The 144179-nt window shown below is 47.6% G+C and overlaps 2 protein-coding genes across 3 annotated transcripts; both read right to left on the bottom strand.

Annotated features, from left to right (window-relative positions):
- Positions 1-66919: 66919 nt before the first annotated feature.
- Positions 66920-88900, bottom strand: LOC144505022 (15-hydroxyprostaglandin dehydrogenase [NAD(+)]-like). The gene is made up of 7 exons (XM_078230676.1): positions 88580-88900; positions 81837-81960; positions 80039-80145; positions 72726-72822; positions 70303-70379; positions 69101-69237; positions 66920-67226 (listed from the first exon to the last, which is right to left on the bottom strand). Exons 1-7 carry the CDS (start codon positions 88670-88672, stop codon positions 67082-67084), a joined length of 780 nt encoding a protein of 259 aa, XP_078086802.1. The 5' UTR covers positions 88673-88900; the 3' UTR covers positions 66920-67081.
- A 2115-nt stretch (positions 88901-91015) lies between these two features.
- LOC144505021 (15-hydroxyprostaglandin dehydrogenase [NAD(+)]-like) lies at positions 91016-137070 on the bottom strand. Of its 2 annotated transcripts, XM_078230674.1 has the most exons (9): positions 136987-137015; positions 136666-136878; positions 123201-123316; positions 117410-117533; positions 116805-116911; positions 116352-116448; positions 106515-106591; positions 104643-104806; positions 91016-91626 (listed from the first exon to the last, which is right to left on the bottom strand). In XM_078230674.1, exons 2-9 carry the CDS (start codon positions 136835-136837, stop codon positions 91506-91508), a joined length of 978 nt encoding a protein of 325 aa, XP_078086800.1. In that variant the 5' UTR covers positions 136838-136878; positions 136987-137015; the 3' UTR covers positions 91016-91505. The 2 variants fall into 2 exon arrangements, with proteins under 2 accessions (XP_078086800.1, XP_078086801.1); XM_078230675.1 differs by lacking the exon at positions 136666-136878 and having other exon boundaries at positions 136987-137070.
- Between the last annotated feature and the right edge of the window lie 7109 nt (positions 137071-144179).

Below are 144179 nucleotides of genomic sequence, written 5' to 3'. Positions count from 1 at the left end.
GCAGGAAAGTTATCACATGCTCCGGCAAGAGGGCTTTAACCAAACTTTCATTCCTACCAAGACACCTGTTTCTGGGCTTTGTCCTTCCGAATTCAAACTTTTTGTTGACCTCTTGGTTTTGATGTATTGAGTCATTTCACTAACAGTCACTCTAGAGCAATACATACAAGCTAAAGGATTTCAAGTTATTGCCACTTAGAGTCCCTATATATAATCTCCCGTTTGCATTTCAGTTACTTGCCAAATGTCCTCTCGATCCGTAATATATTATAATATAAATAAACCATTTTCCAACTTCAAACATGCCACTTGAGATCTATAGCTGCAGATTACATAGTTTGTAAAAATGCGCAACCTCCAATCACTTTGGGATCGTCCAGCATCTGTGAGCTGGAAATCAGGCATGAGGTTTATAACAGGCTGTCCTCTCACTTGGCAAAATCTCTTTTTTATGTCTTGCTTATGAATTCCTGAGGAAAATGGTTTACATTCCAAGGCTGGAAACTCTCCTAAATCAGGAGCCCGGTGCTGCGTAAGAGGCAGATGTGGAAATGCTGTCTCCCAGCTCACTGCAGAGCAATTAATGGCTGTAGTGTTGGGAAGTGACGGCTGAGAGGCCCGTGGCTCGGGCTTATATCACTCACCAATAAATTCATTTTCAAATCTCCAGAAGTGGGAAGAAAGTGGCTCGAGTGGAGTCTTTCACTAAACAAATGTCCCCCTCACAACTTGTTTTGTGTAGCTTCAATAAATTTTCCATCTTTTCTGCATTGCAATTATCCTTTCTTCATTATAACTCACGGGGTGGCACGGTGGTTAGCACTGCTGCCTCACAGCACCAGGAACCCGGGTTCGATTCCTGGCTTGGGTCAATGTCTGCGTGGATTTCCTCCGGGTGCTCCGCTTTCCTCCCACATCCAAAGGTGTACAGGTTAGGTGGATTGACCACGCTAAATTTCTTCTTAGTGTCAGGGGGACTAGCTAGGGTAAATGCGTGGCATTATGGGGAGAGGGCCTGGGTGGGATTATGGTCAGTGCAGGCTCGATGGGCCGAATGGCCTCCTTCTGCACTGTAGGATTCTATGATTCGTTCCTGCAGGTTTTCTAATTGCAGTCGGACAGATAGGAAAGCTAAATCTAATCTGTCATGTGTCCACCAATGAGGAAATTCCATTTGACCTATTTACCATTGGATGATATTCTGGCCTCTGATGTCAGCTTCAGTGAGATCTGTTTTATCGAGATGTTAGATGCAAAGTGTCTTAGCTCATCTTGGCCTGAATGTGATATCCAATACATGGTTCCATTGTGATAGCAGATTTCTGATTCACTAATGTGATGTCAGAAAAACTAATTTATTGTGACATGTGACATCTATATGATGGCTACAGTGAGGTCTGTTGCATTGGGATATGGAGCCCCCTGTATTTATAATATCAGATAAATGATATTGTATTACACAGTTGATTAATCTGGCATTTACTCATGCTATCAGCACCTGTCCACTTAAATGTTGGGAAGATCCAAGCCATTGCTCCCAGCCACTGCCACTTCATTCCTCCCATTTCCAAGCATCTGAATCCTTTCTACTCCCTGGTCACTGTCTGAGGCTGAAACAGACTGTGTGAAACCTTTGTGTGCTGTTTGAAACTGAGATAAGCTTTTCCATCACCAAGATTGCCAAGTCCTATTGCTGCTCCATCACCCATATCCACCCAGCTTCAACCCACCTGCTGCTGAGGTATCCACACACGGTGGCACAGTAGTCAGCACTGCTGCCTCACAGCTCCAGGGGCCAGGGTTCGAATCCAGCCTTGGGACACTGTCTGTGTGGAATTTGCACATTCTCCCCATGTTTATGGGGTTTCCTCCCGGTCCTCCGGTTTCCTCCCACATTCCAAAGATGTGTGGGTTAGATGGATTGGCCATGCTAAATTGCCCCTTAGTGTCCCAAGATAGCTTAGATGAATTAGCCATGTGAAATGTGTGGGGTTATGGGGATAAGATGGGGGAGAGGGTCTGGGTAAGATACTCTGTCAGAGAATCAATGCAGACTCAATGGGCCAAATGGCCTCTTCTTCACTGTAGTAATTCTATGGTTTCTTACATCCAGGATGCACAGTTCCAGAACTCTTTCAGCCAGTCTCTGTAAACTTGAACTCACCCAAAAACCTACTCCCCGTAGTTGCTAGCTTGCACCAACTCCTATTGAACTGATGGATTGGCTGGCTCCAATAAGCAGCACCTGCATTTTCAAATGATCTTTATTTTTGAATCCATCCATGACGTCACTACTCTCTCTCTCTCTCTCTCCCTCTCTCGCACTTATTCAATTCGACCGTCCTGAGAGTTCCCGATTTCCATCGCTCTCCCATTGGTGATCCTGCTTTCCAGTTCTGAACTATGGAATTCCCTTTCTACTCCTCACTGCCTCACTTCCTTCATCTCTTCCTTTAAGACATTCTTTAAATCCCTCTTCTTTGCCCAAGCTTTGGTTGCCTTTTGTGATATTTGCTACCACACTGCGTGTCAGATTTACACTCATCCTACAAAGTCATTAGAACATATAATTATGGAAATTTGCAACACCGACGAAGGTGACTCAGCTGCTGTGTTTGTGCTGGCTGTTTCATCTCTAACCCGTCACTTCCTTATCTTCAGGTCTATGTGCAACAAACATTTACGAAATGGGCTTCCACTACCTTTCAGCTGGAATATTCCCGATCCTGACAAATCCTTCACATTTTTTCTGGGGTCTAGGACGTTTCACAGTGCTCCAGCTAAGGCCTAATCATACATACATGTGGCTATGCGTATTAGGAGCAGAACTAGGCCACTTGGCTCCTCGAGCCTGCTCTGCCATTCAATAAAGTCATGGCTGATCAGTTTGTGCTTCAAGTTCAACATTCCCACCTACCCCTAATAACCTTTGATTCCCTTGCCTAGCAAGAATCTGTCTACCTCCACCTTAAAAGCATTTAGTGACACCTGCCTCCATCACATCCTGAGGCAGAGAGTTTCAAAGTCGCACAAACCTCTGAGAGATAACATTTCTCTTTATTTCTATCCTAAAAGGATGACCCCTAATTTTAAAACCATCCCCTCTAGTTCTGATCTCACCCATGAGAGGAAACATCCTTTCCATGTCTGTCTAGTCAAGACCATTCAAGATCTTTTATACTTCAGTCAAGACACCTCGCAATCTTCGAGTTAAGGTAAAGCTGCCAAAGTCTCAAATTACCATGGGCTGCTCTCTCCTTTGAGAGCTGACTGGTGGTGATTTAACCTGAGGATCACCAGCCCTCAGGTGATGAAAAAGGTTGAGAAGGTGGGCCTTCACTCTTCTAAACCCAGTCTGTCTAACCTAATCTCATAAGACAATTCACTCATTCTAGATATCAATTCTAGGGGAGGTGATGGAGATATTATCACTAGACTATTAATCCAGAAACTCAGCTACATTTCTGGATTCGACGGCAGATGATGGAATTTGAATTCAACAGATGATGGAATTTGAATTCAACAAAAGAATCTGGAATTAAGAATCTACTGATGACCATAAAACCATTGTCAATTGTTGGAAAAACCCATCTGGTTCACTAATGTTCTTTAGGGAAGAAAATCTGCCATCCTTACTTGGTCTGGCCTACCTGTGACTTCAGACCCATAGCAATGTGGTTGACTCTCAACTCCCCTCGGGCAACTGGGGATGGGCAATAAATGCTGGCCAGCCAGCGATGCCCATGTCCCACGAATGAATAAAAAAAAAGTCTAGTAAATTTCCTCTGAGCCCTGCTCCATTGCAGTGATTTGCAAAGCATATCTTTTTCATTTTTACTTTCTATTCTCAAACCCAAGAACCCAAAAGCCATTTTAACCATCCTGGGAAGCATTTTGGAACATTTTAATAATTACAGGTACTATATAAATACCACAATTATAAAATCTCTAATTTTCCACTAAGTACATTGAATGCAGGTCATGTACAACTGAAATGCAAACTGCTTCTCCAAAAAAGAGAGCAAAGAAGAAAGAGCCTTAGGCCGAGACTTTTCTGAGCTCTATGTTTGTTTAACAAGTGTAAGTAACGGTGGATGAGGTGAGGGGCGGGGAGATTCACAGTGAATCATACCTTGCCATAACTTGTGCCCCCATATGACAGGGGGCCCTCAAATGATAAGTGAGTGCTGAACTGTTGGAAGTGCCATCTTTCAGCAGAAACGTTAAACTGTCTGCTCAGCAGCAAGACCGCAGGAAAAGAAACCCTGAATATTGCCAAGACTGACTGGAGATCTGAGTTGACCTGAACAGTGACTGAGAGGACAGGGAGGGAGGCAAGAGTCAATGGGGATGCCATTCCACTGTGGCACTCCTCATTCAGAGAGGACCTCTTTAATGATTTCTTGAAGTTTTTTTGTGTGTGTTAATGGTGATTCAGGCTGGCACTGTTTTCTGGAAGAACAAGGTAGTTTTCCCTGCAACCCTGCTATTGCATCAACCAAGGTCACAAAAGCTAGTTATCCAGCAAAGGTCACATGTTGTTTTTGGGAGCTTCCTGTGTGCTACAGTGACTGCAATTCAACACTACTTTTATCAGCCGATTACCATTGTATTAGCATCGTTCACGACCACCAGATGGATGTCTCAAAGCGCTATTACATTCCGGCCTTCCTTTTTAAAAACTCCAACGTAAAGATGGGGAAGAGATCAAAAAGAGTCACAGGTTAAATCAACCTGGAGACCGCTAATTGGGAGACTACATGATGAGCCCCCCTCCCTGCCCCTCCCTCTGGTCCCCAGAATGCCTAACGAATTCTAATGCCTTTTTCATATACTATGCATTTTGAAGGGAAATAAGTGCGTGAGGTGAGCTGAGCGGTGGTGGTGAGGTGGAGGGGGGGGAGGGGGGGGATGCTGAGCACACGGCTTCGCTTATTGTAAGTCTGCCACTTGTATGAGGAGAGAAAGGTGTAGTGCCATGTGGTGCAGTGATTATAGAAAATATAATCTGTGGAGTTCAGATGAATGAGTAGTGATCTCATTGAAATATATAAGATTCAGAGAGTGCTTGACAGAGTAGTTTACTTTGGATGAAGGGGATAGAGTCAGCGTGTATAGTCTTAGACTAACTTAGGACTCAGATAAAGAGAAATCTCTTCACCTCAGTTGTTGTGAATCTTTGGAGTTTTCCACTGCAGAGGGTGCTGTGTTTTATAATGATCTAATAACTTGGGCTTATTGTACATGACACAAGACACCAATCTCTCATAAGGGATTGGGTAAACATGTTGTGGGTTTATTTATTAAAACTAGTCACATGAGAACAGTTATGCGTAGGTATAAAACTGAGCTGTGTGTGTGTGCGCTGCTCAAAGCAGAAGTGTAACTAAGACCGAATCGCATGACACATTTCTCTTTCAGTGATGTCAGGCTGATATCTCTTAAAGACATAATGCAACAGAGGGCTATGGATGCCTAGTCATTGAGTATATTCAAGGTTGTGGTCAATAGATTTTTGGACTGTAAGGGAATCAAGGGATATGAGAATCAATGGGAACATGGAGTTAAGGTTGAAGATCCACCATGATTTTACTGAATGGTGGAGAAGGTTCAAGGGCGCAAATAGCCAACTCTTGCTCCTATTTCTTATATTTTCATGTTGTTATGAACTGAAGGAAAGCAAGAAAGGCAAATATTATGAATAGTGAAGCTAGGAGCAGTGGAGGTGCGAGCAGAAAGTGCAAAGCTAGGATCCTTACCTTGCCAACAGGACATTGAACGCCTTTCCACATTGCATTCATGACCTGGGAGCTAATTTTCTGTATTGACCACCTCAGTAACCTCTTTCACCCCACCCCCCCTGCCCCCCACCATCCCCCCCCCCCCCCCCCCCCCGAGATGGGGTTCTTGCTTGGAGGGGTTTCTGTATCATTGGAGGGACAGATCTCTCTCCACCCATCCACTGTCTGGAGGAGACTATTCCACAGAACATTGGAGACACTCAGTGCCCTATTAGTATCTGCTACTGGTGTTAGTCTATTTATGTGTTGCCCTTCTGTCTGTAGCCAGAGTGAACATCCCCTTTAACAAGTGCTGGTTACTTCAAATGATGTCAGAAAAGCACTATTTCTGGCCTTAAAGCCAGCATCCAATTAATGAATAATGTAGATCAGGTTCAATACATATCTGCGTCTTTATGAGCAACGCAAATTTAATTAATTATCTGCCTGGGACCATATGAAGACCCACACTCCACACCAGCCTGCCAACCTGCAGACTCACTCCTTCTCTGCACCCCCGTTTCACAGCCACCTATCGTGACACACTCCCTGCACCCACACTCCAGCCTCAACCCTACTCTCCGCCCATCTCCACCACTCTGAAACCCCACCCAGCAACTATCTCAAACTATACCTTCAGCCCTCCACTCAACCCCTTCCCCTGTCCACCCCCTACAATTCCACCCCCCTTCAGCCCCACCCTTACCCCACAACACTGCCCAACATCCTGCTCTTGCCCTGATTCCTGTCCTACCATTTGTCCCGGTCCTGCACAATGTTTAAATGCACCATCACAATGTATATTGTTACACAATCGGTAATCCACCACACTATCAGTATAGATATGCCATTGCTCTTTATCGCGTGGTGTATATAAATGAACCTTTAGCTGATATTTGCTGCTGCCTTCTTTATTATCTCACAGACTGTGTCTTGTGTTTCATGTGCTTTGAAGCCAGGGCAGTAGCATTATGTGTTTGCAGGATTTCACCAACTGTAGAATTGTCTCCTGTTCAGGAATGAGATAAGCCATCTGCTAGTGGGGGAAACATAAAGAAACCAAAATATTACTTTAAACCTGCATCTCAGGGGGTGGCATGGTGGCAGACTGGTTAGTGCTGCTGCCTGGGTTTGATTTCCGGCTTGGGTCACTGTCTGTGCAGAGTCTGCACATTCTCCCCGTGTCTGCATGGGTTTTCTCCGGGTACTCCAGTTTCCTCCCACAGTCCGAAAGATGTGCTGGTTAGGTGCATTGGCCATGCTAAATTTTCCCTCAGTGTACCCGAACAAGCTTCGGAGTGTGGCGGCTGGGGAATTTCCACAGTAACTTCATCACAGTATTAACTTAATGACACTAATAAATCAACTCAACTTAACCCTGGGTTTTTCAAATACAAGATAATGTCAGATTGTGCTTCTCGCAGAATGGAACGTCTTATTGAGTGTTTGGTGAAGTAACGTAGCCTATTGTCTGTCTTGCTGCATACACAGGAGATGGCACCTTATTCATCACATTTATGTAACTTCACTCCAAACATGTAAACTTTCTGGCAAGACTTTAAACCAGTTGATTCAGAGTAAAACATTTCCAGTCTGTAATACACATAGAACATTTGCAATAAGCAGACCTGAAACCGTCTCTCTCTAACACGGGCTCTGTGCAGAACCTGACTGATGATTAATTGGTTTGTTTGAATGATTTGGGCCAAGTCTCAGGTTTGTTCCAGTTCTGGCAAAGTTATCACATTATGTTTGAAACCTGTTCCCTTCTCCCTGCATCCTGCCAAAATTCCAGTATCGGAGCTGTTCTATTCCTTCAGGGACCATAGTCTCGGTTGAAGCAAAGGCAGTCAGAAGCATCGGATCATTTCCTGACAAGATTGTCCCTTATACAAACTGCAGGCTTTGAGAAATGGAAAACCCTGATACATTGTTTGCTGTTGTAAGATGTGTGCAGTTCGATAGGCATCGTGAAGAGGTTCTGAGCCTTGAATGATTTAACAGTAAATGTTTATTAATGACTTATAACTATAATAAATACATCTATATGCAAATAAACACACTGTAAGGTCTAAGCTTTTTCCATGCTTGCCTCTACACACACCTCTGTCCAGTACAAACACTGCCCTCTAGACTCAGATCATGTGTTCCTTTACATCACACTGTTGATGATATTGTATTTTGTCCCACAATAACCCTTTCTATGTCAGACCCTTCTAAATTGGCCTCAGATCCAGCTCCAAACTATCTTCATCAGAGCTACAACACATTAAACCAATAGAAGTACGGACTGATCATATAGACATTGGTTGGGCCCCAGTCAAATGGGCTTTATCCTAGAAATGACATTCAACCCATAGAAAATGTTCAGTATAGAAAAACCAAGAAGATTAATTGATACAGGGTCTGGAGAAAGAGTGGGCAATAAATCTAGTTTGGGATTGGTAGATTGTCATGAAGAGAGAGCGAGATTAGTTTGAAATTGATACAAGGCTGTGAGGAGTGAGTAGTACTGTAGAATCAGGTTGGGATTGATACAGGGGTATAGTGAGAGTGGGGACAGTGGCATTAGTCTGCGATTGAAACAGGAATATGGGAAGAGAGTAGGGCAGTAGGGTTAATCTGGGATTGATACTCGGCCATTGGGACAGAGCAGGGCAATGGAATTAATTTGGGATTCAGACAGGAATATGGGAAGAGCAAGGCAATGGAATTAATTTGGGATTGATACCGGGCTATGGGGAGAGCACAGAGCAATTGAATTAATTTGGGATCGTTACCGGGCTATGGGGAGAGGGCAGGGTTATGGGATTAATCTGGGATTGAAACAGGACTATGGGGAGAGCACAGTGTTGTGGGATTGGTTCAGAATTGATGGTTACTGGGAGAATGGAGCAGTGGGATTAGTTGTTGAGGTTCTTGCAAAAGGCCTGCACAGACAGGATGGGCTGGATGTCCTGTGTTGTAAATGTTTGTCGGCATCCTGTCGGTATATTTATGTTATTCTTGTTCAGATTAAAATTCAGCCTCTAAGGAGCAATAACAGGAGAGTGCAAGTCTCTTCTTATCAAAAGGGAACTTTATTTAAAGTCTGGTTCATGCAGTGCTAATTTAATTTGGCGCTGTATAGACAGCGTTCTGAAAGGGCTCCGCTTTGAAGTGGTTCCACAGAGAACATGCAGCACATTTTGCAGTTTTAGATCAATAGGTGTTTGGAGTCATCCATCATCATTCACAAATCTTCCTCCTGTTGTTGGCTTCTTGTCATCCTTGCTTTCTGGTCTGATCTGGAACATCCAATTGGATAAAAAGATTCATAAATCGACTCTGCAGAATCTGAACATTCTTCCATCATCTCTAATCTTAATCCTTTAAAGGTTTTTTTCAGAAATCCAACAGGAGCCTCGCATTATCAGACTCATTGACAATACAGGGCTGTAAAAGGAACATCTACTCTGTGCTTGCAGGATTGTACTCCGTGCAACAGAATGCTCAGATACTCCAATGTGCTGTGATTGCCAAAAGGGCAGAGAATATCAGGGGTAAAAACCATCCAGGGACCATCCAATGCCAGGTAATAGTGAGGTGCGCAGGTTAGAACTGGCAGACTGGGCTGAACTTTGAAATGTGGGAGTGCAGTCAGGAAAGCAATGAGAGGCTGGGGTTCTTTTTTAACCACCGAGACACAACTATCACAGGGAGGATGTTTATGGAGCATGCACCAGACAGATGGACTATTACAGTTCTGGATACCCAATTGTGAGGATTTGAGAGCGATAAAGTTTTAAAGTTTATTTATTAGCGTCACAAGTAGGCTTACATTAACACTACAATGAAGTTACTGTGAAAATACCCTAGTCGCCACACTCCGGCGCTTATTCGGGTATACTGAGGGAGAAGTTAGCACGGCCAATGCAGTTAACCAGCACATCTTTCAAACTGTGGGAGGAAACCGGAGGAAACCCACACAGACACGGGGAGAATGTGCAGACTCCGCACAGACAGTTACCCAAGCCGGGAATCGAACTCTGGTCCCTGGTGCTGTGAGGCAGCCACTATGCCACCATGCCGCTGAAATGGTAAAGTTGCCATAGCCCTAGATGACCATAGGTTGACTGGTGGTGATTTAACCTGAAGATCACCGGAACTCGGGTAAAAGGGCAAGGTTGAAAAGGCAGGGCCTTCATGAATAACCTCAGCCAATACGGGAATTGAACCCACGCTGCTGGCGTCATTCTGCATCGCAAACCAGCCATCCAGCCAACTGAGCTAACCGATCTCAAGTTGAGGAAGCGAGCTGAATATTGAGCAAGAATGAATGGAACACAAATGAACTGTTGGTACTGTGAAGAAATACAATGTGTAATAGTTAAGGCCGGGGATCTGATTAAGGTTACAAACCTGAGGCAAGTGTTCATAGAATCATAGAAACCCTACAGTGTAGAATGAGGCCATCTGGCCCATCGAGTCTGCACCAACCACAATCCCACCCAGCCCCTACCCCCAATATCCCTACACATTTAATCCCTCTAACCTACACATCTCAGGACACTAAGGGGCAATTTTAGCATGGCCAATCAACCTAACCCGCACATCTTTGGACTGTGGGAGGAAACCGGAGCACCCGGAGGAAACCCACGCAGACACGAGGAGAATGTGCAAACTCCACACAGATAGTGACCCAAGCCGGGAATCGAACCCAGGTCCCTGGAGCTGTGAAGCAGCAGTGCTATTCACTGTGCTACCATGCCGCCCAAGAGGGGAAATAGCAAACACTTCATTCCACATTTTAGTGAAGGGGGGGAAACGTTACATTGGGAGGGGAAGGGGATTGGAATAGACAGGTGACATTCAGAATCAAAGAAACATCTTTCCATGTTACTTTGTTCACAGATTTGCAGGAAAATATTCCTGCTGATTTTGTCCCTTTGCTAAGTTTTCAAATATAAATAGCAACAGAACAAGTATTTATTAAACTCATTTTCAGGATGTAGGTGTTGCTAGTAGGTCCAGCATTGATGGCTTATCCCTGGTTTCCTGGAGAAGGTTGTGGTATGTCACCTTCTTGAACACCTGCTGTCCGGGTGTTAAATGTTCCGCGGAGAGATAATACATGCTGATACAGGAAGGGCGATATATGTCCAAATCATGCATACTGTGTGCCTCAGAGGAGATGTTCTGTTCCACTACCGTGATGTCATTCACAGCTTAGTGAGTAGCATGCTCATTTTTGGGTCAGAGGGTTATAGGTTTAAGTCCCACTCAGAAACACGCAATCATGTAATCCAGGTTGGCACTCAAGTGAACTACTAAGTGCTGCACAGTCAGAGGGTCAGTACTGAGGGAGTCCTGCACTGTCAGAGGGGCAGGACTGAGGGATTTGTCTATGTGAGAGAGGGCAATGCGAGGGGAGATTCCTTGTCCACAGGCTGTGTTGTGGAAAGTACTCACTTGCAGTTCACTGTCTCCAGTTGTCTGTACATTTCCTGAGTCTGGGAATCTTAGCCAGCTGTAACATTTAAATCAGGTTCCAGCTGCACAGTTCAACTTGAATTTAAATATAATAATGATTCCTGAAAGAATGGACACATCAACTTTGTAAAATCGGTTATGGGCCCTGTGACTGGATATGTTCCCTGATTTTTTAAATCCTCCGCCACACCATTTTGGCCTGAGTGTTAAAATTTCCCTCTTAACTATTCCAGCAATGTCAGATAACAACAACAACTTGCATTTATACAGTGCCTTTAGCATCGAAAAAATTCCCAGGGCAGCAGTGAAAAAATTATACTCTGTCTGACAACCCTTGAGGTGTGTCTTTAGCTTTATGACAGGAAGGTGTTTTTTAATGATTTTCAATTTTGTAGAACAAAGTGAAAGACAGCACAGGAACAGGCCCTTCGACCCTCCAAGCCTGTGCTGATCATGATGCCCTAACTAAAAAAAAACCTTCTGCCCTTACTCGGTCCGTATCTCTCTATCCCCTCCCTATTCATTATCCCCATCCAGATGCCTCTTAAATGTCGCTAATGTGTCTGCTTCCACTACCTCCTCTGACAGCATGTTCCAGGCACCCACCACTCTCTGCCTGAAAAACTTCCACTGCACATCTCCCTTAAAATTTCCCCCTCTCACCTTGAACCTGTGCCCCCTTGTAATTGACATTTCCACCCTAGGAAAAAGCCTCTGACTTTCCATCCTGTCTATGCCTCCATCAGGTGTCCCCTCAGCCTCAGTCTTTCCAGTGAAAACAATCCTTGTTTATTCAACCTCTCCTCATAGCCAACGCCCTCAAGACCAGGCAACATCCTGGTGAACCTTCTTTGCACTCTCTCCAAAGCTTCCATGTCCTTCTGATAGTGTGGTGACTAGAACTGCACGCAACACTACAAATGGGTTTTATATAGCTGCAACATGATTTCCCAACTCCTCGGCTGACGAAGGCAAGCATGCCATATGCCTTCTTAATCACCTTGACCACCTATGTTGCCACTTTTAGGGAACAATGGACCTGCACACCCCGACCCTTCTGCATGTTAATATTCCTAAGAGTTCTGCCATTTACAGTATAATTCACACCTAAATTTGATCCTCCAAAATGCATCACCTTGCACTGTCCGGATTAAACTCCATCTGCCATTTCTGTGCCCAAGTCTCCAATCTATCTATATCCTGCTATATCCTCTGACAATCCCTGGCACTATCAGCAACTCGGCCAATCTTTGTGTCACCTGCAAACTTACTAAACAGTCCACCCATATTTTCCTCCAGATCATTTATATATACTACAAACAACAGAGGTCCCAGCACTGATCCCTGCAGAACACCACTAACTACAGATCTCCATTCTGAAAAACACCGTTCCACTGCTACTCTCTGTCTTCTATAACCAAGCCAGTTCGTATACATCCAACTAGCCTACCCCGAATTCCAAGTGATTTTAGTTTTTGTACCAGTCTGCCATGTGGGCCTCATCAAACGCCTTACTTAAGTCCATATAAACTACATCCACAGTCCTTCCCTCATCAATTCTTTTTGTCACCTCTTCAAAAAACTCAATCAAGTTGGTGAGACATGACCTTCCCTGTACAAAACAATGCTGCCTGTCACTAACTATTCCAGTTTCCTCCAAATGTGCAAATATCCTGTCCCTCAGTATCTTCTCCAAAAGCTTCCCCACCACTAATGTCAGGCTCACCGGCCTGTAATTTTCTGGATTATCCCTGCTTTCTCTCTTAAACAAAGGAACAACATTGGCTATTCTCCAGTCCTCTGGATCCTTGCCTGTGTCAAGGATGATGTGAAGAAATCTGTTAAGGCTCCAGCTATTCCTCTCTCTGCCTCCCGCAGTAACCTGGGATAGATCCTATTTGGCCCCGAGGATTTTTCTACCTTAATGCAATTTAGGATGCTCAACACATCCTCCTTCTCTAGAGCATTCACACACCTATCCCTGACCTCAACATCCGTCATGTCCCTCTCCTTGGTGAAGACCGATACAAAATACTCATGAAGGATTTCACCCACTTCCTGTGTGAAGGATTTCACCCACACATAACTTCCCTCCATTGTCCTTGAGTGGGCCTACTCTTTCACTTGCTACCCTCTTTCTCCTAATATATGCATAAAAAGCCTTTGGATTCTCCTTGACCCTGTTTGCAAAAGTCATTTCATGGCCCCTTTTAACCCTTCGAATTCCACTTTTAAGTTCCTTCCTACTTTCACCATACTCCTCAAGGGTTTTGTCAGTTTTTAGATGCTGAGGCCTATCGTATGCTTCTTCTTGACTAAGCTTATAATTTTCCTTGTCATCCATGGTTCCCAAATCCTGCCATTTCTATCCTTCATTTTTGCGGGGACATGCCTGCCCTGCACTTCAATCAACTGGCCTTTAAAAGCTTTGCATATGCCAGACGTGGATTTACCCTCAAATAGCCACTCCCAATCCACATTCCCCAGTTCCTGTCTAATTTGGTTGTAATTAGCCGCGCCCAATTAAGCACCCTCACCCAAGGGCCACTCTTGTCCTTATCCATGACTACCTGAAATCTTATGGAATTATGGTCGTTTAGCCCAAAATGCTCCCCCACTGAAACATCTATCACCTGGCCCTGCTCATTCCCCAATACCAAATCTTCTATGGCCCCCTCCCTGGTTTGATTGTCAACATACTGTTTCAAAAAGCCCTCCTGGACACATGTAACAAATTGCTCTCCATCCGAGCCCCTGGTTGTAAGGGATTCCCAGTTAATATGGGGGAAGTTAAAGTCACCCATCACAACTACCCTGCTTTTTTCACACCTTTTCAGTATCTGACTACACAACTGCTTCTTTGTCTCTTGTGGGCTGTTGGGAGATAGAACATAGAACATAGAACAGTACAGCACAGAACAGGCCCTTCGGCCCACGATGTTGTGCTGAGCTTTATCTGAAACCAAGATCAAGCTATCCCACTCCCTATCATCCTGGTGTGCTCCATGTGCCTATCCAATAACCGCTTAAATGTTCCTAAAGTTCCTATCACTGCAGGCAGTCCATTCCACACCCCAACCACTCTCTGCGTAAAGAACCTACCTCTGATATCCTTCCTATATCTCCCACCACGAACCCTATAGTTATGCCCCCTTGTAATAGCTCCATCCAACCGAGGAAAAAGTCTTTGAACGTTCACTCTATCTATCCCCTTCATCATTTTATAAACCTCTATTAAGTCTCCCCTCAGCCTCCTCCGCTCCAGAGAGAACAGCCCTAGCTCCCTCAACCTTTCCTCATAAGACCTACCCTCCAAACCCGGCAGCATCCTGGTAAATCTCCTCTGCACTCTTTCCAGCGCTTCCACATCCTTCTTATAGTGAGGTGACCAGAACTGCACACAATATTGCTAATGTGGTCTCACCAAGGTCCTGTACAGTTGCAGCATAACCCCACGGCTCTTAAACTCCAACCCCCTGTTAATAAAAGCTAACACACTATAGGCCTTCTTCACAGCTCTATCCACTTGAGTGGCAACCTTTAGAGATCTGTGGATATGGACCCCAAGATCTCTCTGTTCCTCCACAGTCTTCAGAACCCTACCTTTGACCCTGTAATCCACATTTAAATTAGTCCTACCAAAATGAATCACCTCACATTTATCAGGGTTAAACTCCATTTGTCATTTTGCAGCCCAGTTTTGCATCCTATCTATGTCTCTTTGCAGCCTACAACAGCCCTCCACCTCATCCACTACTCCACCAATTTTGGTGTCATCAGCAAATTTACTGAGCAATCCTTCAGCCCCCTCCTCGAAGTCATTAATAAAAATCACAAAGAGCAGAGGACCAAGCACTGATCCCTGTGGCACTCCGCGAGCCAACTGCCTCCAATCCGAAAATTTTCCATCCACCACCACCCTCTGTCTTCGATCAGACAGCCAGTTACCTATCCAATCAGCCAACTTTCCCTCTATCCCACACCTCCTCACTTTCTTCATAAGCCTATAGTACTATAGCCTATAGAGATCTATAGTACACTCTCAACATTATGATTTCACCCTTCTTATTCCTGAGCTCCACCTATAATGCCTCAATACAAGATCCCTCCAATATGTCCTTCCTCAACACAGCTGTGATGTGCTCTCTAATTAGCAATGCAACTCCTCCACTACTTTTGTTTCCCCTTCTGTCTAAAACACCGATATCCTGGAATGTTAAGCTGCCAGCCCTGTCCCTCCTTTAACCATGTCATAATTGCAATTATACCATAATTCCATGCAGTAATCCAGGCTCTCAGTTCATCTGTCTTACATGTTATACTTCTTGCAATCTCCCTCTTATTGCTCAGTTCTACCCATATGTAACAACTTTTTCAGCTTTCAAACATCCCAAAGTGCTTTACAGCCAAAGAAATACCTTAGGAGTATTGCTGATAAAAGAGACATGTTGAAGCTTTTTGCCTTGCAGCTAAACCAAATAAGTGACAACCATTCATTGATTCATTCACCAGGGCAATGCCTTGACCAATCAGGGTCAAGTTGCCTGGTTTAAATTTCAAACAATGCTTGGCAGTTAACTGTCAGTCACCATCAACTGTTGCATTCTCCATGGCAACGCCTCTACCAGAGCCTACTTGCCAATCAATCAGCATTCTTTTTTCATGCAGTATATATTGTTTCTTTCCCCTGATACTGGTATTCTTGCAAAGTGGCCTGATGAATGCAGGATGAAAAGCTTCGACATGTCTCTATACTCAGGTCCGGTACCTACTAAATGATGATGTTTGAAGTGAAGCCACTGTTTGATGTAGGAAATGCATCCATCAATTTGCGCACAGCAAGCTCCCACATACAGCATTGCGATAATGTCAGCTGGAGGGGGCGATCCCTCGATCTGCCCTAATCTGACCAAGGCAATAGGAGGGTGGCCACTGACAGCCAGACCCCTGCCTTTCCTGCCAGCTCCCCTCTCCCTGTGACCCCACCTCATGAAACGCACCCTCTTCCCAACAGAGCTTATCTTTTTTGTGGTTGTTCCGCAATCCTGGGACTTGGTGGTGGGGGGAGGGTTGGGGTTGTGTTGCTCTGGTGGCAGCCACAGCCCCCTCCATGTTGCTGCTGATTGCAAGGGCTGCTGGCATCTGATTGGTCGGCAACTCTTGGCGGACGGTAGATCATATCTTAGGGTCCTCATTCGGGTGGAAGGCCTGCCACTGTCCACCTAACTGCCTGATGGACAGAAGATGCAGTGGCCTTCCTCCTAGGAGCCAGGGTGGATATCTTGTAACTTTTCCAGGCAGCGTGCAGAACACCCATCAAGGACAGAAGACCCTGAAGAGAGGCTTGAGCTTCTGCCTCAGAGATTGGAGGTTCTACTAACTGAGACATAGCTGACACGTTGCAAATGGAATGGTAGCCTTTTACTTATTGGAGAAACATGACTCAAGAACAGCTTCTTCCCTGCTGCCATCAGACTTTTGAATGGACCTACCTTATATTAAGTTGATCTCTCTCTACAACCTAGCTCTGACTGTAACACTACATTCTGCACCCTCTCCTTTCCTTCTCTATGAACGGTATGCTTTGCCTGTATAATGCGCAAGAAACAATACTGAATACATGTGACAATAATAAATCAAATCAGATCAAGTCAAATTCCAGAGCTATGCAGAAAAGTCGAGGAATTCATTTAAAAAATCTTTCGGAAAGCCAGCACAGGCACAATAGGCGAATGGCCTTCACATGTCTGCATCATTTAATGATTTTATAGTTAAGTCTAACAGCAGCATGGATGAAGAGCAGAGGCCAATGGGCTGAGGCAGGGATAGAATCAGATAACGTTAGGAAGGTGAGAATCAGATAACGTTATGAAGGTGAAAATCAGCTCCCAAAATGATGGAAGGGTTATGGGGGTCAGAGGATTTTCTCTGGGTCAGGCAGTATGTCAAGGTTTGAAATAGCATGGTTCAGCTTCAGACGTTTATGAGGAAGAGGGATGGAGTGGGTAACGAGGGAACAGGATTAGTGTCCGGGACTGAAGACTTCTTCACACTCTTCCCAATCAGTTCCCCATCAACACCCCACTGGGTCTCACTTACCCCAATAGGAGCTGGGAAAGCCTGACAAGGGACAGTCAATCATCGCAGGTTAGGCAATGAGGGGACATCAAGATCACTGGCTCCAGACACCACCTAGAGACATCAGAACCTGGAATACAAACACACGAATTGGGAGGAGGAGTAGGCCACTTGGCCCCTCAATCCTGCTTCACCATTCAGTAAGATTATGGCTGATTTGATTGTAACCTCAACACATATTCCTGCGTTTCTGAGGTTGAGAGTGCAGGGACTCGCAGTAACTGTTCTGAGGAATCAGAAATCCACGAGCCAAGAGCTATAAAGAGCCACGGGGATTCAGTGTTCTGTTTATTTCAGTCTGCAGGTTTGATGGTTTAAAACTGTCAACATCAAACCAAAGACTGAAATGAATTCCTAGTTAAACAATTGCACCTGATGAGATTGGGAAGTAGGTGCAGGAAGCACTGATGATGATGAGTCAGCAACATGGATCAATTTCACAAGCAATCAATCCTCTCACACCTCCGTTACTGTCAACCTCTGTCTTATCGTGCAGTCACTCCACAACCTCGTGCTGCTGAAACTCGCCTCAATCTAAAGTGGATTCAGTGTCAGAAACTCAATGCGTGAAACTCACTTCTGTCCAAAGCCCTCCCCGCCCCTCCGAACACACTCCTCGGACACTGATCCATCCCTGGCCACACAGCCAAACCCAACATTGATGAGCCCCTGGACACGGACTCTCTGCTGAATGCTGATACCCCTCCCAGGCCTCTAGCTGACACCCCCTCTCCTTGAAACTGACCACCATCCCATGCACCCCCCCACCCCAACTCCAAGCAAATATGATCATTGAACATGTACTGTCACAACACAGAGTAGGGTTATAATATATGGAGAGATGTTGCAGGGAGGAGAGAGGGAAAATGGGAATTGGGAAGAGATGAATAAATTGGGATGGAGAGCTGGGGTGGGGTGAGGGAGACAGTGGATTTGGCTACACTGTATACATTGGGTATACATTTGGGTTTGTAGGTCAGTACACGCATGTTCTGGGATAGACTCATGTGTAGGCTCGTACACACATGTCCTACAGTATACCCATTAGTGGTGCTGTGCACTCATGTCCTGCACACTATAGAAGCATGTCCTGGGATTGGACTGTGCCAACTATGCTCTGCTGTGACTCAGGCAAACCTCCCTCTATTACAAAGAAATGTCGTCATTCTCCACATCTGAAGCAATTCCCCAATGGGAGGCCTGGAATCTGAGCTCCAGCAGGTTGCCTGTCAGGTGAGCAGGTTGATGAGTTCACGTGGAGAAATGGAGAAATCCCCATCATTGGAATCATAATTCCACTTCAAGTGAAAGAGGATGAACCTGGTACAACAGAATGTCACGGGAAATGATGGCAACATGGAAGGAGAAGCAATCAGTTCCAACCCAGAGTCAAAACCCAAGGATCTTTAACACTGTCAGCAGCAAGTCTGATTTCACAATGCCCTTCTGATTAAAAGACACAACAAATCCCCAGCACCCGAACAACTACATTCAGTGACAAAGTACTAGTCCCAACCAGTGGCCAGCAAAACCCAGGGCTGATGCACACAAGTTGGATCACTGCCCCATTTGTTACCCCTTCGATGCTTGCTGCTGGTGGGAATTTTGATGACCAAGCCATGATTGTAAATTCGACACAATGGCCATCCTGAAATCTTCCCCTGGGGCAGCCCTAAAATCATCCTCTTGACAGTTCCAAAACCAACCCCTGGGACAATCTCCCACTTTGATATCAATCCAGTTTTGCACTGTTACCAAAATAGAGGAATTTCAGAACTACTGGCCCTAAATTCCTGTAACTGGCCAAGGAATATTTTCTGTTGATATTTAGATTTGCCCTTGACTGTTTAATATTGACAATATTTTGCCCAGCAAGTTGTTGTAAGTAGGAGAGGGAAATGGTGCAATGCCAGCTACAAGGTACACTACATTATGCAATCAGGATTGAAAGATTGTGGAATGAACAATATAGGGTTGAATCCAGGTAGTGTAAGCTAGAATGATCAATTCAACATCAATTCAGGTACAGAGAGAGACATGTCGAGAGGGAAAGAAAGATTGCATTAAGAGAGAAAGAGGGAAAAAGAGTCAGGAAGAAACGAAAAAAAGGAAGTTAATTTTAAAGTTTTTTCTGAAATCATCAATAACAATTAAGGTTGAAAGAATAAGACTCCACATATGCCAAAGTTGGTTTTCAGTGCCAGAGAGGTTGATTGAAAGTAACTGACAGTTAATGCATCTTTAGACTTGAACTGACTCAATATAACCTTCAGTGGCCCAATAACTCTGTCCATGTAAACAGAGCAATGTCAGTGTGTTTCAATGATGAAATAGGCAGTGAGATGCCAGTTTAGTGAGGCCTAGGACAGAGAGGTGCATCTTAGACAATAACTTCCCAATTTCCATGTTTAATTGCAAATCTGCCCTTCTTCAGAAATTGCTGTAGAGTTTGTGCTTAAGTAGTAATTAATGCTAATTTGACAACAGAAATATTAGGCCATTGTATTGAAAGAGAAAAGAAACAACCGGAGCTATTCAAGTGCAACGCTGATCATTTGCACTGTTGGTTAGGGCAACGGGTGGGGGGAAAAAAAATCCTTGGTCATCATAACCAAAGGCAAACAATCTCTCCCATCCAGCTGAACTGAGAAGGGGCCTTGCTTCAATTTCTGAAGTGGATGACCCTGTCTCTGGATGGCAGCCAAAGTCCTGGAGCCTTAAGGCCTAACCAGCTGACCCTGAGCTGAAAATGACTCCAGTTGTAACAAGGTGACATTTGATGGCAGAACCGTCCATTTAAACTTCCATTTAGTGGACAGGTTGAAATTTCTTATTTCTGCAACTATTTTATTGGTGGCAATTTAGGCAGATGTGACCTGTTCTATTCAGTCTGATACTGTCCGGATTGACTGCTGCATTCCTGTTCATAAATCATATTCTCCACTTTTCCTGGGTGTCGCTAATGTCAAGGAGAAGTTCTGCAATACTAAGTGGGAATTGGCCGCAGCTCATTCCTACGCATTGACGCAGCTGCTGTGATAAAGCAGGAATTCGAGCCTCTCGAGAGCTGAATATTACACGTCTCACACTCTGAGCTATTGACAGGCGCAGGAATGTGTTGCACCTGATAATGTGTTAAAGCAATAAACCCCTCAGTATCTGATGAGCTGGAGGGAGTGCTGGGCTGAGTGTCAATTGTTACTCTCAAAGCCCTGGAATAAACCCTGATGACAGAGGTTTGATGTTCTGCAGTTTACTCAGCTATGTGTCTCCCTCCGGGAAGCATGCATACAACCACCTTCACGTCAAAAAGGATGTGAAAATGCCTTTGCCTTCATATGTCTTCTCTTTTCCAAAATTCTCAGCTAGGTTTGGCAATGAGCAACACCACCCCCCACAACCCCTCACCTCACTGTTTTCTACAGTTAACAGACAGAAAATAGAGAGGAGTAATAGGTGGGGCACTTTCTGGTTTGGAGGCTGTAGCTAGCAGGGTATCACAGGAGCAGTACTTGGGCTTCGGCTAGTTAGAGTCCATGTCAGTGACTTATATAAAGGGATTGAGTGCGGTACAAGTTTACTGACAATACAAAGGTCAGTCAGAAAGTTACTATGAGAAGAATGCAAAGAGACGGGTTAAGTAAAAGGGCAGGAACATGACAGATACAATACAATATGGGAAATTGTGAAGTTATCCACTTTGGAAGGAAAAATTTTAAAAAGCGTAATAATATAAATAGTGTGAGATTGGGAAATATTAGTATTTTGGTGTCTTTATACACAACGCTCAAATGGTTATTATGCGATTATAGAAAGCAATTAGAAAGAAACACTATGTTAGTTTTTGTTGCAAAGGGGTTGGAGTATGAAAGTAAACAAGTTGTGCTGCAATAAGATGGTAGATGGGGTGCCAATCAAGCAAGGCTGCTTTTTCCTGGAAGGTGTGGAGCTTCTTGAGTGTTGTTGGAGCTGCACTCACCCAGGCAAGCGGAGAGTATTCCATCACACTCCTGATTTGTACCTTGGAGATGGTGGACAGGATCTGGGGAGTCAGGAGGTAAGTCCGTAAACACAGAATTCCCAGCCCCTGATCTGTTCTTGTGGCCACAGTATTCATACAGCCAGTTCCGTTTTTGGTCAATGGTAACCCCAGGATGCTGATGGTGGGAGATTCAATTGTGGGAATAACTTAACTTTGGATATCAAGGAGTGATGATTAAATGCCCTCTTATTGGAGATAGTTATTGCCGGGCTTTTCTATAGAAGAAGAAAACTCCCCCTTTTTTTTTATAAAGGCCAATATTTGATTGGGCTCTTTTCACAATGTTTTGTCTCTGTTTAAAAGCTCCCCTCCATCTCTCTCGACCTCCATTATTCCTAGCTGCCTACCATTTCCAAAAATGTTGGCGTAAGATAAACGAGAGAAATTGGATTGTCCACCTTGGACTGGGACGTTGGTGGGGTCTGAGCGATGGGGGAAGCTGGGGGTAGGGATTTAATAAAAAATCACCATGGGTTTTGATGGAAGGTCGGCAACAAAACAACACAGATTTCAGGTAAGACTGGCAAAAGAGCCAGGGAGAAAGAATTTTCTTATGCAGCGAAATGTTGTGATCTAGAATGCACTGCCTAAAGGGTGGTGGAAGCAGGTTCAATCATAACTTTCAAAATCAATTGTATAAATACATGACAGAGGTGAATTAGTGGGGTTCTGGGAAAAGAACAGGGAATTGAGACTGATCAAATAGTTTGTTCACAAAGCTAGCATAGGAACAATGGGCAGAATGGTCTCCTTCTGTGCTGTATCATCCTATGATTCTATGAAATTGGAATTTTCTGCCTTCGTATTACTTATCGCTTAAACACAATCACGGAAAAGCAGGGAAAATATGAGGAATTAGATTTACAATTAAAATAAAGCTGATTACAAACAGAAAATGTTCTCACCCTCAATTAGGGGCAGGAAGTGGCAGACGAAGGGTCATCCAGACTTAGAATCATAGAATCCTACACTGCTGAAGGAGGCCACTCGGCCCATCGAGTCTGCACCGACCACAATCCCACCCAGGCCCTATCCCCATAACTCCAGGCATTTACCTTAGCAAGTCCCCTTGACACTAAGGGACAATTTAACATTGTCAATCCACCAAACCTGCACATCTTTGGACTGTGGGAGGAAACCGGAGCACCTGGTGGAGGAAACCGACGCACACACGAGGAGAATGTGCAAACTCCACACAGACAATGACCCAAGCTGGGAATCGAACCTGGGTCCCTGGTGCGAACCACTGTGCCACTGTGCTGCTGTGCCACTGTGCTGCCGTGCCACCGTGCTGCCCATGACTTGAAACGTTGGCTCTATTCTCTCTCCGCAGATGCTGTCAGACCGGCTGTGATTTTTCACAATTTTTCTGTTTTTGTTTCAGATTCCGGCATCCGCAGTAATTTTTAACTGCTTTTTCCCTATTGGGTAGTCTCAGTCACGGCCTTGCAGTGCCTCTCTTGGCAGGGTGAGACAGCTCTCTGGGAATTTCTGTCCAAGTGAGGACAATTGCCTGCTGCCAACCAATGCCCATTTGAGTGTGAAATGGGAGTGGGCCTGTCGGAGTATCCCAGCCATTCCTCCGGGTGATTGGCACAGAGCGCTCACCATCTTGAAAATTCAGGCCAATGTTAAAGATCCAAACATGGAAGCTTCTAAGATTTGCATGCTCATTAATTTAACAGCTTTGCAAGAAATATTCTATTGCTGGTTTCCTATAAACCCTTCAGATATTTTCCACAATTGATTCCCACTGGGAATTGCAGGGGAAAGCCGGAAACCTGGTTGGTGAGATCTTTGACCTGGGAATAATGGTAGAATCACTCTCACTTCTCCCCCGAGGGATACAGGTGACCATTCACGACTGGGTGGGACAGGCCTGCAGAGCCTGTGGGATTGCTTCACTGTTGCTTGCTGGTACCACTGTTCAACACGCGTGTGGTCCCTCAGCTGTTCGGCACCCTCAATTTTTAACCTGCCTCTCACACACACACCACTTCGAACCAGGCAGAGTGAGTGATATGCCAGGCCAGGAGGTTACAGACTCTGCTGAAGCTAATGATCCACTGCATCTCACGGTTGCCCATGCTGATTTTACACAACGACATATAATGAGGAACATGAAAGAAACTCACCAGAGGAAATCGAGTGAATTCCTTCCTGTAATCTGCAGCTAATGGAGATACTATGTTTGGAATTTCTATGTTTGTCCCATAATGCAATCCACATCAAATGGGCTCATTTGATGCTGTCCATGCTTTAAGGAACGCAGTCTATTAGTGAAAGGCCTCTTTTTGTACAAAGTGCAGAATCGCACAATGCTGATCATGCCTCTGATACTGGCTGCCGTCACTTTGACTTGTGGGAGAGGGGAATGGTCAGTTGGAGGTGTTTAGTCTGGAAAGCAGGCTGGTGTCAGACTGTCTGCTCTTACACAGTACGCTCTGCTGCCTTTCCACTTAGGCCCAAATGAAGCAATCCTGCCCCTGTTTTGAGTCTGCTTCAATCCTGACACACACCAGCAAACAACGGCAGCATCACTGAAACCAAGCAGTGAGCAGGAGAGAGGGGGAGAAGCCTAGGATTGATAGACACTCACTGAGATTGACTCCGAGTGTGAGAGTCAGTGAATGTGACAGCGAGTGTGAGACATAGCGTGACTGTGAGAGACAGCGAGTATAAGATACACCAGATCAATGTATCACACACATAAACCTCACTATTTCTTTCCTCCATGTGAAACTACCAACTGTATTTGAAAAGTAATTTAAAGCAAAAGTAATTGAATTTTTGCCATCAACCTGCTGATCCAATCACAGCTGTTGATTGGATGAATGCATCTTTTTCTCCTGAATCACAAAGAGTATCATCAACCCCTCCAAGCCTGACCTCTTGGCTACAGTCCAATTCAGGAGCATCATTACCCCATTGTACTCTGCTTCATTGGGCTGGATTTACAAACATCATTAGGCCCATGTCTCCTACCGAGCCCAACGTTGCTTGCTGGTACCACTGTTCAACACGCGTGTGGTCCCTCAGCTGTTCGGCACCCTCAATTTTTGGATGTTGTTGGAGCATTGTTGGAGCTCGTTATTGTATCGTTACACCATAGTCCCCATGGTGTTTCTCCAGTTTCTGGGCTGCTTACTCTGGTATTGAAGATGGGTGGGCTTTAACCTGAAGATGCTCCAGCTCTGGAGAGAGTGGTGTTGAAGTCGGAGGCTCGGCATTTGCGACTTCATTAATCCTCCTCTACCTTTAACCACATTGGGGAGTCATTGCAGGATAGAAACCATTATCAGCCCAGCCTGAGGACCAGCTGAATCAGGAGTACATTCACATACCTCAGTAATGTTGAGGCGACTGATATCAATCAGATTGATTGTAAGTTTTCCTTCAACGCCCCATTGCCCTTCACTGACCCTCCCCTCAAACCCCAGCAGCTCCCCACGCCTCATCCACCCAACGTTTGACCCTTGCCACCTGCAAGGCACTCTCCATGTAACCCCATCACCACCAATCACTGACCACTGTCGCTAAACACATGAGCCCCCATTAGTGCCCACCCAACACATGACCCCATCACCATTGACTGTAAACTGCTGAGCATGTGACTCTATCGTGGCCAATCACCACCCATCTACTGCCCAACAAGTAACCCTCTCCCAGTGGGAGTTTCCCATTTGTTTCTTTGACCATCTAGTATTGTGAGCCGGGGCCCTGCTAGAGTTCCAATTCTGGTGTTCTCTACCCACCTATCCTGGGTCTTGGTCACTGAGACCGAGTAACATTGCCCCATTCCACCCTCTGCCTCAGGTCATCTGTTGCTGAAAGTCTCATCCACTCCTTGCCACCTCCCATCTTGATATTTCACTGCTGTTGCAGTCAAGTCCCCTTCCCCATCCCTCCATTAACATACAAAACTGCCTGTGTCTTAACACACACCAAGTTACACTGTGTTCACTGGCACACATTGACTCCAGCAATGCCTTGATTTAAAATTTCTCACCCACGTGTTTGAATCTCTCCATGGCCTCACCCTTCCCGATCTTTAGAATCTCCTCCAGCTTTACAGCCCTCTAGATCTCTACACTCCTCCAATTCTGGCCTCTTTGAGGATCTCTGACTTTAATCGCTTCATCAATGGGGGCCATGCCTTCAGTTGCCTTAGCACTGTAATACCCTCCCTAATTTCTCTCCAACTCTCTACCTCACTCTCCTCTTTCAGAGACATTCCTTCAAACCCAGTTCTTTGAGCAAGCCTTTAGCCCATCATGTGATCACATGTCCTAATGTCTCCTTAGGTGGTTCAGGGTTAGACATTGGTTGATAACCCTCTGTGTTGGGCCATGGAATGCTTTACTATGTTAAAGGGGCTCTATAAGTACCAATTATTTTTGATGTATCAGCTTGACATAACCTCTAGTCTCTTTCTATTTCTCCAATTCCTTGCTCCCTAATTTGGCACGGCCAACTAATTTTAGCATTTTCTCCCCAAATTTCCATGTTGAAAATCATGAAGAGGCTTGCTACAAATCCCAGCGATAGGTATTGCTGACATTTCACATATTACTATATTATTACTACTGATGAACAGCTAGCTGTCAAATTTGAAATTCTTCAGCCAGTTGGCAGTCTCCTCATCAGCCTGGTGTAGGACAGTGAGACAGCCACTGAAGCACAAATCAGGGCACTTGTCGAATATATGCACCATGGTTTGCACTTTTCCACAGTCGCACAGGGGTGAGTCACGGTGTCCCCAATGGAAGAGGTTCAGACTCCAGTACAAACTGATCAGTTTGACCCATTCACTGTGTGGGAGGTTGAAGCCTGGGATTCCCAACATGGGATCATCAACCAGGTGCTGATTCTGGGCTGTGCTGTTGGTGTTCTGCCACTGGACTATCTGCATGTCCTTGCTATAGAGGGAGCACAGCCTAGGTTTATCAGGCTGATTCCCAGAATGGCAGGTCTGTCACATGAGGAGAGACTAAGTCAGTTAGGATTATATTCATGGAGTTTAGAAGAGTGAGAGGGGATCTCATAGAAACGTATAACATTCTAACAGGGTTAGAAAAGGTAGATTCAGAAAGAATGTTCCCAATGGTGGGGGAGTCTAGAACTAGGGGGTCATAGTTTGAGGATAAGAGGTAAACCTTTTAGAACTGAGGTGAGGAGAAATTTCTTCACCCAGAGGGTGGTGAATGTGTGGAATTCACTGCCACAGAATGTAGTTGAGGCCAAAACGTTGTCTGATTTCAAGAAGAAATTAGATATTTGGGGCTAAAGGGATCAAGGGATATGGGGGGAAGGGGGAATCAGGATATTGAATTCGGTGATCAGCTATGAATGGCGGAGCAGGCTCGAAGGGCTGAGTGGCCTACTCCTGCTTCTCATTTCTATAAATCCACAGCAGGACTGCCTGACTCTGGCAGGTTGGTCCAGATTGGTCACCTTGAGATGAGGCATCTACTGGGTGGGTGGGTGACGCCTTTTACCATTGGCAGGTGTGGATTTTTGTGCACACTTTTTAGCAATCGTGCGATGCTAGCTACATGACGGATTTGTGGTAGAACAATGTTGCAGAGCACAGGTAGCCAAATTGTGTTTGTTGACTGGATTGCTCCCAGATAGAACCATCGAATCCCCACAGCCCTATCCCATGGCCAACCCACCTAACCTGCACATGTTTGGAGTGCGGGAGGAAACCAGAGCACCCGGAGGAAACCCACACAGACACGGGGAGAACATGCAAACTCCACACAGATAGTCATGCTGGTATTGTGAGGCAGCAATGCTAACCACTGTGACATTGTGCCACGTCATGTTCCTCAAGGTCGCATTCAGCTGAATATCTGGTAGTTTGCAGTGTGCAGATATCTTCCAGACATTATTCTTTCATACCTTATGGATATCTATTTCTCCCAGATTTTATTCTTAGCTGTTCCTTCATCACTGCCCACAGTGCACCCTCAACATATCCATCCTTCAAACTCAACTAATAGTATAGGACTTTTATCCCTTCTTAAATATAATTCTTTCCACCTATCCCACCAAAACATTCCTGATGGCATTCTGAGTAAGTTGCCCTCATTTACATTTGGCTATGTTTGTTGAACACAAGTTGTCAGAGAAACATCAACAGCAAAGAAACCTGACAGGACAACACAACAGGGAAGCCCTCATTGATACTCGAACCCCAACTGTGGTCTTAGGCTCAACAGCTCACAGCCTGTGGCCTGTGATACATAGAGTAAGAAGTTTAACAACACCAGGTTAAAGTCCAACAGGTTTATTTGGTAGCAAAAGCCACATAGAGCCCAGAGTCTGAATCTTGTGACCCATGAAGGCTGTGGCCTGAGGCCTCTGATCCATGGAAGCCACAGCGTGAAGCTGCTGATGCCACAAAGGTTCTGCGATGCACAGCCTGAGGCCTGTGATCCATCCGGGGTTCTGTGATTCACAGCATCCTGAGCCTGAGGCTTATGATCTATGGATCCCACAGCCGAGAGGCCTGTAGCCTGTGAGAAAGCCCAGATCCTGTGTATGGAGCTCAGAGCCTGGGGCCCTGTGATCCATGGAGACCCCAGCCTGAGACTTGCATGGGGCTTGTGATCCACACAGCCCGAGTCTTGAGTGCCTCAGCCTTGAAAAAAAAGCCTTCAGTTGGCACTTTGTGTAAAAGTTTGCATGTAAAAAAGATCAGAGCAGTCTGCTGTACTGTCAGAGCTGGGTAGTGGCCACACATGACAGGCCACTCCAGAGCAGGGTAACGTCAAAACTGGGGAGGGCCCACTGGGCTGATAGTTGGCAATTAAGCTGTAAAGGAGGAATTGTTTATTTTTCTGCCTGAGGCTCTCTGATAATGTCACTTATAACACCTCCGAACCGCAGAGCAGGCTGAGAGAACCGTTTAAATTAGTTGCTTTGATTTCTGCACAGAATGGGAAAATCTCGACAACTCTTAAATCATGCAGTTCAAAGGTCTCTGAGGGGGAAGGTTCTGCAGCATAATGTTTGCTTAAAGGGCCCATGTCTCAAGCACGAAGCAGTAAAGTACAGTAACAGCTTTATGAGAACAAACTAAATTAGAGACAAACAGTGAACTTGTGAAACAACTAGAACTGGGCAGAGGAGGGAGACCCAGATATACTGGCTGCGTTTGGATCTGAGACCCTCTCCTCCCTGAGCTGAGGGATTAATGGCCATAGCCCACCATGTATCAGCCGGGGTGGACGGTGCTGGAGAAACGCGGAGATTTGAGACATGAGAGGAAGAAAGGAAGAGGATTATGTGAGGCCTCCATCCCGTCTGTGCTGTCCGGGAAAACCTAAACAGCCCAGGGTGACCTTAAGATGACCTCGAGCCTACAAGAGATTATCAGGTATAAGGGGAATTGAGACATCACCAGTCAGGCAGCATCACCTATGATTAGAGATTCAGGTCAGAGGAACTGGCCGTTTGGAATGGGAAGTCAGGGTGCAGGAGGATACGGTCTGTACTGAGTGGGGTCTGGTGCTTTGGTGGGACAGGGTAGATCTGAACAAAACTTCAGTTTTGGACCCTACGTTTTACTGCAAATGAAAGGAAATTATAATTAACCTCGTGTCAAATTTATACATGTACAAGAGATAATATAAAATTAGATCCATAAAACAGTGAGTGCTTGTTAGAGGATTAGTGACATTGATTGGAAAGATGTGTTAGAATGATGTTAATTCGACCTCTATGTGGTAACTCAGCAACAAGGCTGGGTTAAAAATGAACCTGGAGAATCAGAACACGGATCTCGGCACCGTGGCACACACAACTACCGAAAGAGAACCTGCAGCAAAGCAATTGTATCGATTCAATCTGTGGGGCGGCACGGTGGCACAGTGGGTGGCACAGTGGTTAGCACTGTGGCCTCAGTGCTAGGGACCTGGGTTCAATTCCCAGCTTGGGTCACTGTCTGTACAGAGTCTGCACGTCCTCCCCGTGTCTGCGTGGGTTTCCTCCGGGTGCTCCAGTTTCCTCTCACAGTTCAAAAGTCGTGCTGGTTATGTGCATCGGCCATGCTAAATTCTCACTCAGTGTACCCGAACAGGCGCCGGAGTGTGGCGACTCAGGGATTTTCACAGTAACTTCATTGCAGTGTAAATGTAAGCCTACTTGTGACTAATAGATAAACATTATTATCGAACACAAACACAATTTCTGACTGACAGGCGCACAACTGACACGCGCACACACTGACACGCGTACACACTGACGTGCGCATACACTGACGCGTGCACACACTGACGTGCGCATACACTGACGCGTGCACACACTGACGCGCGCACACACTGATGCACGCACACACTGATACGCGCAGACACTGTGACATTCACATGCCAAAACACGCACACACACTTACGTGCGCACACACTGACGCACGGACACACTGATCCGCGCAGACACTGAGACGTTCACACGCTAAAACACGCACACACACGGACGCGCGCACACACTGATGCGCGCACACACTGATACGCACAGACACTGAGACATTCACATGCTAAAACACGCACACACACAGACGTGCGCACACACTGACGCATGGACACACTGATGCGCGCACACACTGATACGCGCAGACACTGAGACGTTCACACGCTAAAACACGCACACACACTGACGTGCGCACACACTGATGCGCGCACACACTGACACGCGCGCACACTGACATGCGCACACACTGACACGCGCGCACACTGACATGCGCACACACTGACACGCGCGCACACTGACGTGTGCACACACTGACGCGCGCACACTGACGTGCGCACACACTGACACGCACACACACTGACGTGCGCACACACACTGACGTGCGCACACACGGACGCGCGCACACACTGATGCGCGCTCACACTGATACGCACAGACACTGAGACGTTCACAGGCTAAAACACGCATACACACTGACGTGCGCACACACTGACGTGCGCACACACTGACGCGCGCACACACTGACACGCGCACACACTGAGACGTTCACATGCAAAAACGCGCACACACACTGACGCACGGACACACTGACACGCGCACACACTGACATGCGCACACAATGACACGTGCACACACTAACGCGCGCACACACTGATACGCGCGCACACACTGACACGCGCACACACTGAGACATTCACACCCGGAAATACACACACACACTGATGCACGGACACACTGACGTGCGCACACACTGACATGCGCACACAATGACACGTGCACACACTGACGTGCGCACACACTGACGCGCGCACACACTGACATGCGCACACTGACGTGCGCACACACTGACACGCACACACACTGACACGCGCACACACTGACACGTGCACACACTGACACACCTACACACTGACCCGCTCACACACACTGACGTACTCACTCACTAATGCACGGAAACACTGACACGTGCATACAATGACACGCGCGCATACACTGATGCGCGCACACACTGACACGCGCACACACTGACACGTGCACACACTGACACACGTACACACACACTGACACGCGCACACACTGACACATGCACACACTGACACGAGCACACACTGACACGTGCACACACTGACACGCACACACTGATGCGTGCACACACTGATGCGCGCGCACACTGACGCAGGCACACACTGACGCGCGCACACACTGACGCGCGCACACACTGATGCACGCACACACTGACGCGCGCACACACTGACACGCGCACACACGCTCACACTGACATGCGCACTGACACGCTCACACACTGACACGCTCACACACTGACATGTGCACACACTGACACGCTCACAAATTGACACACGCACACACTGACATACACACACACTGACACACGCACACACTGACACATGCACACACTGACGCGCTCACACACTGACACGCTCAAACGCTGACACACGCACACACTGACGCGCACACACACTGACACGCACACACACTGACGCGCACACACACTGACACGCTCACACACTGACGCGCGTACACTGACACGCACACACAATGACACGTGCACACACTGACACGCGTACACACTGACACGCTCACACACAGACATGTTCACACACTGACGCGTGCACACACTGACACAGGCACACACGGATGCGCGCACACATTGACACGCTCACACACGCTCACACTGACATGCACACTGACACGCTCACACACTGACACGCTCACACACTGACATGTGCACACACTGACACGCTCACAAATTGACACACGCACACACTGACATGCACACACACTGACACACGCACACACTGACACACGCACACACTGAAAGGCTCACACACTGACATGCGCACACACTGACACGTGCACACACTAACACGCTCACACACTGATGTGCTCACACTGACACGCGCACACACTGACGCGCGCGCACACTGACGCGCGCACACACTGATGCGCGCACACACTGACACACGCAGACACACTGACACGTGCACACACTGACACGCGCACACATTGACACACGCGCACACTGACACGCGCACACACTGACACGCTCACATACTGACAAGCGCACACACTGACATGCGCACACAGTGACACACATACTGACATGCGCACACACTGACATGCGCACACAATGACACGTGTACACACTGACACATGCACACACTGACACGCGCACACACTGACACACACACACTGACATGCACACACACTGACACGCGCACACACTGACACACTCACACACTGACACGCGCACACACTGACCCGTGCACACACTGACCTGCGCAAACACTGACACGCGCACACACTGACACGCGCACACACTGACATGCGCACTGACGTGCTCACACACTGACGCGCGCACACACTGACACACGCACACACTGATACGCTCACACACTGACACGCTCACACACTGACGCATGCACACACTGACATTCACATGACACGCACACACTGACACGCGCACACACTGACATTCACACGACACGCACACACTGACACGCGCACACACTGACGCGCACACACTGACACACGCACACACTGACACACGCACACACTGACACGTGCACACACTGACACGCGCACACACTGACACGTGCGCACACTAACACGCTCACACACTGATGCGCTCACACTGACACGCGCACACACTGACGCGCGCACACACTGACGCGCGCACACACTGACGCGCGGACACACTGACACGCGCACACACTGACGCGCGCATACACTGACGCGCGGACACACTGACACGCGCACACACTGACACGTGCACACACTAACACGCTCATACACTGATGCGCTCACACTGACACGCGCACACACTGACGCGCGCGCACACTGACACGTGCACACACTGACGCGCGCACACATTGACACGCGCGCACACTGACACCCGCACACACTGACACATGCACACACACTGACACGTGCACACACTGACGCGTGCACACACTGACACGTGCACACACTGACACGCTCACATACTGACAAGCGCACACACTGACATGCGCACACAGTGACATGCGCACACACTGACATGCGCACACAGTGACATGCGCACACACTGACATGCGCACACACTGACATGCGCACACAGTGACATGCGCACACACTGACATGCGCACACAATGACACGCTCACACACTGACGCATGCACACACTGACATTCACATGACACGCACACACTGACATGCGCACACATGACACGCACACACTGACACGCGCACACACTGACATTCACACGACACGCACACACTGACACGCGCACACACTGACGCGCACACACTGACACACGCACACACTGACACACGCACACACTGACACGTGCACACACTGACACGCGCACACACTGACACGTGCGCACACTAACACGCTCACACACTGATGCGCTCACACTGACACGCGCACACACTGACGCGCGCACACACTGACGCGCGCACACACTGACGCGCGGACACACTGACACGCGCACACACTGACGCGCGCATACACTGACGCGCGGACACACTGACACGCGCACACACTGACACGTGCACACACTAACACACTCATACACTGATGCGCTCACACTGACACGCGCACACACTGACGCGCGCGCACACTGACACGTGCACACACTGACGCGCGCACACATTGACACGCGCGCACACTGACACGCGCACACACTGACACATGCACACACACTGACACGTGCACACACTGACGCGTGCACACACTGACACGTGCACACACTGACACGCTCACATACTGACAAGCGCACACACTGACATGCGCACACAGTGACATGCGCACACACTGACATGCGCACACAGTGACATGCGCACACACTGACATGCGCACACACTGACATGCGCACACAGTGACATGCGCACACACTGACATGCGCACACAATGACACGCTCACACACTGACGCATGCACACACTGACATTCACATGACACGCACACACTGACATGCGCACACACTGACGCGCACACACTGACACGCGCACACACTGACATTCACACGACACGCACACACTGACATGCGCACACACTGACGCGCACACACTGACACACGCACACACTGACACACGCACACACTGACACGTGCACACACTGACACGCGCACACACTGACACGTGCGCACACTAACACGCTCACACACTGATGCGCTCACACTGACACGCGCACACACTGACGCGCGCACACACTGACGCGCGCACACACTGACGCGCGGACACACTGACACGCGCACACACTGACGCGCGCATACACTGACGCGCGGACACACTGACACGCGCACACACTGACACGTGCACACACTAACACGCTCACACACTGATGCGCTCACACTGACACGCGCACACACTGACGCGCGCGCACACTGACACGTGCACACACTGACGCGCGCACACATTGACACGCGCGCACACTGACACGCGCACACACTGACACATGCACACACACTGACACGTGCACACACTGACGCGTGCACACACTGACACGTGCACACACTGACACGCTCACATACTGACAAGCGCACACACTGACATGCGCACACAGTGACATGCGCACACACTGACATGCGCACACAGTGACATGCGCACACACTGACATGCGCACACAGTGACATGCGCACACAGTGACATGCGCACACAGTGACATGCGCACACAATGACACGTGCACACACTGACACGCGCACACACTGACACGCACACACACTGACACACACACACTGACCCGTGCACACACTGACCTGCGCAAACACTGACACGCGCACACACTGACACGCGCACACACTGACATGCGCACTGGCGTGCTCACACACCGACGCGCGCACACACTGACACGCGCACACACTGACATGCGCACACACTGACACGCGCACACACTGCCACGCTCACACACTGACATGCGCACACACTGACGCGCGCACACACTGACATGCGCACTGACGTGCTCACACACTGACGCGCGCACACACTGACACGCGCACACACTGATACGCTCACACACTGACACGCTCACACACTGACGCATGCACACACTGACATTCACATGACACGCACACACTGACACGCGCACACACTGACATTCACACGACACGCACACATTGACACGCGCACACACTGACGCGCACACACTGACGCGCACATACACTGATGCACGGCCACACTGACACGCGCACACACTGATACACGTACACACTGACACACGCACACACTGACACACGCACACACTGACACGCGCACACACTGACACGTGCACACACTGATGCGCTCACACTGATACGCGCACACACTGACGCGCGCACACACTGACGCGCGCACACACTGACGCGCGCACACACTGACACGTTCACACACTGACGTGCGCACACACTGACGCGCGGACACACTGACGCGCGGACACACTGACACGTTCACACACTGACGTGCACACACTGACACGCGCACACACTGACGCGCGCACACACTGACGCACGCACACACTGACTCACGCACACACTGACATGCGCACACCCTGACGCACGCACACACTGACGCGCACACACTGACACACGCACACACTGACACACGCACACACTGACGTACGCACACACTGACGCGGGCCACACTGACGCGCACACACTGACACACGCACACACTGACACGCGCACACATGGACACGTGCACACGCTGACACGTGCACACACTAACACGCTCAAACACTGACACGCGCTCACACTGACACGCGCTCACACTGACACGCGCACACACTGACGCGCGCACACACTGACACACACACACTGACCCGTGCACACACTGACCTGCGCAAACACTGACACGCGCACACACTGACACGCGCACACACTGACATGCGCACTGGCGTGCTCACACACCGACGCACGCACACACTGACACGCGCACACACTGACATGCGCACACACTGACACGCGCACACACTGACACGCTCACACACTGACACGCGCACACACTGACATGCGCACACACTGACACGCGCACACACTGACGTGCTCACACACTGACACGCGCTCACACTGACACGCGCACACACTGATACGCTCACACACTGACACGCTCACACACTGACGCATGCACACACTGACATTCACATGACACGCACACACTGACACGCGCACACACTGACATTCACACGACACGCACACATTGACACGCGCACACACTGACGCGCACACACTGACGCGCACATACACTGATGCACGGCCACACTGACACGCGCACACACTGATACACGTACACACTGACACACGCACACACTGACACACGCACACACTGACACGCGCACACACTGACACGTGCACACACTGATGCGCTCACACTGATACGCGCACACACTGACGCGCGCACACACTGACGCGCGCACACACTGACGCGCGCACACACTGACACGTTCACACACTGACGTGCGCACACACTGACGCGCGCATACACTGACGCGCGGACACACTGACACGTGCACACACTGACGTGCACACACTGACACGCGCACACACTGACGTGCACACACTGACACGCGCACACACTGACGCGCGCAAACACTGACGCACGCACACACTGACTCACGCACACACTGACATGCGCACACCCTGACGCACGCACACACTGACGCGCACACACTGACACACGCACACACTGACACACGCACACACTGACGTACGCACACACTGACGCGGGCCACACTGACGCGCACACACTGACACACGCACACACTGACACGCGCACACATGGACACGTGCACACGCTGACACGTGCACACACTAACACGCTCAAACACTGACACGCGCTCACACTGACACGCGCTCACACTGACACGCGCACACACTGACGCGCGCACACACTGACGCGCGCACACACTGGCACGCGCTCACACTGACACGCGAACACACTGACGCGCGCACACACTGATGCGGGCACACATTGACACATTGACACACTGACACGTGCACACACTGACACACTCACACACTGACGCGCGCACACACTGACACGTTCACACACTGACGTGCGCACACACTGACACGTTCACACAGTGACGTGAGCACACACTGACGTGCGCACACACTGACACGTTCACACACTGACGTGCGCACACACTGACACGTTCACACACTGACGTGCGCACACACTGACGTGAGCACACACTGACACGCTCACACACTGACGCGTTCACACACTGACGTGAGCACACACTGACGCACGCACACACTGACGCGCGCACACACTGACGCGCGCACACACTGACACGCGCACACACTGACGCGCTCACACACTGACACGCTCACACACTGACGCGCGCACACACCGACGCGCGCACACACCGACACGCTCACACACCGACACGCTCACACACTGACACACGCACACACTGACACGCACACACTGACGCACGCACACATTGACGCGCGGCCACACTGACACGCGCACACACCGACACGCTCACACACCGACACGCTCACACACTGACACACGCACACACTGACACGCACACACTGACATGCACACACTGACACGCACACACACTGACGCGCGCACACACTGACGTGCGCACACACTGACGCACGCACACATTGACGCGCAGCCACACTGACACGCGCACACACTGACACACGCACACACTGACACACGCACACACTGACACGCGCACACACTGACACGCGCACACACTGACACGTGCACACACTGACACATGCACACACTAACACGCTCACACACTGACGCACTCACACTGACACGCGCACACACTGACGCGCGCACACACTGATGCGCGCACACACTGACACATTCACACACTGACGTGAGCACACACTGACGCGCGCACACACTGACGCGCGCACACACTGACGCGTTCACACACTGACGCGCGCACACACCGACGCGCGCACACACCGACACGCTCACACACCGACACGCTCACACACTGACACACGCACACACTGACACGCACACACTGACACGCACACACACTGACGCGCGCACACACTGACATGCGCACACACTGATGCACGCACACATTGACGCGTGGCCACACTGACACGCGCACACACTGACACACGCACACACTGACACGCGCACACACTGACACGTGCACACACTAACACGCACAAACACTGACGCGCTCACACTGACACGCGCACACACTGACGCGCGCACACACTGACGCGCGCACACACTGACGCGTTCACACACTGACGTGAGCACACACTGACGCGCGCACACACTGACGCGCTCACACACTGACACGCGCACACATCGACACGCTCACACACCGACACGCTCACACACTGACACACGCACACACTGACACACGCACACACTGACACACACACACACTGACATGCGCACACACTGACGCGCGCACACATTGACGTGCGCACACACTGACGCACGCACACACTGACGTGCGCACACACTGACGCACGCACACACTGACACACGCACACACTGACACGCTCACACACTGACACACGCACACACTGACACGCTCACACACTGGCGCACGCACACACTGATGTGCTCACACACTGACGCATGCACACACTGACACGCGCACACACTGACACGTGCACACACTGACGCACGCACACACTGACACACGCACACACTGACACGCGCACACACTGACGTGCTCACACACTGACACGCGCACATACTGACACGCGCATACACTGACACGCGCACACACTGACACGCGCACACACTGACGTGCTCACACACTGACGCGCGCACTTACTGACACGCGCATACACTGACACGCACACACACTGACACGCGCACATGTAGGGGGTACAGGCTGGGTGTAGGGGGTTCAGGCTGGGTGTAGGGAGTTCAGGCTGGATGTAGGGGAGTTCAGGCTGGATGTAGGGGGGTTCAGGCTGGATGTAGGGAGGTTCAGGCTGGATGTAGGGAGGTTCACGCTGGGTGTAGCGGGGTTCAGCTGGGTATAGGGGGTTCAGGCTGGGTGTAGGGAGTTCAGACTGGGTGTAGGAGGGTTCAGGATGGGTGAAGGGGGTACAGGCTGGGTGTAGGAAGTTTCAGGCTGGGTGTAGGGGGTACAGGCTGGGTGTAGGGGGTTTCAGGTTGGGTGTAGGGGGTACAGGCTGGGTGTAGGGGGTACAGGCTGGGTGTAGGGGGTTCAGGCCGGATGTAGGGGGTACAGGCTGGATGTAGGTGGTGCAGGCTGCGTGTAGGGGGTACAGGCTGGATGTAGGTGGTGCAGGCTGGGTGTAGGGGGTTCAGGCTGGGTGTAGGGGGTTCAGGCTGGATGTAGGGTTTCAGGCTGGGTGTAGGGCGTTCAGGCTGGGTGTAGGGCGTTCAGACTGGGTGTAGGGGGTTCAGGCTGGGTGTAGGGGGTACAGGCTGGGTGTAGGGGGTTCAGGCTGGGTGTAGGGGGTTCTGACCGGTTATATGGAGTGTTTAGACTGGGTATGGAGTGTTGGCTGTGTTTGTTGAGTGTGGGCACTCTATCTGGGCAATGTGTGGGTAAGAAGAGGGGGTGGGCTCTATCTGGGTTTTTAATTCCTCAAATTTTACTGATTTCAATCTACTCGCTGCTATTTTTCAAATCTGTTCAGAAGGTCTGAATAGGATTTATTTCAGTGATCTGTTCACTCAGTTATTGAAATGGATGAACTTACTTCATATTATTTGCAGGAATCATTGAAGGCAATGCAACAAGGAGTGAAGGATTTTTGGAATCGGTTGCAATGAACGCTGAGTTTGAATCTACTTTGGAAATTCAATATCCACACAACTTTAATTCCACCCAGTTTGTACCTGTGAGAGATTACAGATCGTTCACCCCAAAACACTTTACGTTGGATATTGGTACAATAAATCCATCCTAACGGGAAATGTCTGTGCTTAATCACATTGATACGCATTTTAAAATCTGAAAAATCAGAACTGATTCAGATTGCAAATCCACAGGAGCTGCTGATTTCGAAGAGTACTATTGACTGCCTAAGAAGTGTCGATTTAATTACTGTCAAACTGAATTAGTTCCAATGAATGGTCTGTTCTGTACCTCCTTGCATCACGCTGAACACAATGGTAATTAATTCAGCTCAATGGCATCTGTGTTTGATTATTTCCGTGGAGGCTAATTGCAGCTCTATTTAAGAAGCGCTATTTCTTACAGTAATGAATAACATGACGTTCCCATTTCATTCCTCTCCATTACCTGTGGTGCTGAGCAAAGACCATTATTCCATTAAGTAACCAATTATAAATTTTCCAAAGTACCGATAAGTGCGTTGGATGGTTGGCCACTTATTGGCAGGCCAATAAACACATTTTGAAAGCGTCCCCACTTTGCAAGTGTATTATGGGTGTATTTATGTTCCTGGGAGAGATTACCATGTGACTAAAATGCCATTCAAGCCAGCTACCATGACAATGATGATGATTGGTCCTTCATTGCTGAAGATGAGAGGCGATCATTCATCTCCAATTAATACAGATTGCAGCTTCTTGTGACTGGAGTCCGATTTCTCAAGGATTGTTTCACCACTCACGGGGCATCTTTCTTTCATTTCCTTAAGGCTCAGGAGGAAAACTGGGCACTTCCCATATTGCTGTGGCATCGTGTTTTGCCTTTCAACACTTCTTCCTATGTCTCAGCTGAGACAACACTTTATTTTTTGACTGGTCTTTAGGCACTGATGGTTTTCTGAGCTGACCATCACAGATTTAGTGAGCTCCAACTCATTATACAATAGACATCATTCACTGAGTGACCAGCAATCCAAGTTTTGACCTTACTATCATTGCTTCTACACTTGTTCTCTTCAGACCTCATCAAATTTTCATGACCTTCCATGGGTGCTAAGCATTTCAATCTGTTCATTCCTCTCACCCAAAGATGGTCAAATATAAGAGTGACTAGTTGCCATGCCAATCCTTTGTCACTTGACAAGGGCAATTGGGCTGTGAGAAGATCATGCTATGCATGACCAAGTTGGGTTACTGAGGGCACTGAACCAATATGAAGTGGGATCTTTTAAATAAAATTAATCCTTGGGATGAGAACATCACTGGCAAAGGCCAGCAATTATTGCTCATCCCTATTGCCCTGGAGAAGGTAGTGGTGAGCCAATAGTGGTTGAGTAGCTTGCTAGACCATTGCAGAGGGCAGTTAGGAGACAGTCAAGTTGCTATAGGGCTGGAGTCACATGATAATAACAGAGTGGTCGTGATGGGAGATTTTAATTTCCCAAATATTGATTGGAATATCCCTAGGGTAAGGAGTTTAGATGGGGAGGAGTTTGTTAGGTGTGTTCAGGAGGGCTTCCTGACACAGTATGTGGATAAGCCTACAAGAGGAGAGGCTGTACTTGATTTGGTATTAGGGAATGAACCTGAGCAGGTGTCAGATCTCAGTGGGAGAGCATTTTGGGGATAGTGATCATAACTCTATCTCCTTTACGTTAGCATTGGAGAGAGATAGGATCAGTCAAGCTAGGAAAGTGTTTATTTGGAGTAAGGGCAATTATGAGGCTATTAGGCAGGAAATTAGAGGTATAAATTGGAAGGAGGTTTTCTCAGGGAAATGTACAGAAGAAATGTGGCAAATTTTCAAGGACAATTTGTCTGGAGCTCTGCACAGCAACGTTCCAATGAGACAGGGGAGTTATGGTAGGTTACAGGAACCATGGTGTACGAAAGCTGTAACGAATTTAGTCAAGAAGAAAAGAAAAGCCTACAAAAGGTTCAGGGAGCTAGGTAATGTTAGAAATCTAGAAGAGTATACGACTAGTAGGAAGGAACTTAAGAGGGAAATTAGAAGAGCAAGAAGGGGTCATGAGAAGGCCTTGGCAGACAGGATAAAGGAAAACCCCCAAGGCATTCTACAAGTATATTAAGAGCAAGAAGATAAGATGTGAAGGAGTAGGACCTATCAAATGTGACAGTGGGAAAGTCTGTATAGAACAGGTAGAAATAGCAGAGGTACTCAATGAATACTTTGCTTCAGTATTCACAGTGGAAAAGGATCTTGGTAATTGCAGTGCAGACTTGCAGTGGACTGAGAAGATTGAGCATGTGGCATTTAGGAAAGAGGATGTGTTGGAGCATTTGAAAAGCATCAAGTTAGATAAATCGCCGGGACAGGATGGGATGTACCCCAGGTTACTGTGGGAGGTGAGGGAAGAGATTGCTGAGCCTCTGGCGATGGTCTTTGCGTCATCAATGGAGACGGGAGAGGTTCCGGAGGATTGCAGATGTGGTTCCGTTATTCAAGAAAGGGAGAAGAGGTAGCCCGGGAAATTATAGACCAGTGAGTCTAACCTCAGTGGTTGGTAAGTTGATGGAGAAGATCCTGAGAGGCAGGATTTATGAACACCTGGAGAGGAATAGTATGATCAGAAATATCCAGCATGGCTTTGTCCAAGGCAGATCATGCCTTACAAGCCTAATTGAATTTTTTGAAGATGTAACTAGACACATAGACGAGGGAAGAGCGGTAGATGTAGTTTATATGGATTTCAGCAAGGCGTTTGATAAGGTGCCCCATGCAAGGCTTATTGAGAAAGTGAAGGGGCATGGGATACAAGGGGACATTGCCTTGTGGATTCAGAACTGGCTTGCCCACAGAAGGCAAAGTGTGGTTGTAGATGGGTCTTTTTCAGCATGGAGGTTGGTCACCAGTGGAGTGCCCCAGGGATCTGTTCTGGGACCCTTGCTCTTTGTGATTTTTATAAATGACCTGGATGAGGAAGTGGAAGGATGGGTTGGCAAGTTTGCTGATGACACAAAGGTTGGTGTTGTGGATAGTGTAGAGGGATGTCAGCAGTTGCAACGAGACATAGATAAGATGCAAGACTGGGCGGAGAAGTGGCAGATGGACTTCAACCCAGATAAGTGTGTGGTGGTTCATTTTGGCAGGTCGAATAGGATGAAAGAATATAATATTATGGGCAAGACGCTTGGCAGTGTGGAAGATCAGAAGGATGTTGGGGTCCAGGTTCATAGGACACTCAAAGCAGCGTCGCAGGTAGAGGCTGTGGTTAAGGAGGCGTATGGAATACTGGCCTTCATCAATAGAGGAGATGAGTTTAGAAATTGGGAGATAATGCTGCAGCTGTATAGGACCCTGGTCAGACCCCACCTGGAGTACTGTGCCCAGTTCTGGTCGCCTCATTACAGAAATGATGTGGAAGCCATAGAAAGGGTGCAGAGGAGATTTACAAGGATGTTGCCTGGATTAGGTGGCATGCCTTATGAGGATAGGTTGAGAGAGCTAGGTCTTTTCTCCTTGGAGAAGCGAAGGATGAGAGGTGACCTGATAGAGGTGTATAAGATGTTGAGAGGTATTGATAGAGTGGATTCTCAGAGGCTTTTACCCAGGGCTGAAATGGTTGCCACAAGAGGTCACAGGTTTAGGGTGCTGGGGAGTAGGTACAGAGGAGATGTTAGGGGTAAGTTTTTCACTCAGAGGGTGGTGGGTGCGTGGAATCGGCTGCTGGTAGTGGTGGTGGAGGCGGATTCGATAGGGTCTTTTAAGAGACTGTTGGATAAGTTCATGGAAGTTAGTAAGATAGAGGGTTATAGGTAAGCCTAGTAGGTAGGGGCATGGTCGGTGCAACCTGTGGGCCGAAAGGCCTGTTTGTGCTGTAGCTTTTCTATGTTCTATGTTCTATGTCCTAAACTAGATTGGGTAAGGACAGCAGATTTCCTCCCCTGAAGAACATCAGTGAACCAAATGGATTTCAATGCTAGTCTGGTAGTTTCATGATCATTATTAATGAGACTGTAATTTCCAATTTATTAATTAATTGAATTTAAATTCCCCTGGCTGCCATGTGTCATTATAATTATATAATACCTTGGACTTACTTATTGTACAAGACGCAAGGAACCAATTACTCATAAGGGATTGTGTAAACACATTGCGGATTCATTTATTTATACTAGGCACATGAGATCAGTATACATAGGTATGAAGCCTGAAGATGTCAGAGCTGTGTGTGGGTGCTCTGTTCAAAGCAAAAGTGAAACTAAGCCTGGATCACAGGTGCATTTCTTTACTAATGATGTCCCTTAAAGGCATATTACAAATTGTCCCTTTCTTTTTAAAGATACTTCCCCCCCAACCCTCCCCCCAAAAAAACACACTTTCAAAGAAGTATAACTATTTACAGTGCATGTTCATGTTTAGTTGCCATGACATGAGTGTTTAGAACTAATGAATCTGTACATGTTTAAAACATGAAGACATCCGCTGGCCCAGATAAAGTCATGGAATATTACAGCATGGAAAGAAACTCTTCAGCCTATCATGTCTATACGGCCATCAAGAACTTATTCTAATCACATTTTGCAGCTCTTGGTCTGCAGCCAAGTATATATACTATGGTATTTCAAGTGCTGATCTAAACGCTTCTTGTTAAGGCCCAGACAAGAAACTCCAATGTATATTATGCAGTGAGCCTAGATCTCAATTTTCACATTTGATTTTGGCATTAGGGTGAGCACAGGGGATTTCACTCCAGGTACGATTCAAGTGATCCACCAGGAAGCTTTTATCAAAACAAACTTTATTTAAGAACAAAGTGGACAGACTTTTCCCATCCCGCCCACCATGGGAATTGTAGCGCGCGGGGGCGGACCATGCAAAAATCTGTTGACCTCGGATGGGAATGTCCGGCTTTGGGGTGAGCACAGCTGGAAAATCCTGCCCAGTAACAATATAACCAAAAATAATTAGCAAATTTTTACCAACTAAAATACTTAGCCATGGCAAAGTATAATCCTTAACAGCTGGCTATCTCTATTTTTCCATTTTAAAGCAATGCCCCATAGACATACACGCATCGTCAGAATTAGTTCGAACAAAAACACATATGCTCATATGAATCGCATGACGAAAATCCTTCCCTCAACCAAAGCTATCAGAAGAGATTGATTGTTTTCTCATTTACTGCTTTTTAAACCTTACACTGTGTTTGTTTACTTGATGATGATATTTACATTTGAAAAGTAATGCATAATTTATGTGCTAATATGGCACGATATCATAGAATCATAGAATCCCTACAGTGCAGAAGGAGGCCATTCGGCCCATCGAGTCTGCACCGACCACAATCCCACCCAGGCCCTACCCCCACATATTTACCCGCTAATCCCTCTAACCTATGCATCCCAGGACTCTAAGGGGCAATTTTTAACCTGGCCAATCAACCTAACCCGCACATCTTTGGACTGTGGGAGGAAACCGGAGCACCCGGAGGAAACCCACGCAGACACGAGGAGAATGTGCAAACTCCACACAGACAGTGACCCGAGCTGGGAATTGAACCCAGCACCCTGGAGCTGTGAAGCAGCAGTGCTAACCACTGTGCTACCGTGCCGCCCATATTTAGATGTTCTCTATTTCCATCTTGTTCTCTGCAGACACAAAAGAAAGAGATTTTCATTACGGATCTATCTCTTTTCAGAAAAAAGCACCAGGTATTTTTGTTCACTTTTGTTTTCTTCAGTGTTAGGAATATCAGCCATGATTGAATGGTGAAGTAGACTCGATGGGTCGAATGGCCTAGCTCTGCTCCTATATCTTATGGTCTTACGGCTCACATGAATGTGGATTTTCAGCTTTGTAACACTTCGGGACAGAGATCCCAACAGCAGTTTTCAGAGAAGGATATATCCTCAAAACAGCAAAGCTTCAGAGAGGTAAACTTAATCTCTGGCAGCTTCCAATCTCCAATCTTCAGAGACAGGAAAGGATACCTCTCTCTGCAGCATCCAAAGCAACAACTCTCAGAGAAAGATCATGCCACAGAATTTCCAAAAAAAGAAACTTATCTCCTGGCAGATTTCAGTCTCCAACTTCAGAGAGAGGAAAAGAGAGACACTGCTCTCTCTCAACTCCAAAAGCAGCATCTAAGCCTGAATATTCTGTGAAAGTCCAGCTTCTCTGTCACATGTACCTGTCAATCATCCCAATCAAGCCCCACTCTGCAAAACCCCAGGAGAAAACAGAAGAATAGCATTAGTTCAAAATAAAACATTCTAGCCATTAGAAACAATTATGCTTCTGCTGTAACAATACAGAATGCTGGTAGACAGAATGGCACTGATATAATGGAAGGGACTGCTAGAAACATCCTGAGCAGAAACATGACAAAAATACATTTCTTAAAAGAATAGTATCGTCACATGTTGTGAGGGTTCCCATCTTTACCACCTTTTAAGGCAGTAAGTTCCAGATTCCATCCCTATCTATGCCTGTCGTAATTTTATACATTTGAAGCAGGCCCCCCCTCAGCCTTCTCTGCTCTAAGAAAAACAACCCCAGCCTATCCAGTCTCTCTTGATAACTGAAACACTCCAGCCAGGTAAGATTCTGGGGAATCTCCTCTGCACCCTCTCTAGTGCAATCACTTTCTTCCTATAGTGTGGCAACCAGGACTGCACACAGTACTCCAACTGTGGCCTAACCAGCATTTTATACAGCTCCATCATGCTCTTATATTCAATACCTTGGTTAATAAAGGCAATTATTCCATATGCCTTCTTAACCATGTTATCTACCCATCATGTTCTCTTCAGAGATCTATGGACATGCACACCAAGGTCCCTTTGGTCCTCTGTACTTCCTAGCATCCTACCATTCATTAGATATTCCCTTGCCTTGTTAGCCCTCCCCAAATGCTTTACCTCATACTTTTCAGGGTTAAATTTCATTTGCCACTGTTCCACCCATCTGATCAGCATGTCTATATTGCCCTGTAAACTAAGGCTTTCCTCCTCGCTATTTACCACACCACAAATTTTTATGCTATCTGCGAACTTACTTACCATACCTCCTACATTCATGTCCAGATCATTAATGTATACTACAAACAGGAAGGGGCCTGTCACTGATCCCTGTGCTACACCACTGGATGCAGGCTTCCAGTCACAAAAACAATCTCTGACCATCACCCTTTGCCTCCTGCCACTGAGCCAATTCTGGATCCAGTTTGCAAAATTGCCCTGGGCTCTTACCTTCTTGATCTGTCGCCCATGTGGGACCATGTCAAAAGCCTTACTGAAGTCCATGTCGACGGCATCAACTGCACTACCCTCATCTACAAACCTAGTCACCTCCTCAAAAAATTCAATCAAATTTGTAAATCGTGATCTCCCTCTGACAAAAACACGCTGACTATCCTTGATTAATCCTTGCCTTCCCAACTGGAAATTAATTCTGTCCCCCGGATTTCTTTCTAATAATTTCCCTACCACTGATGCTAGACTTACTGGCCAGTAATTACATGTTTTTTCCCTCTTTCCCTTCTTGAATAATGAATCATACCACATTAGCATTCCTTCAGTCTTCTGGCACCTCTCCTGTGGCCAGAGAAGATTTGAAAATTATTGTCAGAGCTGCTGCAATCTCTTCCATAGCCTTCCACAGCAGCCTGGAATCCAGCCAGATTTATCCAATTTTAGGCCCATTGAAACCGTTACTACCTCCTCCCTCTCAGTGTTAAGTTATTCAGGTAAATCACAATGCCCCTCCCTAATTTCTATACATACATCATCCTTCTCCATAGTGAACACAGATGCAAAGTATTAATTTAAAACCTCACCTACTTCTTCTGACTCCATACACAAATTGCTACATTGATCCCTTTCCCTGGTCATCCTCCTGTCCTTCGTATACATTTGGATTTTCCTTTATTTTCCCTGACAGTGTTTTTTCATGCCCCCTCTTCACTCTCCTAATTTCTTTTTTAAGTAACCCCCTGCACTTTCTATGCTGCTCCAGGACTTCCACTGTTTTGAGCCATCGGTATGTGCCATAAGCCTCCCCTTTATTCCTTACCCAACCCTGGATATCCCTTTACATCCAGGGTTCTCTGGACTTGTTGCTCCCACTCTTCACTTTCATGGGAACACAGGAGAGGTGCTAGAGGACTGGAGGAAAGCTAACGGCCCTGTACACTCTCTATTTCCTTTTTGAATGAATCCCACTACGCTGATGTAGATTATCCTACAACTAGCTGCTACCAGTTAACTTTGGCCAAATCCTGTTTTATCCTATTAAAATTGGTCTTCCCCCAATTCAGAACCTTTATTTCCAATCCATCTTTGTCCCTTTCCATAACTACCTTGAATACTACCAAGTCATGATCACTGTCGCCAAAATGCTCCCCCATTTAGAGTTCTACCACTTCACGGCTTCATTCCCTAAAATTAGGTTCAGCTGTCTGGTAATTTGACCAGTGATCTGTGGGATTTTCATTTTTGGGTGTTCTTGCTTGCATTTGGGATCTTGTCCTCAATGCAATAGGACTGGATGGTGGTTGAGGAGCTGGAATGGATTTGATTTGTCCTCAATTAGGCCTCACTTTTGCACCCTTGTGTGAAATGACTTTGTACGACATTGGTTCTAAACAACTCCGTGCCACTTCAGCTGGTTGCCATGTACCTTCTGTGTGAACTAGTTGTTGCAATAGTAGACTTGGCAATTATGTACCTTTATCTTTATTGTGCATGTTGGTCATCATTCCTTGTAATTTTAGAAGTTGATGGTTTCTGAGAGAATAGAATGGGTAAATTGGCATGCACTAGCCTGCCAAGCATGAGCTCTGCCGGTGATGGAATAGTTGTACTCAAAGATGTAACATTGCAATGTGTAGATCTTGCTCAATGTGTCTACGTTTGAGAATTAGAGATTTCACTGTGTGAATTTTTATTCAGCCAGGCTGTTAGATCTAGGGTAACAAGAAGAATTAATGTGATTCAGAGATGGCTTCCCGCAGTTTATGGAGTGTGACATCTTTTGTTGTTTCTTCTAGTGCCTCCTGACATTTGCACTGTACAAAATATACCAGGACAATTTGGAGAACATCTTCAAGTTCAATATCAATGAAGTCAACTTGTAGATCCAAAGAAATATCTTTGGTTCTCATTGGGTTAGGCAACCTGCTAAGTATATCCAATGTGACAATCCAGTTACCTGGCTTGTACCTACCTAATCTCACAGCCATAAGCTTTGATTTTTATCAAGAGATGTTGCAATCTAGTCAATGCTTTTCACCAAACCATCTCACGTGGCTTAAGATCGGTCCCTACCACATGGCAAATCTTTTACCAGATAGATAGATATGAAAACACATGATTCCAACACTAAGGCTAATGTTTCCCCCTCAGAGATGGAGCAGATGGATTGCATAATGGACAGATACTTTAAAGCAAATGCATTCAGTTTGCGTTTTGTTAAATGTATGCTCTCAGACCATTTAGTGAAGCATCTATCTTCTGGGGAGGTGCCTCCCAAGGACCGTGAAATTGCAAAGTCGATGCTCCTAATAGTGACTGTTTCACAGTTTCGAAGAGGTGTTGGTGGTCTTCGTGCTACAGGAAAAACAACAATTCTCAACAAGTCCCTTAGCAAACAAGATTTTGGAGCAAAATTGGGAATGTATGGAGAAAAAAAAATTAAAGAGACCTAGATAGCTTCAAAGATTGCCTTTATCTACAGGAGTTAGGATGGTCTTAACATTGTCTATTTTACTTGGTTGAGACAGATGCCAACACTGAAAAAAATGGAACAGAAGAAATTGATCTACTGCATGTTGATATCACATTTCAGACTGTTAAACACCAATCCTTCATTACCAGTCACTTGCATCGGTAAATGCAGATTGTGGTCATGTTCTTGCTTTCTTTTTCCCACAACATTCATGATACAGATGCATCCTGGTACAGTGCATGTAATGATGTGGAAATGCCGGCGTTGGACTGGGGTGAACACAGTAAGAGTTTTAACAACGCCCGGTTAAAGTCCAACAGGTTTATTTGGTAGCAAACCCACAGTGCATGTAATGCAGTCCATGTGAGTTTGAAAGAGATACTGATTGACAGGTAGTCCAAAAACAGCATCATACGAAATGTAGTAAATTCTTGGGGCCTCTCGATAAAATGTATGGCTTGTCATCAAGGGCCAAGTATGATTGTACACCTACAAATCTCAGATTTAACTCTTTTAATGTGGGTATTTTGTAAGGACAACATTTCAAAGCTGCATTTAAACATCATGGGTTGAGGCATGCTCCCAATTATCCATCCTAGTTTATGACATGTAATTGAACTGTGTTCTTGTTCTCATCTAATGATTCCATCTTTCTCTATTTTGTCCAGTTTGGCCTTCAGTTTGTCTTTAATGTGGATACTGCACTTACATGGTGGGTCAACATTATTTTTGTCTGACTCTCCCTCGCTCACGATCAATCCAGTCCACAGCCTGGCCACATGTCTTTCTTGACTGAGCTAATGTGCTTCTGGCCCTCTCTGTGCACTGTCCCATTCACAGAACTGGCAAGCTCTGTGCTGCAGTCTCACCGCGAGGGATCCATTTGCTTGCCAGCTCTTTATTTGAGCACTAGCTCATCACTCTATCTTCAAAGCTATTCTTCGCAGTCATCACACTATGTTTTTAACCTCTCCAATGCAGCGACTCTGTTGCAGTCTGACCAAAGTGTTGAGGGTCTTCTCATGCCATGTAGCACAAACTAAGGCTGTTCACCATGTCATACAAGTAGTCGACCTTGTTGCCACCTGTCTTACCACAGCTCATCACCATGTTGTGTTATGATAATATAATACTTTGGGCTTATTTATTGTACAAGACACAAGGCACCAATCACTCATAAGGAGTTGTGTAAACATGTTGTGGGTTAATTTATTAAGACTAGGCACAGATATACATAGATACAAAGTTTAAAAACATCAGAGCTGTGTGCTTCTTTTGGATAAACGAATGAAAACTCAGGGTGAAATTAACAGACTGAAAATTGACAAATTGGCAAATTGAACATTTAATAGATCAGATAAGGTGAAAGATCCTTAAAGGGGTACTGTCACAAACCATAAAAATCTAATAGGAAGCTTATCAAACTTTAAATTAAAATGTGGTTCCAGGATTGCACTATACACCCCAGCCCCCATGGTGCCCACCAAGCATGGAAGGTTTCCAATGTGCAAGTGGACATTGCATGCTCCCTTTCCAGGGACACCCGGCAGCCAACATAGCCTCAAAAGAGAGGCAGTCACTCGGGATGGATAATTTCCTCAATCTCCCACTGCCTGGACATGTGACTGGTGAGACCAGGAGCAAAGCCCACAAGCAGGTCCTCCTCTCTCCCTGCCTGCCTCCGCTCTGGGTACCCAGGGGTCAGGGGCGTGGCCTGGAGTACAACCAAGAAGAAAGGAACACATTTTTCAGTAAACTAAGAGTGGGGTGCAGCGCAGGATAACTTGCATACGCATGGTCCATGGACTCTACAAGGCCAAAAAGGCACAAGCATCTTGCAAATCCATGAATCAATGCAACCTAAGCGATGCATGGGGTCTGCTGGATGCATCAACCTCAACCCCAGGACCCTGATGGTAAGAGAGAGGATTTCCACAGGGGACCTCCCAGGCATGTCCGAACAGTGGGCGAGAGCAAGGTGGTGAAGGGTGTGCAGTGGCAGCACAATCAGGAATCCCCTCCGCATTATGCTGAAAGGCATAAAAGGGCATTTCCACCAGGTGACTCAGATTGTGGGGCACTGGCACCTGAGGAAAGGTTCGGAGCTTGGAGTCAACATGAAATTCCATCCAGGCAGCAGTGCACTCAGACAGGAACATTTGTCATCCATTTGTCAATGGCTTACTAGGCCATTTTGGATGGCAGTTGAGAATCAATCACATTGCCATCTGGTGGGCCAGAGCAGGTAAGGATGTCAGATTTCCTTCCCTAGTCAGATTTTTGTAATGGCTGGCAGTGGTAATATCATGGTCTCCATACAAGGCAAGCTTTCAGGTGTTAGTTAATTAATTGAATTTAAATAAAGCTGCCAAGGTGGGATTTGAACCATGTCATTTGTCAGGGCTTCTGGTTAACTAGTCTAGTGGCATCATCCCTGCACCAGCATCTCAGCTAATTCAGTCTCATGTTTCAGGTTGATGACCTTGCATCTGTTCTCGATTGTACCTTGTGTTTTGATTCACTATCTATTCTGAAACTCACCGGTCAGTTTTTCCTAAATTGTGATGTGTTACTGCAGTATCCTAAATCTTGATGAGTGCAGGATAACTAACCCAAGAGAGCAGGGGGGACTGGTTGATTGTGAATCTGTTCACTGATCTCTTTCAGTGGCTAAACCAGCTTTACGCTGCAGATTTGGGTAGTGTGGAGCCAGTCTACAGGGAGCTGGGTGAAGACAGACTCTGGAAAGTGTTTTTACACTCACTACCTTCAGAGGTGGCTTAAGTCACATGCCCTGCTTATTACACCTTTACTGACTGATTGTTGCTTTCAGCTGCTTATGAATTAACTTCCTGTTTTGCCAAGCAAAATACCTGAGTTTATCTGGGAGTCTACCTCTCATCAGTTTCCATTTTATTCAGCCCTATGGCTCATTTACACTGATTGTTACTTTCCTCTAGGTACAAGATAGGAACAGAGGAGCAAGAATAGGCCATTCAGCCCCTTAAGCTTAATCCACTATTCAACCAAATCATGGCTGATCTTCTATCTCAATGCCATCTTCCTGCACTATCCACGTATCTCTTGCTGTCGTTGGTATCTAGATATCTATCGACCTCTGCTTTGAACATACTCAGTGTCTGAGCCTCGCAACCCTCTGTGGTCAAGAATTCCAAAGATTCACCAGCCTCTGACAGTAGAATCATAGAATAGAATCATAGAATCCCTACAGCGCAGAAGGAGGCCATTCAGTCCGTCAAGTCAGAACCGACTCTATTCTCTCATACCCAGGCCTTATTCCTGTAACCCCATGTATTTACCCCCTAATCCCCCTAAACTACACATCCTGGAACACTAAGGATCATGGTCAATCCACCTAACCTGCACATCTTTGGACTGTGGGAGGAAACAGGAGCACCTGCAGGAAACTCACGCAGACATGGGGAGAACATGCAAACTCCACACAGTCACCCACAGCTGGAACTGAACCTGGGTCCCTGGCGCTGTGAGACTGTGCTCACCACTGTGCTACCATGCCACCCATAAAGAAGTCCCTCCTTACCTCAGTCCTAAATAGCTGACCTCTTATTCTGAGACTATGCCCCAGGTTCTAGACTGCCCCCCAACCAGGGGAAACATCCTTCATTCACCATGTCAAGCCCTGTAAGAACTTTGTACACTTCAATATGTTTCTTTCATTTTAAGACCACTTCTCCAAGCACATGTTAAAAATAATTGTCATGATTTAAAATTAAGTTGCATATGGTGCCAAGGTTACATATGGTCTGGTCCAACCTCAGACAGTTGGGAGGCATAGAGGATAAAGTCAGTAGCTGGAAATTGGGAGTTTTTTGACGGGCATCTAACACTTGGCTTCCATCATCACAGCATCTAGTTGAGGAAATATCACCACAGCCTGCACTGGGTGTTGGATTAACAATCTGATGGTTTAGTCACAGTGGGGGAGTCGAGAGAGGAGGTGGTGAGGTACAGCTCGGCACCATTAACATATAGATGGAAACTGAGGTATTGTTGGGAGGAAATGACACTGAACCTAAAGCAGCCAAGGAATTATGAGCTGGTGTTCATGGACCTTGCTCTCCCTTCCTCACACAATGACTCCTTTAGACATTCTGTGGATTGTGAAAGTAAAGTAACGTGAGCAGTGGCGGTGGCACTGATCTTAAAAAGTTTCTCGATGGTGCTGTTGAAGGATTTAAATTAATTACTGACATCAATAAATCTGAAACAGTTGGAACTTTAAGATTCTTTAACAGACTCTGATTTCCTGTAAACTCAGCCAACATTTCCCTCTGTCAAAATACATGACAGAATATTAACGCAGTGTGTGGGAACATGACTCCACAATGCTGAATGACTCATTCACAGTTACTGAAGATGAATATTTTTGCAGTAATGTTGTTGCAATTGACAAGATATTTGTTTTTGAGTAACTGGTAATTGCGACAGATTCTCCGATCTCTCGCATGATGCACAGAATTCAGAGAGCCACAAGTGAGTGTGCAAGGAATCAGAAGACAGGAAGGTCAAACAGCGTCTTTCAGTGGGAGAATGGGGAGGAGCTGAAGGTGAGAGATCACTGTTTGGTGCAATGAGCATGAAACCATTTAAAATAAGCAATGCTGTGTCTCTGTAAAGTCGATAGGCACTGGGGTTTGTGTCAATGTCACCTCACCTTAAGAAACGAACTTGGCCTCACTTCTGGATGCAGTTGAGAGTTCAAAGTGCAAACTAGCATCAGGGCACCCTGCAGGTGCTGCTCTTGACATCTGACTATAGCAACGACAGGTTCCCTGCTCTGCCTGTTCTTGTGGGTGTCCTTCTCCACCCTTCTCTCCTCCAGAGGGGGGGTGGAGGGCGGTGGGGAGGGGGGGGCGATGGTTGTCTGGCAGAGGTTTTTTTGGTGGGTCAATGAATGTTTCTGGGGGACTTCTGTGGAGGCATCTGGGCAGTATGTGGGGAGGTGAAGTGGGCAGTATGTGGGAGGTATACTGGGCAGTATGTGGGGAGGTATACTGGGCAGTATGTGGAGAGGTATACTGGGCAATATGTGGGGAGGTATACTGGGCAGTATGTGGGGAGGTATACTGGGTAGTATGTGGGGAGGTATACTGGGCAGTATGTGGGGAGGTATACTGGGCAATATGTGGGGAGGTATACTGGGCAGTATGTGGGGAGGTAAACTGGGAGTGTGTCTGGGGCAGCAAGCATCTCAAACTGATCTCTCTAACGAACTGACAGCGGCCTCGCACAGTTCCAGCTTCCAAGCACCCTGATAATCAGAAGGCTTTTCATCGGAAAATGGAGAAAACCTTCATGCGGATCATTCGCACAGTCAGAAATTGGGTCATTCACCATTTGTTAACAGCAGGCTGAGGCAGCTGGGGTCAAAGGTCAGGAAGTGGGGGGATGTTGGGAATCAGAGTGTATGGTTTGGATGCCTTTTGCTGGCTCAAATTGGGAAAGAGAGTAGACAGGGGAAGTGAATGAGAGGAAATTTATTTATTAGTGTCACACATTGGCTTACATTAACACTGCAATGAAGTTCCTGTGAAAATGGGGGCGAGAGGGATGGGAATAATGCAAGGGGGTGGAATAAGGGGTTGGGAAAGGGGGAATGAAAAGAAAGGATGAGGGGATAATGGGAAGGGGCAAAGGGGAGGGGAAAAATGAGTTGTTCACCATTCTGAAACCTGACATTGTCTCTGGTACGAGAACCCAGCGGCGGTCTCAGTGGGTGACACTAGGCCGTACAGCCTTGCAGTCACTCACTTCCAAGTGTGGTGAAAGGTGGATGGCGACTCTATGGAGACTGTTTGTAATATAAAGAAATATTCAGAGAACACTGATCCAAAAAATCCAACCACTGTTGAATATTGCACCAAATAAATTGCACTCAATTACCCGAGGTTTTCTGAATAGGAACATTTTGTGATCGCTGTACCACTGCTCATTTGCTGTTTCAGCCACTGAAACGTCTATATAGATTCCATCCCGTAATGAAACACGCCCGAAATCTGTTCAATATTACAGTGTTCAACAGCAGCAACTGGAACCCAAAACAGGCATTAGCTTGTGTCCACAAAGTTCCGAATTTCCTTAATGTTACAACATTCCCCCGCCCTATCTGTTATTAACTTTTCATTCATAAAACGTGTGCAGTTCTTGGCATTTTATTGAGGAGAAACATTAATGATTGCTATATAAACACAACCCAGGAACCCAGATTTATTCTGGCCGGGGAGTATTTTCTTCAAACTGATGTCTAATGGAGCTAAACAAGGAGTTGGCTCTCCTAACGCTGCGGAACACAAGCAACATTCAAATTATGGAAATGAAATGGGTGCTTCCTGCTGCTCCAGATTGGCCACATCTTCAGCCAATTAACATTCCTTTAAGGGTTTACAGCCCGCTGCTGGACCCTGGCTTCAGCGTCACCTCATAAAAAGCACAAACATCAATTCAGGCAAACCATTACCGTCATTCTAATCGCATTAAAGCAACATGCCCGTGAGTAACTGCATCACTCTAAGACAAAACAGATGAGTGGTGGAGGAATCAGACAGTCCTCACTCCTGCTCCAAAACGGACTGGTCACATTGTTGTCATGCTTGCTGCACCAATTAAGCCACCCGTTTATCTCTGGGGTTGAAGCCTGGTCATGGAGACTGATAGTGCTCGGGTATCTGGGGCTCTCCCTCTTATCTATGAGCTGTGGTCCAGCCGCTGCTTAAAACAGAGGAAGGAAAGTCCTGTTGTAACAGATTTAATAATGTGTGGGAGGTCACAGGTCACAGCCTAATGGCTTACATCTTTCTTTTCTCAATGGTTTTAAACTATGCAGGGAAAGTAAAATAATTCTGGATATTGTAGTATTGGAACAAACAAACACTTCAGCCCAATTCTTTAGTCCAGCCACCCTCCCATTCCCCTCCCTCCCCCTTCCCTCTCCTCCCCCTCTCCATCCATTCCCCACTCCGGCCCCCCTGCCCCTAATGGGGGAAATTCCCTTCATATTTCAGGATAAATCTCACTCATTCCACAGACCCAATTGACTGTGTGACAGGGAATATAACTCATGCCTGCTCAGAGGCAGCAATTCATAGAGTAAGAGTAGATGCTTCACTCCCTCCCCTCCTCTGACACTGCATTCTCAGGAATCCTGTGCCCAGCAATGCTCACCATGCTCAGTGCCCTCCCCCACATCCAGCAATGTACCTCATACCCATTGAAGTGCCCCACCCAGTGATGACCCCTCCCTAGTGATGACCCCCATCCAGTGGTGTCCCCCTCCCCAATGATGTCCCCTCCCTAGTGATGACCCCCATCCAGTGGTGTCCCCCTCCCCAATGATGTCCCCTCCCTAGTAATAATCCCCATCCCAGTGATGACCCCCTCCCATGATGTCCCCCACCCCAGTGATGTGCCCCTCCCCAGTGATGTCCCCTGCCCAGTGATAACCCCCACCCCAGTGATGACCCCTCCCCAGTGATGTCCCCCTCCCCAATGCTGACCCCCAACCCAGTGATGTCACCCTCCCCAGCCATGTCCAAATAAAACTAATCAGTCACTATTTGAAGAATCTTCCTAAATTAAGTGTTGCAGTGGGCCGAGTGCTGTGTGGTCCTCAGGATCAGGTGTTGGGTAGTTCTGGGTCAGGGCCAAGGGCTATATGGAGCTCAGGACCCTGTGTCATGTGATCAGTGTCAGTAACTTGGAGATTATAATGGATTTGGTGCCATCTACTGATGGACAATGGGAACTGTTTAGTCTTTATCATGGAATCATAATGATGGAATTATAGCAAATCAAATCTGTTTAAGTTTATTTATTAGCGTCACAAGTAGGCTTACATTAACACTGTAATGAAGTCACTGTGAAAATCCCCTATTCGCCACAGTCTAGCACCTGTTCGGGTATACTGAGGGAGAATTTAGCATGGCCAATGACCCTAACTAGCACATCTTTCGGACTGTAGGAGGAAACCGGAGCACCGGAGGAAATCCACGCAGACACGGGGAGAATGTGCAGACTCCACACAGACAGTGACCCAAGCCGGGATTCGAACCCGAGCCCCTGGTGCTGTGAGGCAGTGCTAACCACTGTGCCACCATGCTGCCCAATGTAATCTGTGCCTTTGCTTTTGCAAATCAGTCCAGTTAACAACACGCTGGCACAATGCCCTAAATAGTTTAGAGAGGAGCTCAAAATAATCACAATCACTACAGAAAACTACTGGGAACCATAGAATCCCTACAGTGCAGAAGGAGACCATTCAGCCATTTGAGTCTGCATCAACTCTCTGAAAGAGTATCTTATCCGGGCCCACACCCCTCACCCCGACTTTATCCCCATAACCCTGTGCATTTACCACGGCTAATCCACCTAACCTACACATCTTTGGACACTAAGGGGCAGCACAGTGGCTAGCACTGCTGCCTCACAGCACCTGGGACCCGGGTTCAGTTCCGGCCTCAGGTAACTATCTGTGAGGAGTTTGCATGTTCTCCCTGTGTCTGCATAGATTTCCCCCAGATGCTCCAGTTTCCTCCCACAGTCCATAGGTGTGCAGGTTAGGTTGATTGGCTATGCTCAATTGCCCCTTAGTGTCAGGGAGATTAACAGGGTAAATACGTGAGGTTACGGGGATAGGGCCTGGGTGGAATTGTTGTTGGTGCAGGGTCGATGGGCTGAATGGCCTCCTTCTGCATTGTAGGGATTCTATGAATTTAGCATTGCCACTCTACCTAACCTACACATCTTTGGATGGTGGGAGGAAACTGGAGCACCTGGAGGAAACCCACGTAGACACAGGGAGAACATGCAAACTCCACAGTCACCCAAGACAAGAACTGAACACAGGCCCTGGTACTGTGAGACAGCAATGTTAGGAAAACTGATGGTACTAAAAGCTGACAAGACTCCAGGACCTGATGCTTCGAATCCTAGGATCTTAATCCTAAGGCGGCACGGTAGCACAGTGGTTAGAAATGCTGCTTCACAGCTCCAGGGACCTGGGTTCGATTCCCGGCTTGGGTCACTGACTGTGTGGAGTTTGCACATTCTCCTCGTGTCTGTGTGGGTTTCCTCCGGGTGCTCCGGTTTCCTCCTACAGTCCAAAGATGTGCGGGTTAGGTTGATTGGCCATGCTAAAATTGCCCTTAGTGTCCTGGGATGCGTAGGTTCGAGGGATTAGTGAGTAAATATGTAGGGATATGGGGGTAGGGCCTGGGTGGGATTGTGGTCAGTGCAGACTCAATGGGCCGAATGGCCTCTTTCTGTGCTGTAGGGTTTCTAAGATTTCTAAGATTAAAGGAAGTGGCTGCAGAGATAGAAGATGCATTGGTTGTAATCTTCCAAAATTTCCCAAATTTTGGAAAGGTCCCAGTGGATTGGAAAACCACAAATGTAACACCTCTTCAAGAGAGGAGGAAGGCAGAAAGCAGGAAACTACAGGCCAGCTAAAATAAAATTTGACATTGAATCCATCATGAAGGAGGCAGCAGCAGGACATTTAGAAAATCATAATTCATTCAGGCAGAGTCAACATGGTTTTGTGAAAGAGAAATGGTGTTGAACAGATTTATTAGAGTTCTTTGAGGATGCAACAAGCAAGGTGGATAAAGAGAAATTGGCAGATATGGTGATGTGTAGGTTAGGTGGATTAACCATGGTAAATGCGCAGGGTTATGGGGATCAGGTGAGGCGGGGGGGGGGGGTTTGAGCCTGGATAAATTACTCTTTCAGAGAGTCGATGCAGACTTGAATAAGAACATAAGAACTAGGAGCAGGAGTAGGCCATCTGGCCCCTCGAGCCTGCTCCGCCATTCAATAAGATCATGGCTGATCTTTTTGTGGACTCAGCTCCACTTACCCGCCCGCTCACCATAACCCTTAATTCCTTTACTGTTCAAAAATTTATCTATCTTTGCCTTAAAAACATTCAATGAGGTAGCCTCAACTGTTTCACTGGGCAGGGAATTCCACAGATTCACAACCCTTTGTGTGAAGAAGTTCCTCCTCAACTCAGTCCTAAATCTGCTTCCCCTTATTTTGAGGCTACGCCCCCTCGTTCTAGTTTCACTCGCCAGTGGAAACAACTTTCCTGCTTCTATCATATCTATTCCCTTCATAATCTTATATGTTTCTATCAGATCTCCCCTCATTCTTCTGAATTCCAATGAGTATAGCCTCAGTCTACTCAGTCTCTCCTCATAAGCCAACTCTCTCAACTCCGGAATCAACCTAGTGAATCTCCTCTGCACCCCCTCCAGTGCCAGTATATCCTTTCTCAAGTAAGGAGACCAAAACTGTACACAGTACTCCAGGTGTGGCCTCACCAGCACCTTATACAGCTGCAACATAATCTCACTGTTTTTAAACTCCATCCCTCTAGCAACGAAGGACAAAATTCCATTTGCCTTCTTAATTACCTGCTGCACCTACAAACCAACTCCTTGTGATTCCTGCACAAGGACACCCAGGTCCCTCTGCACAGCAGCATGCTGCAATTTTTTACCATTTAAATAAAAGTCCATTTTGCTGTTATTCCTACAAAAATGGATGACCTCACATTTGCCAATATTGTACTCCATCTGCCAGACCCTCGCCCACTCACTTAGATTATCTATATCCCTTTGCAGACTTTCAGCGTCCTCTGCACACTTAGTTCTTCTACCCATCTTAGTGTCATCAGCAAATTTTGACACACTACACTTGGTCCCCAACTCCAAATCATCTATGTAAATCGTAAACAATTGCGGTCCCAACATTGATCCCTGAGGCACACCACTAGTCACTGATTGCCAACCCGAAAAACAGCCATTTACCCCCACTCTTTGCTTTTTGCTGGTTAACTAATCCTCTATCCATGCTAATACATTACCCGTAACACTGTGCACCTTTATCTTATGTAGCAGTCTTTGGTGCGGCACCTTATCAAATGCCTTCTGGAAATCCAGATACACCACATCCACAGGTTCCCCATTGTCCACTGCACATGTAATGTTCCACCAAATTAGTCAAACATGACCTGCCCTTCATGAATCCATGCTGCGTCTTACCAATGGGACAATTTATAGCCAGATGTCTCGCTATTTCTTCCTTGATGATAGATTCAAGCATTTTCCCTACTACAGAAGTTAAGCTAACCGGCCTATAGTTACCTGCCTTTTGTCTACCTCCTTTTTTAAACAGTGGCGTCACATTTGCTGTTTTCCAATCTGTGGGAACCGCCCCAGAGTCCAGCGAATTTTGGTAAATTACCACTAGTGCATTTGCTATTTCTCCCGCCATCTCTTTAAGTACCCTGGGATGCATTCCATTAGGACCAGGAGACTTGTCTACCTTTAGCCCCATTAACTTGCCTAACACTACCTCTTTCGTGATAATGATAGTTTCTAGGTTCTCACCTGCCATAGCCTTCCTGTCATCAATTTTTGGCATGCTATTTGTGTCTTCCACTGTGAAGACACAAATAAGAATGGATGAATGGTCTCCTTCTGCACTGTAGAGTTTCTATGGTTTCCTGTTGTTTTTCCTACGCATTCAAACAGACCACAAAATAGGTTACTGCATAAGATAAGAAAGAGTTTGTAATGTTAGAGGATTAACGAACAGGAAACAGAGAGTCAAGGTAAATGGATCATTTGTAGGTTGGCAAACTATAACAAGTGGAGATAGGGATCAGTGTTAGGGCCGCAACTACTTACAATTTATAATAATGGCTTGAAGGGTCCAGCTGTACTGATGATACAAAGATAGGTAGGAGAGCAAGTTGTGAGGAGGATCCAGAGGGGCGAATTTTCCTGTTCCACCTACCACAGGAATCGGAGCAGGCAAAGGGCGGACCCTGGAAAGGACTGTTGACCTTGGGTGGAATTTTCTGGTTTTGGGGCGAACGCGGCAGGAAAATCCCGCCCAAAGAGTCTGCAAAGAGGTATGGATAGGTTAATTGGGTGGGCAAAAATAATTGACAGATGGAGTATAATGTGGGGAAATGTGAGGTCGTCCATTTGGCAGGAAGAATAGAAAAGCAGTATATTATTTAAATGGAGAGAAATTGCAGAATTCTGTCATCCAGGGGACCTGAATCGCACATGAATCGCAAAATGTTAGCATGCAGGAAGGCAAATGGAATGTTGGTCTTTATTACATTTGCTACTTTCCGATGTATTCCAGAATCTATAGAATTTTCAGAAATGAGCACCAATGCCACCATGATCTCTAAAGCCACCTCTTTCAACATGGAAATATAGATCGTCAGGTTCAGGGGATTTATCAAATTCAGTCCATTAATTTCCCGAGTGCTACATTTATACTAATACTAATTTCTTTCTGTTCCATTTTTTTGGCCCTAGCGCCAGGTCAGTCAGACAGCCTTTGGGTTACAGAGAACATCCTCTATCTACCCTCCTCATTGTTGAAAACTACATGGCAATAACATTTCGATTCTGCTCCTTCCTTTGGATATCCTCCTGCTCCATGGTTCTTCAGTCACCATTCTGGCTGTCCTTCCTGGAGATGTCCTTCCTATCTTCGCAGGTAGTAAGTACATTGTGTATGTCAGATGGTATCACTATCCTCAGGACCAACTCCTCCATCCACTCGCTGTCTGAAAGACAAATTCTCCCCTTCCTACCTACAACCGTGTTTTCCTCTGACGTATGGCTGCACTTTGGAGAAAGTTATTCAGGAATTCCTCCCTCTCTCTCATGTGCCAAAGTGTCTCTAACTCATAGTCCAACTAAGGGCCCTGAGTCAGATTTATCCAAGGCAGAGACTGAAAGGGTTAATAATCACACAAGTTTAAAAATCATATAAGCTGTTATGAGAAAAAAGGCCTTTATAAAAGTCTTCATAGATAAGCACCAGGGCCTTTAACCTGAGCGAATTCATTAAATCAGACATCTGGAATTGGCAAAAGGGAGTGATATCCACAGACACCAACACAAACTGGGACAATGATAGCTTGTAACAATGATGGATTAGATCAGCTAACATGATTAAGTCTTCATGCTGATTGGAAAATATAATTAAACAAGCATGAGGTTATTGAGAATGATGTAACCTTAATCAATGACTGTGAATGGATAGTGATAACTCCAATACCTTGATTGGTATATGCTAATTACTTGTAATCAAATTTGAAACTATAACTGCTTGTGCATTCCTGAATTCTGGGTTCTGACTAGTTGTTGGCACTGACCTGTAACTCTCCAGGGTCCTCGCTATAGCTTGCATTAAACAGCTATTTAAGAGAACTCCGTGACTTGGTCTGGTTACTTGAAGGCTAAAGTTGTGATCAGTTAAAAGGCTGACATCAAAGTCCACAACAGAGACATTTTCTGCAAATGTGGCACTCTGGGACAGCCTCACTTGCCACAAACACCCGCATCTCCAAAGGGCACCTTAAGCTATAGCTCCATGGGTGGCAAAGGAAATGGAGGTCAAATTAAAACAAAAAAAGGGCCTTGTATTGAATGTCAAGTGCAGAATATGATTGAAAACTAGGCAGAAGTAAGGGTGAATTTGGAAAAGTGTATGAGGACAAAGAGAATGGAAAAAGATTCACCGGTAACATTGAAGGGAACACAAAAAGACTTTTAAAAACATGTTAAAAGTATTAGCCACAGAGACTCCCACTGACTATGGAAAGGTCTGCAAGATATAACAGGTGACAAGATGAAGGCATGTAGAATCACCAGTAACAATGCATCCCTCCCCGATGAGCTCAATGCATTCTATGCCCATTTTGAGCAAGAGAGCACACCTTCTGTCCGGAAGCCTCGGCTGAACCGATATCCAAGGTCACCATCACAAACATCAGATCAGCCTTCTTGAAAGCCATTCATGGAAAGTGACTGTCCGGAAGGGGTACCCAGATGAGCACTCAAATCCTGTGCAGACCAACTGGCGGAGGTATTTGCAGATATCTTTAACCTCTCTTTACACCAATCTGATGTCCCTATCTGCTTCAAGAAGATGACCATCATCCCTGGACCACAGAAAAGCCAGGCACCGTGCCGTAATGACTATTGTCTGGTGGCTCTGACATCCATCAAGTGCTTCGAAAGGTTAGTCATGGCACGGATCAACTCTGGCTTACCAGGGTGCCTGGATCCACCACAGTTTGTCTATCGCCGCAACAGGTCCACAGCAGACGCCATCTCCCTGGCATTACACTCAAGCCTGAAACACCTAGATAACATGTTGACGAACATGTTGGATTTTTATGAGCTTGACGAACATGTTGGATTTTTATGAAGATGTGACTAGGGCGGTTGATGGAGGAGAACCGGTGGATGCGGTGTTTTTGGATTTCCAAAAGGCGTTTGATAAGGTGCCCCATAAAAGGCTACTGAAGAAGATTAGGGCACACGGAGTTGGGGGTAGTGTGTTAAAGTGGATTGGGGACTGGCTATCCGACAGGAAGCAAAGAGTCGGAATAAATGGGTGTTTTTCCGGTTGGAGGAAGGTAACTAGTGGCGTGCCGCAGGGATCGGTACTCGGGCCGCAACTATTTACCATTTATATAGATGATCTGGAGGAGGGGACGGAGTGTAGGGTAACGAAGTTTGCAGACGACACAAAGATAAGTGGAAAAGTGAATCGTGTGGAGGACGGAGAAGATCTGCAGAGAGATTTGGACAGGCTGAGTGAGTGGGCGAGGATATGGCAAATGGAGTATAACGTTGAGAAATGCGAGGTTATACACTTTGGAGGAAATAATAACAAATGGGATTACTATCTCAATGGAAACAAATTAAAACATGCTACCGTGCAAAGGGACCTGGGGGTCCTTGTGCATGAGACGCAAAAGCCCAGTCTGCAGGTACAACAGGTGATCAAGAAGGCAAATGGGATGTTGGCCTATATTGCGAAGGGGATAGAATATAAAAGCAGGGATGTCTTGATGCACCTGTACAGGGCATTGGTGAGGCCGCAGCTGGAATACTGTGTGCAGTATTGGTCCCCTTATATGAGGAAGGATATATTGGCATTGGAGGGAGTGCAGAGAAGGTTCACCAGGTTGATACCGGAGATGAGGGGTTTGGATTATGAGGAGAGGCTGAGGAGATTGGGTTTGTACTCGTTGGAGTTTAGAAGGATGAGGGGGGATCTTATGGAGACTTATAAGATAATGCGGGGGCTGGATAGGGTGGAGGCGGAGAGATTCTTTCCACTTAGTAAGGAAGTTAAAACTAGAGGACACAGCCTCAAAATAAAGGGGGGTCGGTTTAAGACAGAGTTGAGGAGGAACTTCTTCTCCCAGAGGGTGGTGAATCTCTGGAATTCTCTGCCCACTGAGGTGGTGGAGGCTACCTCGCTGAATATGTTTAAAGCGCGGATGGATGGATTCCTGATCGGTAAGGGAATTAAGGGTTATGGGGATCAGGCGGGTAAGTGGTACTGATCCACGTCAGATCAGCCATGATCTTATTGAATGGCGGGGCAGGCTCGAGGGGCTAGATGGCCTACTCCTGCTCCTATTTCTTATGTTCTTATGTTCTTATAACAAAGACACCTATGACAGCCTCCCATTTGTTGACTACAGCTCAGTCTTCAACACCATTATTCCTACAAAACTCATCTCCAAACTCCGTGGCCTAGGGCTCGGCTCCTCCCTCTGCAACTGGATCTTAGACCTCCTAACCCACAGACTGCAATCAGTAAGGATAGGCAACGATACTTCCTCCATGATTATCCTCAACACTGGTGCCCCACAAGGCTGCGTCCTCAGCTCCTTACTATACTCCTTATACACCTCTGACTGTGTAGCCAAATTCCCCTCCAACTCGATTTTCAAGCTTGCTGATGACATCACCATCGTGGGTTGGATCTCAAACAATGATGAGACGGAGTACAGGAAAGAGATAGAGAATCTGGGGAACTGGTGCAACGACAATAATATCTCCCTCAATGTCAGTAAAATGAAGGAAGCATAGTGGAGAAAATGTCCCGGTCTGCATCAATGGAGATGAAATGGAAATGGTCAAGAGCTTCAAGTTTCTAGATGTCCAGATGATCAACAACCTGTCCTGTTCCCTCCATGCTGACGCTATAGTTAAGAAAACCCACCAATGCCTTTACTTTCTCAGGAAGCTAAGGAAATTTGGTATGTCTACTACGACTCTCACCAATGTTTACAGATGCATCATAGAAAGCATCCTTTCTGGACGTATCACAGCTTGGTAACGCTCCTACTCTGCCCAAGACCGCAAGAAAATACAAAGGGTTGTGAACATAGCCCAGAGATTCATGCAAACCAGTCTCCCATCCATTGACTCCATCTACACTTCCCAGTGCTTCGGAAAAGCAGCCAGCAAAATCAAGAACACCACGCACCCCAGACATACACTCTTCCATCTTCTTCTGTCGGAAAAAATATATAAAAGTCTGAGATCACGTACCAACTGCCTCAAAAACAGCTTCTTCCCTGCTGCCATCAGACTTTTGATTGGACCTACCTACCTTATGTTGATTTTTCTCTACACCCTAGCTATGACTGTAATACTATATTCTGCATCCTCTCCTTCCTTCTCCCCTATGTACTCTATGATTGGTATGCTTTGTCTGTGTAGCACACAAGAAACAATACTTTTCACTGTATACCAATACATGAGTCAAAGAGTCATAGAGGTTTACAGCATGGAAACAGGCCCTTCAGCCCAACTTGTCCATGCCGCCCTTTTTTTAAACCACTAAGCTCGTCCCAATTGCCCGCATTTGGCCCATGTCCCTCTATACCCATCTTACCCGTGTAACTGTCTAAATGCTTTTTAAAAGACAAAATTGTACCTGCCTCTACTGCTATCTCTGGTAGTTGTTCCAAACACTCACCACCCTGTGTGTGAAAAAATTGCCCCTCTGGACCCTTTTGTATCTCTCCCCTCTCACCTTAAACCTATGCACTCTAGTTTTAGACTCCCCTACCTTTGGGAAAAGATGTTGACTATCTAGCTGATCTGTGCCCCTCATTATTTTATAGACCTCTATAAGATCACCCCTAAGTCCCCTATGCAATAAATCAAATCAGATCCAAAGTAAAGATAATTCAGGGAATGCATAGGGACAGAAAGGGAAATTTTCTCGGGGAGACTGAGGACATGGCTCAGATACTGCATGAGCATTTTGTGTTAATAATTCTGCTACCTTTCCTTTGTGCCACTATCAGCATCTTCTGTAGTCCTTCACACTGCCATTAACACTTTCTTTGTGTTGTGCCCTCACCATCTTTGTCCAATCTCTCCTAGTTCCCACCGAACCCTGACCATCTATTTTGCTCCACCCGCCTCTTAAACAGTATAAAATCCATCACCGTTCTCCCTCCCCTTAGGTCTGAAGAAGAGTCATACAGACCCAAAACATTAACTCTGTTTCTCTCTCCACAGAAGCTGCCCGACCTACTGAGTTTTTCCAGCATTTTCTGTTTTTATTTCACATTTCCAGCATTTCCAGCAATTGGCATTTAAATCACTATGAAACAGCCTCGCTGCTCTAAACGTCTGTAAAACGATAATATTTAAAAGTTTAAATTCATAACCAATCCAGTATGACAAAAGCTAAAGCACCAACACAAGCAATCAAAGGGTAAATTATTTCATCTCCATCTGCTTTTGGCCTTTTGTTTATTCTCGGAGGCACGTTGCTCATATTCATTTGATCACTAGGTAGATTTCTGAGTCTGTGGAAAAGGGTCCAGAGGTTGAGTGTCATACTCAAGCCTTCCAGCTTTCAGCACCTTCAGCAACGCCCCATTCTTGGTCTGATCCATGACAAGCTGCAGGAATCCCTCTGCGACCTGGACAGTCCTAGAAAAATCAGATGGGATTCATAGAATCATAGAATATAATCATAGAATCCCTACAGTGCCTAACGAGGCCATTTGGCCCACTGAGTCTGAACTGACTCCCGCCCTTTTCCCATAACCCCACACTTTTACCATGGCCAATTCTACACATCTTGGGACACTAAAGGGCAATTTAGCATGGCCAATCCACCTAACCTGCACATCTTTGGACTATTGGATGAAACCGGAGCACGCAAAGGAAACCCATGCAGTTACAGGGAGAACATGCAAACCCCACACAGATTCCTGAACGTTCATCCAATTAGTTTTAAACCAGAGGGCTAAAGTTGCTCGCCACCATGGATATTTCTGGGACTGTTGGTGCTCCCACATCATCCATAGCTGATTATTCAAATCAAATATGTAGATTCTGGGGTTAATGCCCAAGGATGCAGCAATCAAGCTGCATCACCATAGTCATGTTAAGGACACCACCTGGTGGCATACTCAGTCCCAAATGGCCTGTTCTTTATTCTTCTGGAACCATGCCCCTGGTTCTGGAACAGCACCCCTCCCCCCTCACCCCCAAGACAGAAGGAACTGTACAAATGTTCCATTTTTTTTCATTCAGGGGATGTGGGTATCACTGGCTGGACCAGCATTTATATCCCATCCCAAATCACCCTTGAAGTGAGTGGTTTGCTCGGCCATTTCAGTGGACATTTTAGGCCAGACCAGCTATGGGTGGCAGACAGATTTCCTTCACTAAAGGATGTTAGTGAACCAGTTGGGTTTTTACGACAATGGTTCCATGTGTTACGAAGTTGAATAGAGTAATTGTAGATTGGTGTTTATAAAAATGTAAAATGCTAGGGAGAAAGCATTGCATAGTCCTTTTAAAAGGTGGTGCTTTTTTTGTGCTTAGAGAGTTAAACAAATGTAAGTGCATAGGGAGTCAAAAATGAAACATCTGTATTGAAAGGCCAAGCAGCAGTGTGAACAAAACAACAGGCTTTTGAATTTTTCAAATTTGCCAATCAGTTTGAAAGAGGCACTTAGATACCAAGAACCTATTAAATTTAAATCTGATGGTTTTGACAACCTAGGACCAACTCTACCGTGGGAAATATTGATATGTCATCACAGATATAAAAGAAGAGGGCAGTAGGATAAAAAGGGGAGAGCATCTGTCACCTGCCACAGCTCACAGCTCTTAGCTCAAAGCACCATCTAGACAGCAAAAGTACCAACGAAGAAATAAGTTTGAGGCAGAAGAATCAAGAGGGAAGGCCCAGAATATTCCGGAGGACACAAAACCTGGTTGCAATTTAGAGAGCAACTAAATTCAATTTTTTGTTAATGAATGGGAATTGTATTTATTGGAACAGCATACCATTAGAATCTTGTTTTATTCAGTTTGTTAATAGTTTAGTAAAGTTGTTCACTGTTAGTCAGATAAATAAATTGTTACGTGTTGATTTTAGAGCGAGTGTCAGGGATTTATTTTGTACTTAACCAGTAGGAGTTGCTGAAGCACAGGTCACATGACTTCACACACACCTTTTACAGATTATAAAATGAAGTACTTCTCTTTGGGGGTTTTGGTGTTAGTTCTCAGAAGCGGGGATCAACCTTTGCTTTATGCGTGGTCATCATGGGAAATATTGATATGTCATCACAGATATAAAAGAGGGCAGTAGGATTTTTAATTCCAGATCTTTTATTGAATTCAAATTTCACCATCTGCTGTGGTGGGATAGGAACCTGGGCCCCAGAGTTTTACCCTGAATCTCTGAATTACTAGCCCAATGGCAATACCACCACCTCCCCACAAACATTTGGACTGTGGTCGTCCTAACTAATACCTGACCTGTTTCTGACTGTTGTTATACTCACGTCAGAACTCCAGCTTCATCAATCAGCGCCTCAATGTTCTCCCTCTGTTCTGATTTCAACTGTGGCAGAATTGCAGTGTCAACAAAACTAGGACACAGCACTTGTAATCGAACGCCATGCTTCTGAAAGCAGGTCAGCTGAAAGCAGAAACTCTGTAATGTTACAAACTCACGGATATTAATCGATTTTTTTCGACATTCCAAGCAGAAGATCTCTGATGCTAGTCTGTCAGAGTTTGGGGCACAGATATTGTAGGATATAGGAGCAGGAGTAGGCCATTCAGCCCCTCAAGCCTGTTCCAACTTTCAATTAGATCATGGCTAATCTTCTACCTGACTGTTAATTTTCCACACTGTAAGTAGTCTCACAACACCAGGTTAAAGTCCAACAGGTTTATTTGGTAGCACAAGCTTTCGGAGCGTTTTTTCCACACTATCCCATATCCCTTCACGTCTTTATCATCTAGAAATCTACTGACCTCTCCTTGAACACAGTCAACAGTGGAGCATCCACAGCCCTGTGCAGTAGAGAATTTGAAAGATTCACAACCCTCTGAGTGAAGAAATTCATTCTTGTTTCAGTCGCAAATGGCCTATCCCTTATCGTGAGACTGTGCCCCCTGGTTCTACATCTACATTTGGTCCCCACATCCAATTCATTGATATAGATTGTGAATAGTTGACGCCCAAGCACTGATCCTCACAGTGCTCCACTAGTCACAACCTGCCGACCTCAGAATAACCCATTTGTTCTGCTAATTTCATCCATAAAAAAACTCCAACAGGCTTGTGTTAGGAAACCAAAGAGATTTTTAAGGGATTTACATTTGGATGGGTAAACATTAAAAATAAGGTATAGTTGTCAGTGGGTTTCATTTTAGTGTTTCTGTGCCTGTGAAAGAAAGCTGTAGTTAGATCTCATATTGAACAAAAGTGTTTGTATGGGGATTAGCTTCAGTTCCAACTGAGATTCTATTTTGGTAGAGGGTTAATCTGCAATTCTGGCACAAAACTGCTGCTAAAATAAAAGAATATAGCCTTGACATCGAGGAGCAGCCAGTAACATATTGAATAGCAAAGCAGACTGGAAGGGCCAAATGTTTTATCCCTGCTCCTATTTCTTATATTCTTACATAGGATCCACACACACAGCAATAGTTATACAGGAAACAGTTACTCTTTGTGATATGATTTAATACTCACAGCCAGTGATCTAGTGAATCCCACCACTCCGTGTTTGGAGGCTGAATAAACCGGTCCAATGAAAAAGGGAAGCAGACCTGTTCATCACAAGACAGCAGAGGGAAAACATCAGATACTCCACCAGACAAAACCGTGTGACTAGAAATGCATAGAAGTTACAGCCTAGAAACAGGCCATTCAGTCTATCTGGTCCATGTTAATATTTCCCCTTCACATGAGCAAATAGTTCTAATCACATTTATCTGTGCAGTTCCCAAATTTCTTCACCCCCCTTTTCCTCTACCTCGCCAAACAAAGTTTTGATATTGCAATTTCCCACCCCATCTACTAACACTGGGAGAAAATCCTACAACCATGTATTTCTCTGTGTAAATGTTCTTGCCCTCTGTTTTAAATCTCTTGTGTTTAATCTTGTAACAATGACTCCCTCAAATTATTGGAATTAAAATTAACCCTGTCAGGTTTTCACTGTTATACCAATTCAGATATCCATTCAATACACTAATATTTGTTTATAGACGGTACTAAATATTTCAAACTTTCGGATTACTTTTAGAAAAATCTTTCTCTAATGTCCCCACCAATTGGTTTCTTCTCAGCTTTGTCTGGTGTCTCTGAACAGAACCCTGTTCTATTTCCCCATTTCTTCTATTATTGGAAACACAATGTTTCTGCATATCTTGGCCCAGCTTTTCATAATATCAAACATTTCTATCCTATTACCCACTGTGTGAAATCCTCAGTTTCCCAGTCTTTCTTTGCACTTGCATTTCCTTAAAGCGAGCAGAATCCTCGTGAATCTGTGGATATCTCCACAAAGCCTTACCATCCTTCCTATAACGTGAGGCTCAGCCTTGGTTCAAACATGGACAAAAGAGTTTAACTCCAGGGTGAGTTGAGAGTGATTGCCCTTGACGTCAAGGCAGCATTTGACCAAGTATTGCATCATGGAGCCCTAGCAAAACTGGAGTCAATGATATTCGGGGGGAAAACCCCAAGCTGGTTGGAGTCATACCTGACACAAAGAATGATGATTATGGAATTTAACCATCTCAGATCCAGGACATCTCTGTCGGAGTCCCTCAAGCAAGTGTCCAAGGCCCAACCATTTTCAGCTGCTTCATCACTGACCTTCCTTCCATCATTAGAAATGGGGATGTTCGCTGATGATTGCACCATTCGTGACTCCTCAGATACTGAAGCAGTCCATGTCCAAATGTAGCAAGACCTGAACAATTTCCAGGCTTGAGCCGACTTAAATATTGCAGGAACTCACCAAGGCTCCCAACTTCCATACAGCAAGATCCCACAAATAGCAATAACAATCCTATATTGGCAAAGGAGACCATCCAGCCCATTGACTCTGCACTGACTCTCTGACAGAGCATTGTACCCAGGCCTTACCCCCATAATCCCACTTATTTACCTCGCTAATCCCCCTACACATATTGGGACACTAAGGGGCAATTTAGCATGGCCAATCCACCTAACCTGCACACCTTTTGACTGTGGGAGGAAACTGGAGCATCCAGAGGAAAATGTGCAAACTCCCCACAGACAGTCACCCAAGGCTGGAATTGAACCCGGGTCCCTGGCGCTGTGAGGCAGCAGTGAAAACCACTCCGCCGCCATTCCACCCTAATAATCTGATACTGGTGCAAATTGTACCATCTGGTCCGCTACGGGAATTGGAGTGAAAGAGCGGTGGACCATGGAAAGGTCCATTGACCTCAGGTGGGATTTTCCAGTTTCGGGGCGAGAGAGGCCAGAAAGTCCTGTCCACTGTGTTCTTCCTGTTTTATCAATTAGGGATAAATATTGGTCAGGACACTTTTTTAAAATAATGCTGTGGGAGAAGTGGACAGGGCCTCAGTTTAACATCTCATCGGAAAGATGGCACCTCTGAGAGTCGAGCAAGGCCTCAGTACTACAATGGAGTGTTAGTCTCAATTTTTATAATCAAGCTGTAGGCTGGGACTGTTACCTCGAAAAGAGAAAACTGAGGAACTAACTTGATAGATGAAGGGGTTACAATAGGGGAGTTTTGAAAAAAATTGTTTCCACTTCTATTTGAGTCCAAAACTTGGGATCATTTATTAGGCCAACATTCATAAATCCAGTGAGGAACTCAGGAAAAACCTCTTTCCCCATGGGGTGGTTCAATAATGAGATTTGCTCCCACACAGAATGTCAGAGGTGATTAAGAACTAAAGGGTAGCTCAATAAATTGGATGATGGTGTGAGATGAAGCAGGTGAGTGGAGGCTCGTGTGAAACATGAATATGTTTCCTTGTTGTAGATTCTGAGTAAAACTTACTTGCCTTAAAAAAATAATAATTTGTTCCACTTGGATGTTTTCCAGTATCCACATGAACCAACTACAGCAAAGCACATTGATAAACAATTGTTATTATATTGACTACCTGCCATGGAGGCAACATTAACAATCACTCCTCCTGCACCTCCAGTCTCCTTACTCATGTGCTGTATCCCCAGATTGGTTCCTTTGATCACACTGACCTGCAAATACAAGCAGTAAGTACAGGAGTCACCAGAGAACAGACACATTTGGATAACAGTACAAATATTAAAGTACAAACATGTACAGGGAGAAGTAAAGGGCAGAGAGATACATGTAGGCAGCAAACTATATGCAAGTCTTGCCTGTATATTCAGTAACAAAGTGATATATTCAGGCAGTAGCAGAGTTGTAAACTGTAGAGTACAGATAGATTAGTGGAATGGACAGTCTGATAAATGGGATGGGCAAACTAGTTAGTATGATGGGCAGAGTGGGTAGTGAATGGATCAACAGGTAAATAGAATGGGATAGACTGTTGAGCTTGATGGACAGTTTGGTTAATGAGATAGACAGACTGGTTAGTTGGGTCGATCGGCAGGTTAGTAGAATCAAACAGACTGATTAATGAAATGGACTTACGCATTCCCTGGAGTAGATAGTGATGGGCCATCTTCTTGAACCATAGCAGTCTATTTGGTGAACAAAGTATGAAGAAGCTTCCAAGTCAAGATTGTATGTGATTTGGGGGGAAGCTGCATGTGTTCCCATGTACCTGCTGCCCTTTGCTCTTCTAGATGGTAGAGCTCACGGGTTTGGAAGCTGCTATTGAAGGGGACTTGGCAAGTTTTTTTTGTTCTTTCACAGAATGTGGGCTTTGCTGGCTAGGTCAGCACTTATTGACCATCCGTAATTGTCCTCAAGAAGGTGATAATGAGTCACCATCAGTGACCAGTCACCATTGGTCCCTGCAGTGTAGGCATAATTAAGCACTGTCAGGGAGGGAATTCCAAGATTTTGACTCAGTGACAGTGAAGGACTGGATATAGTTCCAAGTCAAGATTGTGTGTGGCTTGGAGGGGGGGGAACTTCCAGCTGGTGTTATTCCTATGTGTCTGCTGACCTTGTCCTTCGAGATGGCAGGGGTCAGGGGTTTGGAAGGTGTTGCCAAAGGAGCCTTGGTGAGTTGCTGCAGTGCATCTTGTAGATGGGAAACACTGTTGCCAGTGTGGATCAATGGTGGAGGGAGTGACTGTTGAAGGTAGTGGATGGGGTGCCAATCAAGTGGGCTGCTTTATCTTGCATGGTGCCCAGCTTCTTGAGTGTTGTTGGAGCTGCACTCATCCGGGCAAGTGGAGAGTATTTCATCACAATCCTGACTTATGCCTTGTAGATGGTGGACAACTTTGAGGAGTCAGGAGGTGAGTTACTCATTTAATCTCTGACTTGCTCTTGCGACTACAGTATCTACATGGTTGGTCCAGTTCAGTTTGTAGTCAATGGTAACCTGCAGGGGACTGAAAATTTGACTTCAATGATGGGAATGTCATTGACCATCAGGGGGAGATGGTTAGATTTTCTCTTGTTGGAGGTTGTCATTGCCTGGCACTTGTGTGGTACCCATTGTTATTTACCACTTAACAGCTGAAGCCTGGGTATTGTTTAAGTCTTGTTTCATGTGGGTATGAAATGTTACAGTATTTGAGGAGCTGTAAATGACACACAATACTGTGCAATCAGCGGACATCCCCCCTCTAACCTTATGATGGAGAAAAGGTCACTTATGAAGCAGCTGAAGATGGTTGGGCCCAAGACCCCATCCTGAAGCACTATTCGGGGACTCAGATGATTTGCCTCGAACATCCACAAGAATCATCCTTTGTGCTAGGTTTGACTCCAACCAGTGGAAACTTTTCCCTTTGATTTCCTAGTATTCAATTTGCTACGGTCCTTCGTATCATATTGCTGTTATCATCTCACAGCAGTCTGCCTCACCTAATTTCTAGAGTTCAGCTCTTTTGTCCATGTTTAGACCATGGCTGTAATGCGGTCTGGTGCCAAGTGGCCCTGGGAGAACACATGCTGAACAACGGTGAGCAGGTTATTGCTGAGTAATCGTCACTTGATAGCTCTGTTGATGACACTTTCCATCACTTTGCTGATGATTGAAAGTAGACTGATGGGCTGATTGACCAGATGAGATTTCTGTGGAGTGGACATACCTGGGTAATTTTCCACATGGTTCTATCAATGCCATTGTTGTAGTTGTACTGGAACAGCTTTTCTCGGGGCTCAGCTACTCCTGAGGCACAAATTGTCAATTCTCACTGCTGGGATGTTGTGCAGACCCATAGCCTGGCCTATCCAGTACGCTCAGCTGTTTCCTCCTATCAAATTGAGTAAATTGAATTTGCTAAAAACTGAAGTCTGTGATGCTGGGGCCTCTAGAGAAAGCTGAGATGAAATATCCACTGCATTATCCTGGATGAAGATAGCTGCAAACGCTTCAACCTTGCTGCTTGCAGTGATTGGCTGGGCACCCCCAATCATTGAGAATAGCGTTGTCCTCTTTGGATGTATAATTATCCATCACCATTCATAACTGGATGTGACAGAACTGTAGAAGGTTGGTCTGATCCATTGTTTGTTGGTCCATGCTGCTTCCACTGTTCAGTATAAATGTAGTGTCACTGTGTGACAATTTCCTTGTTAAGAGAATTGCTAGTGAAACATGTGACATTGATTGTCGTATAAATAGAATCAGCTGGAGCACTTTGGAGGGAGAGCGTCTTGTAGGTTAGTAGCTCTGAGGAAGCATCTTATAAATAAACTGGCTTCAACCTAAAAGAGAAGTCTGGATTGATTCTTCGGTTGCTGTCACTTGTGAAGCCCTGTGATTTAGCTTCAACAGGTTCATATAGAAACTCTACAGTGCAGAAGGAGGCCATTCAGCCCATCGAGTCTGCACCGACAACAATCCCACCCAGGCCCTGTATCCCTACAGATTTACCCACTAATCCCTCTAACCTACACATCCCGGGACACTAAGAGGCAATTTAGCTTGGCCAATCAACCTAACCTGCACATCTTTGGACTGTGGGAGGAAACCAGAGCACCCGGAGGAAACTCACGCAGACACAGGGAGAACGTGCAAACTCCACACAGTGACCCAAGCCGGGAATCGAACCCAGGTCACTGGAGCTGCGAAGTAGCAGTGCTAACCACTATGCTACCATGCCACCCAGTGCTAGTGACTGGTGCTGCACCTAATGTGCTGTCTTTATTATCCACATCATGACTCTCTTTATTAAAGCAGAGCTGGTCCCCACCTGTTGCAAATATCTAATTGCATAATATATATGTTTTATAAATTGAACTTTAGTTTAGAAATTTTAAAAAGGTAGATAAATGGAAACACTTGGATGTGAAACTGGTAGACAGACCTGGGGCTAACTGCGGTTCAAACGGTAAACTATTTATTTAATAAGAGTTAAAGTACAAAAATTTAAACATGCTTTTTCTGCTTACAAAGGACAGGGCCCTGAGTATAAATATATGTATAGAAAGGAGGTTAAAGCTATTTAAAGGAACAATGGATTTAGGAGTGAACCCTTTGAGATTGTGTCTCAACTCCATTTTGTCATCTGCCCCTATAACCCTTAACTCCTTTGTCGATCAAAGATCTGCCTAACTTTGCTGAATAGGTTCAATAGTCCAGCATCCACTGCTTTCCAGGGAAGAGAATTTGTCAGACTAACAACACTTTAAGGGATAAAAATTCCCCACCTCTGTCTTAAATAGTAGATGCCTGACTCTTAAAACTCAAACTTGGTTCTCTCTCCCAGAAGTGGAAAAATCCTCCTGGTAATGACCCTATCAATTGTGGTGAACCATAGATGGTTACCACTATGGGTACTGAACCATAGATGATTATCACTATGGGTACTTGTACATATGTTACTCTTGTTACTGTTGGGGTTAGGGTTGGGGTGTTCCACCTGTTGGCATTGTTCTGTGGTACACTCCGGTTGGCTCTGCCTTCCTACAGGAGTATAAAGGTCACTGCACTTCCTAGTGACCCTTTAGTCTGGGATTGTATTGTTAAGTAGTATGCTCTATTCTTGTTGCTAATAAAAGCCTTTATTTCCTGGGTGCGATCCAGCCTCCCGAGTGAATTAATCGCGCATCAATATTGCTCAGGATTTTGTGTTTCAATAAGGTTGCCTTTCATTCATCTAAACTCCAATGGTATAGTCCCAGCCTATCCAACCTTTCTTCATAAGATCAGGTCCTCATCTGCGGAATGAGGGTGGCACAGTGGTTAACACTGCTGCCTCACAGCGCCAGGGACCTGGGTTTGATTCCCGGCTTGGGTCACTGTCTGTGTGGAGTCTGCACGTTCTCCCTGTGTGGGTTTCCTCCATGTGCCCTGGTTTCCTCCCACAGTCTGAAAGACGTGCTGGTTATGGTACATTGGCCGTGCTAAATTCACCCTGAGTGTACCTGAACAGGTGCTGGCGTGTGGCGTATAGGGGATTTTCACAGTAACTTCATTGCAGTGCTAATGTGAGCCTACTTGTGACTAATAAATGAACTTTTTCTGTACTGCTTCTGACTAGTTATAAAAGCTGTACACAGTCCTCCAGATGTTGTCTCACCAATGCCCTGCACAGTTACTGTAAGACTTCCCTACTATTATATTCCATTCTCCTTTTGATAAATGCCATCATATCATTTGCCTTCTTAATCAAAATAACCTTTGAGTCATGTATTAGGACTCCCAGACTCCTATTTACTTTGGAGTTCTGCAATCTCTCTCCGTTTAAATAGTATACCAATTTTCTGTTCTTCTTGCCAGTGGACAAGTTCACATTTTCCCACATCTAGCAAATTTTTGCCTACTCCCTTAACCAGTCTACGTTCCTCGATGGCTTAGTTTCCTACTTGTCTTGGTATCATTGGCAAATTTAGCTACCATAGCTACCATATGTTTAGTCCCTTCATCCGAGTCTTTGATGGGGATTGCTGAGGTGTGAACCATTCACAATGATCTGTGACACTCCGCTAGTTACAGCTAATTATCCCTACTCTATTTACTGTTATATAACCAATTCTCTCCATGCTAATATGTTACCCCTGCCCTCCCCCCTGCCCCCAACACCATGAACCCTTATCTTGTATTTAACCTTTGATGTGGCAGCTTATCAAATGCTCTTGCAAATCCAAGTACAGCACATTTACAAGTTCCTCTTTAGCCACTTTGCTTGTTGTTTTCTTTAAAAATCATAATCATATTAACTCTGGCTGATCAAATAATGATTTTCTGAGTATTCTGCAATAACGTATTCAATAATGTATTCTAGCAAATTCTCTTTGTCAGTGAACTGGCCTGTAGTTTTCTTATTTTTGTCTCCCTCCTTTCTTGAATAGAGGTGTTACATTTGCTATTTTCCAATCTATTTGGAATCATCCAGGAGCTAAGAAATGTTGGAAGATTGTAACAAATACATCTACTATCTCTACAGCCACTTTTTTTAAGACCCTAGACCTATCACTCCCTAACAAGATTAGATTGACCAGGAAGGTGCCAGAGGATTCATAATAACAGAACCATAAGTGTTCATCAGCATTTATGGACATTTCCTGTGCGACTGGCATCATTCACTTCTTACAGTTGGCAAGTGAACATCAGCCTGGACTCCAACTTTCGTTGCATGTTGCATAAGTGCCATTGGCTCTGAGTGTACTACACCATTTAATAAGATTACAGTTGATCTACATCAGTGTCACGTTGTCTGCTCAACAAGATCAAAGGAAAGTCTTGCAGGTTACCCCATAGATCTTCCATTCCTCTATTTTCCACAGGCACCCACCTGATCAGAACATTTCCATGTCCAAGAGCACAATGCATATTCTGGGTGGGGATTTCAATGTCCATCAGTCGTAGTTAGTGCCATGGGCTCTGGCGCTGGACTGCTGAGCTGGCTCAGTCCTGAAGACCGTAAGAGTTTTAACAACACCAGGTTAAAGTCCAACAGGTTTATTTGGTAGCAAATACCATTAGCTTTCGGAGCGCTGCTCCTTCGTCAGATGGAGTGGAAATGTGCTCTCAAACAGGGCACAGAGACACAAAAATCAAGTTACAGAATACTGATTAGAATGCGAATCCCTACAGCCAGGGATTCGCAGTGGGTGGGATTTGTGAGCACCCTTGAAAGTGCTGCAGTGGCCAGAAGAGGTACTGCAACACCCTGCCTGGAAGTAAGACCCGGGTCTGTTCCTAAGGTAAGTCTCAGAGTGAAAGGGTTAATTTTAAAAATCTCACAGGCTGAAAAACAAAGGTCTTCTCATAAGAGCATTCACAGACAGACACCAAGGCCATTAGTCTGGCAAAGCACATAAATCAGACATCAGTAACTGGAAAATGGGAGCGATCTACAGATACAGAAACGAGCTGGACAATGAAGTTTTCATGCTGATTGGATATTATAATGATGCAAGCGTAAAGTGATTTGTGATTCGTTTAAACTAATTACTTGTAATTGATTTTGCAAACTCTAATCGCCTTTGTATCTTGAATTATGAATATGGCTTGCTACAGGGATGTGAACTGTAGCTTCCCAGCGTCCTTGCTATAGCTTTTATTAAAACAGCTTTTTACAAGAACTCTGCTTGTCTGGTTACTCGAAAGTAAAGTTGTGATCAATTAAAAGGCTGACATCAAAGCCCGCAACATAGGGGAACCAGGGTGAGATAGCAGGGGGCACCTTGATTGGTCAGGAGGGACCAACTATAGGCCAGTGGGGGGAATGGGGGTTTCTGAGCTCTAAGGTCCTGGATGGGAGGGCACCCCAAATCTGAAGAGGTTATGAGATTGAGGCACCACCCTACACCTACCCAAACCCTCTCCAACCACACGCCCCCCCCCCCCCAACTTCCTGTTTGTGATTGAGAAATGTTGAAAAATTGATTTCCTGCCTGAATTTGTGTGATGACCTAAAAATCGCATGGGTAACATAATGTTCTGGGCAATAGGGCAGACAGTTCTTTCAATTGGCTCCATAATTGTTGGTGGGAGCACTGCCAATTGGCACCTGCTACCACAGACTGAAATATTGCGCAAGTGCAGGATAACCTCAGGATGTGTGGCAAACATCATCGTGCACTATTTAATGCCCTGCCATTGGACATTTTGGACATGTAGAATTCTGCCCCATGAATACAGCGTGTTCTAATCTGCATACCCAGTAGGGAAAGGATGTTACTGGAGCCAAACTTAGTCTTACAATTATTTACAGAGTGCACATTACAAATCATTCACCTACAAACTCAACCACACCACAGTAAATGTGCCTTCAGATGTGCTCAAGTGAAACCCCAATTAATGCTCATCACCCACATACAATTAAGAGTAATTGATGTACTAGTAACACGTACCAGATTTATACTGAGGCATTTCTCCCAGTTCTTCTCATCAACGATCCCGGCATTGTTACAAACTATGTCCAATCTCTTAAATTTTTCAAGAGTTTTGCTGAAAGCGTCTGGAAAAGATGGTGAAGGGAGTTGATTTGCCAGGTCTGCCGCAACTTAGAATGATCTGTTGCAACACCAACCATATTATTCAGAATAATTCACAACAGCAGTCATTTCAATGTCAAGGCTGCTCTACATGTGAATAATTGAGTGAATATTCAAGAATCTTTCCCCAGAAAATGTGGTAGGCCATGAACCATGTGGAATGTGCCATTAAATCCCTCTTTTGTTGAAGCAGAACTTCAGATCTACCTCACAGGGAGCCCATCAGTGATGCTTGGAAACAGGAATAGCATCTAGAACGTTACCCACAACTGACAGCCACTGAAAGCCTAAAAAAACAACTAGTGGGTTTGCAAAAGGAGCCTGCCACTCCTCACACATAAACCGGACAGGATGGAGGGAGTTCAAAAGCAAGCCACTGAGGAAACCCAAGATAAGTCTTCCCCGCTTTGTTTCTCCTGTCCCAGGAAAACACAGATTTATGGACAAAAATTAAGAGATTCTGAGGGCCGCAAAACCCTAAAGCGGGAGCCCAGGACCCCGAGACCCTAAAGCAGGAGCCGAGACCCTAAAGAGGAAACACCGAACACCGAGACCTAAAGCAGGAGCACCAAGACCCTGAGACCCTAAAACAGGAGCCCTGAGATCCTAAAGCAGGAACATCGAACTCCGAGACCCTAAAGCAGGAGCCCTGAGATCCTAGAGCAGGAACACCAAGATACCGAGACCCTAAAGCAGGAGCCCTGAGATCCTAAAGCAGGAACACCAAGATACCGAGACCCAAGAGCATCGAGAAACGATTATCCAAGATAATCGCCGGAGTGAGGTGACTTTTTGCCACCATAGCCTCTAATTCTATTTTTCACTCTCATTCTATGCTTCTAAAACTTTATTCTAACTCTTTTAAACTCTCTAACAAGGCTCTATTACCTAGCTTGTATTAAGTTGATCTTTCTCAACACCCTAGCTATGACTGTAAGACTACATTCTGCGCCCTCCCCTTTCTTCCTCTATGAACGATATGCTTTTTTTCTATAGTGCGCAAGAAACATACTTTTCACTATATACTAGTACATGTGACAATAAATCAAATCAAATCTGAACCAGGAACACTGAGACCCACAAAGAGGTTGGACAGCATCAACAAGTGCCTATGCACAGACTGTGGGTGGAATTTTGAAACCTGCATTCCCAATCAGCTGTGGCACACCTCAAATCCCTACAGTACAGAAGGAGGCCATTCAGCCCAACGAGTCTGTACCAACCACAATCCCACCCAGGCCCTATTCCCGTAACCCCACGCATTTACCCTGCTAATCCCTTGACACTAGGGTCAATTTAGCATAACCAATCAACCCAACCCTCACATCTTTGGACTGTGGGAGGAAACTGGAGAAAACCCACGCAGAAGCGGGGAGAATGTGCAAACTCCATACCAATCTGTATGTTCATATCTGCCCTAATTGATTGTTTCGAAACACTTTCTTCCTCGTTCTTGCGTCTAGCTGGTGAACATCTGTTGGTGTGATAGTCTACTCTTTATTGATTATATTTAATACAGTAACGCAGGAATGTATTTCCGAACACTAATTGCTCTCCGATACCAAGTGGTTTTAACACTCTTGGTGGAAGAGTTTGTGTTTTAAAAACCAGTCAGTCTGTTGGATGTCGTTAAATTAAAATTTTGAATCTGTACCTTTCAGCTGATTTTCTGATGTCACATCGCAGGAAAGGAACAAAATGTTTTCAGAGCCATAGATCTGTTCAAAGGCAGCTTTAGTGGCTTCACCAACTGGTGTATTAACATCTAACAGACTCACCTACAGAAAGACAAAACAAGGTTAACCACAAAGGGCCAAAATGCAGCTTTGCTGAAAATGTGAATTCAGAGAATTGGGAAATCTCAGTTCATTGTCCGAGGGGGGTTCGGGTCGGTCAGTGTGTCCGAGGGGGGTTCGGGTCGGTCAGTGTGTCCGAGGGGGGTTCGGGTCGGTCAGTGTGTCCGAGGGGGGTTCGGGTCGGTCAGTGTGTCCGAGGGGGGTTCGGGTCGGTCAGTGTGTCCGAGGGGGGTTCGGGTCGGTCAGTGTGTCCGAGGGGGGTTCGGGTCAGTCAGTGTGTCCGAGGGGGGTTCGGGTCGGTCAGTGTGTCCGAGGGGGGTTCGGGTCGGTCAGTGTGTCCGAGGGGGGTTCGGGTCGGTCAGTGTGTCCGAGGGGGGTTCGGGTCGGTCAGTGTGTCCGAGGGGGGTTCGGGTCGGTCAGTGTGTCCGAGGGGGGTTCGGGTCGGTCAGTGTGTCCGAGGGGGGTTCGGGTCGGTCAGTGTGTCCGAGGGGGGTTCGGGTCGGTCAGTGTGTCCGAGGGGGGTTCGGGTCGGTCAGAGTGCCCGAGGGGAGTGCAGTAGGTGTTGGCACCTAGCATTGGGGAGTTTGACTCTGAGAAAGCTGCATTCGCTGCTGTATGGGTGGGTCTGAAATGGAAATACGCACATGTAAATCCCGGCAGCTGGAACGAGGATCACAGCCATTTAACTTCCCTACTCCATTTCCCCTCATTCACTTATATCCCCATTTCCGCCCCCCCCCGTTTCACTCCGCCCCTCCTTCACTCCCCCGTCCCCCCTCCTTCACTCCCCCGTCCCCCCTCCTTCACTCCCCCTCCCCCCCCTCACTCCCCCGCCCCCCCCTTCACTCCCCCGCCCCCCCCCTTCACTCCCCCCCCTCCTTCACTCCCCCGCCCCCCCCCTCCTTCACTCCCCCGCCCCCCCCTCCTTCACTCCCCCACCCCCCCTTCACTTCCCCGCCCCCCCTCCTTCACTCCCCCGCCCCCCCTCCTTCACTCCCCCGCCCCCCCTCCTTCACTCCCCCGCCCCCCCTCCTTCACTCCCCCGCCCCCCCCCTCCTTCACTCCCCCGCCCCCCCCCTCCTTCACTCCCCCGCCCCCCCCCCTCCTTCACTCCCCCGCCCCCCCCTCCTTCACTCCCCCGCCCCCCCCCTTCACTCCCCCGCTGCCCCCTCCTTCACTCCCCCGCCCCCCCCTTCACTCCCCCACCCCCCCTCCTTCACTCCCCCCGCCCCCCCCTCCTTCACTCCCCCGCCCCCCCCCTCCTTCACTCCCCCGCCCCCCCCTCCTTCACTCCCCCGCCCCCCCTCCTTCACTCCCCCGCCCCCCCCTTCACTCCCCCGCCCCCCCCCCTTCACTCCCCCGCCCCCCCCTTCACTCCCCCGCCCCCCCCTCCTTCACTCCCCGCCCCCCCCTCCTTCACTCCCCGCCCCCCCTCCTTCACTCCCCGCCCCCCCCTCCTTCACTCCCCCGCCCCCTCCTCCTTCACTCCCCCGCCCCCTCCTCCTTCACTCCCCCGCCCCCCCCCCTCCTTCACTCCCCCGCCCCCCCCCTCCTTCACTCCCCCGCCCCCCCCCCTCCTTCACTCCCCCGCCCCCCCCTCCTTCACTCCCCCGCCCCCCCCTCCTTCACTCCCCCGCCCCCCCCCTCCTTCACTCCCCCGCCCCCCCGTCACTCCCCCGCCCCCCCTCCTTCACTCCCCCGCCCCCCCTCCTTCACTCCCCGCCCCCCCCCTCCTTCACTCCCCCGCCCCCCCCTCCTTCACTCCCCCGCCCCCCCCCTCCTTCACTCCCCCGCCCCCCCCCTCCTTCACTCCCCCGCCCCCCCCTCCTTCACTCCCCCGCCCCCCCTCCTTCACTCCCCCGCCCCCCCCTCCTTCACTCCCCCGCCCCCCCCTCCTTCACTCCCCCGCCCCCCCCCTCCTTCACTCCCCCGCCCCCACCTCCTTCACTCCCCCGCCCCCCCCTCCTTCACTCCCGCCCCCCCCCCCTCCTTCACTCCCCCGCCCCCCCCCTCCTTCACTCCCCCGCCCCCCCCCTCCTTCACTCCCCCGCCCCCCCCCTCCTTCACTCCCCCGCCCCCCCCCTCCTTCACTCCCCCGCCCCCCCCCTCCTTCACTCCCCCGCCCCCCCCCTCCTTCACTCCCCCGCCCCCCCCCTCCTTCACTCCCCCGCCCCCCCCCTCCTTCACTCCCCCGCCCCCCCCCTCCTTCACTCCCCCGCCCCCCCTCCTTCACTCCCCCGCCCCCCCCCTTCACTCCCCCGCCCCCCCCCTTCACTCCCCTGCCCCCCCTTCACTCCCCCGTCCCCCCCCCTTCACTCCCCCGCCCCCCCTCCTTCACTCCCCCGCCCCCCCTCCTTCACTCCCCCGCCCCCCCCTCCTTCACTCCCCCGCCCCCCCCTCCTTCACTCCCCCGCCCCCCCCTCCTTCACTCCCCCGCCCCCCCCTCCTTCACTCCCCCGCCCCCCCCCTCCTTCACTCCCCCGCCCCCCCCCTCCTTCACTCCCCCGCCCCCCCCCTCCTTCACTCCCCCGCCCCCCCCCTCCTTCACTCCCCCGCCCCCCCCTCCTTCACTCCCCCGCCCCCCCCCTCCTTCACTCCCCCGCCCCCCCCTCCTTCACTCCCCCGCCCCCCCCCTCCTTCACTCCCCCGCCCCCCCCCTCCTTCACTCCCCCGCCCCCCCCCTCCTTCACTCCCCCGCCCCCCCCCTCCTTCACTCCCCCGCCCCCCCCCTCCTTCACTCCCCCGCCCCCCCCTCCTTCACTCCCCCGACCCCCCCCTTCACTCCCCTGCCCCCCCCTTCACTCCCCTGCCCCCCCTTCACTCCCCCGTCCCCCCCCTTCACTCCCCCGCCCCCCCTCCTTCACTCCCCCGCCCCCCCTCCTTCACTCCCCCGCCCACCCCTCCTTCACTCCCCCGCCCACCCCTCCTTCACTCCCCCGCCCACCCCTCCTTCACTCCCCCGCCCACCCCTCCTTCACTCCCCCGCCCACCCCTCCTTCACTCCCCCGCCCACCCCTCCTTCACTCCCCCGCCCACCCCTCCTTCACTCCCCCGCCCCCCCCTCCTTCACTCCCCCACCCCCCCTCCTTCACTTCCCCATCCCCCCTTCAGAACCCTTCCCCCCTTCAGTCCCCATCCCCCCTCCTTCACTCTCCCCTTCCTCCTCTCCCCATTACCCTCTCCTTCAGTCCCCCATTCCCCCTCCTTCAATTACCCCCCACCCCCCCCCCCATTCCCTAATAGGAAAATGTGTGTGTACGAGAATGGTGGGTGAACGAGAGAGTTCGTGTGAGTGGTTGGGTGTAAGAGAGTCTCTGCAAGTGGTGGAGAGAAGAGAACGTGTGTGTGCGAGGATTGCGGGTGGGGGGGGGGGGGGGGGGGGGGGGGGCTGGAGAGAGAGAGTGTCCCATGTGGGGAGAGTGTGCCATGGAACCAGCCTCAATCTTCCAAAGGCCAAACAAAGCATTCCGAGAGGCAGCGAGCTCTGTCTACCAACCTGCTCGGGTACCTGCTGCACTTTCATATGTCACAAATTTACCCCATCCACGGGAGGTGGGTATTATTATTGCTGTGATTATTAATATTTCTCAGATTTTAAATTACTGGAAACAATCAGAATTCTTTGGACTTACTATCAGTGTTATTTCTTTTTCACATTATCTTCTAATTCCAATTAAATAATTTAACACTGATTTAATTATATGATAAATTATCAGCCTGCATTTGAGGAAGATGATTCCGGAAACCAGGAGCAGGAGTAGCAGTGCTGCCTCATAGCGCCAGGGACCCGGGTTCAATTCCCGGCTTGGATCACTGTCTGTGCGGAGTTTGCACGTTCTCCTCGTGTCTGCGTGGGTTTCCTCCAGGTGCTCCAATTTCCTCCCACAGTCCAAAAGACGTGCTGGTTCGATGCATTGGCCATGCTAAGTTCTCCCTCAGTGTACCTGAACGGGCACCAGAGTGTGGCCACTAGGAGACTTTCACAGTAACTTCATTGCAGTGTGAATGTAAGCCTACTTGTGACACTAATAAATAAATGAACTATGTTCATTATTCCAGTGGAGTTCAATGCAAACTGGAGGAACAGTATCTCATCTTCTGACTAGACACTTTACAGCCTTCCGGTCTCAACACCGAATTCAACAACTTCAGATGATTCGCTCTACTACACCCTTTGTTTTCATTTTATTTAATTTTTTATTGTTCTCTACCTTTTATTTCTTTATTGTCTTCATTTTTTCCCCACTCTTTCCCCCTACCATATCCCTGTAGTTGAGAATTCTGATTAATTCTAAAACCCAACATGGGGATAATTAGCAGCTAATGTTTTAATATGTGGTTTGTGAATAATACAAAATACTTAAGTAACATCTTAATAATGTCCCTAAGAAATGAATTTGTAACATGCCAGTAAAATGAAAGACGTATTCATGAAAGATATCAGCACAAGTCAGGCACAAATTGTGAAATTATGCAACAAATTAAATTACCCAGGCCGGGTGGTAATACCAAAAGATAAAGGTGTCTTAATTTGGTTTTAGAGCCGGTTTAAACTAGTTAGAGAAATGCTGAATCATAAGAAGCCAATTTTGGGAGAAAACGTCCGTAAAACAAACAGACAAATGACTTATTTATATCTGAAGGTGTCAAAATATAATTGATTGAAGGATATGCCATCATTAGATTGACAGATCAGTGAATGAATGAAATTGCTTTTAATTAAGTGCTGGGCTAATTAATCTGATAACAAAAAGTATAACTATTCCACTCTTTGGCATGAAATCTGAGATCTTTTGAAAATGCCTCATTGCTAATTTGCAATGTGTCCGTGAAATCAGAGATCTCCCTTTCGGCCGAAAAAAAATTTGTCTTGTCTTAATTGTATGTTTGTCTGAATATTGTTAATTTGTAATGTTTTTGATTCTAACATTTCAATGTTTTAATCAAACTAGTTTAATTGAAGAATTTCATTGAACTGAATAAACTTTTATTTTGCCTTTGTGAAATGAAATGTCTAATGAGAAGGTTTAAATTAATCAGGCCACCTAGAAGAATTTCCCAGAACAGTTCCCCCTTTCCTTACCTTTTCTCCCCTTTTGCTTCCCCTTGCCCCTTTTTCTAAATTTTACTTCTCTCCCACCCATTCCCCCCTTCCCCATACATTTTAGTCTGTCAGTTTACCCTCTGATTAAGCTTCTCTGTCGTTTGGCCATTCACACCCTTTATTCTGTCTGTGGACAGCCATTAGCAGCCTTTCCCCCTCGTTTTTGTGGCTATGACTCATTTTTTATTCCCTCGCCCTGCAGTATAAATATCTCCCACTGTCTATGCCTTTTAGTTTTGACAAAGGGTCATCTAGACTTGAAACATCAGCTCTTTTCTCTCCTTACAGATGCTGCCAGACCTGCTGAAAATTTCCAGCATTTTCTCTTTTGGTTTAATAAATGAACTTCTTGCTGCACCTGCCTCACCACTTTAATTGACTGGTGTACAAGGACACCCAGATCCCTTTGTACTGCCACACTTCCCAATATATCATCATTTAATTAATACTTTTCTGTTTTTCAACTTCACATTTAGACACATTGTGCTACATTGTCATGTGTTTGCCCATACAACTCAACTTGTCTAAATCGCCTTAAAGCCTCCTTACATCCTCCTCACAACTCACAATTCCGCCCAGACTCGCAACCCTCTGAAAGAAAAAGTTTCTCCTCATTTCTGTCCCTTTTATTAATAAACAGTGACCCCTAGGTCTGGATTCTCCAACAAGAGGGAGCATCCTCTCCACATCCGACCTGTCAGTACTCCCCAGGATCTTAAAGGTTTCGATCAAGACGCCACTTACTCTTCTAAATTCTAGTGGATACAAACCTAAACGCTCCGACCTTTCCTGCTAAGACAACTCGCCCAGTACAGGTATTAGTCTACTGAACTGTTTACCACCATGCTTGCTCCAGGCGATTTCTGTGCGCTCTGGGCGATGTTCCATTTCATTCAAATTCGGTTAATTCCCACACCAGGTTGAGTTCTCAAATTGAGTTTCTCACTTTTAAAAAATTTATTAGTGTCACAAGTAGACTTACACTGCAATTAAAGTTTAGTCACAAGTAGGCTTACATTAACACTGCGCAGTAAGAAGTTTCACAACACCAGGTTAAAGTCCAACAGGGTTATTTGGTAGCACAAGCTTTTGGAATGCCTTCATCAGGTGCGTGACACTGCAATGAAGTTACTGTGAAAATCCCCCAGTCGCCACTCTCTGGCACTTGTTCGGGTACACTGAAGGAGAATTTAGCATGGCCACCTAACCTGCACGTCTTTCGCACTGTGGGAGGAAACCAGAGCATGCAGAGGAAACCCACGCAGATTTAGGGGAGAACGTGCAGACGGACAGTGACCCAAGCTGGGAATTGAAGCCGGGTCCCTGGCGCTGTGAGGCAACCGTGCTGACCACTATGGCACCGTGCCGCCCAGACCATAGCTCCAGAGGAAGATCCCAGACCATCAGAATTGTGTATTTCTAGAACTCAGCCCAAAACAGGAAGTGACAAGCAGCAGCCTGAGACGGCACTGAAGACAGGATAAACTATAGAGTTACCTTAGCCCCATTCTTCAGTAAGATTTCAGTAATTGCTTTCCCGATGCCTTGAGCAGCGCCGGTCACCAACGCAACTTTCCCGCTCAATTCCATCGCGGCGGCGGACGTGTGTGGAGGAGAAGCGAATAATAGATACCTCACCAGTCAAACACTTATCTCTCAATCAGCAGAGGGAGCCCACAGCATTGCTCTGATCAATCAGCGCACTCGCCGCCTCCCAAAGGCTGACACTGATCTCAAACTGAGTTTCTACTTCCTGCTCGTTCAGTTTGGACAGTAAGAAGTCTCACAACAGCAGGTCTAACAAATTTGACCTGTTGGATTTTAACTTGGTGTTGTGAGACTTCTCACTGTGCTTACCCCAGTCCAACGCCGGCATCTCCACATCATGTTCAGTTTGGGCCGGAGGATAATCGGTGCATTTAAATAACCTCCTCGCTTTGATGGAGGGGAGGGGAGGGTGGAGGATTTCATACCATCCGCTTCATGTGCCAAAGTGAAGTGAGCGGCCGTGCGCACTTAGTTTCAGGTTGATGTGGGTGAGCAGCGGGGATTTAGATCCGACAGGATTGGTAACAGGAGTTGAGGAGCAATCTGAGGATGTTGGAAAGGGGAGGGGGTCTGGAATTCCCTGGAGGGGTGGGAGAAGCAGAACTCCTCAATGCATTGGAGGTGGCCAGTGGGAGCTCTTTATCGCACACTTCCGGGTTCCCCAGTGTCGGATTTGAGGTGGGTTAGGGGGGGGGGGTGTGGTTACCTCAAAAATGGGAAATGCACAGTGGTTAGTACTGCTGCTTCACAGCGCCAGAGACCCGGATTCAATTCGTGGCTTGGATCCCTGTCTGTGCGGAGTCTGCACATTCTCTCCGTGTCTGCGTGGGTTTCCTCTGGGTGCTCCGGTTTAACTGCCACAGCCTGAAAGACGTGCTGGTTAGGTGCATTGACCATGCTAAATTTTCCCTCAGTATATCCGAGCAGGCACAGGAGTGTGGCGACTAGGGTATTTTCACAGTAACTTCATTACAGTGTTAATGTAAGCCTACTTGTGACACTAATACTAAAATTTGCAGTGTTAAATTGATAAAGGTAGAGAATACATCTCCATAAAGAGGTCCCTCCAGTATGGCTGAGGCAGTGGAACCATTGCTTCAACAACTCAATTGTCTGTTTATTGGTGTTCCATGTGGCTCCGCGGCTCTCACTCTGTGTGCGTTGGCTATGTGTGGGTTGAAGAGGAAAGTTATCAGCCAGGTGGACTGGAAAAAGGCTAAGGTAACACCCCAGTTTGAGAAAACGGGGGCAGGGGGGAGGCAGAAAATGGGAAATTATAGGCCATTTAGCCTGACCTCGGTCATGGGTAAGATCTAGGAGTCCATTATTAAGGACGAAATTGCAGAGTACTTGGAAATGCATGGTAAAATAGGGCTGAGTCAGCACTGCTCCGTCAAAAGGGGGTCATGTCTGACAAACCTGTGCTTAACCCTCTCGCCATTCGCATTGTCTGCACCTATAAAGACTTGATTACCTGCTAAGACTCGCATTCCAACCATTATCTTGTAACTGAGTTTGTGTCTAAAGATGCCGTTTGTGAAACAAATCCTGCACTCACCTGATGAAGGGGCAGTGCTCCAAAAGCTCGTGCTACCAAACAAACCTGTTGGACTTTAACCTGGTTTGTGAGACTACTTACAGTGTGGAGTTTGTAAGTTCTCCCCATGTCTGCGTGGGTTTCCCCTGAATGTTCTGATTTCCTTCCACACTTCAAAAATGTGCGGGTTAAGTGGATTGGCCAAGCTACTTTGCCCCTTAGTGCCAGGGGGATTAGCAGGGTAAATACATGGGGTTACGGGGATAGGGTGGGATTGTTGTCGGAGCAAGTTTAATGGGCCGAATGGTCTCCTTCTGCACTGTCGTGATTCTATGAACGACAATAGCGCTCATGAGCAAGTGGCCTGCTTAGACGCTTTGTAGCAAATGCTTTCACATATTGCAAGCGCACTTCCTGCATATTTTAACCAGCCATTAAAAACTCTTTCACTCAGTACTTCTACAATAAGAACCAAGAGGAAGTAATAAGCAATTGAGTTGCAAGTTATTGATGATCAATTTAAAGAGCAATGGTGAAGGGTAGGGGTCTTTTCCGTAGCTGAATGCATGCTCATCTGTTCATGCTTAAGAAAGGGTGCATTGAGGGTGAAAGTGACACTAATCAATGCTGGACAACAACACCATGGTCTACCCATTCCATATATTTCCACCAAACACTCTTAAAGCACATGCCGAACATCCTTACCAAGATGGCATCAGGCATTTGCCACACTAGAAATGACACAGATGCCATTTTTCTACTAAACTAGGACTTGCAGTACCAAAACTACCAGCATACGGAGCCTATTTTTGCAACCGATAATTAAAGCCTAACTCTTTGCCAGAACTGAAAAATAAGCAAACATTTATTGACAATCACAACAAAAGGGAGAGGCAAAAACAATACTAGAAGAATGAAGTATAAAAGAGCTGATACATCCAACAACAGGAATAAACAGCATCAAGAGACAAAAGATGTTTGAATGTTTATGCATCACAGGACACAAGTCAGACATGCAATGGATAAGATGCTGCTGAGGTCTGAAAGAACTCCCAACGATAAGAATATTGCTGTCAATGAGAACCTCTGAGGACAGTGGGAGCTCACACGAAGCATCAATCCACTGAACTTTGTGGAGCATGCGAGCTGTGATATGTAGTAGGGCATTTGGTGACCCTCTATGCTGTAATTTCTCACTCTCCACCCAGTAAATAACTAAGAAGCTTTATCTATGAGTTTTTCCCTTTTTAGAATACAAAATAATCAGTTGGTGTTCCAGGTGTCAATGCCCCAGGGGTCAGTGCTTCTTCTGTTAGGGTTTCCAGTGTTGACTCTGGGTTACAGGTGATTCTGCGGGTATCTCTGGTAGTTAATTCCTTTCTTTGTTACTGTCATAACCTCGCCATTTTTAGACTCATCAGCAACAAGTTGCATGAATCCCTCAGCGACTAACGACGGGCTGCAAAAAAGAGAAAAATTACTATTTTTGCAACTCATTAAATCACTGGTTAGGAACACAAGAACACGACTAGCTCCTCGATCCTGCTCCACCATTTAACTAGATCATGGCTGATCTTCAGACTCAGCGTTCTCTTCCTGCACTATCTCCTTATTCCTTACTGTGATTGGTATCTAGAAATCTATCGATCTCTGCTTTGAACATACTCAATGACTGAGCCTCTTGAACCCTCTCTGGTAGAGAATTCCAAATAGGAATTATTTGAAATAGGCTCGAAGAAGTTCTATAATTGCAGAATCTACCAGCACAGAAGGAGGCCATTCAGTCCATTGTGCATGTTCTAGCTCTTTGAAATAGATATTGATTAGTCCCAGATCCCCAGACTTCTCTCTTCTCCTTGGCCAAGCTATAGGTCAGCTCCCTAACCTCCTCATAAATGCTCTGGATGCTCGATTAAAGATGTTACACAAAAGAAAGTTACTGCTGTTTCCACATAGCCCTGCAAAGTTTATCCCCTTCAAGTAGTTATCCAATTTCCTTTTGAAAATTGCTACTGATTTTTTTTACATCATCCATTCAGACAGTGTATTCCCAATCATAAAAGCTCATTGCATAAAAAACGAATTCTTCAGAGCTGCCTCTCTGTTCACTGGTAACGTAACATTTAACAGCACAGGGTCAACTCTCAAATGAAAAAAAGTGCTTATTTTCTAACCACAGGAAATATGTGTATCAATTGACAAACATCTTCAGGAAGTGTAGTGGAGGAAATGCCCCTGTCTACATCAACGGGGATGTGATGACTTCAGCCAGGCTAATGAGATTGGCTTGCTAGGGTATGAACCACAAGATGAGTCCTCCCCAAGCCTAGACCAACCCCCCTCCACCCCCCCCGCCCGGTCCCCCGCTCCGGGTCAGGCGCCCCACAGCTTCAGCTGTCTCATGGAAATGCCCCTCCATGCCTTTTGCCACCGCGCGGAGGCGTTTCCTGTATGGCTGCTGCTGCACTTCTTCCACTACAGTGTCCTCATCCTTGTTGCCGCCGGGCGGCGGAGGTCCCCAGTGGAGGTCCCTCTATGGAGGGATCTCACCCCACTATCTCGGGGACCTGGGGTGGAGGGTGCTGCACGCAGCAGTACCGTACAATCGTAGGTTTTCCGGTTCACGGGATCCCAAGCTTAACCTTTTTGCAATCTTTTGGAGTCCGTGGACAATGGCCATGTTATGTGTTATAGGTTGCACACCCTTCTTAATTTCCTTAAAAATCTTATATTGATGTTTTGTTTGCACGTCAGTCCCATGCTCCTGATCTACGGGCACCTGGTGTGGTGGGGGGGGGGGGGGGGGGGGGAGGACCTCCTCGTGAACCTGCTCCTGGGCCTGGCGAGGCGAGCCATCAACAGGTCCAGGCAGCGGGCGATCGATGGGGTCGTCCATCCCGACTGTCTGCCCCTCTACCGCGACTATATTCGCGGCCAGGTGTCTCTGGAAAGGGAGCATGCAGTGTCCACGGGCGCGGTTGACGCCTTCAGCGACCGCTGGGCACCGCAGGGGCTGGGGTGTATTATCGAACCCGATAATCACCTTTTGGTTTGATGTTTTAAGTTTCCTTTCGACTTTGTTTTTGGTTCGGGCTGTTCCCCCTTCCTTTTGGGGAGCCGTCCCTTTTTACTTTGTCCCTAAGTTAATTTGAGTTAGTTTATTACGTTGGTACCCGAAAGAGCTACCTGATGGGTCCTAATTGATGGTTAAATCTGGGATCCTCATGCTCCCTATTTAAAACAGGTGTGTCAGACTCCTAGCCTGCATTCAGCAGGGAGCAACTGGAGAGCTGGCTGTGTACAGATGTATGGTGTGAAGAAAGAAAGAAAGTGACTTGGTGACGGGACTTTTGCTTTTGTGGAGTGTTCAACCTGAAGGAGGAAGGAAGAGCCATTGCCCCAAAACCTCCAGCCACTGGCACGTGCTCTCTTCTTGGGAGAGGAGAGGGAGAGAAAGAGAAAGAAAGGCCCAAAAAAGACCAGAGGCCTTGGGCCTGGAGGCTCAGGTTCCAGCCTTCATCTACAGGAGGAAGGACAACACCCAAAGGGGAGGAAATTACATCAAAGGACTGAGTTGTGGGGCTGGTGTCCCCATTCATCCGAGGTCTGTGCCTCAAAGGGAGGGGGGGGAAAGAATACAGGAACATCGTTTTACAGAGGTGAGGGGTGAAAACAACTTGGACTTTATTGCTGGCCCAACAGGGCTGAAGAGGAGAAGTCCCCCCCCCCCCCACCCTCTGCTGCTGCTGCCCCAACACCGGCACCCCCCCCCCCCCCTCCTTCCTCCTGACTGGGGCACCAGCCCTCCTCCGTGCCCTGTCCTTCGTCCTCCCACCTGCCCCTCCGTCCCCCTCTCTCTCCCTCTCTGATATCTGAGGAGAGAGTGCCTGAACCCTCACCCACCCCTCGTTCCCTCTCTGTCCCCCACTACCAGGGCAGAGACACCCCCCCCCGCCCCCACACCCATACTCCCTTCCCTCTCTACCCCCCCCCCCCCTCTCTGTGCCTCACGTAAAGGACAGGGAGGCCCCTCACCCAACCCTCACTGCACCCCCCCACCCAACGGACATTTTAAGTCTCAATACGCCCTGCCGTGCATCTGAGCAGTCTCGGGGTGGGCGTAGCACTAGTCATTAAATCATGGCGACCACGACACCGTCGCCGGTGGCAGGGCCCTCCAGGCCCACCTATGCAGGTGTGGCGGCGGCCAGAGCCCCCGCCACTCCCAAGGCCCTGCCACCATTCAAATTGATCACTAAACAGCTTGGGGTAAAGTGCTACGCCCACCCCGACATGACCATCCAGGCTTGCGTTCGGGCAATGGCTGGGGTTGTCGGCCCCTCAGCCATTGTCGCAGCCTCAAAGATGTACGGCAAGGCCGTATTTTTTCTGAAGGCCGAGCGGGCGGTCCACCTCGCCCTGGAAAAGGGGCTCACGGTGGGCGGGACGTTCTTGGCGGTGGACCCCCTGGAGGCCACCGCCCATCGAGTGGTCATCTCGAACGTCCCGCCCTTCATCCCCGTGGAGCTCCTCCTCCCCCACCTCCATCTACTGGGGGAGGTCAGGTCCGAGGTGGCGCCGGTCCCGCTCGGTCTTCGTGACCAGGCCCTCCGGCACGTGTACTCCTTCCGGCGCCAGGTATATGTCCGGCTGGCCCGGGAGGAGTGCCTGGAAGGGGGCTTCAATGTCCCCTTCGATGGGGCTACTTACCGGGTCTTCTGGTCCGCGGACGGCGTGCGGTGCCATGCCTGCAAGGAGGCGGGGCATATTAAAAAGAACTGCCCCGTCTCCAAGGCGGCCGCCGACCCCCAATCCAAGGCGGCCGCAGCTGGCGCCGCAGCCCCCTCTCCCCCCAAGCAAGCACCACCTGGCCCCCCGCAAGGGGAGACCACGCCGGCAGCAGCCGCCACCTTGGCTGCCGGCGGGGAGGGAGTGGAGCCTCCGCGAGGCCAGAAGACCCCGAGAAAAGGGAAAGGGAAGAAAAAGGGGGGGAACGTGACCCCGACCCCCTCCACCCCAGTCACACCGGCTGCCGGCTCGGGGAACACATCCACCTCCGGCCCCCGGGCCCGTGGGCGCCTCAGCGTCCTGTGCTGGGCCCGGCGTCGCGGGTGCGCGTGCTCCCGGGTCCGGGTGTGGGGGGGTACGCGACCCCGAGCCGGCACAGACACCATCGGGGGACGTGATGGGGAGAATAAAGGGGCGTGGCAAGGTTAAGAGGGGCGGGGTGCGGGCAGCGTCTCCCACCCACGGGCGCAACAACAAGAAGAGGCGCTGCCCCTCGGGACAGCGGGTTCGAAGTTTGTGGGCCCCGCCCCCCGTTCATGTCATCGCCTGCCACGCCCCCACCTGATTTTACACCTTGTCCCCAGACCGGGGGCAAGAAGAAACTGAAAATAAAACACGTGCTGCTGCAGTCCCCCGGACAGGTCTCCCCGAGGCCGGGTGTGAGCGGGGCCCTCGCGGCTCCGTTCAGCCCGGTCGAATTCGACCCGTCCTTCTTCGACAGCTTGCCGGGGGACTGGAGCAGCACCCCAATTTTCGGGTCCCTGGGTGGCGGTGGCGAGGAATTTATCTCCCCCTCTCTGTCCCAACCTTTGATGCTGGGCACCCCCAACATGAATCCGGAGGGCTCTCCGGGCTTGGGTGGTGTCCAGGCGTTCGGGACAGGGGGGGGGGACGGAGCCGCCGCCGCCCACGGACCCGCAAACCCAGGGTCGAGAGCCCGAGGGATACTCCTCCTCCGCCGATCCTGGGGGTGGGATCGGGGGGGAGTCAGGACTAGTCGGTGGCTCCGTGCCGCACGCCCTGCGGCGGGGGACTCGGAGTCGAAGGGCGACGGCCCCGAGGAGGTAAGCTGCTCGGTGGTGGGCACGGGGATCGTTTCAGGGTCCACCTGTAGCGAGGCGGGGGACTCCCTCGTGCCCCACACCGAGTCGCCCCTCATCCCCTCTGGGGAACTCAGGGCTTTCATCGAGGACCATTCTGGTCGCCCTGACAGCGTCCGACTGGCCCTCGACCGATGGTCGGACCTGGCGCTGCTCGTCCGGTCCACGCGGGCCTGCTCCCAGGCCGCGTCGGACCTGACTGAAAGAGAGCGGCGTCGGGTACGGGAGTTCCTCGACGGGCTCGAGGGGGAGCGGACTGGCGCGTCTTGCGCCAGCGCCCCCCACGCACTTAGATAAGTGGTGACGGTGGCACAATGCTACTGACATGAAGGTAATTATAGCCAGCCTCAACGTCAACGGCAGCAGCGAGCCACTCCGCAGGTTCCAGAACTTCTCGGTCCTCCGCGACGGGAAGTATGCGGTGTGCTTCCTGCAAGAAACCCGTACCATTCCGGGAGACGAAGCCCGATGGCTCCTGGAGTGGCGAGGGGGGGTCTACATGAGCCACCTCACTCTCGCTTCTAGCGGGGTGGCTATCTTGTTGGCCCCGACTTTTCAGCCGGAGATCTTGGGGGTCAAGGAGCCGGTGCCAGGCCGGTTGCTGCACTTGACGGTCCGTGTGGGGGGCGTGGTCATTCACTTGCTGAACGTCTACGCCCCGGGCGCCGGACCGCAGCAAACGACTTTCTACGAGAAAGTGTCCACTCACCTCGACACCATCGCTGGGGGCGAATGCATCATCCTCGGGGGGGGACTTCAACTGCACCCTCGAGGCACGGGACCGTGCCGGCTTCTGGCAGCGCACCCCGGCGATGGTGAAGTTGCGGGACCTGCTCGGGACCCACGACTTGGTGGACGCCTGGAGACATCTCCATCCTGGCTCCAGAGCTTTCAGTTTCGTGAAGCCTGGAGGCGGAGCGTCCAGAATCGACCGCCTTTACATTTCGAGGGCGCACGTGTCCGGCGTGCCGTCGGCCTCCATACGGCAGGTGCCGTGCACGGACCACCACCTGGTGTGGGCGGAGTTTGCTCCGTCTCGCGTCCGCAGGGGGTCCGCGTACTGGCACTTCAACAACACGCTGCTGGAGGACGAGCGCTTCCTGGACTCGTTCCGTCGATTCTGGGCCGGCTGGAGAAGGAAGCGGGGAGGCTTCCCCTCCTTGAGGCTATGGTGGGACGTGGGCAAGACTCACGTCCGGACCTTCTGTCAGGAGTACGCGAGGGGGTCGACGAGGAGGCGGAAATCCAGGCTTGAGGAGTTGGAGAAGGAGCTCTTCGACCTGGAGGCACGTCTCAGTCAGCCCGACGCGGACCCGGCCCTGCGGCTAGAGTACAGGGAGAAGAAGGGCACGCTGCGGGACCTGCAACTGGTCGGGTCCCGCGGCGCGTACGTGAGGTCGCGGCTCCAGTTCCAGGTGGACCTGGACCGCGGCTCCCCCTTCTTCTACTCGCTGGAAAAAGGGCGGGCTAACCGTCAGCAGCTCCTTACGCTGCTGGCCGACGACGGTTCCCCCGTCTCGGATCCGGAGGGCTTCCGGGCCATCGCCCGGGATTATTACACCTCCCTCTTCTCTCCGGATCCATCCAGCGAGGATGCCCGCAGACTTCTGTGGGAGGACCTTCCGCAAGTCAGCCCGGAGGGCGTCGGCAGGCTCGAGGCCCCCATCGCCGTGGCCGAGCTGACCGGCGCCCTCAATGGCCTCGGTCGGGGCAAGGCCCCGGGGCTGGACGGGCTGACGGTAGAGTTCTTCAGGGCGTTCTGGGACGTCCTGGGGGGCGACTACGCGGGGGTCCTGGAGGAGAGCAACGCCACCGGGGAGATGCCCCTTTCGTGGCGCAGGGCCGTCATTGCCCTGCTGCCAAAGAAGGGGGATCTCCGGTGCCTTAAAAACTGGCGCCCGGTCTCCCTCCTCAGCACAGATTAAAAAATCTTTGCCAGGGCTTTAGCTTCACGCCTTGGGTCCGTGCTGGACCACATGATCCACCCCGACCAGTCCTACACGGCCCCGGGCCGATCGATTCACGATAACCTCCATCTGGTCCGGGACCTGATCCACCATTCCCAGAGGGCTGGTCTGTCGAGCGCCTTCTTGTCCTTAGATCAGGAGAAGGCTTTCGACAGGGTGGAGCACGAGTATTTGCTCGGGACTCTGCGGGCATTCGGGTTCGGGACGCAGTTTGTCGCCCGGATCCGATTACTCTACTCTGCCGCAGAGTGTCTGATTAAGGTTAACGGGTCCCTGACGGCGCCCCTTCGCTTTGGGAGAGGAGTGCGGCAGGGCTGCCCCTTGTCCGGCCAACTTTATTCTATATGCGTGGAGCCGTTCCTGCGCCTCTTGCGGAGGAGGTTGTCGGGTTTGACTCTGCGTGGCCCAGACGTAGGGGTGGTCCTGTCTGCTTACGCCGACGACGTGCTCCTCGTGTTCACGGACCCGGCTGACCTGCGGAGGATGCGAGAATGCCAGGCGGTGTACTCCGCCGCGTCCTCCGCCAGGATTAACTGGGCCAAGTGCTCCGGACTCCTGGTCGGTCCGTGGGAGACGGACCCCCTTCCGGAGGAGCTCAGGCCTTTCACCTGGAGCAGGAACCAACCTCCTCTACCTGGGGGTCCATCTCTGCCCAGCCGAGGAATCCTGGCCGGCGAACTGGCGGGAGTTGGAGGCCAAAGTCTCCGCCCGCCTGGGTCGCTGGACAGGACTGCTCCGAGTGCTGTCCTACAGGGCGCGAGTTCTCGTCATAAACCAGCTGGTCGCCTCCATGCTGTGGTACCGGCTGGTCACTTTGACCCCTCCCCCTGGCTTTGTCACCGATATGCAGAAAGCCCTCGTGCGGTTTTTCTGGGACAACCGACTGCACTGGGTCGCTGCCGAGGTGCTGCATCTCCCGATTGAGGAGGGCGGACAAGGTCTGGTGTGCCTCCGCACGCAGCTAGCGACCTTCCGCCTCCAGACCCTGCAGCGATACCTTTACGTCGAGCCTCCTCCACGATGGCGTGCAATGGCGACGTATTTTTTCCGCCACCTGCACGGCCTCAATTACGACGTGCAGCTCCTGCACATCAACCTGGGGCGTATTCCCACCTCTCTGCGGGAGTTGCCCGTCTTTTACCAGGACCTGCTCACGGTCTGGAACACGGTCGCCTCGCGACGCAGCTCTCCCCCGTCAGGAGTAGCGGCTCTTGTGCGAGAGCCGCTGCTCAGGAATCTGCACCTCCAGCCTTACGACTTCAGGTGGCTGGCGGAGAGGAGGGCCGTGGACGCCGGGGTGACCAGGATCGGGGACGTGCTGGATGGCGGAGGAGCGGGCTGGATGAGCCCCGACGTGCTGGCTGAGCGCGCGGGGGTGACCGTCCGGCGCGCGGCCAAAGCCATCCAAGACCTTAGGACGGTCGTGCTCGGCCCCGAGTGCGCACGCGGTCTAGAGGCGGCGCAGGCGTGCGGTGGGATCCCGCCCGAGCGTTCCCCTGCTCGGACGGAATTTCACATTGGCCCGAAGCCTAGACCTCCCCCCCCCGGGTCAGGTGCCCCACTGCGTGTGCCGCCTCGCGGAAATGCCCTCCGTGCCCTTTTCCACCGTGCGGAGGCGTTTCCTGTACGGGCTGCTGCTGCACACCTTTCACTACCGCGTCCTCGCCCGTCGCCCGGATACACCTTGGCGGGCCTTGTTGCCGCCGGGCGGCGGAGGTCCCCAGTGGAGGTCCCTCTACGGAGGGATCTCCCCCAATTATCTCGGGGACCTGGGGTGGAGGGTGCTGCACGCAGCAGTGCCGTGCAACCGTAGGTTTTTCCGGTACACGGGCTCCCGAGACTGCCCTTTCTGTGGCCTCGTGGAGTCCGTGGACTATGTCTACGTTCTGTGTTTTAGGCTGCACACCCTTTTTGGTTTCCTCAAACACCTTTTACTAATGTTTTGTTTGCACTTCAGTCCCACGCTCCTGATCTACGGGCACCTGGTGCGGAGAGGGGCGGGTCGGGATGCCGACCTCCTCGTGAACCTGCTTCTGGGCCTGGCGAGACGCGCCATCAATAGGTCCAGGCAGCGGGCGATCGACGGGGCCGTCCATCCCGACTGTCTGCCCCTCTACCGCGGCTACATTCGCGGCCAGGTGTCTCTGGAGAGGGAGCATGCGGTGTCCACGGGCGCGGTTGACGCCTTCCGCGACCGCTGGGCGCCACAGGGGCTGGGGTGTATTATCGACCCCGATAATCACCTTTTGGTTTGACGTTTTAAGTTTCCTTTCGACTTTGATTTTGGTTCGGGCTGTTCTCCCCTTCCTTTTGGGGAGCCGCCCCTTTTACTTTGTCCCTAAGTTAATTTGAGTTCGTTTATTACGTTGGTACCCGAAAAAGCTACCTGATGGGTCCTAATTGATGGTTAAATCTGGGATCCTCATGCTCCCTATTTAAAACAGGTGTGTCAGACTCCTAGCCTGCATTCAGCAGGGAGCAACTGGAGAGCTGGCTGTGGACAGATGTATGGTGTACATAAAGTAACTTGGTGATGGGACCTTTGCCTCTGTGGAGTTATTACAGGGGATGAAGTGGAAATGGTCAAGAGCTTCAAGTTTCTAGGTGGCCAGATCACCAACAACCTGTCCTGGTGCCTCCAAGAGCCTAGAACAACCAATGTTGTTCCTTTGTTTAAGAAGGGTAGCAAGAATAATCCATGTAATTACAGGTCAGTGAGCCTTAAGTTAGTGGTAGGGAAATTATTAGAGAGGATTCTTAGAGGCAGGATTTAGTCCCACTTGGAAATAAGTGGACATATTAGCGAGAGGCAACATGGTTTTGTGAAGGGGGAGTCGTGTCTCATTAACCGTGATTGAGTTTTTCGAGGAAGTGATGAAGATGATTGAGGGTAGGGCAATGGATGTCATCTACATGGACTTCAGTAAGGCCTTTTACAAGGCAGACTGGTGCAGAAGATGAAATCGCATGGGATCAGAGGTGAGCTGGCAAGGTGGATACAGAACTGGCTCGGTCATAGAAGACAGAGGGTAGCAGTGGAAGGGTGCATTTCTGAATGGAGGGCTGTGACAAGTGGCGTTCTTCAGGGGTCAGTGCTGGGACCTTTGCTGTTTGTAATATATATAAATTTGGAGGAAAATGTAACTGGTTTGATTAGTAAGTTTGTGGACAACATAAAGGTTGGTGGATTTGCGGATAGCGACGAGGATACAGCAGGAAATAGATCGGTTGGAGGCTTGGGTGGAGAGATGGCAGATGGAGTTTAATCCAGACAAATGTGAGGTAATGCATTTTGGAAGGTCTAATACAGATAGGAAATATACAGTAAATGGCAGAACCCCTAGGAGTATTGATAAGCAGATGGATCTGGGTGTACAAGTATACAGGTCACTGAAAGTGGCAACACAGGTGGAGAAGGTAGTCAAGAAGACACGCGGCATGCTTGCCTTCATCAGCCAGGGCACTGAGTTTAGAAATTGGCAAGTCAGGTTGCAGCTTTATAGAATGTTGCTCAGACTGCACTGGGAATATAGTGTTCAATTCTGGTCGCCACACTACCAGAAAAATGTGGAGGCTTTGGAGCGGGTGCAGAAAAGATTTACCAGGATGTTGCCTGGTATGGAGGGCATTAGCTATGAGGAGAGGTTGGAGAAACTTGGTTTGTTCTCACTGGAACCACGGAGGTTGAGGGGCGACCTGATAGAAGTCTACAAGATTATGAGAGGCATGGACAGAGTGGATAGTCAGAAGCTTTTTCCCAGGGTGGAAGAGTCAATTACTAGGGGGCACAGGTTTAAGATGCGAGGGGCAAGGTTTAAAGGAGATGTATGAGGCAAGTTTTTTTTTTACACAGAGGGTGGTGGGTGCCTGGAACTTGCTGCCGGGGGAGGCAGTGGAAGCAGATACGATAGTGACTTTTAAGGGGAGTCTGGACAAATACATGAATAGGATGGGAATAGAGGTGATGTGGTCCCCAGAAGAGTAGGGGGTTTTAGTTAAGTCGGGCAGCATGGTCGGTGCAGCTTGGAGGGCCGAAGGGCCTGTTCCTGTGCTGTAATTTTCTTTGTTCTCCACATTGACGCTATGGTTAAGAAAGCCCACCAATGCCTCTACTTTCTCAGGAGGCTAAGGAAATTTGTTATGTTCGCTACAACTCTCTCCAATTTTTACAGATGCACCACAGAAAGCATCCTTTCCAGATGTATCACAGCTTGGTATGGCTCCTGCCCTGATTAAGACTGCAAACGGTTGTGAATGTATCCCAGTCCATCACACAACCAGCCTCCCATCCATTGACTCTGTCTACTGAAAAGCAGCCAGCATAATCAAGGACCCTACACACCCCAGACATACTCTCTTCACCTTCTTCCATTGAGAAAAAGATACAAAATTCTGAGATCATGTACCAACCGACTCAAGAACAGCTTCTTCCCAGCTGCTGGCAGACTTTTGAATGGACTTGCCATATATTAAGCTGATCTTTCTCTGCATCCTACCAGTGACTGTAACACTATATCCTGCACTTTCTCCTTTCCTTTTCCCCTATGTACTCTATGAATGGTATATTTTGTCTGTATAGCATGCAAGAAGCAATACTTTTCACTGAATCCCAATGCATGTGACAATAATAACTCAAATTAAATCTAAGTTGTGATCCTTGGCTCAGGGAGAATGTTCCTGTCCAAACTGGAATTAATCCTCAACTACACACACGCTTTGGAGAGGAGACGCGGGGGGCCCGGGGAGCGGGGGCCCGGGGAGCGGGGGCCCGGGGGACCTGGACAGTGGGAGACCCAGGGATCCTGCAGAGTGGAGTGGGAGGCTTCGGGGGAAGCAGAGGGGGGGATCCAGAGGATTGAGAATTGTAATACCCAAGGTGGAAATGCTACAGTGGGAGGATTTGTTTTCATATATTTTTGAGATGTGAGCGTCGCTGGCTAGACCAACATTTATTGCCCCATCCCTAGTTGTGCTTGAGAAGGTGAAGGTGAGCTGCCTTCTTGAACCGCTGCAGTCCCTGATGTATAGGTCCACCCACAGTGCTGTTAGGGAGGGAGTTCCAGGATTTTGACCCAGCGACCGTGCAGGGACAGTGATATATTTCCAAATCAGGATGGCGAGTGACTTGGAGGAAAACCTCGGGGTGGTGGTGCTCCCAGGTATCTGCTGCCTTTGTCCTTCTAGATGGTAGTGGTCGTGGTTTTGGAAGGTGCTGCCGAAGGAACATTGTTTAGTTCCTGCAATGCATCTTGTGGATGGTACATGGCTGACACTGTGCTTTGGTGGTGGAGGGATTGAATGTTTGTGGAGAGGAAGGATCGGAATCAGGAGGATCAGGAGCAGAAGGACTTGGAACAGAAGGGCAAGTATAGAATACATGAATAAACAAAGAGGAAGGAAATGGAGAAAAGGCAATGTGCCAATTCAAAGCATATGACAATTTGGAGACTGCTAAACTGTCCCAAGTTTACTCATCTACAGGAAATGTCTCTGCCTTGAGTCACTCTGGCACAAAACAGAGGGGAAGGAATTTCTAGATATTTTTCTTCAGGGAGTACAACTACACTTCAGAGCATTGGATACAGAGTAAAGCTCCCTCTACAATTTATGGCAATTTTGGGCCCTGTATCTAAAGAAGGATTTGATAGCCTTGGAGAGGGTCCAGAGGAGGTTCAGGAGAATGATCCCGGGAATGAAAAGCTTGGCATATGAGAAACAGTTGAAGACTCTGGGTCTGAACTCAATGGAGTCTAGAAGGATGAGGGGGGATACATAAGAACATAAGAACAAGGAGCCGGAGTAGACCATCTGGCCCCTCGAGCCTGCTCTGCCATTCAATAAGATCATGGCTGATCTTTTCGTGGAGTCAGCTCTACTTACCCGCCCGCTCACCATAATCCTTAATTCCTTTACTATTCAAAAATCTATCTATCCTTGCCTTAAAAATATTCAATGAGGTAGCCTCAACTGCTTCACTGGGCAGTGAATTCCACAGATTCACAACCCTCAACTCAGTCCTAAATCTGCTTCCCTTTATTTTGAGGTCATGCCCCCCAGTTCTAGTTTCACCTGCCAGTGGAAACAGCTTCTAATCTTATTGAAACTTACAGAATACTGAAAGGCCTGGACAGATTGGACATAGGGAAGTGTTTTCATTAGTAGGAAAGACTAGGATCCGAGGGCACAGCCACAGAGTAAAGGAATGACCCTTTGGAACCGAGATGAGGAGGAATTTCCTCAGCCAGAAGGTGGTGTGTGGAATTCATTGCCACAGATGGTTTTGGAGGCCAATTCATTTGAGTGCATTTAAGACAGATAGATAGGTTCTTGATTGGTAAGGGGATCAAGGATTATGAGGAAAAGGCAGGAAAAAAATGGGGTTGAGAAACATAGCCATGATCGAATGGTGCAGCAGACTCGTTGGGCCGAATAGCCCAATTCTGCTCCGATATCTTATGGTCTTACAGTGTGCCCATCAAGCACTCCCAGGATAGGTACAGCACGGGGTTAGATATGAAATAACGCTCCCTCTATACTGTCCCCATGAAACACTCCCAGGACAGTTATCTGATTAAATTGATCTGGTAGTCAGCCAGAATTGGATGATTTAGATTTCTCACTCTATAATCCCGACAGCTGCCACAGTTTTTATGACAATTTGCTCCAGGCTAGCAAACTGCCCCATTGTTTCTCGTGATGAAATATTCTTCATGAGCGGGGTGTCAGTGAAGGATGGACAGAGCACATTGATCCGAATTCCAAGACTCTGTGCTTTGGAGGCTCCCTAAATGAGGAAAGAACAGAAGAGTGAGATTGGAGATCAAATAAAGCACAGATCAGCGGACACAATGCATAACCCACCATACTACTCTCATTCATTCATTCTTTCACAGGGTGTGGGAGCTTCCAGCCTAGCCAGCATTTATTGCCTGTTCCTATACAAATGAAAGCTTGTTGGGACAATGGTGTGGTGGTATTGTCAGTGGATGAGTAATCTAGGGTCCCAGGCTGATGTCCTAGGAACAATGGTTCAAATTCCATCATGGCAACTGGTAGAATTTAAATTCAATTAATAAATCTGGAATCAAAGCTCGTCTCAATAATAGTCATAGGCTGGAATTCTCCGGCCATTCACACCTGCGGAATTCTCTGGTCCTGCCAGCCAGTGACGCCCATGTCCCACAAATGAATAAAAACCCGCCCGCGGGTTTCCCACTGGCGTGGGTTGACGTCAATGGCAATTCCCACTGATAGCAGCGGGACCAGAGAATCCCGCCGCTAGCCATCTCCTGCTGGCAATTAACACGTGGCTGGAAGGCTGGGGAATCTCGCTCAGAGTTTTGCAGCACATCAAGAGGCCCTTCAGCCCATCATATCTGTGCTGGCCAGCAAGCACCTATCTATTCTAATCCAATTTTTCCAGCACTTGGCCCGTAGTCTTGTATCCTATGGCATTTCAAGTATTCATCTAAATGCTTCTTAAATGTTGTGAGGGTTCCCGCTTCTGCCACCCTTTCAGGCAGTGAGTTCCAGATTCCCACCACCCTCTGGGGGAAAAAGCTTTCCCACAAATCCCTTCAAAATCTCCAGCTCCTTGCCGTAAATCTATGTTCCCTGGTTATTGACCCCTCTACTAAGTGGAAGAGTTTCTTTCTATCTATCCTATCTATGTCGCTCATAATTTCACCTCAATCAAGTCACCCCTCGGCCTTCTCTGCCCCAAGGAAAACAACCCAAGCCTAATCTGCCTCTCTTGAAAGCTGAAACGCTCCAGCCCAGGCAACATCCTGGTGAATCCCCTTTGTACCTCTTCTAGTGCAATCACATCCTTCCTATAGTGACCATGAAATTGTTGTCAAACTCTGGTTCACTAAAGTTCTTTAGGGAAGGAAATCTGCTGTTTCCTTTTGATTCATTACAGGATGTGGACATTGCTGGTTAGGCCACTGTTTAGGACCCACCCCTAGTTATTCTTTAGAAGGTGGTGGTGAGCTGCCTTCTTGAACTGCTGCAGTCCATATGGTGTAGCTACACCCAGAGCACTGTTAGTTAGGGAATTCCAGGATTTTGACACAGCACCAGTGAAGGAACAGCAATATATTTCCAAGTCAGGCTGGTGTGTGGTCTTACCCTTGGTCTGGCCTACACATGGCTCCAGACCCACATTGACTCTTAACTATCCTTTGAAACAGTTTGGCAAGTCACTTATTTGAAGGGCAATTAGGAACGAGTAACATTTGCTGGCCATTCCATGAAAGGGTCAATATTTTTAAAAATTATCGGAAATCCAGTGAGTTGGACCCTGAATCTATCAGAGACCCGGTGAGCTGGATGCTGAATCTATTGGTGGTCCAATGAGTTGGATGCTGAATCTATTGGCGATCCAGTGAGCTCGTTTTCAATCTATTAGAAATCCAATGAGATGGGCCATAAACAATGGGAAAACAATTGAGGGAGGTCAGGTTATCTAACCATTTGTGACAATCACTTACAGCCATCGCCCTGGAGAATCCCAACACTCCGTGCTTTGATGCTGAATAGACTGGCGCAGATATTATGGGATGGATTCCTGTAGAGGGTTGACAAAAGAGACAGAGATGAGCAGAATTACTAGCATAGGGCAGGGTTGTCTGTAATGAAAGGTAAAAGACTTCATCAGCCTTAGTAAGCCTCTGTCAAGGAACATATAACATAGGAACAAAGGATTTAGGAGCACTAGTAGGCGAAGGCCCAGTGGTATTATTGCTAGACTATTAATCCAGAAACTCAGCTAATGTTCTGGGGACCCAGGTTCGAATCCTGCCATGGTAGGTGGTGGAATTTGAATCCAGTAGAAGGATATGAAATTAAGAATCTGCTGATGATCATGAGATCATTGTTAATTGTCGGAAAAACCCATCTGATTCACCAATGTCCTTTAGAGAGGGAAATCTGCCATCCTTACCTGGTCTGGCTTACATGTGACTCCAGACCCACAGTGAAGTGGCTGACTCTCAACTGTCCTCTGAAACGGTTTAGCAGGCTATTCAGTTCAAGGGCGACGGGGGATGGGCAATAAATGCTGGCCAGCCATCAACGCCCATGTCCCATGAATGATTTTAAAACATTCAGCCCTTCGAGTCTGCTCCACCATTCAATACAATGATGGCTGATCTGATCGTGTTTCAACTCAACTTTGCCATCTGCTCCCCCTCCCCCCCCATTTCCCCACACAGTGCTTGATTCCCTGGTCTATCAAATACCTGCCTAATTCAGTGCTGGATAAATTGAATGACTGCGGCTTTCTGGGGAAGAGAATTCCAATTATTTAACCTTTTGAGAGAAAAAAACTCTCCTCATCTCCATTTTAAACAGTAGGCTTCCTATTCTTACAGCTCAGAAAGAGACCATTTGGCCCATTGTGCTTTTGCTGGCTCTTTGAAAATGAGTGATCCAATTTGTTCTTGCTCTTGATCCATAGCCTTACAAATATCTCCACATTACCATTTATCCAAGTTTTGTGCATGAGGTTTGAATCATAAAAGTAAGCAGTAGATCTGTACCAATTGTTGCAAACACATTTCCCACTACTGTGTAGTGTAGAACTGGTACACTTCTATAAACTGGGTATACACAATCACAGAATTGTTACAACACAGAAGAAGGTCATTCAGTCCATTATCTAATTCCCTCTTCAATGCACTGATTTTTCTCACATCACTTTTGCTTCCAATTATTTTAAAGCTGTGCCCTCTGGTTCTCCATCCTTCTGCCAATGGGAACAGTTTCTCCCTTTCTACTTTGGCCAGACCCCTCATGATTTTCAATATTTCCATCAAATCTCCTCTTGTTCTTCTTTTCTCCAAGTCCCAACTTCTCCAATCTATCTTCATAACTGATATTTTTCATCTGTAGAATCATTCTTGTAGGCATTCTCTCCAATGCCTACGCATTCTTCCTAAAAGGCGGTGTCCAGAATTATACCCCAGCTGGAGTATGAAGTACAATACAAGTCAGTGATGCACTATCAATCACGATACGAGGATTCCAGAGAGTGAGTGAAATAACAGGCTTTTATTCGCAAAGAACAGGAGCACACCCTTGTAGCTAACCTGGCCCAGACTGAGGCGAGGAGGAGGAACCATCACCTTTATACCTCGCTCTGGTGGAAAGGGAGGAGTCTCAGGTGGAAAGGGAGGAGTCTCAGGCCAAGTGCAGCATGGGTGTGTCCAGGCATACACATGTAGTTACAGTGGGTCACCACATTCACCCCCTCTTTAGAAAAAGAGTCCGGCGGGGGTGGGTGGAACAATATATACAGAGAAATGAAGATCTATGTATATACAAGAGTCACGAAACTGAAGTAAGGCGTCGTCCCCTCACAGGTTCAGCCTGTCGGGCGGCTTGATCAGTCGCTGTGACCGCCGCAGTACCAGTTGCGGTGTTGCTTCCGATGGCAGGGTGGAACCGCTCGAGTCCGCCATCGTCCCTTCTGGTCGGGTCCTGTGTGGTGACTCCGGGGGCTCAGGCGAGCTGCATACAAGGGGCAAAGATGTAAGCGGACCTGGTGCTACCTGAACAGAGGAGTTTAGGGGTGTGGGTGGGGGGTCATAGTGGGCTCCGGGGCACCGCAGGCGCCAGGTCCCGGATAGAGACCGTGTCCTCCCGCCCATCGTGGTATGCCACATAGGCATATTGGGATTTGGCGTGGAGGAGCTGGACCTTTTCAACCAGGGGGTCCGACTTATGGGGCTGCACATGCCTCCGGAGCAGAATGGGGCCTGGGTATGCCAGCCACGACGGTAGTGCAATTCCCGAGGAGGACTTCCTGGGGAAAGCAAACATCTGCTCATGGGGGGTGGCATTGGTGGCCGTACACAAGAGGGACCTAATTGAATGCAGTGCATCAGGGAGGACTTCTTGCCAGTGGGTGACTGGAAGGCCTTTAGACCGTAGCGCTAGTAAAACGGCCTTCCAGACTGTCACGTTCTCCCTCTCTACCTGCCCGTTTCCCCTGGGGTTATAGCTGGTAGTCCTACTCGAGGCTATGCCCTTAGAGAGCAGGTACTGATGCAGCTCATCACTCATGAATGAGGATCCCTGGTTGCTATGGATGTAGTTAGGGTAACCGAATAGGGTGAAGAGGCCGTGCAGGGCCTTGACGACCGTGGTTGAGGTCATGTCCAAGCAGGGAATGGCAAAAGGGAATCGGGAGTACTCATCTATAACGTTGAGGAAATAGATGTTGCAGGTAGACGAAGGAAGGGGCCCTTTGAAATCGATGCTGAGGCGTTCAAAGGGGCGGGTGGCTTTTATGAGGTGTGCCCTGTCCGGCCGATAGAAGTGCGGCTTACACTCTGCGCAGACCGGGCAGTGTCTGGTTATAGACCGGACGTCCTCAACAGAATAGGGCAGGTTACGGGCCTTAATAAAGTGGTAGAGCCTGGAGACCCCCGGGTGACAGAGGTCATAGCGGAGAGTCTGTAGTTGGTTCACCTGTGCGCTGGCACATGTTCCGCGAGACAGAGCGTCCGGAGGCTCGTTGAGCTTCCCGGGCCGGTATAAGATATCATAATTGTAGATGGAGAGCTCAATCCTCCACTTCAGTATCTTATCATTCTTAATCTTGCCCCTCTGTGCGTTGTTGAACATAAAAGCCACCAAATGTCGGTCCATGAGCAAGGTGAACCATCGGCCAGCTAGGTAGTGGCGCCAGTGTCGCACTGCTTCGATGATGGCCTGAGCCTCCTTCTCGACAGAGGAGTGTCGAATTTCCGAGCCTTGGAGGGTTCGTGAGAAGAAGGCTACGGGTCTGCCCGCCTGGTTAAGGGTGGCGGCCAGGGCGAAGTCAGAGGCATCACTCTCCACCTGGAAGGGGATTGACTCATCCACAGCATGCATCGTGGCCTTCGCGATGTCCGCTGTGATGCAGTCGAAGGCCAAGCGGGCCTCTCCCGACAGGGGAAAAAGGGTGGATTTGATAAGCGGACGGGCCTTATCCGCTTAATTAGGGACCCACTGGGTGTAGTACGAGAAGAAGCCCAGGCATCTCCTCAGTTCTTTAAGATTGGTGAGAAGGGGAAGTTCCATGAGAGGGGTGCATGCGGTCAGGATCGGGGCCAATGACCCCGTTCTCCACTACATACCCCAGGATGGCGAGGCGGTCAGTGCGGAAGACACACTTCTCCTTATTGTAGGTCAGATTTAGGAGAGCGGCCATATGAAGGAATTTATTAAGGTTGGCGTTGTGGTCCTGCTGATCATGGCCGCAGGTGGTGATGTTATCCAGGTACGGGAAGGTGGCCCGCAGCCCGTTCTGGTCCATCATTCGGTCTTTTTCACACTGGAAGACCGAGACCCCATTGGTGACGCCGAAGGGAACCCTAAGAAAGTGGTAGAGGCGGCCATCCGCCTCGAAAGCCGTATATTTGCGGTCCTCCAGGCGGATGGGGAGCTGGTGGTAGGCCGATTTGAGGTCGATCGTGGAGAACACCCGGTATTGCGCGATCCGATTGACCATGTCGGATATGCGCGGAAGGGGATACGCATCCAGCTGCGTGTACCAGTTGATGGTCTGACTGTAATCAATGACCATCCGGTGTTTCTCCCCAGTTTTGACCACTACCACCTGCACTCTCCAGGGGCTGGTGCTCGCCTCAATGACCCCTTCCTTCAGGAGTCGCTGGACCTCGGACCTAATGAAGGTCCTGTCCCCGGCACTGTACCGTCTGCTCTTAGTGGCAATGGGCTTACACTCGGGGGTGAGGTGTTCGAATAGCGGTGGAGGGGTGACTTGGAGGGTTGAAAGGCTGCAAGTGGTGCGCGGTGGGCAGTCTAGGAACTGTGGGTTGCAGACGGAGATCGGGGGAAGAGGCCTGTTGTACTGCAACGTGACACTCCTAAGATGGGTCATGAAATCGAGCCCTAGGAGTACGGGAGCACAGAGGTGTGGCAGCACCAGCAGCTTAAAATTTTCGTACTCGGTCCCCCGAACCGTAAGGGTCACCACGCAATACCCGAGGACATCCACCGAGCTGGACTTTGAGGCCAAGGAAATGGTTTGCTTGACTGGCCGCACAGAGAGGGCGTAGCGGCGCACTGTATCGGGGTGGATGAAACTCTTCATACTCCCGCAGTCAAAGAAACAATTTCCCACGTGATCGTTTACCTGGATGTTCATCATGGACCTGGCGAGCTGATGCGGACGAGACTGGTCTAGCTGGACCGCTGCCACCGTGGATCCCGGAGAATCATCGACCGGCGTCCAAAATGGCGGCTCCCTTGACTCACACGTGGTCGATGGTGTCCAACATGGCGGCTCCCTTGACTCACACGCGGCTGATGGCATTCGGATTTTCGGTTCCCTCGGGTCGCACGCTGCGCTGTTTGGCTTCGAGGCCGACTTTGCCCTGCAGACTTTAGCGTAGTGGCCTTTCTTGCCACACCCAGAGCAGAACACTTCCCTTGCCGGGCAGCGTTGTCGGGGATGCTTCCCCAGACCGCAAAAATAGCACTTTGGGCCTGCAACAGCCGCAGCAGTCGAGTCGTTGGTGGAACGCTGTGTGGCATAAGTCTGTGGCCCTCCTAGGTACTGGGGTGGTAGTGGCCGTGAGGCCCATGATGTCGCGTGGTCGGGTGCGTACGCCTCGAGATTACGGGATGCCACTTCTAGGGATTCAGCGAGTGTCACAGTTTTTGGTAGATCTAGCCCACCTTGCTCTAGCAGGCGCTGCCGAATATAGTTGGACGCGATGCCCGTAACGTAGATATCGCGGATTAAGTCCTCCGTGTACTGCGCAGCGGATACAGCCTTGCAGTTACAGGCCCTGCCGAGCGCCCATAGTTCGTGGAGAAACTGTGCGCTTGATTCTCCCGGCCGCTGTTTTCGGGTAGCCGGAAGGTGCCTGGCGTAGACTTCATTTGTCAGTTTGCTGTACTGGCTCTTTAGGAGCTCTAGCGCGTCCCTATACGTCTCTGCGTCACAGATGGTGGCATAAACTGCGTCGCTTACCTGGGTGTGGAGCACGGACAGCTTGTCTGAATTGGACCGGACGGCAGTGGAGGCTCCAAGGAAGGCTTCAAAGCACTTCAGCCAGTGATTGAAGCTGTTGGCGACTCCCCAGCTTGCGGATCCAGGTTTAATGTATCGGGCTTTAGAAGTTGCTCCATTCTGGTTTTTTTGCGAATAAAATTGATGCACTATCAATCACGATAAGAGGACTCCAGAGAGTGAGTGAAATAACAGGCTTTTATTCGCAAAGAACAGGAGCACACCCTTGTAGCTAACCTGGCCCAGACTGAGGCAAGGAGGAGGAACCATCACCTTTATACCTCGCTCTGGTGGAAAGGGAGGAGTCTCAGGTGGAAAGGGAGGAGTCTCGGGCCAGGTGCAGCATGGGTGTGTCCAGGCATACACATGTAGTTACAGTGGGTCACCACAGTCAGGTACTCCACCTTAAATACACAGTGTGTTTACCCTGGATATGCAAACATTGAGGTTACCCTGCATACACTGTTAGTGAGTCTAGCCTGGGTACATCGTAAGTGAATGGACTCCGGATAGGTACATAGTCAGTCTGTCTAGCACAGGTAACACAATCAGCGAGTCTATGTCAGGTCAGTGAGTCTACCTCAGTCCACTATTAGTGAGTATATGATTTCTATGATTTCTATGATTCTATGATATCCTGAGTACACAGTCAGTGAGTCTACCTCCAATACACAGCCCGTGGGTCTACCTCAAGTATACAATAAGTGAGTTTACAAGAGAGCATTCACGAGGGCATTAGATGATTACTTGAATAGAAATAATGTGCAGTGGTACCAGGAAAAGGCAGGAAATGGCACAAAGCTTTGATACATGTTTGGAGAGCCAATGCTGACACAATAGCCCAAATGGCTTCCTTCTGCACCGTAACAATTCTGTGGTTCAGTGATACCCTGGATGCACATTCATTGAGTATACTCCAAGTACCTAGTCAGTGAATATACCCCAGGTACACAGTCAGTGAGTATATTCCAGGTACATAGTCAAGGTAGCTAAACCAGGTGCACTGTCAGTGAGTACACTCCAGGCACACAATCAGTGAGTATACTCCAGGGAAAAAGTCAGCAAGTATACTCCAGGTACATAGTCAAGGTGTCTAAACCAGGTACACAGTCAGTGAGTATACTCCAGGTTTGATTCCGGCCTTGGGTGACTGTCTGTGTGGAGTTTGCACATGCTCCCTCTGTCTGCATGGGTTTCCTCCGGGTGCTCCGGTTTTCTCCCACACACCAAAGATGTGTGGGTTAGGTTGATTGGCCATGATAAATTGCCTCTTAGTGTCCTGGGATTGTAGGTTAGAGGGATTAGTGCAGTAAATGTGTGGGGTTGTGGGGATTGGGCCTGCTGTGGGATTGTTGTCGGTGCAGACTTGATGGGCCAAATGGCCACTTTCTGCACTATAGGGACTCTATGATTTTACAGATTCAGTGAGTATACTCCATGTACAGTGTCAGTGAGTATATTCCAGGCACACAGTCAATGAGTATATTCCAGCTACACATGCAGTGAGTATGCTCCAGGTACAGAGTCAATGAGTATACTCCATGGACAGAGTCAGTGAGTATATTCATGGACAGAGTCAGTGAGCATACTCCATGGACAGAGTCAGTGAGTATACTCTATTTACAGCCTCTGTGAGTATACTCCAGGTACACAGTCAGTGAGTGTACTCCAGGTACACAGTCAGTGAGTATACACCATGTATACAGTCAGTGAGTGTACTCCAGGTACACAGTCAGTGAGTATACACCATGTACACAGTCAGTGAGTATACACCATGTACACAGTCAGTGAGTATACACCATGTACAGAGTATACACCATGTGGGGGTAGGGCCTGGGTGGGATTGTGGTCGGTGCAGACTCGATGGGCCGAATGGCCTCCTTCTGCACTGTAGGGGTTCTAAGAGTCAGTGAGTATACTCCATACAGAGTCAGTGAGTATACTCCATGTACAGAGTCGGTGAGTATACTCCATATACAGCGTCAGTGAGTATACTCCAGGTACAGAGTCAGTGAGTATACGCCAGGTACAGAGTCAGTGAGTATACTCCAGGTACAGAGTCAATGAGTATACTCCAGGTACAGAGTCAGTGAGTATACTCCAGGTACAGAGTCAATGAGTATACTCCAGGTACAGAGTCAGTGAGTATACTCCAGGTACAGAGTCAATGAGTATACTCCAGGTACAGAGTCAGTGAGTATACTCCAGGTACAGAGTCAATGAGTATACTCCAGGTACACAGTCAGTGAGTATACTCCAGGTGCACAGTCAGTAAGTATACTCTAGGTACAGAGGCAGTGAGTATACTCCAGGTGCACAGTCAGTAAGTATACTCTAGGTACAGAGGCAGTGAGTATACTCCAGGTGCACAGTCAGTAAGTATACTCTAGGTACAGAGGCAGTGAGTATACTCCAGGTGCACAGTCAGTAAGTATACTCCAGGTACAGAGGCAGTGAGTATAGTCCAGGTACAGAGTCTGTGAGTATACTCAATGTACAGAGTCAGTGAGTATACTCCATGAACAGAGTCAGTGAGTGTACGCCAGGTACACAGTCAGTGAGTATACGCCATGTACAGAGTCAGTGAGTACACTCCAGGTACACAGTCAGTGAGTATACTCCAGGTACAGTCAGTGAGTATACTCCAGGTACAGAGTCAATGAGTATACTCCAGGTACACAGTCAGTGAGTATACTCCAGGTACACAGTCTGTGAGTATACTCCAGGCACACAGTCAGTGAGTATACTCCAGGTACACAATCAGTGAGTATACTCCAGGTGCACAGTCAGTAAGTATACTCTAGGTACAGAGGCAGTGAGTATACTCCAGGTGCACAGTCAGTAAGTATACTCTAGGTACAGAGGCAGTGAGTATACTCCAGGTGCACAGTCAGTGAGTATACTCCAGGTACACGGTCAGTAAGTATACTCCAAGTACACAGCCAGGGTGTCTAACCCAGGTACACAGTCAGTGTACCATTTTGATTCTAAGTGCTGGGTGGATTTGAAACCTGGAGTGTTTCAGATCTGACTTTTAGACCCGTTCTCAGGTGCCCCATACGCATTCTGCCTGAAAAAATAGCAGCGATTCCAAATCTCGCTGCAGAAGCCTGTGGGCGGGGCTTAACGCACCCGAAATCCTGCAACTCTGATCGGCAGGCAGAGTGGCAGCGAACCCCCCCTTCCCCCCTCCCCCCCATTGATCTCAGGCACAGTGGCAGTGGATCCCCCCCGCCCCACTGGTCTCAGGCAGAGTGGCAGCGGACCCCCCCCCCTTCTCCCCCCCCCCTCCGATCTCAGGCAGAGTGGCAGCAGACCCCCCTCCCCTCCCCCCCACTGATCTCAGGCAGAGTGGCAGTGGACCCCCCTCTTCCCCCCCCCACTGATCACAGGCAGAGTGGCAGCGGACCCCCCTCCCCACCCCCCACCCCCACTGATCTCAGGCAGAGTGGCAGCGGACCCCCCTCTTCCCCCCCACTGATCACAGGCAGAGTGGCAGCGGACCCCCCCCCCCCCCCCCCACTGATCTCAGGCAGAGTGGCAGCGGACCCCCCTTCCCACCCCGCCCTCCCGATCTCAAGCAGAGAGCCGTCAGATGCTCAGCACTTACCTCCTCACTAACTGGAGGGCCTGAATCAGACTTTTGTGGAGCGTGTATGTTTTGCACCGAATCTAGATGGGCGAATGCGGTGGTAAAGGGGGAAGTGCCGGTAAGGTTGGGCATGCAGCCCATTAAGTCAATTTAAATGTATGCAAATGCATTTAAATAGTCGTTGCACCCATTTCAGGCGCAGTCCCGATCGCGACCATTTTCAGGTCTTGGTAAAGGGGGAACCGGCGCGGAGGCGGGTGCGGATCGTGCTATTCATCTCATGCCCAACTTTACCAAGTTTTTGCACCCGAAAACAAGCGCACCTTGATGTAAAATCGGGCCCAATGTGTCTAAGCTAGAACAACAGTCAGGGTGTCTAAGCCAGATACATAGTCAGTGAGTATACTCTAGGTATACAGTCGGTGAGTATACTCCAGGTACACAGTCAGGATGTCTAAGCCAGGTACACAGTCAGGATGTCTAAGCCAGGTACACAGTCAGTGAGCGTACCCCAGCTGCATCACATTTATCATTATAAAAATTCTCCCTTTGACTTGTCAATGTACCTTTTATCTTCACTTACACATAATTATCTCTCCCTTGTGCACCTGCCAGTTCCCTCTTGGAGATGCAAATAATTTGGTGATTTAGTTAACTATTAGTACATCATTTCCCTGGAGATTTTAATTTACATGAAGTGTTTTGTACCTGAAATGGAGGAAATGTTGATTATTACTCCTCCTGCACCACCAGTCTTTTTACTCATGTAATTTAGTCCCAGATAGGTTCCTCTGATCACACTGACCTGCAAGATAAACAGCATAATGTGAGAAAATGCAGGCAGTAGAATAGCATGGGTACCTATAGTCACAGAATACAGGCACAGAGTACAGGTGTAAACCTCAGGTTACAGGCACAGAGTACAGGTTACAAGCACAGACTATATGTAAACTTCAGATTACAGGCATAGAGTACAGATTACAGGCACAGAGTAAATTTAAACTTCAGGTTACAGGCATAGAGTACAGGTTACAGGCACAGAGTACGGATGTAACCTTCAAGTTACAGGCACGAGTGGAGTCACAAAGTACAGGCACAAGAGTACAGTCATAGTGTACTTGGTTACGTCTGTGGGCATCGAATACAGAAGCTTGTACTTACCAAATTAATGTCCACACATCTCTGCCAGTTTGTTTCATCACCTATGCCAGCATTGTTGCAAACAATGTCCAACCGCTGGAAGTTCTCAACTGTTTTGTTGAATGCATCTGCCAAAATAAAAGGCAACTTAATAGCCAAGCCTTTCAGATCCAGACTTTCCAACAGGGCTATTGCTAAGGTCTTGGGCCTTGACGGAGTTGTGGGAGGGAGGAATTCCGTTTGTGAGAAAGACAAGACAAATCTAACGTGAAGGTGGGTGCCCCTTCCTGTTCGGCTTAGGAAAATGAAAACAGCCCACACGCCGTCCCTAGCACAATCGCAACCCATTCTGCATATTTAAAGGGCCATGCAGTTCCAGGTGAACAGTGCTCCCACCTGCTAAGGAGAGCAAATTATAATTGGAAGTTACGAGAAGATAGCTGCTCCTCGGCAGGGTGGGAAATTCTAGGGTATTCAAAGTACCCTTAACTCCATCCGCTTTCCAGTGGACGGGCAGGATTGCTATCATCCGTAAGGTTGAACCTGGCCAATAATTTCCTGATACGCTCTGCCAGTGGGACCCGTTCGATTTCATAATCCGGCTTAATGATGAATCCTGCCCATACCTTTCAGTTGGTTGTCAGACGTCACATCACAAGGGATGAACATGGTTTGTGGAGCGCCATAGACCTTATCAAACGCAAACTTTGACTCAAGACCAACTGCACTGTTAATATCTAAAAGGCTGACCTGAAAGAGGCAATCAAGATCCGATTAACCTTTTAAAGCAGAGAGAGAATTAGTCGATGATGTCATGGTGTTAGTTAATGGTCAATTAACAGTGTTCCGGTGAGAAGGGCACTTCCCGTCAGATCCTTCATGCACACTCGAGGTCTCAACACCACCACACGCTGCCCTCGAAGCAGCTGCGGGGGTGATGAGACAGTCACACACCTCCTTGTGGAATGTGCCTTTACAAAAAAGGTCTGGAGTGAGATGCAGTGGTATTTGTCGAGGTTCATCCCGAGCAGCTCTGTGACACAGGACTCTGTGCTGTACGGGCTGTTTCCAGGGACACACACCAAGACAAATATCAACTGCTGCTGGAGGGCCATCAACTCGGTGAAGGAAGCACTTTGGTCTGCCTGAAACTTGCTGATCTTCCAGTGCAAAGATTTGTCCTTGACCGAGTGTTGTAGACTGGCACATTCCAAGGTCCAGGACTACGTGCTGAGAGACGCTCTCAAGCTTGGGGCAGCCGTCGCAAAGGCACAATGGGGAAAGGCCACCATTTAAAGCCTTTCAACCAAGGCAGACCGAGGGCCCAGTAACTGTAGAACACCCTTGGACTGCATAACCGTGTGCTAATCTGTAAAAATAACAGTGAAATGTGATTAATGTATATAGTTTGAAAAACTGAACTGTAATGAAGGTAATGTCTTGTAACTGAGCATCACTAAGTATTGTAAATATGACTGGTCTTTCTTTGCACTGTTTGTAATTATCGGAAATGTATTTTGCAATGGTTTATTTAAGAGTATTTATGAATAAAGTATATTTTTGAAATAAAAAAATAAACAAAGAAGTGTTCCAGAGTCTTTTAATGGTTAGTCAATGGTGTTATGGGGTCAGTTAATGGTTAATCAATGTATGACGGGATTAGCTAGCTAGAGTTACATCGCATATATAGCACAGTTTGACCCAACAGGCCTATGCTCGTGCTCATGATCCAAATTTGCCTCTCCCCACCCATTTTCATCTCTCCCCAATCAGCATATCCTTTCCTATTGCTAAACTAAAAGGCATGCTGTTGAAATTTCTCATCTTGATCTCCTCGGGGCAGATTCACAAGAATACCAAATCTCAAAGGGAACAACAATTTATATTGCAATGGAAGAGAGCGCTGATTAGTTGGCAAGTGGGCTCTGATTGGTGGAGGCATTGCCAATCAGAATCCATTTGCCAACCAATCAACACCCTCTTCTCGTGCAGTGTAAATTGTTGTTACCTTTGAGATTTGGTATTCTTGCGAATCTGTCCTGATGAGTGCAAGCCATAAAATTTTGACAGCATCTATCTTTTGTCAGCAATACTAAAATTCTGTACGACCAAGCGACTATTTGTTTCCTTTTCCTTTATCTGTCATTTGCATATCTAGGATCCCCTTAAATGTATTGATCCTATTCCCTTCAAATACCCCATGTAGTAACAAGTTCAACATTCTCACTACTCTCTGAGTAAAGGTGTTTTCCTGATGTCCCTGTTAGATTTCTTACAGACTATCTTACATTTCCATTCCAAGTCTCTCTCCGCACCTCATGGTGCACTGAGGCAGAATGCGATGGTGCAGTGATATTGTCCCTGGTCCAGTAATTCCAAGGCTCAGGGGACCCAGGTTCGAATCTCAGCATGGCAGATGGTGGAATTTAAACTAATAAAACATTTTGAATAGAAGTCTGATGAAACCATTGTCACAAAAACCCATCTGGTTCACTAAAGTCTTTTGGGGAAGAAAACCTTCTGTCCTTACCAGACCCACAGCAATGTGGTTGACTCCTAACTGCCCTCTGAAATGGCCAAGCGAGACACTCAGCTGTATCCAACCGCTACAAAGCAAACAAAAATTCCCTCCCTAACAGCGCTGTGGGTGCACCTACACCTCAGGGACTGTAGCGGTTGAAGAAGGCAGCTCACTACAGGGATGGGCAATAAATGCTGGTCTAGTGATTCCATATCCCTTAAAAATGAATTTTAAAAAACAGTTTGCTAGTCTGTTGCCAGGGGCTTATAGTTTGAGGGGTATCGCTCCACATCAAGTGTGGCTGACTAGGAGTCTCTCCCGTCCTTGCCACCAGCCATTGGTGTGTTTGGAAGGGTTTATAGGTGAACACACTCAACTGTGTTATGAACGCACCTTCCTTGGCCATCAATTCCTGGGGGTAGGACTGAGACCCGGAGCTTCTTGGTTAATGGTTAATCAATGAGACTTTGTGTTAGAGAATGTGGGGTCCAATCTCAAGTTGGGGTAGAGGTTCTTCAGGTGGGTTTCATGTTCTTCATTGGTGGGGGCCCTCACATTGTGGGATGGGGCCTTGTTTTGGGTCATGGGCCCTCATGTTGGGGGACAGACCTTGTGTTGGGGTGCAACACCTTTCTGAAGCTAAACCAGTCTCTGTTGAGTAGCAGTGTTAAGATATTTAACATCACGATGATTTTAATTTGATAGGCATCACTCATGTTCTTTAGGGAAGAAAAGAACAAACAAAGAACAAAGAACAGTACAGCACAGGAAACAGGCCCTTCGGCCCTCCAAGCCTGTGCCGCTCCTTGGTCCAACTAGACCAATCGTTTGTATCCCTCCATTCCCAGGCTGCTCATGTGACTATCCAGGTAAGTCTTAAACGATGTCAGCGTGCCTGCCTCCACCACCCTACTTGGCAGCGCATTCCAGGCCCCCACCACCCTCTGTGTAAAAAACGTCCCTCTGATGTCTGAGTTATACTTCGCCCCTCTCAGCTTGAGCCCGTGACCCCTCGTGATCGTCACCTCCGACCTGGGAAAAAGCTTCCCACTGTTCACCCTATCTATACCCTTCATAATCTTGTATACCTCTATTAGATCTCCCCTCATTCTCCGTCTTTCCAAGGAGAACAACCCCAGTCTACCCAATCTCTCCTCATAGCTAAGACCCTCCATACCAGGCAACATCCTGGTAAACCTTCTCTGCACTCTCTCCAATGCCTCCACGTCCTTCTGGTAGTGCGGCGACCAGAACTGGACGCAGTACTCCAAATGCGGCCTAACCAGCGTTCTATACAGCTGCATCATCAGACTCCAGCTTTTATACTCTATACCCCGTCCTATAAAGGCAAGCATACCATATGCCTTCTTCACCACCTTCTCCACCTGTGTTGCCACCTTCAAGGATTTGTGGACTTGCACACCTAGGTCCCTCTGTGTTTCTATACTCCTGATGACTCTGCCATTTATTGTATAACTCCTCCCTACATTATTTCTTCCAAAATGCATCACTTCGCATTTATCCGGATTAAATTCCATCTGCCACCTCTTCGCCCAATTTTCCAGCCTATCTATATCCTGCTGTATTGCCCGACAATGCTCTTCGCTATCCGCAATTCCAGCCATCTTTGTGTCATCCGCAAACTTGCTGATTACACCAGTTACACCTTCTTCCAAATCATTTATATATATCACAAATAGCAGAGGTCCCAGTACAGAGCCCTGCGGAACACCACTGGTCACAGACCTCCAGCCGGAAAAAGACCCTTCGACCACTACCCTCTGTCTCCTATGGCCAAGCCAGTTCTCCACCCATCGAGCCACTTCTCCTTGTATCCCATGAGCCTTAACCTTCTTAACCAACCTGCCATGTGGGACTTTGTCAAATGCCTTACTGAAATCCATATAGACGACATCCACGTCCCTTCCTTCATCAACCGTTTTTGTCACTTCCTCAAAAAACTCCACCAAATTTGTAAGGCACGACCTCCCTCTTACAAAACCATGCTGTCTGTCACTAATGAGATTGTTCCGTTCTAAATGCACATACATCCTGTCTCTAAGAATCCTCTCCAACAACTTCCCTACCACGGACGTCAAGCTCATCGGCCTATAATTTCCTGGGTTATCCCTGCTACCCTTCTTAAACAACGGGACCACATTCGCTATCCTCCAATCCTCAGGGACCTCACCCGTGTCCAAAGAAGCGACAAAGATTTCCGTCAGAGGCCCAGCAATTTCACCTCTCGTCTCCCTGAGCAGTCGAGGATAGATGCCATCAGGCCCTGGGGCTTTGTCAGTTTTAATGTTCCCTAAAAAACCTAACACTTCCTCTCTCGTAATGGAGATTTTCTCTAACGGGTCAACACCTCCCTCCGAGACACTCCCGGTTAACACGCCCCTCTCCTTCGTGAATACCGATGCAAAGTATTCATTTAGGATCTCCCCTATTCCCTTGGGTTCTAAGCATAATTCCCCTCCTTTGTCCCTGAGAGGTCCGATTTTCTCCCTGACAACTCTTTTGTTCCTAACGTAGAAAATCTACTGTCCTTACCAGGTCTGGCCGACATGTGGCTTCAGACCCACAACAATGTGGTTAACTCTAAACTCCCACTTGAAATGGTCCAGCAAGCCACTCAGTTATATAAAACTGCTCAGATAAATTATAATCAGAAGAAAACTTTTCAGTCCATCTGTTGGCAGTCTAGTCCAGGCGACCCTGCAAGGTTTTCCTCACTAACATCAGGGACTTGTGCTAAAATTGGGAGAGCCGTCTCACAAACTAAGTAAGCAACAGAGTAACATAGTCATCTTCTTTATAGCACAGTTCAAGCCCTCAGCCTCTAAGGTACATGGGAAAACTGCCACCTACAAGATCTCCTCCAAGCCACACGTTAACCTAGCTTGGAACTATGTTATTGTTTTTTTCATTAACTCCCTTCCTAACAGCACTGTTGGTGTAACTGCAGCACATGGACTGTAAGATTCAAGAAGATGGCTCACCACAGCCATCTCATGGGCAATTAGAAATGAGCAATAAATGCTGCCCCTGCCAACAATGCCAACAGTCCCTGAATGAATTTTTTTAAAGCTCTGTTTTCTTTTAATTCATTCATGCAACAAGGGTGTCACTGGCTGGCTAGTATTTATTGCCCATCCTTAGTTGCCCTTGAACTGAATGGCTTACTAGGCCATTTCAGAGGGCAGTTGAGAGTCAGCCACATTGCTGTGGCTCTGGAGTCACATGCAGGCCCGACCAGGCTGATTCCCTCCCCTAAAGGACATTAGTGAACCAGATGGGTTTTTCCAACAATGGTTTCATGGTCTTCAGTAGATCCTTAATTCCAGATTTTTAAAAATTGAATTCAAATTCCACCATCTGCCGTGGCGGGATTCAAACCCAGGTCCCCAGAACATTGGCTGAGTTTCCGGATTTATAGTCTCGCGATAATACCACGAGGCCATCGCCTCCCCCTCCTCATTAAAGTTAGAGTAGAAGGGAGTCTAAAAGAATAATCAGATCTGCTTCTGAATGGGAATAACTTTCTGTCTGAGTGATGATTTCCCCTCAGAATGTCTTTAACTGATGACCTTGCTGTCCAGCAAGATACCATTTGGGGAGATGGACTGCACTGATGCACCATACCCAGCACCTTCAGAAGAAGGATGAGGAATCTGAGCAGAAGATTTACAGTTACCCGAATGCTTGATTTTCATGAGTCAAATGTGATCATTTAAAGTGTGAATGAGGTGTGGTTACCCAATGCTAACTGCAGAGGTCAGTCTCACCCACAGAGAAGTCACACACACGTCATCATACAAAGGTCATCATTTCAGTGACACATCTCATTTATTCCCCGAGGTGTTTAACAAACAGGAAATAAATCCTCAGATTACCTTAGCACCATTTTTCAGCAGTATTTCTGCAAAAGCTTTGCCGAGCCCTTGAGCTGCTCCAGCTATTAATGCAACCTTTCCGGCCAGTGACATTGTGGGGCTGAAGGTATTCAGTTCTGTGGAAGACTTATCATCGTCTTATCAATCTAGTCAAAGTCCAAAACAAAGTAAACAGTCACAACTGGCTTTAGTTTGTTCTTATGCCCATGTGGGTCCTTCTCATAGGAGCAGCCAGAGTCACTGAATAAAGGACAATCACTAATGACTCAGGGTGTACTTACACAGCTTGGCTCAGTGCTAATAGCATCATCTATCTGTCGAATCAAATCCCACTCCAAAATCTAAGCATATGTTGTACTGAAATAGGGGCTGCACTGAGGGATCGGGTTACTATCAGAAGCATAGTACTGAAGGAATGTTGCATTGTGGGAAGTGTCGACATCTCGGAAAAACCTTGACTAGCTCGGCCCAGTTAAAAAAATTAAAACAGCCAACTTGATCAGCACCCTATCCAACATCTTAAAGGTGTACGGGTTAGGTTGATTGGCCATGCTAAATTGCCCCTTAGTGTCAGGAGGATTAGCAGGGTAAATATGTGGGGTCACGGGGATCGGGCCTGGGTAAGATTGTTGCCAGTGCAGGCTCGATGGGCTAAATGGTCTCCTTCTGCACTGGGATTCTATGATCAGGAGGAGGTCCATTTTGGGGTCAAAATGGGCCAATAAGGTAGAGGGCAAAAGATGCTGTTTAAAGCTGTTGAAAAACTTCAGCTGCGGCGCACCCTCAAGACCATCTTTGATATTTCCATACTAGGTATGCAAGGGGGCCAGTAAGGAAGCCAAATTCGGAATAAATTTCCCGTAATAATTCACTAGCCTCAGGAAGGATTTCAATTCCATGGGTTCCTTGGAGTTAGTGCTTCCTTAATGGTCCACAGCTTGTCCTCAATCAGATGAAGGCCCTTGCCATCCACCCAATAGCCCAAATAGGTCATGGCATTTGCTTGGAAGACACATTTTTCCCTGTTCAGGCATACCCGGACCTCCGAGAATTGCCACACAACCTCTTCTAGGTTTGCTAGGTTTTTGTGTTCTGAAGTTGCGTTGATCAAGACATCGTCCAGGTACACCATTACCTGAGGTAACCCTTGGAGTATATTCTCCATGACCCGATGAGAAATGCTGCATGTGGATGAGACTCTGAAGGGCAGGTGATTGTACTCGTATAGGCCTTTGTGAGTATTAATTTTCATATACTTTCGGGAAAGCTCGTCTAATTCAAGTTGAAGATGCATGTAGCTTGACCACCAGTTAACCTGGTATATGGGTCTTCAATTCAGGGCATGGGGTATCTGTCAAGTTTAGAAACCCTATTGATAGTGAGCTTGTAGTCTCCACAAAGTCAGACCAATTTATCTGGCTTGAGGACAGAAACAACTCTGCCAATTCTTATTATAGAATCATAGAATCATAGAAACCCTGCAGTACAGAAAGAGGTCATTCGGCCCATCGAGTCTGCACCGACCACAATCCCACCCAGGCCCTACCCCCATACCCCTACATATTTGACTCGCTAATCCCTCTAATCTACGCATCCCAGGGCACTAAGGGGCAATTTTAGCATGGCCAATCAACCTAACCCGCACATCAGCACGGTAGCACAGTGGTTAGCACTGCTGCTTCACAGCTCCAGGGTCCCGGGTTCGATTCCCGGCTCGGGTCACTGTCTGTGTGGAGTTTGCACATTCTCCTCGTGTCTGCGTGGGTTTCCTCCGGGTGCTCCGGTTTCCTCCCACAGTCCAAAGATGTGCGGGTTAGGTTGATTGGCCAGGTTAAAAAAAATTGCCCCTTAGAGTCCTGGGATGCGTAGGTTAGAGGGATTAGTGGGTAAATATGTGGGGGTAGGGCCTGGGTGGGATTGTGGTCGGTGCAGACTCGATGGGCCGAATGGCCTCCTTCTGCACTGTAGGGTTTCTATGATTCTATGATTCTATCTTTTTATGCCCAGCTTTTCCAGGCATTCCAGTTCTGACTCTACTTTTTCTAATAGGAAGTATGGAACTGGTCTCACTCTAAAATACTTAGTTGTAACATTGGGATAGAATCATAGAATCCTACAGTGCAGAAGGCGGCCATTTGGCCCATTGGGTCTGCACCGACTACAATCCCACGCATGGCCAATCCACCTGACCCACACATCTTTGGACTGTGGGAGGAAACTGGAGCACCCGGAGGAAACCCACACATACACGGGGAGAATGTGCAAACTCCACACAGACAGTGACCCAAGCCAGGAATCGAACCAGGGTCCCTGGCGCTGTGAGGCAGCAGTGCTAACCACTGTGCCGCCCCAGGATTGAAATAGATTTCAGCTTTGGCTCCCCTTATTTTTCCAAGTCCTTCCTGGAAAACTCTGGCAGTATTTATTGATGACTTTGTATAGTTTCCCCCATGCCCAGCCTGAAGATTTCCAGCCAGTTCAGTCTGATGTGCTGTAGCCAATCTCTCCCCATAAGGCTTGGTCCTTGTCCCCTTACAATGATCAGTGGAAGTCAAGCTGACTGCTGCCTATAAGTCACTCGGTTCAACATGGTGCCCTTTATCTGAAATGGTTCTTCTGTGTAGATGGCCAGCCTGGCTTTTGTGTTTTCTAAGTTCAGGAGCTGAATACCAGCCCGGAGGTGACCATAAGTCTATTCCTCAATACTTGAGATCGCAGCGTGTTCCCGTACCTGGTAATGAGCTTTTATGCATTGTATGGTCCTGTACTGGCCTTGGACTCTTTCCAAAACAGCACATGTTTTGACTGTCCCTATATTTTTTGCCTTGATTGTGGTCTTCTGCACCATTTGCAATTGTCCAGTGTCTGGCACCTACAACCTTCTGGAACATACTCGCTAGGAGTCTAAAGGCTGTCCCTGCCCTTCCTTGATTGCCTGGTAAGAGGTTCTGTAATGTCTTACGATACCATCGCTCTCAGTTGAGGGATGAACTTTGTCTGAAGCCCCTCTCCCTAATTGGAGGACACCGTTGTCTGATGTCCCCTTTAGTTCATGAGCTCCTTTCCTTACATTCTCCAATGATAGAACTAACTCAGTGACCTTCTTTAGGTCCAAATTGGGTTCTACCCAATAACCTTTTTTTGGACTGTCATGTTGCTAATACCACATACTAGTCTATCTCACAACGTCTCATTCAGGGCCTGAATTCACAGTGCTCTACCAATTTTCATAACCTGGTCACAAATTCAGTGACAGATTCCTCAGGAGTTTGCTCTGCCGTGTTAAAGTGGTATCTCTGGAGTATTATGGAAGGTTTCAAGTCATAATAGTGTATAACCAAGTTCAAAATTCGTTAAAGATTTTGGAGTTGGGGCATCTGGGTAGGTCAGGTTTTTTATTACACTGAAGGTTGGGAACCCACACGCCGTCAAAAGGATCACTTTCTACTTCTGTACTCTGGTGTACTCTGCATATCGGGCCCAATCCTCTTTGCTGGCACCATAGGCTTCAACTTTATCAAAAAGAGCATTTTTCTTACCAGAGAATTACTTGTCTCAATAGTAAAGGTTGTCCAGCGGGAAAAAAAATTGTGTTACCCCTCATCGCCAATGTAATAATCTCACCAAGGCCAGTCTTCCATCACCAACACCCTTTATTTACAACAAGCATAAAGTACTACTTTCTGTAGCTACTGTGGATGCATTGGTGATCGCCTTCCAAGATTCTATAGACTCTGGAACAGTTCCTACAGATTGGAGGGTAGCTAATGTAACCCCACTATTTAAAAAGGGAGGGAGAGAGAAAACAGAGAATTATAGACCAGTCAGCCTGATGTCAGTAGTATAGAAAATTCTAGAATCCATTTTCAAAGCTTTCACAGCAAAGCACTTGGAAAACCGTATAGAATCGGACAGAGTCAGCATGGATTTATGAAAGGGAAATCATGCTCAACATATCTATTGGAATTCTTCAAGTATGTAACTAGTAGGCTTGATGTGGTGGAGCCAGTAGGTGTGATTTATTTGGACTTTCGTCAGAGTCCCACATAAGAGATTAGCATGTAAAATTAAAGTGCATGGGATTGTGAGTAGTGTGTTGAGGAGGATAGAAAACTGGTTGACAGACAGGAAACATAAAGTTGGAATAAATGTGTCATTTTCCAAATGGCAGGCAATGACTAGTGACCTGCTAGGACCCCACCTATTCCCAATATATATTAATGATTTACGTGAGAGAACTAAATGTAATATCTCCACATTTGCAGATGATACAAAGCTGGGTGGGAGGGTGAGCTGTGAGGACGATGCAGGAATGCTTCAATGTGATTTGGACAGGCTGAGTGAGTGAGCAGTATAATGTGGATAAATGTGAGTTTATTCACTTTGGTAGCAAAAACGGGAAAACAGATTACTATCTGAATGGCTATAAGTTAGGAGAGGGAATGTGCAATGAGACCTTGGTGTCCTCGTACACCAGCCATTGAAGGTGAGCATGCAGATGCAGCAGGCAGTAAAAAAGGCAAATGGTATTCATAGTGAAAGGAATTGAGTACAGGAGCAGGGATGTCTTGCTGCAATTACAGTAAGAAGTTTAACAACACCAGGTTAAAGTCCAACAGGTTTATTTGGTAGCAAAAGCCACACAAGCTTTCGGAGCTGCAAGCCCCTTCTTCAGGTGAGTGGGAATTCTGTTCACAAACAGAAGACACAAACTCAATTTACATGAATAATGGTTGGAATGCGAATACTTACAACTAATCAAGTCTTTAAGAAAGTCTTTAAGAAAGTTTCTTAAAGACTTGATTAGTTGTAAGTATTCGCATTCCAACCATTATTCATGTAAATTGAGTTTGTGTCTTTATATGCACTGTTTGTGAACAGAATTCCCACTCACCTGAAGAAGGGGCTTGCAGCTCCGAAAGCTTGTGTGGCTTTTGCTACCAAATAAACCTGTTGGACTTTAACCTGGTGTTGTTAAACTTCTTACTGTGTTTACCCCAGTCCAACGCCGGCATCTCCACATCATTGCTGCAATTATACAGGGCCTTGGTGAGGCTACACCAGGAATATTGCACACAGTTTTGGTCTCCTTACCTGAGGAAGGATGTTCTTGCTATAATGGGAGTGCAGAGGTTTACCAGACTGATTCCTGCAATGCTGGGACTAATGTATGAGGAGAGATTGAGTCGGATAGGATTATATTCACTGGAATTTACAAAAATGAGGCGGGATTTCACAGAAACCTATAAAATTATAACAGGACTAGACAGGGTAGATGCAGGAAGGATGTTCTTGATGGTGGGAAAGGCCAGAACCAGGGGTTACTGTCTAAGGATAAGGGGTAAGCCTTTTAGGACTGAGGTGAGGAGAAATATTTTCACTCAGATATTGGTGAGCCTATGGAATTTGCTACCACAGATAGCAATTGAGGGCAAAACATTGTATGTTTTCAAGGAGTTAGGTATAGCTCTTGGGGCAAAGGAGATCAAAGGATGGGGGGGGGAGGAGGAGGGAGAAGGTGAGATCAGGCTATTGAGTTGGATGATCAGCCATGATCATAATGAATAGAGGAGGTTTGAAGGGCCAAATAGAACCATAGAACCATTGAAAATTACAGCTCAGAAACAGGCCTTTTGGCCCTTCTTGTCTGTGCCGAACCATTTTTTGCCTAGTCCCACTGACTGCACTTGGACCATATCCCTCCACACCCCTCTCATCCATGAACCTGTCCAAGTTTTTCTTAAATGTTAAAAGTGACCCCGCATTTACCACTTTATCCGGCAGCTCATTCCACACTCCCACCACTCTCTGCGTGAAGAAGCCCCCCCTAATATTCCCTTTAAACTTTTCTCCCTCCTTTCACGCTTAACCTATGCCCTCTGTTTTTTTTCTCCTCGAGCCTCAGCGGAAAAAGCCTGCTTGCATTCACTCTATCTATACCCATCAAAATCTTATACACCTCTATCAAATCTCCCCTCAATCTTCTACGCTCCAGGGAATAAAGTCCCAACCTATTCAATCTCTCTCTGTAACTCAGCTTCTCAAGTCCCGGCAACATCCTTGTGAACCTTCTCTGCACTCTTTCAACCTTATTTACATCCTTCCTGTAACTAGGTGATCAAAACTGTACACTATACTCCAAATTCGGCCTCACCAATGCCTTATATAACCTTACCATAACACTCCAACTTTTATAATCGAAACTCCGATTTATAAAGGCCAATGTACCAAAGGCACTCTTTACGACCCTATCCACCTGTGACGTCACTTTTAGGGAATTCTGTACCTGTATTCCCAGATCCCTCTGTTCAACTGCACTCTTCAGAGTCCTACCATTTACCCTGTACGTTCTACTTTGGTTTGTCCTTCCAAAGTGCAATATCTCACACTTGTCTGCGTTAAATTCCATTTGCCATTTTTCAGCCCATTTTTTCTAGTTGGTCCAAATCCCTCTGCAAGCTTTGAAAACCTTCCTCACTGTCCACTACACCTCCAATCTTTGTATCATCAGCAAACTTGCTGATCCAATTTACCACATTATCATCCAGATCATTGATATAGATGACAAACAAAAATGGACCCAACACCGATCCCTGAGGCACACCACTAGTCACAGGCCTCCACTCAGAGAGGCAATCCTCCACAACCACACTCTGGCTTCTTCCATTGAGCCAGTGTCTAATCCAATTTACTACCTCCCCATGTATACCCAGCGACTGAACCTTCCTAACTAACCTCCCATGAGGGACCAAAGGCCTTGCTGAAATCCAGGTAGACAATATCCACCGCCTTCCCTTCATCCACTTTCCTGGTAACCTCCTCGAAAAACTCTAATAGATTGGTCAAACATGACCTACCACGCACAAAGCCATGTTGACTCTCCCTAATAAGTCCCTGTCTATCCAAATCATAGAAATCATAGAAACCCTATATGCAGAAGGAGGCCATTCGGCCCATCGAGTCTGCACCGACCACAATCCCACCCAGGCCCTACCCCCACATATTTTACCCACTAACCCCTCTAACCTACACATCCCAGGACTCTAACGGGCAATTTTTTAACCTGGCCAATCAACCTAACCCGCACATCTTTGGACTGTGGGAGGAAACCGGAGCACCCGGAGGAAACCCACGCAGACACGAGGAGAATGTGCAAACTCCACACAGACAGTGACCCGAGCCGGGAATCGAACCCGGGACCCTGGAGCTGTGAAGCAGCAGTGCTAACCACTGTGCTACCGTGCCGCCCGGCCTACTCCTGTTCCTATTTCCTATATTTCTGTTTACAGTGTACAGGTCAAGCACCAGAGTCCTTTGCCTGCCGGCCTCAGAGGAGCCAGCTAGTCTTAAACCCCCTGCTGCTCCTTCCCTATTTGGTGAGGCTCACCTCCACTCGCTTAAGAGGGGAGCTCATATTCTACAAGACCCACTGGGAGATCTATTGATGATCCCCAATGGTTATCAGAACAATATACCAGGTTCCACAAGGGTCAATGTGAGGACCACTGTTTTTCTTGATGTTGATCAATGACCTTGACTTGAGTGTGAAAGGCACAATTTCAAAATTTGCACAAAACCTGATGTATTATAAACAGTGAGCTGGATAGTGAGACTTCAAAAAGAACAAATGGACTGGTGGAATGGGTGGACATACAGATGGCATTTAATATCAAATAGTGTGAAGTAATACATTTTGCTAGAAAGAATGAGGAGAGGAAATATTAAATAAAGGGTAAAATTCTGAAAGGGTTGCAGGAACCGAGGGATTTGGGAGTACATGTCACATCTTTGAAGGGCCTAACCTCAGTTGTTGGCAAAATTCTAGAATCCATCGTTAAGGATGAGATTTCTAAATTCTTGGAAGTGCAGGGTCGGATTAAGACAAGTCAGCATGGATTTAGTAAGGGGAGGTCGTGCCTGACAAACCTGTTAGAGTTCTTTGAAGAGATAACAAATAGGTTAGACCAAGGAGAGCCAATGGATGTTATCTATCTTGACTTCCAAAAGGCCTTTGACAAGGTGCCTCACGGGAGACTGCTGAGTAAAATAAGGGCCCATGGTATTCGAGGCAAGGTACTAACATGGATTGACGATTGGCTGTCAGACAGAAGGCAGAGAGTTGGGATAAAAGGTTCTTTCTCAGAATGGCAACCGGTGACAAGTGGTGTCCCGCAGGGTTCAGTGTTGGGGCCACAGCTGTTCTCTTTATATATTAACGATCTAGATGACGGGACTGGGAGCATTCTGGCCAAGTTTGCCGATGATACAAAGATAGGTGGAGGGGCAGGTAGTATTGAGGAGGTGGGGAGGCTGCAGAAAGATTTAGACAGTTTAGGAGAGTGGTCCAAGAAGTGGCTGATGAAATTCAACGTGAGCAAGTGCGAGGTCGTACACTTTGGAAAAAAAGAATAGAGGCATGGACTATTTTCTAAACGGTGACAAAATTCATAATGCTAAAGTGCAAAGGGACTTGGGAGTCCTAGTCCAGGATTCTCTAAAGGTAAACTTGCAGGGTGAGTCCGTAATTAAGAAAGCAAATGTAATGTTGTCATTTATCTCAAGAGGCTTGGAATACAAAAGCAGGGATGTACTTCTGAGGCTTTATAAAGCACTGGTTAGGCCCCATTTGGAGTACTGTGAGCAATTTTGGGCCCCACACCTCAGGAAGGACATACTGGCACTGGAGCGGGTCCAGCGGAGATTCACACGGATGATCCCAGGAATGGTAGGCCTGACATACGATGAACGTCTGAGGATCGTGGGATTATATTCATTGGAGTTTAGGAGGTTGAGGGGAGATCTGATAGAAACTTACAAGATAATGAACGGCTTAGATAGGATGGACGTAGGGAAGTTGTTTCCATTAACAGGGGAGACTAGGACGCGGGGGCACAGCCTTAGAATAAGAGGGAGTCACTTTAGAACAGAGATGAGGAGAAATTTCTTCAGCCAGAGAGTGGTGGGTCTGTGGAATTCATTGCCACAGAGGGCTGTGGAGGCCGAGACGTTGAGCGTCTTCAAGACAGAAATTGATAAATTCTTGATTTCTCGAGGAATTAAGGGCTATGGGGAGAGAGCGGGTAAATGGAGTTGAAATCAACCATGATTGAATGGTGGAGTGGACTCGATGGGCCGAATGGCCTTACTTCCGCTCCTATGTCTTATGGTCTTATGGTCTTATGGTGGCTGGTCAGGTTGAGAAAATGGTCAAAAAATGGCTCATGGGAAACTAGATTTTATAAATAGATGCAAAGAGTACAAAAGCAAGAAAGTGATGATGAATCTTTGCAAAACACCGGTTTGGTCTTAACTGGAGTATTGTGCCCAAATCTGGGCACAACGCTTTAGGAAGGATGTGAAGGCCTTAGAGAGGGTGCAGAAAATGTTTATAAGGAACGGTTCCAGGGATTAGGAACCTCAGTTACATGGATAGACTAAGAAATCGAGATTGTTGTCCTTGGAGAAGCTCAGATGAAAGGAGATTTGACAGGTACTTAAAATCATGAGGGATCTGAGAGAAATTTCCCCATTGGTGGAAAGGTCTAGAACCAAAGGTTCTCCTGTGTCTGCACGGGCTTCCTTTGGGTGCTCCGGTTTCCTCCCACAGTCCAAAGATGGATTAGATTAGGTTAGATGGATTGCCATAGTAAATGTGTGGGGTTACGGGGATAGGGTAGGGAAAAGGGCCTGGGTAAGTTACACCATCAGAGAGAGTTGGTGCAGACTCAATGGGCTAAATGGCCTTCTTCTGCACTGCAGGGATTCTATTTAAGATAATTGCAAAAGAACCAAAAGTGGCCCGAGGGAAAATCTTTTCACACAGTGAGTGGTTATGATCCCAAACTTGCTGAGGGTGTGGTGGAAGCTGATTCAATCATGGCATTCAAAAGAGAACCGGATAAGAACCTGTGGAGGAGATATTTGCAAGGCTACAGCAAATGGGCAGGTGAGTGGGACTAGCTGAGTTGGTTTTGCAGAGAGTTATCAAGAACAGGACAAGCTGAGTTGCCTTCTTCTGTGCGGTAGCCATTCCATGTTTCTATCCATATTGGTTTCGACATATACCAGTCCTTCCTCCCACTTCAGGTTCTGGAGAGTCTGTCCATAACACCACTGTGCAAATACCTTCACCAAACAGATTGCAACAGTTCAAGAAGGCGGCTCACTACCTTCTAGCGATGGGTATTAAATTCCTGTCGCTCTGCCAATGACACTGACACCTCAAGGATGACAAAAGGTTACATTTTTCCAATATCCTTTCTGTCTGATCTGACAGAACATTCATGGCTTTATTCTAAGTGAGCGCTGAGATTACTCGTACCTTGGTCGATATCGCTGGCTCAAACAATAATTATTACACTTCTCAAAACTCATAGCATGTGAGGGGATTTGAGATGTCTGAGAGCTGTGATTATATTCCATGGAACCTTTCAATGCAGAAGCTTAGACCAAATGATTTAGTCTGGTGTGATTGATATAAGCCTGCACCCATTGTCTTTTTCATACCCTCTCAGCTATCCTTCAATCCCTTTCTTGTGTTTGCTTGGCTTCCTCTTAAGTGTATTTATGCTATCCACCTGAACCACATCCTGTGACAGCGAGTTCCCCATTCTCATTGCTCTCCAGGTAGGGATGTTTCTCCTGAATTCCCTCTTGGATCATTAATGGCTGTCTTATATTATCCACTTATGGACTCTCCCACAAATAGCAGCACAGTGGCATAGTGGCACCAGGAGTGGCACAGTGGTTAGCACTGCTGCCTCACAGCACCAGGGATCCGGATTCAATTCCGGTCTCGGGTCACTGGCTGTGCGGAGTTTGCACATTCTCCCTGTGTCTGCGTAGGTTTCCTCTGGGAGCTCTGGTTTCCTCCCGAAGTCCAAAGATGTGCGGGTTAGGTTGATGGGCCATGCTAAATTGTACATTAGTGTCAAGGGGATTAGCAGGGTAAATATGTAGGGTTACGGGAATAGGGCCTGGGTGGGAATGTGTTCGGTGCAGACTCGCTGGGCCAAATGGCCTCCTTCTGCACTGTCGGGATTCTATGATTTTATGATTCTATGAGGTGGAAAAGTCTATTCTAAGTCCAACTCATTAAACCATTTTATAATTGTAAAGACATCTATCAGGCCATCCCCTCAACTCCCCCTAAGACCTTACCCTCTCTGATCCTACAACTCCCCATTCTTTCTAACCCAACCATTCCCACCTCCCTCCAAGGCAGCAATCTGTGGGATGGAGTCCAGTGTCACTCACTATTTCCTTTCTAACACAGTTTCTCTCTGCTGCCAGTGTTGTAACATCCAAAGCTCATTTTTCCTCAGTGTTTGCTCAGTTGTGAAAGAACGTTCAGTTGGAAGTGAAGTAAGGTCTGATGTTGACATTAATCTGTAAGAATTACTGAGCCACGGTGACCAGACCCTTCCTCCGCAACATATTCTGCCTTTCTCTGTCTCCCTCACAACCTTCATTAAATATCTATTGGATGTCAGGTTGTCATATAAACTGTGCACAGTGAACTGTCAGTTGCCTGTCCTCCTAAGGCTAAATCAATTGTAACTTTCTTGTTCCATCTCAAGTAATCACAGCAACTCACCAAAGTTCCTTTGACAGCATCTTCCAAACGATGATCTCTACCATCTTGAAGGACAAGAGCAGCAGACATGGGAACATCACCACCTGCAAAGTCCCCTCAAAAGCATGCACCATTCTGACTTGAAAATATTTTGCCGTTCCTTCATTGTCTCTGGGTCAAAATCATGGAACTCCCTCCCTAACAGTATTGTGGGTATACATACACATCATGGGCTGCAGCAGTTCAAGAAGGCAACCACCTTCTCAAGGGCAATTAGGGATGGGCAATAAATGCTGGCCGAGCTAGCAATGCTCACATCCCATGAAAGAGTAAAATAAAAGGTACTGGAGGTTACATCTGTGGTTTAATCAGATTCTACCGACTGGTAGTTAACTACCTACTGTTAGTTAACCCTCTGATCATTCCCATGAGATACTTCTGATCCCCCCTAATGAGAAACTCCCAGTTCCCTGCATGAAAAACTCCCAGCTGCTCCAAGTGAGATATTTGTGGTCCCATCGAGTGAGATATTCTGGGTGGGATATTCCAGGTGGGATATTCCAGCCGTGCTCGCCCCAAAACTGGAAAATTCCACTCAAGGTCAACGGACTTTTGCATGGTCCATCCCCCGCCTGCTACTATTCCCGTGGCGGGTGGGACAGGAAAATTTCCCCCTCTGTGTCCCTTCCAGTGAATTAATCCTGGTTGTTCCGTGAATTATTCCTAGTTGCTCCCAGTGAAATACTCTCTGCATTCTGCCCCGTGAGATGCTCTGGGATCCTCCCAGTGAGGTACGGTGGTTCCTCCAAGTGACTTACTCAGGGTTCCTCCCAGTGAGATGCTCTGGTTTCCTCCCATTGAGATACTCTGGGATCCTCCCAGTAAGATACTCTGGGATCCTCCCAGTGAGATGCTCTGGGTTCCTCCCAGGTGAGATACTCTGGCATCCTCCCATTGAGATACTCTGGCATCCTCCCATTGGCATACTCTGGGATCATCTCAGTGAAATACGTCCGGGTTCCTCCCAATAAGATACTCTGGGTGCCACCCAGTGAAATACTCTGGGTTATCATAGAATCCCACAGTACAGAAGGAGGCTATTCGGCCCATAGAGTCTGTACCAACCACAATCCCACCCAGGCCCTATTCCCGCAACTGCACACATTTACCCTACTAACCCCCAGACACTAGGGTCAATTTAGCACGGTCAATCAACCTAACCCGCACATCTTTGGACCGTAGCAGGAAACCAGAGCACCCGGAGGAAACCCACACAGACACGGGGAGAATGTGCAAACCACTCAGACAGTGACCCGAAGCCGAAATTGAACCTGGGACCTGGCGCTGTGAGGCAACAGTGCTAACCACTGTGCCACCGTGCCGCCCCCTTCCTCCCAGTGAGATACTCTGGGATCCTCTCAGTGAAATACACTGGGATCCTCCCAGTGAGATACTCTGGGATCCTCCCAGTGAGATACTCTGGGACCCTCCCAGTGAAATACTCTGGGATCCTCCCAGTGAGATACTCTAGGATCCTCCCAGTGAGATACTCTAGGATCCTCCCAGTGAGATGCTTTGGGTCTCTCCCCGTGAGATACTCTGGGTTCCCCCCAAGTGACATACTCAGGGTTCCTTCCAGTGGGATACTCTCTGGATTCTGTCTAGTGAGATACTCCCAATCCCTTCGGTGCATTCTAAATGGGAATTGGGAGTCAGGGACTGGGTGTTGGAGTCTGGCGATGGAGTCAGGCCCTGGGTTCAGAGACTGGGGTCGGCTCTGATTTTCAGCGAGTGTGAGCTGGGCACCACACCTCTCTGCCACTGCTTCTGTTGACACTGGGCTGCACATTTCAGGCACTGTTGGGCATTTAATCAAAGTAAAGTATTCACCTGATAGGTTTTTTTTGGAGTTAACGTGTAACTTTTCAGAGCTTCTGCCTAACGACTGAGGAAGATTCTCAGGTATAGAGAGATAGTTCAACTGTTCGAGATTTACAGATAGGCTTGTCCGCTCAATGTTGCATGCATCTGTGGTCTGAGCTCTCTTGTAACGCAGGCTCATTGAAAGCAATAGGTTCACAGCCCTTGGTTTATAAGCAAGATCTAAAATGAACAGATGTGAAACTTTTATAAATATTTCTCCAAATTATTCTAAAGCACCACAGTCCTAAGTTATGCAAGAAAGTAATACGACAACAAAAGGCTACTCACATAAGCTTCCGGCAAATCTGTGACGCTCCAATACTGGCCTCCCACTTCAGCACAACCCAACTTCCTGATCACCGCCCACTTGAATATTTCCTCTGTGAAATCAAGGTTATTCTACCTCATTAGACCTGTTCGGCCGAGAAAACAGATTCTTCGGAGTAACACGTTATCAGACTGGGGAAGGCATCCTTCATAGCAACAGTAATGAGCTTTTGAAGGTATTGGAATCGCTCTTGTGTTTGCACAGCCTCTGTCTAGTGACTTTGTTGGATGCGCACGGATCTGAGAGCATAAAACTTTCAACATCAGAGTACAACTCCACTGCATGTACCTGTCATCATAATTTAACTCTTCAAGATCAAGGAAAAAATAACGCCAACCCCCCTAAGGCCAACATATCCTACCTGAAGTGTGATAACCAGAACTGCAGATGCTCCGGACTGGATCTCACCAAGACACTTGCAACTGAAGCAACATTTCTTCCTCTTTGTACTCCACCACCCTCGATTTTGCTTAATATTTTTGTACAGGTTTTTTTTTGTGATTTGTGCGTTGAAATTTATTTGTTCCTTACTGTTCCTAGTCTCTCACCAATAAATTATTCCGATTTATTTTCTTAGATCCAAAGTAGACATTATGCTTTCCAATACTGAACTCCATCTGCCATAGTTTTGCTGACTCACTTTGTCAACATTCCATTCTAAATCCCTGCTGCTGTCTGCACAACTTACTATGTTTCTTAACTTGTTGTCTTCAAAAACTTGGATGTAGAACTCTCTAATCCTTCATGTAAGTCATTGAAAAATATGATGGAAAGCTGCGATCCAGTACAGATCCCAGCAAACCACTTTTCGCATTGTAGCATGAGAACAAAGAACTAGGAGCAGGAGTAGGGAATTCAACTTCTTGAGCCTGCTCTGCCATTTAATAAGATCATGGCTGACTTCATTTTGGCCTCAACTCCACTTACCTGCCTGTTGATCATAGCCCTCCAAACCCTTACTAATTAAAAATTTGTCCACCTCTTCCTTTAATTTACTCAATGTCCCGGCATCCACCACGCTCTGGGGTAGTGAATTCCACAGACTCACAACTCTTTGAGAGAAGTAATTCTCCTCATCTGTGTTTTAAATCTGTCATCCCTTATCCTAAAACCGCTTGTCCTAGATTGCCCTACGAGAGGAAACATCCTCTCCACGTCGACTTTGTCAATCCCCCCTTATCATCTTGTATACCTCAATTAGATCTCCTCTCATTCTTCTAAACTCCAGGGAGTATAGGCCCAATCTCTCTTCATAAGACAAACTCCTCATCTTTGGAATCAATCTAGTGAACCTTCTCTGAACTGCCTCCAATGCAATTACATCCCTCCTCAAGTAAGGGGACCAAAACTGCACACAATATTTGAAGTGCGGTCTCACTAATACAGTAGCAGTAACACTTCATTGACTTTATATTCACTTCCTTTAGCAATAAATGTTAAAGTTCCATTTGCCTTACTTATTATTGCCTGTTCCTGCATCCTAGTTTTCTGCGATTCATGCATGAGACACCCAGTAGTGGAGGACATGCCCCTGTCTCGGGACACTGTCCCGAGGCATGGTACATTGGGGAAACCATGCAGACGCTGCGACAACGGGTGAATGAACACCGCTTGACAATCACCAGGCAAGACTGTTCTCTTCCTGTTGGGGAGCACTTCAGCGGTCACGGGCATTCGGCCTCTGATATTCGGGTAAGCGTTCTCCAAGGCGGCCTTCACGACACACGACGGCGCAGAGTCGCTGAGCAGAAACTGATAGCCAAGTTCCGCACACATGAGGACGGCCTCAACCGGGATATTGGGTTCATGTCACACTATTTGTAATCCCCACAGCCTGCCTGGACCTGCAGAGTTTCACTGGCTGTCCTGTCTGGAGACAATACACATCTTTTTAGCCTGTCTTGATGCTCTCTCCACTCACATTGTTTGTATCTTAAAGACTTGATTAGTTGTAAGTATTCGCATTCCAACCATTATTCATGTAAATTGAGTCTGTGTCTTTATATGCCCTGTTTGTGAACAGAATTCCCACTCACCTGAAGAAGGGGCTTGGAGCTCCGAAAGCTTGCGTGGCTTTTGCTACCAAATAAACCTGCTGGACTTTAACCTGGTGTTGTTAAACTTCTTACTGTGTTTACCCCAGTCCAATGCCGGCATCTCCACATCCTGTCTACATCAACAGGGATGAAGTGGAAATGGCCGTGAGCTTCAGGTTTCTAGGTGTCCAGGTCACCAACAACCAAGGACAAAATGTGGGGAGAAGGTTCTAACTACATCATAAATCAGGAAAGAAGTTAAATGGAAGGAGAACTCCAGAGATGTTATTAATGGAAGTGTTAGAATTCAAAAAGAAGGTACAAAAACTAGCATAACAGCACTTTATCTGAATGCTCATAGCATTTGAACCAAGGTAAATGAGTTGACGGCACAAATCATTGTGAATGAGTATGATTTGGTGGCCATTACAGAGACATGGTTGCAGGATGGTCACGACTGGGAGTTAAATATCCAGGGGTATCAGACTGTTCGGAGGGACAGACAGGAAGGTAAGGGAGGTGGTGTAGCTCTGATATTTAAGGATGATATCAGGGCAGTAGTGAGAGATGATATAGGTTCTATGGAAAAAAAAGATTGAATCCATTTGGGTCAAAATTAGAAATAATAAGGGGAAAAAGTCGTTGATAGGCGTGGTCAATAGGCCACCAAATAATAACATCATGGTGGAGTGAGAAATAAACAAAGAAATAACTGATGCATGTAAAAATGGTACAGCAATTATTATGGAGGATTTTAATCTACATGTCAGTTGGTCGAACCAGGTCAGTCAAGGCAGCCTTGAGGAGGAGTTCATAGAATGTATCCGCGATAGCTTCCTTGAACAGTAATGGAACCTATGAGGGAGCAAGCTATCCTAGATCTAGTCCTGCGTAATGAGAAAGGAATAATTAATGATCTTACAGTAAGGGATCCTCTTGGAAGGAGCAATCACAGTATGGTTGAATTTAAAATACGGATGGAGCATGAGAAGGTAAAGTCCAATACCATTGTCTTGTGCTTAAACAAAGGAAACTACAATGGGATGAGGGAGGAGTTGGCTAAGGTAGACTGGAAGCAAAAACGTTATGGTGGGACAATTGAGGAACAGTGAGGACTTTCAAAGCGATTTTTCACAGTGCTCAGCAAAAGTATATACCAGTGATAAGGCAGGACTGTAGAAAAAGAGATAATCAGCCTTGGTAACCTAAGGAAATAAAGGAGGGTATCAAACTGAAATAAAATGCATACAAAGTGGCAAAGATTAGTGGGAGACTAGAGGATTGGGAAATCTTTAAAGGTCAACAGAAAGCCACGAAAAATGCTATAAAGAAAAGTAAGATGGATTATGAGAGTAAACTAGCTCAGAATATAAAAACAGATAGCAAAAGTTTCTACAAATATATAAAACAAAAAAGAGTGGCTAAAGTAAACATTGGTCCTTTAGAGGACGAGAAGGGGGATGTAATAACTGGAAATGAGGAAATGGCTAAGGCATTGAACAGGTATTTTTTGTCGGTCTTCACAGTGGAAGACACAAATAACATGCCAAAAATTGATGACAGGAAGGCTATGGCAGATGAGGACAAAGAAACTATTATTATCATGAAAGAGGTAGTGTTGGGCAAGCTAATGGGGCTAAAGGTAGACAAGTCTCCTGGCCCTGATGGAATGCATCCTAGGATACTAAAAGAGGTGCGGGGGAAATAGCAAATGCACCATTGGTAATTTACCAAAATTCGCTGGACTCTGGGGTGCTTCCCAGAGATTGGAAAACAGCAAATGTGACGCCACTGTTCAAAAAAGGAGGTAGACAAATGGCAGATTAGGCTTAACTTCTGTAGTACGGAAAATGCTTGAATCTATTATCAAGGAAGAAACAGCGAGACATCTGGATATAAATTGTCCCATTGGTAAGACGCAGCATGGGTTTATGAAGGGCAGGTCATGTTTGACTCATTTGGTGGAATTCTTTGAGAACATTACATGTGCAGTGGACAATGAGGAACCTGTGGATGTGGTGAATCTGAATTTCCAGAAGGCATTTGACAAGGTGCTGCACCAAAGGCTGCTGCATAAGATAAAGGTGCACAGTGTTACAGGTAATGTATTAGCATGGATAGAGGATTAGTTAACTAACAGAAAGCAAAGAGTGGGGGTAAATGGGTGTTTTTCTGGTCGGTGATCAGTGACGAGTGGTGTGCCTCAGGGATCAGTGTTGGGATCACAGTTGTTCACGATTTACATAGATGATTTGGAGTTGGGGACCAAGTGTAATGTGTCAAAATTTGCAGATTACACTAAGATGAGTGGCAGAGCAGTGTGCAGAGGATGCTGAAAGTCTGCAAAGGGATATAGATAGTCTAAGTGAGTGGGCAAGGGTCTGGCAGATGGAGTACAATGTTGGTAAATGTGGGGTAGGAATAACAGCAAAATGAATTGTTATTTAAATGGTAAAAAATTGCAGCATACTGTTGTGCAGAGGGACCTGGGGTGTCCTTGTGCATGAATCACAAAAAGTTGGTTTGCAGATGCAGCAGGTAATTAAGAAGACAAATGGAATTTTTTCCTCATTGCTAGAGGTATGCAGTTTAAAAACAGCGATGTTATGTTGCAGCTGTATAAGGTGCTGGTGAGGCACTGAGGCACTCCGAAGTTTCTCTCCATTTAGAAAATAATTTGCCTTTGTATTTTTCCAATCTTCTCTAGCTCCAGGTGTAGACAGTGCTGGAGGACTGAATGACTGTGAAAGTTTATCGTTAATCAAAACAGATGGAAAGGCTAGACCAAGTAATTACAGGACAGTGCGTCTTACTGGTGGGAAAATTGTTGAAAAACGTTCCATGGAATTGTTTAAGTTTTCATTTTGTATAGGACATACTAATAAAGGACAGTCTGCATGGATTTGCTAAGAGAATGATGTGCCGAACCAGCTTGATTAAATTTTTTTGAACAGATTACAGGGAAGGTCAGTGAGGCTAGTGACTACTTGGATTTCATAAGGCATTTGACAGGGTCCCAAACGGTGGACCGGTCAGAACATTAAGAGCCCAAGGGCAAGTATCAATTTGGATCTAATATAGGCTGAGAAGTAGGAAGCAAAGTGTAATGGTTAATGGCTGTTTTTGTGACTGTAAGGCTGTTTCCAGTGGGCTTTGCAAGGGTCAAACCTCGGTCCCTTGCTTTTTGTGGTGTATTAATGATTTCCCAAGGAGGTAGATGCTACCCAGGACATAGTGACAATCAAGGAATTTCTCCCCAGAAGTGTTCAAAATTGATGAGGAGGAAGTGTTAAATAGGCTGTCAGTACTGAAAGTTGACAAGACACCGGGATTGGATGAGATGCATCCAAGGATATTGAAAGAAGTGAGAATGGAAATTGTAGGAACGCCGGCCATAATCTTCCAGTCTTCTCTAGACTCAGTTGAGGTGCCAAAGGGCTGGAGAATTCCAAATGTTATGCCTTTGTTCAAAAAAAGTTGTAAGGATAGCCCAACAGTTACAGACCAGTCAGTTTAACATCAGGAGTGGCCAAGCATCTAGAAACAATTATTTGGGATAGAATTAGTCATCACATGGAAAAATGTGGGCTGATTAAGTTTATTTATTTATTAGTCACAAGTAAGGCTTACTTAATGCTGCAATGAAGTTACTGTGAAATTCCCCTAGTTGCCACACTCCAGCGCCTGTTCGGGTCAATGCAACTAACCAGCACATCTTTCAGATTGTGGGAGGAAACCGGGACACCTGGAGGAAACCCACGCAAACATGGAGAGAACGTGCAAACTCCACATAGACAGTGACCCAAGCTGGGAATCGAACCCGGGTCCCTGGCACTGTGAAGAAGAACCAAGATGGATTTCTAAAGGAAAAGGTCATTTTTAACTAACTTACTGAGTTTTTTGAGGAGGTAACAGAAAGGGTTGATGAGGGTAATTGTGTTGATGTGGTGTACATAGACTTTCAGGAGACATTCGATACATTGTCACATAACAGACTTATGAGAAAAGTTAGAGCTCATGGAATAAAAGGGACAGTAGCAATGTGGATACAAAATTGGCTGAATAATAGGAAGCAGAGAGTAATGGTCAATGGATATTTTTCGGGTTGGAGGAAGTTTTGTAGTGATGTTCCTCAGGGATTGATATTGGGACCTTGCTTTTCCTGAAATATGTTAATGATCGAGATCTTGGTGTGTAGGTGACATAAAACTTGGAAGTATTGTAAACTGTGATGACAATGTAGAACTTCAAAAGAATATAGACAAGCCAATGGAGTGGGCAGATTGATGGCAGATGAAGGTCAATGTGGAGAAGTGTGAGGTGATATATTTTGTAGGAAGAACATGGAGAAACAATATAAAATAAGGGGTCAAAATTCTAAAAGGGATGCAGGAGCAGAGGGACAAAGATGTGTATGCGCATAGATCATTGAAAGTGGCAGGTCTGGTGGAGAGAGCAGTTAATAATGCATATTGTATTCGGGCTTTATTAATAGGGGAATAGAGTACAAGAGGAAGGAGGTTATACTGAATCTTGGTAAATAAATTATGCTGAACTTGTACAAGACATCAGCTGGAATAATGCGTACAGTTCTGGGCGCCACACTATAGGAAAGACCTGAACACATTGGAGAGAGTGCAGAAGAGGTTAACAAGAATGGTTCTAGGGATGAGAAACTTCAGTTATGAGGATAGTTTGGAGAAGTTGGGACTAATCTCCTTGGAGAGAAGAAGGCTGAAAGGAGATTTGACAGAGGTGCTCAAAATCATGAAGGGCCTCAACAGAGTATATAGGGAGAAACTGTTCCTGTCTGTAAAAAAGTGGGAGGGCACAGATTTGAGGTGATTTGCAAAAGAAACAAATGTGATATGATAAAAAACTTTTTCACACAACGAGTGGTTGGGGTCTGGAATGCACTGTTTGGAAGTGTGGTGGAGGCAGGTTCATTCAAGGCATTCAAGAGGGTCTTAGATGATTATTTGAATAGAAACAATGTACAGGGGTATGGGGAAAAGCAGGGGAGTGGCACTAAGTCAGAATGCTGATTTGGAGAGCCAGTGCAGACGTGATGGGTTGAATAGTCTCTCCCTCCTAGGAGGACCCAGCGACTGCGAAGG

This window comes from Mustelus asterias, chromosome 16 (genome assembly GCF_964213995.1).
Source record: "Mustelus asterias chromosome 16, sMusAst1.hap1.1, whole genome shotgun sequence".
Lineage (NCBI taxonomy): Eukaryota > Metazoa > Chordata > Chondrichthyes > Carcharhiniformes > Triakidae > Mustelus > Mustelus asterias.
This window is presented reverse-complemented; position numbering and strand designations above follow the sequence as displayed.

Coding starts and splice junctions, on each gene's coding strand:
- LOC144505022 (XM_078230676.1), bottom strand. CDS start 88,672: ATGGAATTGAGCGGGAAAGTTGCGTTGGTGACCGGCGCTGCTCAAGGC. Junction 81,961..88,579: donor TACTGAAGAATGGGGCTAAG/GTAACTCTATAG, acceptor GTCTTTCTGTAG/GTGAGTCTGTTAGATGTTAA. Junction 80,146..81,836: donor ATCAGAAAATCAGCTGAAAG/GTACAGATTCAA, acceptor CATCTTTTCCAG/ACGCTTTCAGCAAAACTCTT.
- LOC144505021 (XM_078230674.1), bottom strand. CDS start 136,837: ATGAGCCTGCGTTACAAGAGAGCTCAGACCACAGATGCATGCAACATT. Junction 117,534..123,200: donor TGCTGAAAAATGGTGCTAAG/GTAATCTGAGGA, acceptor TGCCTCTTTCAG/GTCAGCCTTTTAGATATTAA. Junction 116,912..117,409: donor GTCTGACAACCAACTGAAAG/GTATGGGCAGGA, acceptor TTATTTTGGCAG/ATGCATTCAACAAAACAGTT.